General features: G+C 44.2%; 1 protein-coding gene across 1 annotated transcript; it reads left to right on the top strand.

Annotated features, from left to right (window-relative positions):
- The first annotated feature begins 71,187 nt into the window (after positions 1–71,187).
- On the top strand, positions 71,188–72,207 carry LOC146009684 (paraneoplastic antigen Ma1 homolog). Its single transcript, XM_083150143.1, has one exon. It carries the CDS (start codon positions 71,188–71,190, stop codon positions 72,205–72,207), a length of 1,020 nt encoding a protein of 339 aa, XP_083006269.1.
- Positions 72,208–144,179: the final 71,972 nt, after the last annotated feature.

The following is a 144,179-nucleotide window of genomic DNA, read 5'->3' as shown; positions in this document are numbered from 1 at the left end:
GGTCCCCATCCAGGCCTGTTAATTGCTATTCCCAGTCAGATATTTCTGGTTCTGAGGGTATATTCTAAAAGCTGGGACTCTCCCCCTTTGATGGACACTAGTTGCTTGTCTCTACTGTGCCCAGAACCAGCAGCTAGTCACTGCTCCAGCTCCACACACCTGGTATGTAGTTTTATATTCTTGTTGGCAGATTGCTCTGCCTCCTGAACTCTGATCCCCTAGTCCCCAATACCATTTGGTAGGTGGGATTCTCTAGTTTTTAATCCCATTAATATCTAAGAAATCTATTTCTGGGAACTGGAGATATTTGCATTCAAGCAAGCTGTCCTCCCACCAGAACATTATGAATAATAAGCCCACTCCACTATACACCCCTCCTCTGCATATAAAACATCCTCTACCACCCTGGAAGTTATGTATCAGGGCCCATTCATTCGGCCCAATACCCCCTTCTCCCACCCCATCTCCCACCATCTGTGCAGTAAAGGGGTAATTAGTGGAAATTACTGATCCAGGCCCTACATGCTGAGCGGTTCATATAATACCCCCTACCACCCGCGGGACATCAAAGCTTCCCCCACGCCTACCGCTGGAGGATCGGTAGGGGCCCAATACATTGCAATGCCCAGGGGTCTACACTGCTGTTGACGCCCCTGTATGTATATATGGTGTGATCCTAACTCCAAGAGAACACTTCTTTTCAAAGAGTATCTAATTTTTATATGTTTTATAATAAATGTTTTATATTTAAAAGAAATCTTGGTTGACAATATTTTATTAAAAGTGGAAAGACTGAAATCATTGTATCGGTAAATTGCACATGGGCGCTGTGTAACACTATTGGGTTATGTATGTATATATATATATATATATATATATATATACACATGTATTTATTATTATTATTATTTATATACATTTGGTCTATCTATAATGCGTTAACTGACCCAGCATATACCTAAGTGTCCACCATCTCCGTGCTTTGCTCCTCCCCTCTCTGGAAACCCCCTTCTGAAAATCCTGCGTTTGCCCCTGGTGCCGCATGTCCTCAGCACCCGCACTTCCAGTATTGATAACAACTTCCGGCAGAAGTAACAATATGTGACCCTGTGGCATTACCACAGTAGCGCTGTACATGGAAGGAGAGAATGCCATGGAAACAAAACAACAATAATACAAAGTTAAGCAGTGCAATGAGTATTAAAGTAAACATACAATCATAGGTATCCTGACATTTCGACAAATTTAAACATAGAATGGATACCCTGAAGTATAAACTGATAGATCATGTTTCTCTTTCTGCCAGGGGTGGCGATCAATCAAAACAATTGTTGCAACTGGGTTAATTCAAGGCCATCTTAACAGCATGGTAGGCCCTAGGCAAAACAATGCATTGGGGCCCTCAGGGCCGGCGCCACCACTAGGCAGCTCTAGGCATTTGCCTAGGGCGCCGGCACCTGGAGGGCGGCAGTTCGCCCCTCACCCCCAGCATGATGAACTGTGTAAAAAACCTTCGGCACCAGCGTCCCTGTCCCTGCCGCGGGGGTTCCTGCGGCGCTGTCATTGTGTATAAAGCTGTCGGCGGCCGGCGGAGTCCCTGCAGTGAATAGAAAATAACTAGAGCTTCCCGCCGCCAGCTTTATACACAATGACAGCGCCGCAGCTACCCCGGCGACACGGACACCCCTGCCCGCTCCAGCACTGCAGGGATGCCGGAGCCGAAGGTTTTTTACACAGGTACCAGCACCCCCCCCCCCCCCCCGGCACCGGGGCGCCCCCGCCCCGACTCGCCTGGGAATCTCAGTACTAGCCTCACAAGAAACTCCAGAGGCACCAACAAACACCTGTTTGAAGGCCCCTAGAATTGTGGAGCTGCCCAGTAAGCCCATGCATTAAGATGCTCTGGATTCATCACCTCAATACGCCGCTGAGGCCTCGAGGATTACATGAAGTCTCATTAATTTTATTTAAGTAGCTAATTGAGGGCTTCCTTGCTGAGTTTTCCTTGATTAAAATATATATATATATTACAATATAAAACAATATAAAACAACAAAATAAGACACAATTGTCTATTATGCCGTACCCAGGTTCGCTTTTATGCTGTGCACAGTGCAATTTTGACTTGCCAAAATCACATAACAAATAGTCACAATCATTAGCCTTACCGATCGCGATTCAATCCCAACATGTGGCCCCGCGACATCGAAAGGGAAAGTACAAACAGACTGTGCGGCACAGACTATTTATTCTATCTCGGAATGAGGGAACACCCCCCCCCCCCCAGCACCGTCGCTCCCTCCATGCCACCAGATGCCAGCGCCCGGTGATTTTGAATCAAGATCGAATCGGCTTTCGCCGTCCACAAATCCCTCCATTGGCTGCCTTCTAAGATTGGCTTTTAGTGACCTCTATTTACACTGACCTCTTCTATGATTGTATGTTTAATACACACTGCACTGCTTTACTTTGTATTTTTCTTGTTTTGTTTCAATGGCATTCTCTCCTTCTGTGCACAGCGCTACCTTGGTAACGCCCTGGGGTCCCAAATCACACTTCTGCCAGTAGTTTTTACAGTGGGGGTGCCAAAGACGTGCGGCATGGCCAGGAGATTCTTATTAATAAGCTGTTATATTTAAGTTTTTACACTGTCACTTGTGAATGAAGTGGACTTGTTACCTGAAACGTTAAAAGGAATAAATGCACCTACCGTTTTTCACCAACTTCCACGTCTCAGAGTGCCTCCTCATCTTGTGTGCTACATTGAGATTGGAATCACCCCATTCTGTGGAAGGCACCAGGGTGGGATATCCTTTTGAGGGATGGGTGGATTTTTTTATATCCTCTAAAATTGCTAAACCAGGGCTTGGTCATTTGGAAATATGCCTTCCCATTTCTTTTTGTGTGACCTACACCAAGGTGCCAGCTTTATAAACATGACCGACCAAATATCTAGTGCCCATTTTTGAATCCCCTGGAAGATGAGCTCTGTTGTGTATATTTTAATACAGAGAATGATGTACATGTGTATGTTGTTATTAATTATATTTTTAAGAGCATAGCCATAGAATAAGGGCAGTATTCAACGAGGCTGATTCGCCATGTTCTACGGCGAATGTGTGCTATTTTCATGCTCTAAGGTGAATCTTTTTACTGAAAAAGTGATTCACCCTATTCAACGTGCAATATTTGCCGACGGCGAATAGTGAATGACGGACAATTCGCCATCTGATAATCACTGCAATTCACTGTGGTTTTTCAATGGGTTTTTCAATGTGATTCGCCGTGAGTGTATTCAATGATCAGATGGCGAATTGCTTTCTAAGTGATTTTTTCACTGTGTATCACCGTGTAGCAATCGCCATCATTTCATGGTGAACTGGAATGTGAACTTTTAAAATAAAGTTTTTTTTTTTTTTTAAATTGGTGTAAAAAAATCAAGAATGTTATTATGTGAAGGGGCATGCTATTTTTATAATATATATTTAATTTACATTTTTGTGCAGCAAGCCCCTGCGGCATTGAATACGGTGACAGGGAGGGCTGGCAGTGAACGCTCCAGCCCTCCGGAACACGGCGACTGTGCAGCGAATCCTAAACAGGATATGTTGCACATGCCGAGTATTCTCATTGAATACTGCCCTAAGAAGTAGGAGAAGTCAGGGATAGTAAATAGAGAAGGAGTCAATGCCAGGAGTCAGATATTGATGCCCAAGAGGACAAGTGTGCTTCAAATACCAGAACATATTTTTAGCCCCAGTCCAGGTTTGATCCACCCCACTAATACTTGTATTGAAAGTGTCTATAGTTACAGAGCTGCATTGAAAAAAAATCAGTTGGCTGCACTTTCAAGAAGGTGTTCTTAATGGACAATGGTCTGGATGGTGACATTGTGGCAACACATTATTACAATTATTCACATTCTTTGCCTTCTGTTAAAAGCTACCATCAGGGAGATTACAGTTTTAAGTGGCAAGTGTGGTGTGCCGTCAAGGGGTGGTGGTGGGGGGGGGGGGGCATGATATACAATGTCCAAAGGGTGTGTCTAGCTCCACATATGGGTGTGTCTAGTCTTAAATTCTTGTTGTAGCTAGAAATAACATTAGTAACTATATATTTTGAGAATTTTTCAAGTGTTACTACTAACATTGCTGTCTATAATATGGGGTTACTTGTTTGCAACCCTATTTTCAGCGCAATACACATAATAAATGTGATGCCTTTGCAATAATTGCAAATGCAATAGGACCTTGTGTGAATTCATCCCTAAGTATATTTGTATGTTTTTGGTGTATTACTTGTTATTTTATTGTGAACACTGGACTGTTTGCAACTTGAAGGCACTTCCTATATTTATTGGATGTTCTGTCTTACATTCCATTATAGCATTAGCAAAATCATTATGGACACCAAATACTTTAATTAAACAAATGTGTTAAACTGAAGAAAGATTACTGGCATAAAGTCATACACTAAGTCACTCACTAGCAGCAGCAGTATGCTATGGATGAGTGCACACCAGCACAGATAAGATCATGTGCAATTGTCTCTCTTTCCTGTCTGGGGTTTCCACAAAAGGATATCATCAGAGTTATCAGCAGGGACTCTTGAGCAGCTACAGCAAATCACAGTGATTATAGCAAATCACTCTCCTTGCAAAGAAACTCCTTAGTGGCAAGGAGTGCCTAATTAAACAGTAGTCTGTTAAGGCTTCAGCCTAGGGCACCAGGACTGGGGGTGGCACCTTGCAGTTCACAGCCTAAATAAAATTAAGGCCTAAATTATTCCATGCTTGTTAGCTATCACCTAGCCCAATTTACTGTGGGGGGCATGCACAAGGGCAGTATGAATGCTGAGTCCCTGAGCACCCATACATGTGTGTTTCGCAGCATTACTAAGGGGAGCTACATATGTATTAGCCTAGGGTATCTGGAACCTTTAATCAGGCCCTGGTGGCACTACTGTCAGTATCTGAAGAATCCGGGAGATTAGAAGTACTATGCCGGACAGCAGGAGATTTTTTGAAACAGGAGCCTCCTGCAGGATGCTGAAAGGTAGACAATATGATTACTCACCATACGCTGCAGCTGTGCACATCATGGGTAATTATTGAATAGCATTATGGCTCTTTAAGTATATTTTTATTATAAAAAAAATTTATTTTTTATTTACTCATTGGGAAACTTTATTAGCTGTGATGTGCCACAGAGCATTTCAGTGATGCTCAGCTGTGAACATATTGTATATCTGGCCTATGGTATCTGTAATGTGTTTTCATTTTATTTTCTTAATTTCTTATTCCAGCATATAACTGAGTTTGTTTTATGTGAGCACAAATGGGCAGCAATGGGCCATTCAAAGATTTTCCAGTCAGCTTATTTAAAATGCTTAGAAATAAGAATAGATACTGTATACTGACAGAAGTCATTAGAGAAAGCTGATTCCATCAAACTCTCTGCATAAATGTTTATTTTCACAGTACTTTGGTTGTCTCACATGTGGTAAATCCTCTGAATTTAGATTTCTCTCTGTACTCACAATGATTTAATAGTTAGCTGGTGACTGGTTTCCTCTATGTGCTGCTATTATCTGTCTGTCCATAACTAGTAATTTATATACACCCACTGTAAGTGCTGGAAATACAGACTGCAGAGTATGGAAGTAAAATCATTCTGTGCTTTCATGTGTGTCATTCTCTCTCAATACAGTTATTATTCAGTGAGCCATGGATTACAGCAATCCAGCCTATTGTGTGCTATGTCTGGGGACACAAGGACTGACAACTGACTGGTAACATAACGAGTCCTACAATTTATCCCTTTATAACAATTTTTTCGGCATTTATCTATTTGTAGTATTTCCCTTGCATAGCTAGTAAATAATACACCCCACTTTATAAAGCAATACCAACATTTACAATTCACCGACCCTTGTGCATCACCTTTCTCTTTATCATCTTTCCTGTGTTATGTGTAATGACTTTCGTCAGAGGAAGACTGGATTGTGCAATATAAAGTCCTCTCCCCTTCTGGACAAGTACCTGATTCTGATTGGTGCCTTATTTCACATATGCAGTAGAGTAGCTTTGCAATATCTTACAAATGAGATGTAAATTCAGTAAGGTACATCTATAGGAAGTAGATGCCTGCTGGATGCATCTACGATCTGAGTATATACCAACACCAGCATTCGTCAGAAGACCAGCACGTAACTTAAAAAGGATCATCATTCCAATGACGGAATACCAACAGCTGGCATCCTGATCGGTGAATATGCAGAGCCGGTTAAGGTCAGGCATGGGATGGGGGGGGGGAGGGGGGGTGGTAGGTTTGGGAATCAAGAAGGGAGGTTAGGGTCAGGCTGCAGGGTGGGGGTTTTAGGTTTAAGTGGCAGGGTACTTGGGTTAGGTTTGGGCACAAGCAGAGAAGGGTTAGGGTCAGCCTGCAAAAAGGGAACAGGTCTTGAGATAAACAGAGGTGTTTGAGGGACACAGAGGGGAAGGCTGAGAGGCACAGAAAGGGAGGCAGAGAAACACAGACAAGGAGTGGCCTGAGAGACAGAGAAAGGGAAAGCTGGGAGGCCGAGTGACACAGTGGGGAAGGCTGGGGGGCCGAGAGACACAGAGGGGAAGGCTGGGAGGCCAAGATATACAGAGGGGAAGGGGGAAGGCTGGGAGGAAGAGAGATAGAGAGGGAATGGCTGGAAGGAGGAGAGACATAGATGGAAAGGCTGGGAGGAAGAGAGACACGGGGAGGCCAAAAGACACAGAAGAAAAGGCTGGGAGGTCGAGAGGCACAGAGGGGAAGGCTGGGAGGCAGATAGATACAGAGGGGGAGGTTGTGAGGCCGAGAGACACAGAAGAAAAGGCTGGGAGGCCAAAAGACAGAGATGAAGGCTAAGACGAAGAGAGACACAGATGGGAAGGCTGGGAGGAAGAGAGATAGAGGGGAAGGCTGGGAAGCTGAGAGACAAAGAGGGGAAGGCTGGGAGGCCAAGATACAGAGGGGAATGGAGAAGGCAGGGAGGCTGAGAGACACAAAGGGGAAGGCCAAGAGACAAAGAGGGGAAGGCTGGGAGGCCGAGAGACAAAGAGGGGATGAATGGGAGGCCAAGAGACTAAGAGGGGAAGGCTTGGAGGTTGAGAGTCAAAGAGGGGAAGGCTGATAGACACAGTGGGGAAGGCTAGGAGGCTGAGACACAGAGGGGAAGGCTGGGAGGAAGAGAGATAGAGGGGAAGGCTGGGAGGAAGAGAGATAGAGGGGAAGGCTGGGAGGCCGAGAGGCAAAGAGGGGAAGCCTGGGAGGCAAAGAGACACAGAATATAAGGCTGGGAGGCTGAGAGACACAGATGGGAAGGTTGGGAGGTCAAGAGACACAGAGGGGAAGGCTAGGAGGCCAAAAGACACAGATGAGAAGGCTGTGAGGAAGAGAGATAGAAGGGAAGGCTGGGAAGCTGAGAGACAAAGAGGGGAAGGCTGGATGCCAAGAGGAAAAGGGGAAGTTGGAAGACTGGGGGGCCGAGAGACACAGTGGGGAAGGCTGGGAGGCCAAGAGACTAAGAGGGGAAGGCTTGGAGGCCGAGAGTCAAATAGGGGAGGGCTGGGAGGCTGAGAGACACAGTGGGGAAGGCTAGGAGGCTGAGAGACACAGTGGGGAAGGCTGGGAGGAAGAGAGATAGAGGGGGAAGGCTGGGAGGAAGAGAGAGAGAGAAAGAGAGAGGGGAAGGCTTGGAAGCCAAGAGGCAAAGAGGGGAAGGCTGGGAGGCCAAGAGGCAAAGAGGGGAAGGCAGGGAGACCAAGAGACACAGATGATAAGGCTGGGAGGCTGAGAAACACAGAGGGGAAGGCTGGGAGGCCGAGAGACACATAGGGGAATGCTGTGAGGAAGAGAGACACAGAAGGGAAGGTTGGGAGGCAGAGAGACACACAGAGGGGAAGACTGTGAGGCAAGGAGACACAGTGGGGAAGGCTGGGAGGCCGAGAGACACAAAGGGGAAGGCCAAGAGACAAAGAGGGGAAGGCTGGGAGGCCGAGAGACAAAGAGGGGATGAATGGGAGGCCAAGAGACTAAGAGGGGAAGGCTTGGAGGTTGAGAGTCAAAGAGGGGAAGGCTGATAGACACAGTGGGGAAGGCTAGGAGGCTGAGACACAGAGGGGAAGGCTGGGAGGAAGAGAGATAGAGGGGAAGGCTGGGAGGAAGAGAGATAGAGGGGAAGGCTGGGAGGCCGAGAGGCAAAGAGGGGAAGCCTGGGAGGCAAAGAGACACAGAATATAAGGCTGGGAGGCTGAGAGACACAGATGGGAAGGTTGGGAGGTCAAGAGACACAGAGGGGAAGGCTAGGAGGCCAAAAGACACAGATGAGAAGGCTGTGAGGAAGAGAGATAGAAGGGAAGGCTGGGAAGCTGAGAGACAAAGAGGGGAAGGCTGGATGCCAAGAGGAAAAGGGGAAGTTGGAAGACTGGGGGGCCGAGAGACACAGTGGGGAAGGCTGGGAGGCCAAGAGACTAAGAGGGGAAGGCTTGGAGGCCGAGAGTCAAATAGGGGAGGGCTGGGAGGCTGAGAGACACAGTGGGGAAGGCTAGGAGGCTGAGAGACACAGTGGGGAAGGCTGGGAGGAAGAGAGATAGAGGGGGAAGGCTGGGAGGAAGAGAGAGAGAGAAAGAGAGAGGGGAAGGCTTGGAAGCCAAGAGGCAAAGAGGGGAAAGCTGGGAGGCCAAGAGGCAAAGAGGGGAAGGCAGGGAGACCAAGAGACACAGATGATAAGGCTGGGAGGCTGAGAAACACAGAGGGGAAGGCTGGGAGGCCGAGAGACACATAGGGGAATGCTGTGAGGAAGAGAGACACAGAAGGGAAGGTTGGGAGGCAGAGAGACACACAGAGGGGAAGACTGTGAGGCAAGGAGACACAGTGGGGAAGGCTGGGAGGCCGAGAGACACAGCAGGGATGAATGGGAGGCCGAGAGGCAAAGAGGGGAAGCCTGGGAGGCAAAGAGACACAGAATATAAGGCTGGGAGGCTGAGAGACACAGATGGGAAGGTTGGGAGGTCAAGAGACACAGAGGGGAAGGCTAGGAGGCCAAAAGACACAGATGAGAAGGCTGTGAGGAAGAGAGATAGAAGGGAAGGCTGGGAAGCTGAGAGACAAAGAGGGGAAGGCTGGATGCCAAGAGGAAAAGGGGAAGTTGGAAGACTGGGGGGCCGAGAGACACAGTGGGGAAGGCTGGGAGGCCAAGAGACTAAGAGGGGAAGGCTTGGAGGCCGAGAGTCAAATAGGGGAGGGCTGGGAGGCTGAGAGACACAGTGGGGAAGGCTAGGACGCTGAGAGACACAGTGGGTAAGGCTGGGAGGAAGAGAGATAGAGGGGGAAGGCTGGGAGGAAGAGAGAGAGAGAAAGAGAGAGGGGAAGGCTGGGAGGCCAAGAGGCAAAGAGGGGAAGGCTGGGAGGCCAAGAGGCAAAGAGGGGAAGGCAGGGAGACCAAGAGACACAGATGATAAGGCTGGGAGGCTGAGAAACACAGAGGGGAAGGCTGGGAGGCCGATAGACAAATAGGGGAATGCTGTGAGGAAGAGAGACACAGAAGGGAAGGTTGGGAGGCAGAGAGACACACAGAGGGGAAGACTGTGAGGCAAGGAGACACAGTGGGGAAGGCTGGGAGGCCGAGAGACACAGCAGGGATAGATGGGAGGCCAAGAGACACAGAGGGGAAGGGTAGGAGGCCAAGAGACACAGAAGAAAAGGCAGGAAGGCTGAGAAACACAGAAAGAAAGACTGAGAAACAGAGAGGTAAGCCAAGAGACGCAGAGAGGGAGGCTGAAACAGAGGGGGAGGCTGACAGAAGCTAGCATACACAGAGAAGGAGGCTGTAGAAAGACACAGATGGGAAGGTTGTGAAGCACAGTAAGGAAGATTGATTGACATGGGGAGGCTGAGCAACATAGTGAAGGAGGCAGAGAGACAGATGTTGCTCTTTGGGCTCCCCAGTCATAAGTGCCCCCTGGGCCCCCAAAAACAATAATAATAATAATCCATCTCTGGCTTTGCAAAAGTATAATGATCCATAAGCCATTGCAATCTGATTGGATTTGCTATAGCAGTTTATATAAATCTGTAGGTCTGAGCCAATTGACATACTGTAGTTCAATCCAACTGAATTATAATACAGTACATATTGTATACAGAAATAGTAATTCAAATATAAGAGCTAGAAGTTCTTGGCTATCACATTTAAATTTTTATTCCAGTCGTTTATTCTAATAGCAGGGGGTTAAAAGAAGTATATAGCAAACTCTGCGCTACTCTCCAGAAACCTGGGAATGTCATTAGGACAACATTACTCTAGTGATATATGCCACGTGTGTGTGTTCTGCTCCATAACTACACCATCTGCAACCTTTGTACTAGAACATATTATTCTGAGGCTGTATTGTTACATAACGGCAAATTATGCTCATGGTAACAACTACTTTAAACAAAGGCATTACATCTTTTATGCACTCCTTAAAATAGCAATTACGACAGTAAGAAAATACATAAAAATACTTTGTAGATAATATTGACAAATGTTGATTGGATTTAACCCTTTGAGTGCCAACATCTCTGTGAGAGATTATCAAAATATCTGCTAAAAATGCCAGCATCGCTCACATTTGTTACATAAATTCAAATAAAAAAAATGTTGTGTAAAAAATGTTTTATATTTCCTATATAAGGTAAACACCACAGGTCATAATGATGAATAAAAATGTTTGCTTGGCAATTTTCACACCTATTCTAACAAATTCACTTTGGCACTCATAGAGTTAATATTGAATCAAGTGAACAATTTCTGTGGCCTTGAGGACCTGCTTCTTAACCCTATGAGTACCAAGGGAATTAGTTAAAATAGGTGTGAAACTTGGCTGGCAAATCTTTTTCTTAAACCCTTTAAGTACCAATGTTGCTGTGAGGGATCCTCAAAATATCTTTTAAAAATGCAAGTGTCACTCACAGCAACTGTTCTTTTTTTGGGTGCAATATTTAAGTAAACTTCAATTAATTGACTTTGCTGTATTTGTATTTATTTATACAAAAAAAAACCCAGTCGCTGTGAACGATACTGGTATTTTTTTTGCGGATATTTTGAGGATCGTTTACAGCAACATTGGCACTCAAAGGGTTAAGCCTCGTCTTATGTATCTGAAATTAATAGATACTGCACATATCAGGAAAAGAAACCACTTGACGATACCACATAAACTTGATGTATAATTAGAGAATATCAGAACTAAAGTTTGTATAGAACGTTATGTTCTTTTCTCTAACCATGAAGAAATCCATCCAGAAGCTGGGGATGCTGCCAGGCAACAGACAAGGGCAGGTTTAGGACACAGGCAAAGTTACAGTAAGCACACGGCATAATACTCTCCTGTACATTCATGAGGTTGATCGGCTAAGCAGAGAAGGGTGTGCATAAACTATATTAGACAAATGGCGTTTAGAATTGTTTTCCTATGTAAAAGTATTTTAGATAAATAAAAACATTTTAAGTTCATGTCATTTTGATTATTATATAAGAGGAAAATTGCGTAAATATGAAACACATTCCCTTTACCATGAATTGCTACGAAACATCCAAAATGACAGGGGTGGATTGGGATGGAAAATTAGCCCAGGAAATGTATGAAAGCAGCCGTCATTAGGGAGGGGTCTGACATGGGAGAGGGCCTGAGGCTGAATTGGAGGCAGTTGTGGCTTCCTAGCGTCTTTTGCTACAGTAGCCTCTACAGCTTTAGACTAATGTTGCTACAAAGCCAGGGACGTGCAGTCAGGGGAGGCAGTGCCTCCCCTGTCATAAATGATAAACAATAATGATAAACATAATAAAAGAAAATACTTATGACACATTGTGTGTCATAAGTATATGCTTTATATTATTCTTTTCAATTTTTATGCCATAATTATTGGTTTCGGCGGCACTGGTAGCAGTGCCTCTGGCTGATAGTGTTGAGGTTCCAGAAACAGGGGCGGGCAGGGGGCGGGGCCAAGCAGCAGGCTGCAAAATCACATTTAAAAAACCTATATAGGCGGCACCTATAGCGGTGCCTCAGTGACAGGGGGGTGCTTTATAGCACCCCCCTGTCACTCAGACAGCTATGATTGGTTTTATTCTCTGCTGCTTATGCCGGTCAGTGCAGCAGCAGCACCCTCTGCACCCCCCTTTTCCCACCCGGCAGGTGCACGGACCTCCGCACCCACCCCGACTTCCCCAGCCGGCGGATGCACGGACCGGACCCGCACAACTTCTCCCTCTCCCATAACCTTGCAAACCCTTCTTCCCAGCCCGGTGGCGGCAGCGCGGACCCCCACACCTTCTCCTTCCCCTGGCGGGTGCATGGCGGAACTTCGCAAGTCGGCTGTCGGACCGGGTGCACGGATCTCCGCATCTCAGCCCTCCTCCCCGCATGTCTTTCATAGGCTGCTTCCAACCCCGTGGGCGCCTCTGCTGTGTATTCAGCACAGACCGCTGACAGCTACAAGTCAAGGGGACACCCAAGAGCCCTGCCTGGAGCCGGGTAAGTGGTATCACCAGGGCAGGGACTGGTTAGACGGGAGAAGGCCAGGAGTGGGAGGGCAGTAGCTGGGGGGGAATGCAGGTGCTGTGTGCCACCTGTCTGGAAGTTGGATCCCGGCTGCTGCTGAGTAAGAGCCGTGGGAGCAGACAGTGGGGATGTGTAAGGTACATTATATGCATAAGGGCATTAATAATTTAGGGCAAAAGTAAAAGATTATGTGGAGCATTATGTGTGAAGGAGCATTGATTAATGTGGGGCATATGTAAAGGACATTATGTGTATGGGGCATTATGTGTCATTATATGTATAACAACATTAAACATGGGGGACATACAGTATGTGTAAGGTGCATTATGTGTATAAGGGCATAAGTAATGTGTAGCAAGCAGTTTGTGTATGGGGTAATTATTTGAATCAGTGGATTAATAAGGTGTGGCATAATTTGTAAAAGGGCATTGATAAGGTGTGCCATATGTGTAAGGTGCTTTACTGTGGCAATATGTATATACGGTGTATTAATGTTGCATACTACGTATAAGGGTACGACTGTGGAGGTTGAGCGCAGTGGCATAACTATCAAAGGTGCAGGATATGCAGCTGCTACCTTAATGTTTGTAGGACCCGCCGCTCCCCTGCACCAGTGCCTCACCAACCGTTGACCTCACCGCACGTCACTGTACAAAGCTCCTCCCTTTTGTCAATCTGTGTGGCCGAGTATCCAAGGGAAGAGACTCACAAGTTCAGTATCTGCAGATGCTGCAATCAATTTATACATCTCTAAATGCCACCATTCATTGCATCATAAAATTCTCCCAGATTCGCCCCAGATTCAAACTTAGTATTGGGGACCCACCAGAAATGAGGCCACCGTGAAGCTGGTTGGTGGGCAAATATTTCTTGGCCAATTAATATACCAAGAGCCTCTATTATTGATTAATAATATGGAGTGTGCATCTGCACCATGTATTTTTCTTTGCAGAACTACAAGTCCCAGCATGATAGCACCTCATGTATATTGGGTGTGCATTCTAAGATCCCCCCCCCATAAGCTAATATTGTGTACACCTGAAGGTTGGGACTCCTTCAACTTAGAGTAGCACCCCACCCACCTGATTTGAATATTAGTTTACCAGCTTGGTCCCTGGTAGCCACAGACTGCAAATTGAGGGCACAATGAAGGTAAGACCTAAAATTTACATGAATTGCTAGTCTTGGGGATGGATTTGGGGCGCGGCTCCCCTTGGGTTGGTGTGGCTGAGTTGCTTTCAGGGTGGCACACCCTAACATTTATTTAGCACTATTTATTTTCCACTAATATATTCTACTTTTTAACCTTTAGCTCCTGCTTCTTTCTTATTAATACACTTATAGCTTAGGTTTTCACTTGTGTGCTGCCCTGGGGTGACTGGCCTATGCCAACCTTTTTGGGGTTCTGCTCCCCAGATTCAAACTTAGTATTAGGGACCCACCAGAAATGAAGCCACCGTGAAGCTGGTTGGTGGGCAAATATTTCTTGGCCAATTAATATACCAAGAGCCTCCGTTATTGATTAATAATATGGAGTGTGCATCTGCACCATGTATTTTTCTTTGCAGAAGTCCCAGCATGATAGCACCTCATGTATATTGGGTGTGCATTCTAAGATCCCCCCCCCCCCCCCCCATAATCATAAAATTCCCCCCAGCCAAATGTTTTGGTTTTGGATTATTTTTTTTGGTACTTGTGTAGTTTCACGGCGCCAGCATGGCATGGAGTTGATTTTAAATAGCGTGGCGAGCCACCAAGCCCGCAGCGTGGAGAGCAAAGCCGTGAGCGAGCGCCAGCCGTGAAACTACACAAGTACCCTTTTTTGGGGGTTTAAACATAGCTAAAATAATGTAATGTGAGCTTGTTTGTTCCTAATGTATTATTACCTTAATAACATTAATTTTAAGTACTTTCCAGTAATTTTTTTTACTAATTCTCAGCTTTCAATACTGTTCACCAATTTGGCCAAAGGTTTTCCTGCTAATTAAGCAACAGAGCAGCAGCACAAACACATGGCAGTTTAAAAAAATATAGCACATCTATGAAACATTGCAGCACTGCACTGGAAGACAGACTATACAACCTCATGGTATAAAGCGGAACCAGGGTAGGACAGGGAAATTGAGGTGAAGTACTGTATGTACTAGAAGGGTAGGCAAATCATTGAGTGATTGGTGGATTCATTCATTGATTTTGAAATGTAATTTGCCTATCTTACACTAACAAATATTAGGAGACTGACTTGCTTGCCATACAATTCCCACTCCCTTGAGAGAGAGAGAGAGAGAGAGAGAGAGATATATTTCGGGGCAACACCCCTGTCTTTAGGGACAATCAGGTTGTCCCTGAAGACAGGACTGTTGCTTTGAAATGCCATTGGTCATTAAAGGACAATGTTTTACTTGATGACAAGTCTGTGGAGTGCCACTTATTTCCCCATATACAGGGCCGGCGCTACCCACTCAGCAGCTCCTGCAAAGCAGGGAGGCGCCATGCTGAAAAGGCGCTGTCTCCCTGCCTGCTCTGCTAAAGCTGCCTCAGCCCTCACTGTCACTGACTCCTGCACGCCGCTCCCAGCGCCTATCTGACAGCGGACGGCAGTATGGAGAGGCTGAGCAGCTCCCTGCACCGCGCACACACTGTCCTCCTCCTGCCCCCCCTCTTCCTCACGGACACTTGTGCTGAGACATGTAGCGCTGTGTGTGAATGCCTGGATGACATGTCATGTCCGGATCCGCCCCCTACCTATTGCTCCCTGTGCCTGTCAGCTGTCAATCAAATGACGAACAGGCAGCAGCGCCGCCTCCCCTTCCTTCCCTCTTCTCAGTGTGCTGTGCCAGTGCCACTGCCAGTCCTCAACACTCCGCCCCCTCTATCTCCTCCCCTCTTCTTCCATCTCCTCCTTCTCCCCTCCTTTCCCCCTCAGTCACGAGTGCTGCACATACTTTTTGTACTGCTTTCGGATAGCATCGCACACACATTGTATGCATGCCGTGCGATGCGAAGTAGCCCATAACGTATGCAATTCTCGCAGCGTGTATGGGCACCTTTAGTGCCTGCAACATTTTGCGGACACAGCACTGAGATGGTGTATGCATACATGTACATGCACCCGAGATCCTCCATAGGATCGCATGTTGCATACACTCCCACAATCGGGCTGCAATGGCAATGTGAAAGGGCGCAAAATGTATGGTTTGCAGGAGGGCGCCAGACACCCTAGCACCGGCTCTGCCCATATATATATTATATATATATATATATATATATATAAATATATATGGAAATGGGTATAAAGTGCGCTAATTAGCCACCACCTTCAAAGTGTAAACCTTACACAATATATGTTCAATGTAAAAAACTTTTTATTAAAATTTTAAATACACGAATCAGACATGGCATTCCAGTTTCTTATTTCAAGGTGGAAAAAGACCAGAAGCGTTTCGTCATGAAAGACTTTATCAGAGGTGCCGTTACCACTGCATTCAGACACTGGATTCACTCTGGAGAGAGTGCTAAATTCGGTTTAATCCCATATTTGTGTAATCTGACACTAGAGATTGTATCTAGAGATCGCTAGAAAAAATATTTGATCCTGCATACTATATTTAAAAGTGATGACACTTAATACCTGTCCCAAACTGTTTAATCCCTACGGTTGACGTAGTGGTATTGGCACCCCTGATTAAGTCTTTCATGACGAAACGCGTCGGTCATTTTTCCACCTTGAAATAAGAAACTGGAATGCCATGTCTGATTCGTGTATTTAAAATGTTAATAAAAAGTTTTGAACTTTGAACATATATTGGGTAAGGTTTACACTTTGAAGGTGGTGGCTACTTAGCGCACTCTTTACCCATTTCCATCCACTCTTTCCTCTTTCCTTCACTAACAGGGAGGAATTATAGAGTGTAGCTTCCTTTCACTAGCTTAAATAAGGGTCTTTTTTACCTTTTTCTTATATATGCCCCTTTGTCACCTACACCTTGACAAAGGGGCATATCCGCCCCGAAACGTTGGATTTGGTTTTTCAATACACTTTAAAAATTCCTCTGAGTTCAGCTGTTTGTTTACTCTCTGCGACTATATATATATATATATATATATATATATATATATATCCTTTGAATAAGTAGCGTCACTCCAGATGCTTGAAAACGGAGCCCGTCTTCAGGACATATATATATGTTTGTGGTGATCGACAAACAATTTACAGTCCATAATATGGCCCCGATGCCATCCAAGATCCTTCCACACCTATTATATTGATACAGATTTTCGCTGCAGTAAAGTCTCTGCCTGTTTATTTACCTCACGTCCTCAGAGTGCCACCGTCTCCCAGTATCAATATATATATATATATATATATATATCTTTCTAATTGCATAGGTGCGGCACTCCAACAATGTGCAGATGGGAAGGGGGGTGCCCGCCGATATACACCTGTCTCGCAGGTGCGTATTTGCAGAGATTTGGACGGCGGCGGCACTCACAAGTCACGAAAAATAAACAGTCAGCAGACCAGGGTATTCCCAACGTTTCAAACCTCTGTGGGTTTTTTATCAATGCACCTTGATAAAAAACCCACAGAGGTTTGAAACGTTGGGAATACCCTGGTCTGCTGACTGTTTATTTTTCGTGACTTGTGAGTGCCGCCGCCGGCCAAATCTCTGTATATATATATATATATATATATATATATGTTAAGAAAAGGGAGCGGTGCGCTCCATAGTGTAAAACAGTTGTATTATAAAACACAATCTGTATAAAAGTACAATGTATCAATAAAGACCCATACCAAGCGGCTAACCGCTGTGGGCTGGTTACTACAAGATTTAATATTGTATAAACCCAGGCAATCTCCTACCGACTTCCAGTCACCGCGAGTCCACAGACACCAACCGGCTGTATGTAACAGGGAACGGCTTGTCGGGAAACTTCAAGCGTGGATGGATGCGGCAGGGGGGAGCCGGGCACAGGTAGAGCTGACGTCACCAACCCCGCCCTAATGCGTTTCGTATCACAACTTCGTCAGAGAGATGCTCTCGTTTTATAATAAAACTGTTTTACACTATGGAGCGCACCTCTCCCTTTTCTTAACAGATTTTTTTTAAACTCTTGGAGTCTGGAGTTTCATTTGGAGGTTGCAGCTGTCTGTAAACGGACTTGGTGTTTTAAATATATATATATATATATATATATATATATATATATATATGTGTGTGTGTGTGTACTATAATATTCCTAGTGAACAGGCGCTCTTCCGGTTTAAGGGAGAAATATAAAGTACAATCCGGGGCTAATTTCACCCAATATAAAAGAAGGTATAAGCACAAGAGTCTTCTTGATAATATTTATTTAAAAAGTACTTAATGCACACTGCACCGTGGATCCTCAATGGTTTCTCAAGATAAACCCATAAAAACACAAAAATCACAGAATTTGGTTATATTTGGTTCCTACGCTATTATTAACCTCAATAACACTAATTTCCACTCATTTCCAATCTATTCTGAATACCTCACAATATTGTTTTTAGGCCAAAAGTATGCACTGAGGTAGCTGGATGACTATTCTAAGTGACACAAGTGGGCGGCACAAAAACGTAGCCCATCTAGGAGTGGTATAGCAGTGGCAGACAGGATGTCAGTTTGAAAAACTAGGCCCCAAAGAGAACATACAGTAATGCAAAGAAAAAAAAGAGGTGCAAGATGAATTTGCACTATGTTATATAAACAGGACACGTACGGTTTCACAAACCAATCATTTCAGCACCAGTGTCTGCCACACGACTGTGGCTGAAATGCTTGGTTCGTTTGGACCTCCAAAAAACAAGCTGGCAATGCTCCAAAGAGCATGAAATGCAAAGAAAAGAGGTGCAAGATGGAATTGGGCTCTCCCTCTAATCCTTATGTTATAAATAGGACATCCACACTTTAATAAACCAATCATTTCAGCGCCAGGTTTGCCACATGACTGTGGCTGAAATGATTGGTTCAATAGGGCCCCCACAAAATAAACTGGCAATTAATCTACAAAACTGGCTCTACTGAGGCAAGATGTCCTCCTCATCCACCGACTCCTCACCCCCTTCAATGTTGTGTACATCCTCCTCATCCTCCTGGAATCCATCACCACATGTCTCTGTATACTTTGTGGATGCTGGTCTTCCTGTAAGAATTTATAATTAATTTTGATGAACATCATCTTCTCCACATTTTGTGGAAGCAACCTCCTACGCAGCGCTGGATTAACAATGGGCCTGATGGAGCTACAGTTCCAGGAGAGAACACCGGGCAAAGCTGGAATGTTTTCCCCATAGGATAACATGGGACCCGCTAATTCCGACTCCCACCCAGTTCCGATGGCTGCCAGTTCCCCCCCTAGCCTCACAGAAGCTCGAGGTTGATCTTATTCAAACTCAAATTGATGGGCCTTCAATCTGATACCAGGCTGGTCCATATGGGATTATTGGTTCCAGAGATATTGCGGTTAAACCGATTTTTTTTTTATTTCCGAAATGTAATTTCATGGCTGTTCATGTTTTTTGAGGGCAGACTTCTCTGGAACTAAATAACCCAATATGATACTGGTCTCATGTAAATGGGTCAGTTAGTTTCTGAAGATATAGCCGGTTAAAGGTGGGGGGGGAGATTTCTCTCCCCTTCACACCAGAAAATACAGGAAATAGGCTGGTGTGAAAGAGACCAGCCCGGGAATGTCCCTGCATGATCCAAGAACCATATTCCCGGGTAAGTCCCTGAATTTGTGGGTGTGAAAGGGTTGTTATTTCAAATAGCCGGGACCTGCAGTGTTCTCACTACAGCTGGGCAGCCCCCCACTCTCTGCCCGGCTGTCAATGGCTGTCACTTCTGCCCGGCGGCAGCTGTCCCCCAGTTACCGCGAGCATGTATTCCCCCTTGGGAATGAGAATGTAATCCCACATGGCAACGAGAATGGAACCCCTGGCAATGAGCATGGAATGCCTGGCAAAGAGCATGTAGGTAAGCAGCACTAATGTAGCATCATTTTAAAAGGCATTATGGTATTTGGCATAATACATATTGGACATTATGGTATGTGGCTTAACATGTAATGGGCATTATGGTGAATTTTTTTTCGGTGCGCAATGTCCCTGTTTATGAAGCATATTGTGAATTTTGTCTCATTCCATTTGGTATAGTGTGGATTTTGGCTCAATTCATGTAGCAAAATGTAAATTTTGCCTTAAGGTGTGTGGCATAACGTGAATTTTGACTCAATTCGTGTGCCATAGTGTGAATTTTGGCTCATTCCATGTGGCATAATGTGTAAGAGGCAAAAACAGTATATGGGGGTTACTATTGTGTTGCATGATTTGTATAAGGAGTATATGGTGTGGTAAACTTAGGTGACCACATAAAAGGTGCTGAAATGTTGTCTACCAAGTTTTGGCTTTCAGTATTTTTTTTATGACTGGAATGTCACCTCACCCCGCAAGTATCTTAGGACATCGGCGTCCTGCGGGTGCTCATTTGGAGGATATCCAGCAATATATCTCCCTGCATCCTGTGTGTCTGAATTTGTAATATTGGAAGGTTAGTATAATCTATTTTCCCTCTTTTCTGTGCCAGACCCTTGCATATGTATGCCAACCTCTTTGCCATTTTCCACCCTATACTAAACCCCAGCACTCACTACAGCAAACTAACTCACCTTAACAGTCAAATAATCAATTAAATAAATAATGGGGTCTTAGTTCATGAATCAATGATTAATGCTTTAAAAATTATCAATGCATTTAAGCTTGCAGCCCATCGCCAATTCAGGAACTAAAACCCCATTATTTATTTACTTAATTATTTGAATGTTAAGGTGAGTCACTTTGTTGCAGTGAGTGCTGGGCCCCCTGTATTTGTATGTATATATAGATATAGATATAGATAGATATAGATAGATATCTATATATATATATAGATATATATATGTATATATATATCTATATATATATATATATATATATATATATATGTATATATATATATATATATATATATATATATATATATATATACATACATACATACATACATACATACATACATACATACAGTACATACATAGTGTACATACTCTCCTGAAATGATCAGGAGGCTCCCAGATTCTCAGTCAGTTTAGTGATATGACTCAGTTGTGTGAAAGGGCGGGCAAATCCCCCAGCACACCAAATGATACCAGTAACCAGATTTAAAAACGACAGTATATGATAATAGAATTCCGAGATCTTGGTTACATATATTTGCTATTACATGTATAAGCACCCAAGCCAATTGTCAAGGCTACTCAGAGAAGCTTTCGGGAGATTAGGCAAATATGTACTATGCTAGATATAATTACAAAATGGAAAATGTACATTTTACAGTTCAGGTTAAAAAAAATGGCATTTGTTGGGTGCAGAAGTTTGGCACATAAATGCTAGTCAAAACACTATTAAATTAAGTGGGTTGACCCTTTGCCAGTCTGCTACCTATCCATTTCACTTCCTATTTGGTGCGGTTAAGTGAGCCGAATCTGGCAGTACAACAAGAACTGGCTACAAAGACAGTATTACTTGTCTAAATTGGACAGGGGTTTTAAAGAATTTTATTACTAAGATATCATTCCCCATCCTGTTTGACTGGTGCCTTGGTGAAAAATACATTAACAGCTAAACCACTGCAGGAAAAAGCTGCTAGTACTCTTCAGGATCAAATGATTTTAGTGACATTATAGCTCAAATGCAAGTTCATCTTTTATAAAATGAATCTTTATATGGAGAAGAATATGCATGGCTAATTTAATTCTACACTTTGAATGTACTTTAAGGAATATAATTATTCAGGCATATTTTAAACCAGGAGGTAAAACGTGCGTAATTTTCAAGTATCCAACCTCCATATAATAATTGTGTGACCATATATGCAGAAGTCTGTGGCAATCAACAAATAAGTATCCATTTCTTGGCTATAAAAGTGCCTGATACTTATTTGTAATTTGTGTACAAATATTATATAACTGGAATATTTGTGAAAGTCCTGTTTTTACAGTGAAAGCTGAATTCGAGAAAAATGTTGGCATAATGTCACGCATCTACATGTCCCACTTCTAAATGGCGTGCCCCAGCTCTGTCCGTAGATTATAAATTTCTTCAAACGTACAGCTATAAATCATGCACATTCTCCCTTATACTTTGAGAGTGTAACAACAGCTACAGACTATGTATTTCATGAGGTGGTTACTCAACAAAAACTGGTAACAAAGATGGTCAGGCACCAGCAACAATAATCCTATTAGTTCATTATGAAGTAAAAATAAATGTAAATAAAAATAGTGAAAAAGTAAATAAATCAATTTACGATACTGTATGTTCCTTCTTGTATGACTTTTTGTGTAGCTTTTGTCTTAATTAGTCTATAGCAGGTGAGTTTTGTTGATCTCGGTTTTCTTCCAAAATTACTCCTGTGAAATGTATACAATTCCATGGTACATGTGAAAAAATGTGTAAGAACAACAATGTCATAAAAATTAAGTTAAATCAATCAAATTCTAGAAGACATCTGGATTTTCTTAAAGGGAAAGGCGTACCCCACTCACAGTTTAAAATATACAAAGGTATATTTTTCCCCTTTTCAAATTTTATATAGGTGAAGCCTTTTCTTAAGATGGATTCCTGAGATGGAGTAACTAACTCACATAGGGGGTTATTCTAGTTCATTCTTTCTGACAAAATCCTTCTTAGATGGACAAAACCATGTGCACTGCGGGTGGGGCAGATGTAACTTGTGCAGAGAGAATTAGATTTGGGTGGGGTTTTTCTTCAAAGTGAGATCTATATTGCAGTGTAAAATCATGCATTCAGTATTTTCCCTGCACAGAAACGAAAAAACTCACCCAAATCTAATTCTCTCTGCACAAGTTACATCTGCCCCACCCGCAGTGCACATGGTTTTGTCCATCTAAGAAGGATTTTGTCAGAAAGAATGAACTAGAATAAACCCCATAGTGATTATTGATGTGATGGACATGAAGGTCTTTTACGCAATAAGGTCTTTTACACTCAAGATCAAGTGATATAAAGGTTTCTTTTCAGACTTCTTTGTGCGTGATGATGATATTATGTAGCTATTTCCTCCATATTGTGAATAAGGTGAGTGAAATGAAAAAGGAAAAACCAATATGTAGTCTTGTCGGAATTCCAGATGAATTCTATATTTCCAGATGCAACACAGTGACAGCAGCAATGACAGTTCCTTACTTGCAAAACAGATTATCATGCAGAACTAGAGATGTCTAGTTTGGTTCTCCAGAAACCAGCATTCAAATCAAACCAAAACCAGGTCAGGATCTCCCAAGGGGATCCGGTAAGAACAGAATCCCAGAGTGGATCTTCCCACTGTTTAATTATTATTTAATAATTTATTATTTGAAATATGAATTTCAGGTTTTGGATTTGAGATATTTTTTTCATCAATGGTTATGCATTTTATCATTAATTTTTAGCAGAACCAAAAGCCAAATCTGAACCAAAACACTTGAGAGTTATTTTGGCAAAACCATATAATGAATTAGAACCAAAATTAAAATACATCTCTTTTTAGGATGGTGGAAAAAACTTCATCCTGTATGAAGACTGTCATATTCATCTGATCTAGTATAGAGCAAAATAGTTTTTGGGTACAAAGAATTTGTTTAGATTCTTGAATAAAAATGGGGTACACACTAAACAATATTTTGAACGATTCTGCTGGATCAGAACTAAAAACTCAAAAGTGTGAATGCACTAATGCTCATGCCTGGGGGTCACTATCAACCTCATTGGATTGGTTGAACACTTTGCTAAATCTAATAATGTCATCAGCAGCACAATACATATTAACCCCTTCCCGACATTTGACGTACATTTACGTCATGGTCGGGAAGTACTTCCCGACACATGGCGTAAATGTACGTCATGGCATTTAACTGTCACCGCGTCTATAGACGCGGTGACAGTTTCAACATGTCTGCTGTCCCTGACAGCAGACATGTCCGTGCATGCCCAGGGGGGGCTGCGATGCCGCCCCCCCGTCGGCGATCGCTGTGATTGGCTGTTCAGTGTGAACAGCCAATTACAGCGTTTTCCTGTGTCACCGGCGAATAACGTTCGCCGGTGACACGGGATCAGAGGTGATTGGTGCTGTAAAGTACAGCACCAATCACCGCGGGGTGTAAGGGTGACACTGGTGTCACCCCACCGCACCCCGCCCGCCCCCAAAGGCCGTGATTGGTTCGTCGGACCGACGGACCAATCACAGCCAAGGAGGGGGATTTAAACTAACGGTGACTGCACTGCAGACGCCATTCCGGTCTGGAATAGCGTGCAGTGCGGTCACCGTACCTCCCTGCCGCCATACTGACCAGAACCTTGCTCCATAGCTTGCTCCATACTTACCTGATCGCTGCTTCATCACTGCTTCCTGGATCCTGTTACTACTTGTGCCTTCCTGTGAAATTGTGCTGCTGCAGTGTACTAGCTAGATAGAGAGAGATAGATAGAGAGAGATAGATAGAGAGATAGAGAGAGATAGAGAGAGATAGAGAGAGATAGAGAGAGATAGAGAGAGATAGAGAGAGAGATAGTGTCAGAGAGTGCTATATTTTGTGCTGCTGCAGTGTGATCTAGTTATAGATAGAGAGAGAGAGATAGAGAGAGAGAGATAGATAGAGAGGCCTAGTGACAGAGTGCTATATTTTGTGCTGCTGCAGTGTGATAGTTATAGAGAGATAGAGAGAGATAGAGAGAGAGATAGTGTCAGAGAGTGCTATATTTTGTGCTGCTGCAGTGTGATATAGTTATAGATAGAGAGAGATAGAGAGAGAGAGATAGATAGAGAGGCCTAGTGACAGAGTGCTATATTTTGTGCTGCTGCAGTGTTATAGTTATAGAGAGATAGAGAGAGATAGAGAGAGAGAGATAGAGAGAGATAGTGACAGATTGTGCTATATATTTTTGATATAACTGACTGCTGCCCCCTCCTTTTGTGCTGATCAGTATAAATTAACTGATCAGCAACTTTTTGGGGGCGCAGTTTTTTTTTTATATATAGATATACCTGTCAGTGCTGCTGCTGCAGTGTCATAGAGTGATAGATAGTGAGAGATAGAGAGATAGAGAGAGATAGTGACAGAGAGTGATAGAGAGTGCTAAATTTTTTGTCTGCTGCCCCCGCCTTTTGTGCTGATCACTATATCTGAGGTGATCAGCAACTTTTTTGGGGGTACAGAGGTTTTTTTTTTTTTTATATATACCTGTCAGTTGCACCAAAGGTTGTGCACCTGCTGCACCTCACTGGTAATCAGTGTCGCATCACTGATCACCTTTTTTTTTTGTGTGTGTGCTGTGGGGTCTTTTTTTAATTTTTTTTTTACACACACTGTGATTTTGTGGGTGTCCTGTGGCCGCTGTGCGCTGATCAGTGACGTACATCACTGATCATCTTTTTCGGCACAGGGTTGATCTATATTTTTTTTTTTTTTGATCAAATTCCTGTTGCCTTTGAGCGCTGTTCAGTGACAGACGTTACTGACCAACATCTGTGCTCAATTTTTGGCGCAGGACCTTTTTTTTTTTTTTAACCCCTTAAATTTTTTATTTTTAACCCCTTCATTTTTTTTTTTTTTATTGGTATAAAGTATTTTTTTTTTTCTGCACCACATACACACTACACACTACATACCCCCCGGATTGAAATAAAGTTTGTACCCCCCCCCTACACTATACACGTGTTGAAACATTTCACTACCAGTAACACAAAAATAAAAATGGCATCCCAAATGTCCTCCCAAATGTCCTCCCAAATGTCCTCCCAGTCATCCAGGAGAATGTATTCAGCGGAGGAGGCATATGCCCTGCTTGCTTCTGACTCTGACACAGCCAGTGATGCAAGCGGGGAATTTGAAGGATTCGCCTTAAGCTCCTCTTCCTCCTCTGGTGATGAGGGACCCCCTCAAAGACGCCCCCGTAGAGCAGCTGAGACCCCCCCCCCAATAATTGATCTCGTATGGACCCCACCACCAGACAATTTTGAGCCCCAGGTTCCTGAGTTTTTGGCCATGCCAGGAATCCAATTTGATTCCACAGGTCTCAGAGAAATTGACTTTTTCAAATTATTTTTCTCTGATGATTTTATAAATTTAATGGTGGACCAAACTAATTTATATGCCCAGCAGTTTATTGCTCAAAACCCCACGTCATCATTTGCTAGGTGGACCCCTGTAGATGCAGTAGAGATGATGACGTTTTGGGGTCTGGTGTTTCATATGGGCATAGTAAAAAAGCCAGAAATTAGGCAATATTGGAGTACAGATGTTCTGTACAGTACTCCATTTTACCGTATGGCCATGACCCGGACTCGATTTGAGACAATTCTTAAATTTATACATTACACCGATAATGCACAGTGCCCACCCAGAGATGATCCCACCTTTGACCGGCTATTCAAAGTCAGGCCGGTCATTGATCATTTCAGTGCCAAATTTGAAGAGGTGTACATCCCTGAAAAATTTATTTGTATCGACGAGTCCCTTATACATTTTAAAGGAAGGGTTAAATTCCGCCAGTACCTTCCCAGTAAGAGGGCAAGGTATGGCATAAAAATGTACAAACTGTGTGAAAGCACCTCAGGGTACACCCACAGGTTTAGGGTTTATGAAGGGAAGGATTCAAGAATTGAACCGCCAGAATGCCCCCCCTCCCTCGTAGGTGTTAGTGGGAAAATTGTCTGGGATTTAGTGCACCCCTTCCTGGATAAAGGTTATCACCTCTATGTGGATAACTTTTACACCAGCATCCCCCTGTTTAAGGCCCTTGGTTCAAGAGGTACAGCAGCTTGCGGTACTGTGCGCAAGAACCAAAGAGGCCTCCCAAAAACGCACATTGCCCAAGTAATGAGAAGGGGTTAAAGCAGGGGAATATGCACCGAAAATATGTTGTTGGTCAAATATAAGGACAAGAGGGATGTCCTTATACTGACAACAATTCACGGAGACAGTACCACCTCCGTCCCTGTACGAGGTACCAGTACCCACACCTCAAAACCTAATTGTATCCTGGATTACAATAGGTACATGGGCGGAGTGGATCTTTCAGATCAGGTACTGAAGCCGTACAGTGCCCTGCGGAAAACAAAAATCTGGTACAAGAAGGTGGCCGTGTATATCATCCAGATGGCACTGTATAACGCTTACGTGCTATTCCGTTCTACCGGCCAGAGGGGGACATTTATGCACTTTCAAGAGGAAGTCATAAAGGGCCTAATATTTGGGAACCAGCAGGCAGAGGGCCCCAGTACTTCTAGTACTGGCCCCCGTATTGTACCAGGGCAGCATTTTCCTGATGAAATCCCCTCCACTGGAAAAAAGGGCAGGACACAAAAAAGGTGCAAAGTTTGCTATAAAAAGGGAATAAGAAAGCAAACTATTTTCCAGTGTGACACTTGCCCCGACAAACCCGGCCTATGTATAAAGGAGTGTTTTAAAATATACCACACATCTATGGAATATTAGGTTCATAATTTCACCGTGCTTCGGGGGTCTTGCTAATGCCACATAGCACCCACCATTCATTCCACCAGAATCTGAGCCGCAAAATCCAAAAATCACTCCTTCCCTTCTGAGTCCTGCCATGCACCCAACTGGTATTTTTTGGTCACATGTGAGGCATTGCCGTACTCGGGAGAAATTGGGGCACAGATTTTGGGGTGCTTTGTCTCCTTCATTCCTTGTGAAAATGAAAAATTTTGAGCCAGAACTGCATTTTTGTGTAAAAAAATGTAATTTTTCATGTTCACTGCCCACTTGTATCAAAATTGGTGAAACCCCTGGGGGTTTGAAATGTACACTATACCCCTAGATGAATTCCCTGAGGGGTGTAGTTTGCAAAATGGGGTCACTTGTGGGGGGGTTCCACTGTATTGGTGCTTTGGGGGTCTTGCTAATGCGACATAGCACCCACCATCATTCCACCAGAATTTGTGCTGCAAAATCCAAATATCACTCCTTCCCTTCTGAGTCCTGCCACTTTTTGGTCACACATGAGGCATTGCCGTACTCGGGAGAAATTGGGGCACAGATTTTGGGGTGCTTTGTCTCCTTCATTCCTTCTGAAAATGAAAAATTTTGAGCCAGAACTGCATTTTTGTGTAAAAAAATGTAATTTTTCATTTTCACTGCCCACTTGTATCAAAATTGGTGAAACCCCTGGGGGTTTTAAATGTACACTATACCCCTAGATGAATTCCCTGAGGGGTGTAGTTTGCAAAATGGGGTGACTTGTGGGGGGGTTCCACTGTATTGGTGCAACATAGCACCCACCATTCATTCCACCAGAATCTGTGCTGCAAAATCCAAAAATCACTCCTTCCCTTCTGAGTCCTGCCATGCACCCAACTGGTATTTTTTGGTCACATGTGAGGCATTGCCGTACTCGGGAGAAATTGGGGCACAGATTTTGGGGTGCTTTTTCTCCTTCATACCTTCTGAAAATGAAAAATTTTGAGCCAGAACTGCATTTTTGTGTAAAAAATGTAATTTTTCATTTTCACTGCCCACTTGTATCAAAATTGGTGAAACCCCTGGGGGTTTGAAATGTACACTATACCCCTAGATGAATTCCCTGAGGGGTGTAGTTTGCAAAATGGGGTCACTTGTGGGGGGGTTCCACTGTATTGGTGCTTGGGGGGTCTTGCTAATGCGACATAGCACCCACCAAAATTCCACCAGAATCTGAGCTGCAAAATCCAAAAATCACTCCTTCCCTTTTGAGTCCTGCCATGCACCCAACTGGTATTTTTTGGTCACATGTGAGGCATTGCCGTACTCGGGAGAAATTGGGGCACAGATTTTGGGGTGCTTTTTCTCCTTCATACCTTCTGAAAATGAAAAATTTTGAGCCAGAACTGCATTTTTGTGTAAAAAATGTAATTTTTCATGTTCACTGCCCACTTGTATCAAAATTGGTGAAACCCCTGGGGGTTTGAAATGTACACTATACCCCTAGATGAATTCCCTGAGGGGTGTAGTTTGCAAAATGGGGTCACTTGTGGGGGGGTTCCACTGTATTGGTGCTTGGGGGGTCTTGCTAATGCAACATAGCACCCACCAAAATTCCACCAGAATCTGAGCTGCAAAATCCAAAAATCACTCCTTCCCTTCTGAGTCCTGCCATGCACCCAACTGGTATTTTTTGGTCACATGTGAGGCATTGCCGTACTCGGGAGAAATTGGGGCACATATTTTGGGGTGCTTTGTCTCCTTCATACCTTCTGAAAATGAAAAATTTTGAGCCAGAACTGCATTTTTGTGTAAAAAAATGTAATTTTTCATTTTCACTGCCCACTTGTATCAAAATTGGTGAAACCCCTGGGGGTTTGAAATGTACACTATACCCCTAGATGAATTCCCTGAGGGGTGTAGTTTTCAAAATGGGGTGACTTGTGGGGGGGTTCCACTGTATTGGTGCTTGGGGGGTCTTGCTAATGCGACATAGCACCCACCAAAATTCCACCAGAATCTGAGCTGCAAAATCCAAAAATCACTCCTTCCGTTCTGAGTCCTGCCATGCACCCAACTGGTATTTTTTGGTCACATGTGAGGCATTGCCGTACTCGGGAGAAATTGGGGCACAGATTTTGGGGTGCTTTTTCTCCTTCATACCTTCTGAAAATGAAAAATTTCGAGCCAGAACTGCATTTTTGTGTAAAAAATGTAATTTTTCAATTTCACTGCCCACTTGTATCAAAATTGGTGAAACCCCTGGGGGTTTGAAATGTACACTATACCCCTAGATGAATTCCCTGAGGGGTGTAGTTTTCAAAATGGGGTGACTTGTGGGGGGGTTCCACTGTATTGGTGCTTGGGGGGTCTTGCTAATGCGACATAGCACCCACCAAAATTCCACCAGAATCTGAGCCGCAAAATCCAAAAATCACTCCTTCCGTTCTGAGTCCTGCCATGCACCCAACTGGTATTTTTTGGTCACATGTGAGGCATTTCCGTACTCGGGAGAAATTGGGGCACATATTTTGGGGTGCTTTGTCTCCTTCATACCTTCTGAAAATGAAAAATTTTGAGCCAGAACTGCATTTTTGTGTAAAAAAATGTAATTTTTCATTTTCACTGCCCACTTGTATCAAAATTGGTGAAACCCCTGGGGGTTTGAAATGTACACTATACCCCTAGATGAATTCCCTGAGGGGTGTAGTTTTCAAAATGGGGTGACTTGTGGGGGGGTTCCACTGTATTGGTGCTTGGGGGGTCTTGCTAATGCGACATAGCACCCACCAAAATTCCACCAGAATCTGAGCTGCAAAATCCAAAAATCACTCCTTCCGTTCTGAGTCCTGCCATGCACCCAACTGGTATTTTTTGGTCACATGTGAGGCATTGCCGTACTCGGGAGAAATTGGGGCACAGATTTTGGGGTGCTTTGTCTCCTTCATACCTTCTGAAAATGACAAATTTGGAGCCAGAACTGCATTTTTGTGTAAAAAAAATAATTTTTCATTTTCACTGCCCAGTTGTACCACAATTGGTGAAACCCCTGGGGGTTTGAAATGTACACTATACCCCTAGATGAATTCCCTGAGGGGTGTAGTTTGCAAAATGGGGTCACTTGTGGGGGGGTTCCTAACTTTTAGCATCTTATGGTGCCTTGAAACCTACATGGTGCCTAAAAAATAATCTCATAAAAAGGAGGCTCCAAAATCAAGTAGGTGCTCCTTCTATTATGAAGCCTGTGGTTTGGTCACCGTGCACACTAGGGCCACATATAGGATATTTATGAAAACAAAAGAATTGGGGGAATCAATTTTTAGTCACATTTCTCTAGTAAAATGTACTGTGTTCCTTATAAAAATGTATTAAAATTGCAAATCTGCAAAAAAAAAGAAATTTTGAAATTTCACCTACACTTTGTTTTAATTCCTGTGAAACACCTAAAGGGTTAACAAACTTCCAAAATGCTGTTTTGAATACTGTGAGGGGTGCAGTTTTTGAAATGGCATCATTTATGGGGGTGTCTCACATACAAGTCCCTCAAAGTTACATCAGAACTGAACTGGTCCCTAAAAAAATCAGTGTTTGAAATTTTCTTGAAAATTTGAGAATTTGCTATTCATATTGTAAGCCTCCTAGTGTCCCAAAAAATTAAAAGGAAGTTGAAATAATGATGTCAACATAAAGTAGACATATGGTCTATGTTAGTTATTCACTATTTTGAGTGGTAAGATTATTTGTCTCACAAGCAGAAAATTTAACATTTTGCAAATCGCTAAATTTTCCATTTTTTCACGATATTTTGGTATTTTTCACAAAAAAACACAGACTGTATCGACCCAAATTTACCACTAATTTGAAGTACAATGTGTCACGAAAAAACAATCTCAAAATCACTGGGATAAGTAAAAGCAAAAAAAAGTTATCCCCACTTAAGTGAGACATGTCAGATTTGAAAAAAAGGGCTCTGTCAGGAACGCAAAAACTGGCTCTGTCAGGAAGGGGTTAATGAAGGATGGAACAACATATCATTCCATTGTTCATTAATTAGCCTAATGTGTACACGCTATCATACGATGTTCAGGGAGAAAACAAATCATCCCAACTGGCTGGTTATCTAATGTGTACCCCACTAAGGCTTTCAGCAATGGGAAATAAGGATAAAACACCTTTATACACAAACAGGTCAAAGGTCATGCTGCACAGCCCCACCCCAACTTGTCTGCTTAAGCAGAGGACTGATGCTGCGCTGTACTGCCAAGCAGCCGCATGGTGTGTCACGGGCCCATGGTGACCAGAATGGAGTCCTGCTTATGCCTGTCAGTGCCATCACCACCCAGCCCCACACCCACTATGAGAGTGACAGTGCCTGCCTGGGCTCTGATGCTCTGCCACACAGAGCCTAGCCTTATTGTACCACTATATTCATATTATATAAAGAAATTGGTGAGGAGCAAAACCCCTGTCTATATACAAAGGGAAGGACTTGCACAGAATTCGGCCGTGTGTCCCTGCATTGTTTGCCTTTGCTGTAATGTGTATATTTGCAAACCCTGAATCAGGGTTGAAATAAAATACCTTGGAGACACAACACAGTTCCTATTTAAAGTAAGAGAGAAGATTGCAATTTTCTTCTTTATCAAAGACACAAAAGAAGAAAAGAAGATCACTGAGTATTGTGAAATGCATAATGCACAACCAATGGGCTCTCACAGGGAAACTAGCTACACAAAGGAAATGATTACCAAGATATTTCCCTACCCTACCAGATAATCATTCATTTAGAAAAGCAGAATTGCCACTCTCGCCAGTCCTGACATTGCAGCAGTGAGAATCTTATGTAGAAGAGTCCCGAAGCCAAGCTATTGGAAAATGGTTACACACTAATAAAAATTAAACCATGATTTTTTAGCAAAGACTTTCATCAACTGACAAATACTGTACTGTACAATCTAAAGTGAATGTGGATTGGACTGCAGGAGCAATGACCTGTAAGCATACCAGAGGCGTAACTCTGGGATGCAATGGAATCATCTGCAGCTATCGCTTTTATGGCTGACTCCCCCTCTCTCCGTCACACTCTTTACACTAAACATAATTTTTGCAAGTGTCACTCCTGTATTAGAACAAATGAACTGTTCCACTAGAACAGTGGTCAGGGAACACCGGTAAATTACCCCAAATGGGGTAAAACTGAAATTCCCGGGGGAAATGGATGGTCGTGCTGCCAGGACACAGCCAGGCTTGTATATGAATCTATATGCATGCCCGGCTGTGTCAAGGCAGCGAGACCGTCCATTACCACCAGGAATTTAATTTCATTGCATATAGAATCCATATATAGATTCTATATGCATGCCTGACTGTATGTGTTACTGTACTCTAGTGTAAAAGGACCTGACTCAGTGTGGTGTGTCTGGCCCGTGTGTATAACACGCTTCCCTGCGTGATGCCCTGGGCCCCACCTCCAAGTCCGCCCACTTCTTCCGTAGAGTTGACTAGTTGCTGCACCTTCTCAGCAGCTGCAGTATTTTGTACCACACACAGCCATACATGGTAATCATCCTCATCATCATCAATGGCTGCCAGACTGTGTACCTTACTAGCAGGATCTACAGTATCATCAATTTCTGGGGGTACAGTGTGTATCATAATTATAGGATTTCCTTCCTTTCAAATCAAGGGAATAACGTCGGCATATCTAAATATATTTTGGGGTAAAAGTTAAAAAAGTTCCCTGACCCCTGCACTAGAAACAGATAATTTACTTATTGAGCTATCTGCAAAGCATGCAAATTCTAGCTATATGAAGTTACTACACCACATAGCTCTGCCTAATACTGTACTAATGGATTTCAACTAACAATTATACATAGTCAGAACCTGTGAACTTATAGTGCGAGCGCAAATAGCTCTATCAGTAAGGTGTCTGCCTCTAGCGAAACAAGTTACAGGTTCTAATCTAATAAATATATATATATATATCGAGAACAGACCCTTTTTTCGCGCCACACGGATTTGGATTACTATGCGAAGGCTGCCTTGCTTATAAGATCCCCTGTCGGATGTGATCTTTCCAACCGGAGAACCAGACCAAGGGAACGTTCCTGTTGAATTTTACGGTCTTAATTGAAATACAGAATTATTAAATTCGATACAGAGTCTGACATTTGTTCAGGAGGCGTTCTCACCTTCCAGACAAGTGTTCAGGTCAACAGCTCATTCATTTAACGATTTTGTATTTAACGATTCTGTATTTCAATTAAGACAGCAAAATTCAACAGGAACGTTCCCTGGGTCTGGTTCTCTGGTTGGAAAGATCAAGATTGAGAGGTCTCATTTACTAATTTACCATCCAAATGAAAGATAACAAGCGATACTGCCCATAAGGAGATTATTTTCACATCAAGCTGGTCTATTCAACCAATCTACAGGACAGGCATGACCAAAGTCCGGCTCGGGGGCCAATTGTGGTCCGTGCTGTCATTTCAAGTGGCCCGCAGCCTCCAGCCAGAAGCACATGGAGCATCAGATGCGGGACACACAGCACTAAAGGTGGGGCCCAGGCAAGCGTGCCTTTACCTTGCTGTCTGCAGCAGTGAGGAGGTGCCGGCCTCCACAGTGAGATGTGTTTGGAGTCTTTCGGGTGAGTATGCATTCAACCCCTGAAGCTGCAATTGTATATCACCCTCCTCCGCAATCACAGTGACAGCAGTGTGTGGGGAGGGGATGCAGCAAGGGGGAAGCTTGCTCCCATCACATGCAGAGTGGAGGAGGGCGGCAGCAGGAGCCCAAGCATCTCCTGTCCTTGCAGTTCCTGCTTGGCCTCTTCATCCTCTGGCTCACACAAGGGGCTGGAAAAAATACAGATAAGGGAGGGGGCAGGCAGGGGAACATACAGTCAATGGGGGCAGAGTGGGGGACATACAGTGAAGGAGGATCAGGCTGTGGGACACAGTGAATGTGAGTCATACAGTGAATGGGGGCAGATTGGGGGACATACAGTGAATTGGAGGGTCAGGCTTTGGGACAGGCAGTGATAAACATTCAGAGAAGTGGGGACAGGCTGGGGGACAGAGTGAATGGGTGCAGAGTGGGGAACAAACAGTGAATGGTGGACATACAGTGAAGGAGGAGCAGGCTGGGGGACATACAGAGAAAGATGGTAAGGCAGGGGAATATACAGTGAAGGGGGCAGAGTGGGGGACATACAATGAATGGGGGCAGGCTGGAGGAAATACAGAGAAGGGGGTCAGTCTAGGGAATATAAAGTGAAGGGGCAGGCTGGGGGATATAAAGTGAATGGGTGCAGAGTGGGGACCATTCTGATGTGATTAATGATTCAAAGAATGTCAGGCTGAATGGTTGGCCCCACATTTTCACCTCACCAAAACTGGCCCTTGTCACAAAAAGTTTGGACACCCCTGCTATAGGAGAAGAAGAATAGAGATATTCAAATGGCATGGGAGAGAGCAGTAGTATGAGATAAGGGATAGAGGTTGGGGCTAGCAGGCCACTGCTAATACCATGTTACAGAAGGATGGTATGGGGATTATGTGGCACCCTCCGCGGCTTGTCAGTCTGGGCTACGGCCCTGGCCAACTGCCCTTAAATAAACACACAAAAAATAATAAAACAACAAGCCCCCCCACCACAGACATGTACTGTATGCAACACTGATGTATAAAGACACACATACATATAATAAAGAAAATACCAGCAATCTGCCCCCCCCCCCCCACACACACACACACACATATGCAACAGTTAAACATATACTTTTACACTCACATGCACACATACAGTAGTCCACACACACTCACTAAACAAGTTAACAGCTCCTCCCTCCCCTCTCCCCTCCCCCCTCCCCACATGTATATGTATGAAGCAATGAAATGTATTTTTACATACAAACACATTTAATGAACAAGAAAACAACAGCTCCCAGTAACATATCCCTACCCATGTCTCTTTCCAAATAGCACTCAATCACCCAGGGTGGCAGCTCCTGTACAGGGTGGAGAAAGGAGGGAGCAGGATACATGCTGCCCGGGAGGAGAGAAGAGTAGGAGGTTGTGACACAGGAGGGGAGGGGCCAGCCTGCATAGGAGCTCAGTTCATTGGTGGCTGGTCCCAGGAGAGGGGCTGGCCCCAGTATTCCAGTAATGAAGTCTTGCAGTTGTGTAGGCTCCATCCTGGCTGCGCTGTGAGTGTCCATGACTTGACTGCACCTGCCCTGCCTGAACGGCAGTCAGTGATATCAGTGTAGCGAGGAGCAGATGCTGCAATGCCTCCTGGGAACAGGTATATGCAAATACAGCACAGACCTGCGGCCCTAAACAGTTACAGTGTACTGGCCTGGGGGGCAACTGGCCCCCTGCCCCCCTGCCCAGCCCGCCACTGGCAATACCTATAGTTTAGCAATATGCATAAGGGGTTTAGCAACATATTACCAACGTTCATATAAGTTATACTGTATTTTGAAACCCTTTTTCTGCAATATATAAAAGGCTTAAAGTGGCTCCATGCTGTGCCCTTAAATTGCAAATATAAATCATATTCAGCAACACAAGGACAGAAACATTTTCAGAGATACTAAATGAAAACTAAACTGTATTTAACTTACAATTCCACTTACAGAAATGCTTCTACAACTATCGCCTTTGGCCGGATGTAATGGCGCCCAAGTTAGCCAGAAGTGAGGGTTCGCGGTCAAACATGGATGTTTTTTTAAAGCGCCAATCATTTACAAGGCATGGTTCTCATTGTCTGGGAGACTCCTTGCTATAGAAGCAATCTCCTTTACTCCCTGAAGAGTGCAGCACTCTCCCTCATTGCACACAGGTGCCGGACGGGTCCCGACTGTCGGGATCCTGACAGTCATTTACCTGACATTGGGATCCCGACTGTTAAAACACCGACTGATGGGTTCCCGACGGCCACTGGCTATTCTCCCTCGACCACCCATAGAGGGAGAATAGAATAGGTGGCGAGCGTAGAGAGCCACCGTGCCCGCAGCGTGGCGAGCTACGGGCAAGCTGTACTAATCTAAGAGGAATAGGGAGGATGGACTGGTCCCCAATAACATACCCTACATCTCCACCTTTAACAGTCAATTTAATGAGATTAAACGAATAGTACAAAAAAAACGATAATATTCTATGACAGGACCCGGTATTGTCGGATATCCTGCCCTCTCGACCCTCTTTCATTGTTAGGAAAAACAAGTCCCTAAAATTCCTACTGGCCCCCAGTGCCCTGAGGGAAGTAACATCTAACTGTAATCAGATTGCTCCCACAACTTGGCACAACCCGAAAACCCAAGGGTGCTTTCATTGTGGACGGAGTAACTCTATTACCTGTAGATGTATTTAGAACAGGACATTAGAAATTAAAATGGATGATTCAGCAAAACCCATTATGGGATTTATTAATTGTGACACTAATTATGTTGTGTATTTACTTACCTGTGGCTGTGGCCTCAGATACGTGGGGAGGACCACTAGACCACTTCGGGTTCGGTTTCTGGAAAACCGAAGGAATATCATCAAGAAAAATTATTTTCATAGTGTTTCTAGACACCATATGGAATGTCACAATAGCGATCCAAGAGATCTGAGAGTGGTGGGACTTGAACACATCAAGATCACCAAACGAGGTGGTGACAAGTTTAAGGCATTATGTTGACAAGAAATTTTTAAATTAGATTGTCTTTTCCCTAAAGGCCTGAATGAATCTCTAGAGCTGAATGCAGTGCTCTGAAGAGGATCCATTTCCCTTCTCTCTTCCCCTCCCCTTTCCCTATAATTTTTTTTGTTCATTCTTTAGTAACATAGAATTGTTGGTCCAACATCCAACAGATGTGTCATATTTAGTCTTCAGGTACTATATCCACACTGGTTATATCATTTTATTGTGTGTGTTTATTTTATCATTATTTATTATTTTTTATTTATATTTTTATAATTTTTATATTATATTCCTCTCTCTTTTTGCAAGATATATCTTTAGGTACTATAACTGTATTGATGTATAGCGGATAAAAAAAAAATCTCGCTAACTTTCAGTGTATAACTATAAAGAGTCTGGAACCAATCTAATCGGCTCTATATTTCTCTATGTAACTATATAGGTGGGACACTTCCGCATTAAGCGGCTCATGTGGCGGAAGTGAGGTCACCATAGCAGTCCCAAATGACATGCATCCAGCCGACGCGACACTACCGCAGTATGCGGTCCATTGGGCGGAAGTGACGCCACTGACAATTACCCTATTAACACACACGTTATCATGCACATAGTGTCCTGTCCAATGATCGTGTGAGATGTACTACCCCTGCACTTGCGGGCCAGCGGACGGGGGAGACACCGACCTGGGGATTCAGCTCAGGGCAATTTCTGCTTACATTTTGATTAAATAAAACCATTTCCGCAATGCGGTTCATTGGACAGATGTGACGTCAATCTAAACAGTACTGTTGTACTTATGTGTTCCAGCTAGAAACTAGTAAGAACATAACTTAGACTTATCGCAGTACCCTCATATATATCTTAGTAGTGTCTGATTGCAATCCTGGTTTACACAATATCTTTCTCTGTCTTGTGATCTATTCTAGTACAATTTTTCTGTTTAAAATATACAGCCTATCAACTACTTTTTTTTATACGTGACAATGTCCTGTTTATCTATGCAAATTATGTAACCTGGAAGTGATTACCTAGATCCCGGTTCAGGGGTGAATATACTGCTGTGTAATATATTCATTTATTGCTTCTATGTGGATTATTTTTTGACCTACGGTTTATTATATGTATTATAATTATACTGGTCTGTCTCCGAGTCCTGCTATTTATTATTTTTGTGTATTATAAGCTAATTTTATTCTCCATTAGGTCATTCAGTGTCAATCAATGAGGCTATTTAAACCCAGCCCTGGGCCTCTAACAGTCACCTTAAAAAAGCTGTCCCCTAAGAGACAGCGAAACGCGTGGGTTTTTGATCTTGGACCTGATTTAACTTGCTGTATCTCACCTGCCCATTCATCTGGACCCTGCTATTGCCTCCCCCCCCCCCCCATTGGAGCACATTGCCACTTTTAAGCACATACGCACTTTAGAGAAGATCCCCCTCCATTCACAAGTCCAAAATTGGATTGGGACACCTCTAGTGGTCAATTTGACTTATTTCCAAGCTTGAACGCATTTTATAGAGGATCCCCCTGGCTAATACAAAGTCCGCCATTGGATTGGGACACCTCCAGTGATCTCTTTGGCATATCATCACACTCCAGTGGTTCATGTGGATTACAATTGGAGTTCATTTTGGGATTTTGACTGTCCAGAGCAGGTCATCATACCATTATTCACTCAGGTCCCAGTATCATTGTTTTTATATTATTGTTTTTTCTTAATTTATATGTTATACATATATGAATTATGTTTGTATTTTAATTAAATATAGATGATTTTTTTAATTGCTATAATTGTCTAAATCATTAAATTGAGCGCTGCATCTCCCCTTTTTTTTTTGCTATCCATAATAAGGGATCTGACTAGTCCCTATTGCAGCTGCTCCCATTGAGACACCAGCCTTGATAAGCGCTCTATACAGTACATTCTGTATTTTTCTGGTGAATGCAGGGGGCTTTGTTGCACTCGCCATGCTGTCTGAGTCCGGCCAGTGGGGATCCCAATGTCGGGCTAATGACTGTCATGATCCCGACTTTCGGAACCCTATACCACACCCATTGCACCTTAGCCCTATTATGTAGCTATGGTATCCGGTCAATGAATCTACAGTATGATGTCTAGATCGACCAGGTAATGTTTCACCGCGCTTAGTTGAACCCATCTAGTAAGATGCCTAAAGATAGTCGACCGCGTCTAGATCGTCAGTAACGTGTTATTTCGAGTGTGGATGCCGGTCACATGGTCAACATGAGTTTTTCACATTTTTTTGGTGTGGATCGACTTGGTTCATACTTTACTATCCAAGTGGACATAGAGTTATATTATATTAGTGTGCCCGAAGCATGGTGAGCACAGTGAGCCATGTGAGCGGGCAAAAAACATGGAAGACTCATGTTGACCATGTTGACAATATGAATATAGATGAATATATATATATATATATATATATATATATATATATATATATATACAATTGTATGTTTAAACAGAGCTAAAACACTCAATGAACATTACTCAGTGCTTTTCACTTGCTGTTTCTGCTGCACAAAGTTCCCTTCATCAACCACAATGCTGAGGAGTGCCTTGTGCTGAGTAATGGAGATTACAGCATGCAGAAAGAAGAAGGAAACAGGAAAAACATGCCCAAAGAGTTGTGGGCCCGCTCTGAGCAAGCCCCGCCCCTTGTAATGGCGCTGGTGCTCTCACTAATCTTTATACTGGTGTTTTTTGCTGTAACAGCGTTTCCACAGTGTAACCTGCCCTGGTGGTCATGGGGCACCACCATCACCGCTGCCATCTTGCCACACAATGAACCGGGGCCTTGTAAGGGGTCCCTGGGTAACACTCACCATAGACCTCTTTGGACTAATGCCAGGGATGTGCAGCATGCTGGGGGTGTGCTCACTGCAGCACAATGCCCATGGTGACAAGCACCCACTCAGGACAGTGGTCCTGCAGCAGGGATCAGCTCTGCACCTGAAGAGGCCAGTGACTGACCCTACCCCTGGATCCACGAAGCAGCAATGCTGTTTAGTCCCAAACAGCAAAGCCAAAATAATAAAATAAAGGAAACTGAAGAAAAACTCTCTGGAGCTCCAGGAGTGTGCATCCTCTTCCTCTTCTGTGAGGGCACATTTTTCTAAACTGGCTTGTGGGACTGGATGTAGAGGGGAGGAGCCAGTACACCCATTCTGAAGAAAGTTATACTGTATGCGCCTGTCTCCTGGGGAGAACCTCTATTCCCTGTCGTATTGAGACCTCAGTATCCCATATGGATTATAGAGAAATTATAGGAGCTGATTGTACTTTATCACTCTCCATTTTATAATTTTTCAAGCTTAGTACATCTGGCCCTGAAACCTATCTTTACAATGCTCTGCAAAACTAGATGCACCTGCCCCGAACTCAGCAAAGAATGCCTTTTAAAATGTCCACATGTGTGAATAATTGCCATAATATACAGATGCAGTGGATCTTAACTGATGCCTACATTATTTGCACTCACTGACTTAAATTGCAGAAATAAAATCTCACTAATGAGGAAAAGGTTTAAGATCATTTTCATAAAAGAGAGTAATCATTTCATAACTAGCTCTAGAGCTCAGTGCTTACATTTACATAGCAACCTATGGCAAATACTGCTGAAGAGTATGATACAGTATGTATATCATCAACAACCCAGACACATGCACTGGGTCTATAAATAGGGATGCAACCAATCATGGGAAGTGAAACTGTCAATCATAATTTGCCTTTAGGATGGGTAAAGACTTCCTGAGATTCAACACAGTATTCTACAATGTACATCCATTATAGTTATAGAGTACCTGTATGATGACTGAAAGTCATCAGCAAGAGATGTCCCTCAGTAGCAACGCTGAATAGTCATTAGACTGAAAAAGAGACATTGCAGTCACCACACAGCACATCGGGAAATCTGAGCTTGTCAGTTTTGTGGCATAAAATGGCATTTTGTGGGAAGAATAAAAATTGCACGTAGATGTGAATGTTATCTACACACATAAGGGATTAAGGGGGTAATTTTGGTTGATTCGCAAAGATGCGAAATTCGCAGCTTTGCAAGCTGACTAAACGCTGGCCGCTGCCCACACGAACGCCCCCCCCCCCCCCCTCGCATGGTGAATATCCCCTCACGCATGCGAATGGATGTTTTGCATAAACATCCATTAGCAGCTTTGCGTGCTGGGCCGGAATCACCGAATGGTCGCTGACCATCAAATTATTTCTTAAGCGCATTCGCAAATCTAAGTCACTCTTTGGTCATCTATGTGAACAGGGCGGACAGCTGACATCTGGTGACTTCAGCTACCCCCCCCCCCCCCCCGGCATCCACGTCACAGGCCCATTAGCATGGGAACACCCTTGAAACACTGGGCGTTCCCATGGGCTCCACCCGTGCCCGATGCCCCATGCCCCCACTGCTCAGTGCGAACAAGCCGGCGAATATATAAGTCGCCATGTCAGTTTGCAAACAGAGCCTGCATGCGCAAGTAGCAAAACATCGCTCCCCCCACGCGAACAAACCAGAATGACCTCCTAAGTTTCAAAATTAAATTTCTGAATTTGTAGGAAAAAATGTAAAACATCCCTATCTGTGCAGTGGGCTTTCCCGAGTGCAAATTACCTTGGCCAGTTCTCTCTCGGAGGGGGTTTTAATGAATACTTTGATTTGGGTGCTATGTGTACCCTATATGATAGTCTGTGTCTGCTGTCATTGGCATATTAATATTCTGATGCTCTATTTCTGCAGAACGGTCTGAAAATAAAAGGATAAAAATGGGAGTATTAAATACTACTAACTGCAAGAGCCAGGTGGAAAGGCCAAGTATGACAAATAATAAACAGGCACTTAGCGCTCACGATGCTGATCCATGATAATTAAAGTGGCATTAAATTCAGCACTCATCTCCTCTGAGCAATGGCAATGTAAAATACTAAACTAGAAATCATTAAGTGACAGCTAGGATATATAAATATCTAGATATCCTAAAATATGAATAATTCTTATAGCTTATTATTAATATAAAGCAATGTACAGTATGAAGGTGTCATTGCACACAATAAAAGCTGACATCAGTACAGTACAGTACAGTACAGTATGTGCAGTTACCAGCATTGGATCGTCTCAGCAGTGCAGAAGGTCTTTGACATTGTAGTAGATTAGCTGCTCCCAACATTTCGAGGTCCCCTGACCATTTCCTCAGGGGATACACTTCTGCATAACAATAAGACGGGGATTCCCAATCCATTTAGTACCAGTGAGATTACCTTTTTTTTAACGTTGTTTTAATAAATATTACAAGTATGTAGACTTTTCATTTATATTATGTGTAATATTTGTTGTAGTATGCAACAAGCTTTGGTGTTATCACAGAGAATAATATTGATAACTAGAGACAGGATTATATGCATTTGCATATTTTGCCCATTCTCACTGGTTATTGCATATTTTACCTAAAATCTAGTGATGGTGCATATTTTAGGCCCTGCCCCCTTTCCACCCGTGAGTCACAGCACTGCTTTGCCCTGCTTCTGCTGGCCAGGTAGTGGTAGAGTGTGCAGGCTGGGGCAATATGTGCACAGTGTGTGGAACCTTGGATGTACTGTCTGACACTTCTCTAGGCTGCAAATCCATGTTGATAAAAGTCAGGCGGGCGGATGCCATTACGAAGCTCCTGAACCTTTGCCTGCCCCTGGCCTTTACACCAAGAGACAGACTTCTGCAGCAGAGAAGGCGGGCAAAAGGGTTGTGACATCACGCGGCGTGGAGGAATTGCCGTGTCACAGTGAGTATGCGGCGCAGGGAGGAAGCCTTCCACTGTGCCGCCCTCACACGCTATGCTGACATTTGATCCATCGGCGCTGGAGATGAGGGTCCGTGTAGTTGATGCCAGAAGAGCTTTGGACCCTGCAGTCTGCTGTAGCAGCCAGGAAGAAAAAAAATCCTGTGTACAGCACTAAACATCTGCAGGTGCTGTGGGCCTATTTTTGAAGTTTATTTGCAACTAATTGTATGCTGATTTTTAAATAAATAAGTTAAAAATTACTTTTTTTATTATTTATTGTAGCATATTTTAACACTTTTCATGCATATTTTAAGTATTTTTCATGCATATTTGCATGCATATTTCAAGCTTTTTATGTTGCATATAATCCTGTCTCTATTGATAACTATTCATTCTTGTTTCGTCAGAACTATACGATAATCATTTTTCATTACTTGTTAAATTTGGGATACTAAAGTATTTATGCCACCTACTTTTATCCTGAGTATTGTTCCTAGGGGTCTCCAACAATTAATACACCATTTAGACTGCAAAAATAACCCAGATGATTGCCAGGTCGACCTACAGATGGAGCCTTCTTTAACTAGCCTTCTCTGGTAAGCCATGTTCTCAGATGCAATACAATACATAGAACAATATATCAGGGGATTATCAGGGGATTAAATTGGCTCACTTAATCCTATTAAAAGGATAGACGAGGATGGCTCTATCTGTAGGTCACTGCTCAGTCTGAAAAGGGCCATAAAATTACCTAGATTAAATGACCCGGCAAACCAACCCAGATAGCAACCAGGGTTAGACATGGGGCACACCTGGGCCATGGTGTACGGTCCCACCCAGGTCAAGATGACCCAGGTTGAGTTGCATACCACCGGATTGGGTGCTGGCAGTAGCACTTAGAGATGATATCATCTTCAAGCGTCCACTGTAAAGCCGGATAGACCCAGGTCAAACAAGATCTGAGTCCAGTGTGAACAGCTGGACCTGGGAAAAACTCGGGTCTAGCAGCCTGTGTGAAATGGTTCTGAGAGGGTCACATCCAGGTTTGACCTGTACTGAATTGAAAGCCCATTGACATAATATACACCTGCTGCATTATCATGGGTCACCAGTGGTGCTGCTCCACTTGTTAAAATCTGCTGCAGTGCTACTGAGCCATCCTGTGTTTGCAGTAATTGGTTGTGTACACATTCTGCTATATAAACATGCTCCACAGTCTCAGAGTAAGGTTGTATGGGTACAGAGTTTAGCATCCTGGGAAGCAGGATTCCAGCAGCCACAGTATTAATGCCAGCATCCCAACTATCGCCAAGAGGCGGGACCAGAATCAGTCAACATCAGTGAGGATACCGATGATGGAATTTCTTCTGCCAGCTTCCCGACCATAAGTATTTAGAGAGCGGTAGCTTGAAGCCAGGGAAATACGTTAGGTTTTGGCTCCTAAAGGAGAACATAGGTTTAGGTTCCAGGGGGTGGAAAGGTTAGGGTAAGGGTGTGGGGATTCTTAGGCACCTAAAGGGAGAGGTTGGGTTGTAAGAGGGGGGGTAGGTTAGGCAGCATGGTACAATGTTAGGCTTAGGCACTTGTGGGGAGGGTTAGGATAAGGCTGCTGAGGGGAGAGGGCTAGGGTTAGGCTACGGGTAGGAATGCATAGGGGGGCAGGGGAAGGTATGTATACTTACCTGATATCTGTCTGGAGTCTTTCAATCGGTATGCTAGCATTAGTATTCTCACCGCCAGCATTCCCACTGCCGGTAAACCATATGTATCTTACACAGACCACCCAGACCCATGCATCTGGCCGTTCATATCAGTGCCTGTAGCAGTGGAGATTACATTCTACAGTGATGGTATTTATTTGAAATATTGCAAGATTACATTATGTATATACCAAAAATATAAATTTTTCCCCTCCACCATGATCATTAACTTCATTTTAAAGAAACCAAGGGCGAAATGTAATAGGGGCCGATTTTTGTACATGTCAAAAAATCACCCAAAATCGCATTTTTTTGCCGCAAATTCGCATATGTAATGAGATGCGAATTCGCAGTAAAAAAGTGCGATATGGTGCGATTTTGGGCGATTTTTAGTCATGAAAATGTGAGCATTTTAAAACGTGCAATTTTGTGTAAAAAAAAAACAAAAAACGGCGTGAGGTCCCCCCTCCTGAGCATAACCAGCCCCGGGCTCAAAGAGCCGGTCCTGGTTTCATAAAATCACAGGAACAAACAAGTTGGGGTTCCCTGGATTTTATAAACCCAGCACCAGGCTCAAGAACCAGCACCGGGCCCAACCAGCCAGCAGGGTAATGCCACAGCCGGGGGGAGACTTTTTATACAAGTCCCCCCAGCCAAAGCATTCACCCCTGACCGGTCAGCATGGGCAGGGGTCCAACTTACCTGCCCATGCTGAAGCCCGGGGCTGTCCTCAATGCCCCTGGGCGGTGGGCATCGAGCTGATAATTGTGTAAAAAGAAAGAAAAACTATTGTATACTGCTGTGGAGTCCCAGCAAGCCTGCACCACGTGCAGAGGACTTGTAGTCCCACAGTAGCACAAACAGTTAAATAAATACACACACACACACACTGACAGTAAAACTTTATTACATTCGGAGCCCATTCATCCAATACTCACCTACTGTATCTTGATAGAAGTTCGGTCCCCTTGTCCTGTAGAATCCACTGGGGTACCTGTGGAGAGAAAACATACTCACCGGACGTCTTCAGCGCTTCTCCATGAGCCCTGCAGCATTCTTCCCACGGTCCAGTCTTCTGTTAACAACTGGGGCTCTGCCCCCAGACTGGGACTTAGGCCCTCCCACCAGCCAATCATTGCCCATCATTGGCTGGTGGGCGGGCCTAAGTCCCGGTCTGGAGGGGGAGCCCCAGATGTAAACAAAAGACCAGACCAGGGGAAGAATGCTGCAGGGCTCCCGGAGTAGAACTTTAGAAAGTAAATTATAATGTTAGAAACAAATGCTTTATTTAAGTAGATAAATACTGTTTAACCTATCTTGGGAAGGCGATATGGAAAAGAAGACTGCAGTTGGACTTTTATCTTACTGGTACTTATTGCATGGAGAAGCTGGAGGTTATGTAACATAAACCTTTCATAGCAAAAAAGCGCTATGTCCAATCAATTTCCGACAATGTGCTTTTCTTGCTTTAATGTGGCTTTCTTCTGCTTTTAAAAATAGATCAATATTCTTTATACTGACAACTGCTAACAATTTATTGAACCATAAATGAACAATTTTTTGGTTGTTGTTTATGGATATAGGATTCTTCAGTGAGAACATGTTTATATTGGACTATCCAACTCTTAACAAAGCACTCTGTAGCAATATTAAGGTTCTGCAATGGATACATCACAAATAGGTATAACAACTCAGCTGTGGGCCTAATTCATACTTACTGACTTTTAAAGTTGCCTGGAGAGGAGACCCAATGCTGCATGTTGGGTAACAGGGATGGGGCTGAAATCCCCAAGCCCTGCCTTCATCCCACACAACCTCCGCGATTCTCACAGCAGACCCGCAAATTTCTGAATTTGTTTCAGAGACTTTAGGGGCTGCGGGGGCTTTGGGGAGCATGCGGGAGACCATGCCCACCTTCCCTGGAGGCCAGGAGGGGAACTCGATTTTTTGGAAGCCTCCCAGCCATTTCGGGAGGGTAGGAAAGTATTGCCTATTTAAAGGTGCCATACACAGGTCCGATTTCATCTGCATTCACCGGATTCTGACTGATTCGGTCGATGGATCGGGTTAAAATTAAAAATGGGCAAACCGAACCTGTGTTGACATCAGATCTGATGTGCGGTACCGTGCAGATCGTAGCCGAATATCATACGTGCTACATGTATGATCTCTGGCTTGCCCCCCCCCCCCCTCCCTACAGCGGAAAACTGGTATGTCCCACATGTGATCCTGATTCCCGAGAAGGTCCCGGTTTCTCAAGGGGATCGGATGCCAATACACTGCTCCAAGAAGTCCAAGCAGTATATGGCCACCTTAACCTTTTGCAGTACACCATTGGATCTGCTACTAGCGCTAGGGCTGTTGAGCTTGACTAGATTTTGGACTTGAAAGGGTTAAGAGTTGATGGCAGGAGCTAAATCTTTCTCAAAGGGACAAAACCATGCTGCACTGCAGGTGGGGCAAAAGTAACACGTGCAGAGAGAATTAGGCTTATGTGGAGTGTGTTTAACCTGAAATCTAAATTGCAGTGTAAAAATAAAGCAGCCATTATTTACTCTGCACAGAATCAAAATAGCTCACCCAAATCTAACTCTATGCACATGTTACATTTTTCTAACCTGCATTGTATATGGGGGGTTATACAGACCTAATTGCATGGCACATGCCCAAAGCCATCCTGCGATATAATCCTGCTACTTTTTTTATCCGTGGCCGTACGCATATTGATTGACAGAAAGCCAAAATTTGTGGGTGTCATCTGGCTGTTTTCTGGGAAATTGCTGGCGTCTGAGGGGAAGTTGTCTGATGTCAGCTATGGCCCTGATCCGACTACTTTTATCGCAGCGATCATGACACACAGTCTGCACACACTGGAAAATATAATTAGATGGTGAATAAGTTTTAAATGGATTTGCAGCTTATCGCAGATCCATCTAATATTCACAAGCTGCGCTAAGCAAATCAAAGACTTGTGCGGGTAGGGACCGCACAGAAGCTATGTAATCGCAGGGTGATGCTAAATCGTATTACAGTGATCAGGTCTGAATTTGCCCATTTGAGAAAGATTTTGCTCTTGCAATGAACTCTGATTTAGGCCCTGTGCTCACTCAACGAGGCAAGCCTGTAGCCTAAAGCCTCATACACACAGGGCAATTTCTGCCAGCCTCCATGCTGAGCGATGCAGGCTAGGGAAACCGCCCTTGTGCTTCCCAGTGGCTAGATCACCCATTCACACCTAGCAATGTGTATATGGGAGATCTGTGATAACCAGTGTTCTCTGGTTAGAACACTGACAATCTGTTAAACTTATTAACCACTTGTATACCAGTCTGCTTGTGCATCTGCTGTATAATACCTCCCTTCTGGTGTATTTACAGCCTTATATAAGTAGTAAACATATTCTCTGCTGGTGCTTCTACTGTACTGAGTCTGACATATAAATAAATATTAATACCAGTGTACTGGTGCATCTACTGCCGTATAAATAATATCTCTCTGCTGGTGCATATATACTGCCGTATAAAAATAATGAGTGCCAGATTAAGGTCTAAATGGGCCTGGAGCTGAAAATTATCATGGGCCTATTATGCTCAATAATAGGGGTTGTGGCCAGCACCTGATAATGTGGGAGGCGTGACCAGTGTTCTGGTTGGATGGTCTGCTCATGGGTGTGACTCTATTTGTGTAAATACTTTCAACTAATTATATATTTTTTGAAAAAGCCCCCCTGTTTGGGGCGAAACGCGTTAGTAGATACACCCAGACTGTTACACCTTGGAGCCTTTGTGGAGTATTCACCTCTCTCTTCCGATCCAACAGAGAAAAGAGGTGATCACACCTGTGACTGACCATCCATACGCCTCCTCGTCTGTCACATCTGGCGGTACTTAAAAACTCCAAAGTAGGAGCAAGCAAGCCCAGCGTCAGTGAGAGGGACGCTGCCGCACACGACCAACAGCGGCGTGGGCTAGGAGGGTAAGAGCATGGACCAGCTAAAAACATCTTTTGGAGAATCCGACAGCGCGATGATGACGTTTGGCCTCGTTATTGGTCCGGAATTCAGGCGGGAACTCCCGAGCCGGCTCGGATCTCTCCCGGATCACCGATATTCGGATCTGTCGGATCTCGGGGATCCGGACCCGCTCATCTCTAATTCAAACATATCAATAATACATCCTATCTGTGCCTCTGTGAATTTCTGCTTCTTAATGAGGAAGTGTCTGACAGCTGCAAGTCCAAAGGAATGGGGAATAGAAGTATATAGGCTCACGACATCAATGCCAATGAGCCAACTGTCCTTTGGAATATTGGACACGAGAGCCAGTTTTGATAGGAAATGTCCTGCGTCCAGTAGGAAACTAGGTTCCTGTTGAATAAATGGTTGCAGGATAGAGTCCAGGAATGTGGCTACAGGCTGGAATAAAGAATTTCTTGCAGCCACTATGGGGCGCCCAGGCAGTTTATTGCAGTCTTTGTGGATCTTGGGGATCAGGTAAAATAATGGGACCACAGGATGTTCTGGTACCAAGGCCTTCATCCACTCCTCATCAATAAGATCCACCATAATAGCTTTTGTAACACCTGAACAAGTTTCTTTTTGCAAGTGGCTGTTGGATTTTGTGTAAGAGGTTGATATACCTCTGAGTCATTCAATTGTGACTCCGCTTCTGCCTTGTAGTCCTGTATGTCCTGGAGGACTATCCCACCTCCCTGGGGAGGTGGGATAGTCCTCCAGGACATACAGGACTACAAGGCAGAAGCGGAGCCAGTCAGAGTTAAATTTTTTAGATGTCAAAATCTTCCTTACTGAGGGTGAGTTTACCACCTCTGTATACAGCAAGCCTACAGATCGCAACCAATTGTTGCTAGCGAGTAGCTGTCACCCCAGATCTCTGATTCGCGGGTTACCTTTCTCGCAAATGGTTCGTATTTGCCGCATAAATAGCGACAAAGCCACAGCTATCCTGCAAATTGACGTACTCATTGATAAACTTCGTAATCGAGGATATTCTCATAAGTCACTTATGGGGGCCAAAGAAAAGGCTTTGAATTTGCAAAGGAATGACTTGCTAAGTCCCAAGCCCAATCTTCAGGGCACTAAAGAAGCCATTCTGCCATGGGTCTGTAAATACAACACTGAGGCCAGTCAAATTAAAAAAATAGCAAAAAAAACACTGGCCAACTATAGCCACAGATTCCAGCTTAGGTCTAGGCAACACCAGACTCATGCCATGCTTCTCTAGAGGTAAAAATTTACGCTCTTGGCTTGTAAAAACTGATATAGCCAAATTAAAAAGTCCCAGAGTGAATAAATCCTTTTTACCAACTGACTGATGTGGCAATTTCAGATGTGGATGTGTACAATGCCAATTTCTTTTGGCTGGTGATTCATTCAATCATCCCCATTCGGGACACAAATTTAAAATACGACATCGGTTCAATTGCACCTCCACCTTTGTCGTGTACCAAATCCTTTGTCCCTGTGGACTTGTGTACATCGGCAAGACCGAGTGCAGGTTCAAGGATCGAATGACGGCACAAAGCAGATTTTGGATTCACTTGAGTGAACTTCTGGTCACCCAGCCATATTTACCTACCGATCCTTGATGTTAACACCTGTATAAAAGGTGTGTGAAACAGGATATTTGGTGATACACGCCTGGGCTATTGCTTTTATGCTCTGATGTCTGGCGACATATTTACACCCGTGCAGCCCTAGCTTGAATACACAGTTATTTGCTTGGTCAATTAGAGACGCTCCGAGAAGATATATATCTGTACGATTCTTGCTTGAATACACTATCTTTGGTTTGGTCAATTGGAGACACTCCAAGAAGTGCTATCGCACCAATTTCAATCAACATTCCAAAACGCCCCTGATGAAGTCACGTGGGTGACGAAACGCTTTGGGCCTGTCTCTTACTATGGACTGTAAAATTACTCTGTGAAATGGCTGTGTAACCTTGTATGATTTGTTTTAAGCCTAACCAGAGGCTTTTTTATTAAATATTTATGTTTTAATAAGAAAGTTGTACAATTTACCTTAGCGCACCCTGATCTTTTCTGTATGTGTATATATATATATATATATATATATATATATATATATATATATATATACAAGCACTTACCTCCCTTTTGTGGAGGGATGTAAAAGAAACCAGCACTCACATGTAGTTGAAGAAAAAACGAAGTGTATTAAAGCATGTCAAAAAGAAAGCATACACCAGCTGTTCCCAACAGCCGTTTCAACTGGCGTCCTGCCAGTTTTCGTCAGGGGTATATATATATTCCTTGGGGTTGTCCCTGGCACTCTCCATAACATTGGCAGCTGCCCCAGTGCCTTCGCATGTAGTAAACAATGATAGAAATAAATGGCGTCACTCGGAGGTCTTTCCAAAAAGTGTATTGACAAAAATGGTGAGCTAACGTTTCGGAGCTTGCTCTCCTTTGTCAAAGCGTATAGGTGAGACAACATTATAAAAAAGAATCTTACCTTAAATAAGGTGCCCTCCATTCTGCATCGTGTCCCGGTCCCCGCCTTCCGGAGGCGCTGTGGCACGGAAGTCGGAAATCGTCCGCAGCCGGATGTGAAACGGCGGGAACAATCTGTGTGGCTTGCTTGAGGAGCAAGCTTACGGTCACCATGGTGATCTCTCCTCGGATACTAGAAAGCGTGCGTCTCAGCCGGTCGGGGACCTGTAACAGAGGCAGGATGTATTGAGCACTGTGCATCTTGCAAAATAAATACATAGTAATAACACAATATCATATTCGTGAACTATTTGTGCATCAGGGCATTCTCCATGATATTACAGTGAAACTCAAAACGTGCTGGAAATAAAAAATATTGTGGCATCAAAAAATGTGAACAGAAAAGGAGAATGGTTGCTGTGTTCTGCACTGCAGATGTGCTATTGGTTATCATATAATGAAATATTTAAAAAGCTTTAATAAGCAGGGTGAAAGGGTGATGGTTACATCCTGTGTGATAATTTTCCGTGAGTTTGTCTGTATGTCTCACGTTCTAAGGGAATTTAATTAGCCGGCTGATTATACTCTGTATCAGCTCACTTGTAATCGTATGTTCTGATGTGTACTATATACAGGGGCTAGGCTAACACCAGCACCTCTATTTAGCTGCCCCACTGTGCCCGAGCTGATTGATGCACAGCTGGGATCCCGGTGACAGCCTGCTGGGGTCTGAGCGGGCGCCAAGCCCTGGGGCTGCCTTGCGCCGGAGACTGGTGCTACTGTATGCCCTGAGTGTGGTCACCACAGCGCAGCCATGGATTCTGGCGTGCAGGTGATTAGGATATGGGGCTGTGCGTGTTATGCTGAAGTGGCGGCGGCAGCATTTATTCCCGCGGACAGCATGTTCCCGGGTCCCGCACATAGCAGTGGGGAAGAGCCGGGGTATTCTGGAGGTAGCAGCCAGCATTAGTGTCTCTGCCCCATTGTGTAGGGATGGATGTGGCTGTCATTTGGTCCCTGTCACTGTTTTAGGGGGTGTGTCAGTCGTTACCGGTCTCCTCTTCTCCTTGACCCTCCTGCTCCTCTTCGGCTCCTCCCCACCTCTGCCCCTCTTTCTCCTCACTCCTCTTCTGCCCCTATTTCCCTCCTACTCCTTTCCCTATTCTCCTCCTCTCCCCCTTTTTCACACCTCCTCTCCCCTCACCCTCTTCCTACGCCTCCTCTCCACCCACTCTCTTCCCACACCTCCTCTCCAATCACCCTATTCCCCCTCCTCCACTCATCAGCACTACAGGTGGAATTATATGTGCAATGGCCATGCCCCTTTGGTGTGGCCACGTCCCCTTTTTCTGGTGCGCGCAGAACAACATTGCAAGCTTTCCATACCCCCCACTTCAAAATTTCCACTTCGACCACTGTATATATATATTTAGAGAACAGACTCTAGTTTCGCGCCACAGAACTTTGGATATTTTAGTTGGGCTGCCTGGCTTACAAATTCCCCTGTTGGATGGGGGATGGATAGGATGTGGGAAACAATTGTAAGATGGCGCCCTTTAAGGTGACCTTACGGATTAGGTCAAACAAGCCTTCAAGTAATCCTTAAACTTTCTAAAAGTAAATAAAGTCCATAAATTTTCAAACTTTTATTAAAAGTCTCTTTTTCCACTCGGTATTGGTGGTTGGTTCAGACCATTGATATTTCAAGATAGCAAACAAATATACCCAACGCGTTTCCTCACCACACGGGACTTCATCATGGCTTCGCAGTTTGTGTAAAAAATTACTTTCTACAGCTTTCACAGAAGTTACTTTCAACAGATTTCGTAGATGGAGTAAATCCGCAATAGGAAGGTTCATAGGATACATAGTGACTCAGGCTAATTGCATAGATATGTTGAGTCCGTGTGTGAGCCTCTCAATATTCATACATGGTCTTGCCTTAAAAGGTTAAAGGTCTGTAGACATAACCATTTCTTGGTTTAAATCAGACAAATGATTTATCTTAAAGCCAGATAATAGATGAAGGGCTCTGACAGAGCCCTTCATGAGTACACATCTCCAGTAAGTGAGCATTGTACCCAGAGTCACTAAGATTCTGTGCAGAATACACCTGTATCTTAATCAAGCATAGAGACAATATATCCTACTAGAAATATTATCTGGCTTTAAGATACATCATTTGTCTGATTTAAACCAAGAAATTAAGGTGAATGTAGAATACAACTATCCAAGGTCCTTTAGTGATTTTCAAAGAACAGTTGTCACATTACGTCAACGTTTTAAGGTCTATTAGCCTTTTCATCAGGATGGACAATAGTAAAGTGCAGTAGTGATTGTGCAGAGTCTGTTAACGTTAAGACACACACCTGCCGAAGGCTGTAACGGCAGCAAAAACTCCTCAACCTGCCCTGCCATCAGCTTAAACAAGCGGTGGTGATGCGCTGGAACTCCACCCTCTATATGCTGCAGAGGATGGAGGAGCAACAAAAGGACATTCAAGCCTACATGGCCACCTACAACATAGGCAGTGGGCTGCATCTGACTCAAGCACAGTGGAGGCTGATTTCCGTGTTGTGCAAGGTTCTCCAGCCATTTGAACTTGGCACATGTGAAGTCAGTTCCGACACTGCCAGCTTGAGTCAGGAGATTCCCCTGAGCAGGCTGTTGCAGAACCAGCTGGAGAAAGTGAAGGAGGAGCTAAAGCATTGCGATTCCGCAATGTAGCTCTTGTGGATGAAGCCCTCCATATGCTTTGCCAGGACACAAGGGTGGTCAGTCTGTTAAAGTCAGAGGAATATATTCTGGCCACCGTGCTCGATCCTCGGTTTAAAGCGTATGTTGTGTCTGTTTCCGGCGGACACAAGTCTACAAAGGTGCAAAGACCTGCTGGTCAGGAGATTGTCATCTGAAGGGGACCGTGACACAGCCACAGCTCCTCCTTCATTTTCTTCCACACCTGTGGCTGCGAGGAAACAGCTGAGATTTCCCACACGACCCTCTGGCGGGGATGCAGGGCAGGCAGGGAGTTTGGACATCTGGTCCGGACTGAAATACCTGCCAATGATTGCTGACATGTCTACTGTCCCTGCATTGGATGCTGTCTCCATTGAAAAAATGGTGGAGGATTACTTTGGTAACAGCATCCAAGTAGACATTTTACAATGGTGGATGGGAGGGCCCAAGGACAATTCCATCTTGCATCACCATTCATTAATCCCACTGCTGAGAGTCATTCATATGTGAGATAAGTGGACTCATCTTTAATCGCATACAACTGTTTGCACTCAAGTGGTAATAATCACAGAGCTGACCGATCTCACTGCTGATAGTCAATGATTGCTGCACGAATTGCCCACTGCTCCTTGGCTGGTGGTAAACACGATCAAGCATCACCATTCATTAATCCCACTGCTGAGAGTCATTAATATGTGGGAGAAGTGGACTCGTCTTTAAACTCATACAACTGTTTGCGCTCAAGTGGTAATAATCACAGAGCTGACCAATCCCACTGCTGAGAGTCATTGATTGCTGCACGAATCACCCACTGCTCCTCGGCTGGTAGTAAACATGATCAAGTCATCACCATTCATTAATCCCACTGTTGAGTCATTCATATGTGGGATAAGTGTACTCATCTTTAAACGCATACAACTGTTTGCAATTAAGTGGTAATAATCACAGAGCTGACCAATCCCACTGCTGAGAGTCATTGATTGCTGCACGAATCGCCCACTGCTCCTTGGCTGGTGGTAAACACGATCAAGCCAGATAGTGGTCTTATTGGATATTAAACTGACAAAAACAGATAGACACTCGCAGAACAACTCAGTGCTGCACCAATGGCCCACTGCTCCTCGGCTCTTCGTCGCCTGTGGTCAGAAGGTTCCATCCCTTTGCAGCTATTGCATTGCTGCACCAATTGCACTTGAGCAGTGTGCACTATTACCCAATTTTTCATCTATGATGACCCCTTCAAGCCCTTCTCTACAGCTGGACTGGACAGTTATGGGACACTGCTTCCCATAACTGTCCAGTGATAATTGGGACTTTTGGGAGCCACTGTCCTTCCCGTCAGATTATCGACATAATTCTTTTGTCATGTAGAGATGTTAATTTTGGATCAGAGCTTACAATGGGCCAATATTTCTTAGTAGCTTTTTTGGCCATCGGACTCAGAGTATTGTACCTATTGGGCCAGATGATGGTATTCTTAAGAGATTTCCTCAGGACACTAACTCTAGTCCTACGCATGACTTTTTCTTTAATTTTAATGAGCTCCAATCGATCATATCCCCTTTGGACAAATTTCTCAATCATGATATCTAATTGTATGGCAGCATCCCCATCATCGTTGCATATTCTCCAGTCCTTACCCTAAGAAATTGGGATAATGGGAGTCCCTTTTTTACCGATATTGGATGAAAACTGGATGGAGGTAAAAGAACATTTCTATCGGTTGGTTTCACAAATAGTGATGTTTTTAATGCTGTACCAACCAATTGTATTCTCACATCCAGAAAATCAATTAATTTATCCGAGATGTTACAAGTTAATTTGACGGGACTATTACTGCAAGTCAAATTAACTTGTAACATCTCGGATAAATGTATTGATTTTCTGGATGTGAGAATACAATTGGTTGGTACAGCATTAAAAACATCACTATTCGTGAAACCAACCGATAGAAATGTTCTTTTACCTCCATCCAGTTTTCATCCAATATTGAAATGTATATATATATATATATATATATATATATATATAGACATTGTAGGGGCTCTGCACACACTAAATTAACTGAAAATAAATAGTGGAGATTTGGTTCATTAATTCATCACTGCATTTAAGCCTGCAGCCCCCTTCACGGGACCCCACTTCTCTGCAGGTCCTAACACTATTGCTCAAAATGGCTTAGTGTATATATTATATATATATATATATATATATATATATATATAAATATATATATATATATATATATAATATATATAAAAACCAGGAGTACTTCAGCATGAAAGTACTAAGGCGGCACCACAGAGTTTGAAGCAAATAGAAAAGTTTATTAACGTTTCGGGGAACGTCATTCCCCGTCGTCAGAACATCAGATAATACAAACATTAAAAAGCTCACCTTATATCCCCACCATACGTGACACACAGACGGAGCCGGGCTGCTGGGCGGCACGCTGCACTGGGACGTAGCTGTCGCTCCCAGATGATGTCATAACTGTTTGAATATTCATGAAAAGTAGGTAGCGTCTCCGCTGTCATAGCAACGCGGCTCCGGCTGTCAAACAAACATAATAAAAACGGCAATAAGTGAAAGATACAACTGTTACAGTCAGTACATCGCAAGAAAGGACCAGATACAATGGAAAAAACATTAGTGCATAATACTGTTCCATGAAATACGTTCATTGAGCCCTTTAGGAGATACTGTTTGAAGTGTGTGAATCCAGAATGATTCACGTTTAAGCAGGAGATTGGCTCTATCTCCACCTCTTGGAAGAGGGGGGATATAATCAATAATTTTATATCTAAGTGTAGATAGCTGATGTCCTGCTTCACGGAAATGAGATGCAACGGGTTGCTCCATCGGTTTACCTGTCAAAGCCGCTTTGATGGCTGACCGATGAAGGCCCATTCTCTCCTTAAACGTGCAGGTTGTCATCCCCACATAATGTTTGCCACAAGGACAAATAATCATGTACACAATGAAAGCAGTGTTACATGATAATACATGATTAATTTTATATTTTTTACCTGAATGGGGGTGGCAAAAGGAATTACCTACAAGTAAGTAATTACAGGTAATGCAAGAGGGGCAGCGATAGCAACCAGGTTTTTTAAAGGATTGAAGAGGGTTTTGGTATTTGGTTATGTCTGCATGTACCAAATAATCGCGCAGATTTTTATTGCGGCGATAAGCTGTCATCGGTCTTTTATTCTGGAGTCCGGGTAATTTAACATCAGATGATATGATGGGCCAAATTGCCCGAGTGGCTTTGGGGATCACTGAGCTCGAGGTGTCAAATGTAGTCACCCAAGTGAATTTGTCCTCATTGGATGTTTTAATTTTGGGTTTTAATAGACTTTGTCTATTCAAGTTTAACACCTTTTGTTGGCTTTTTATTAGATCAGAGTTATTATAACCCCGGACAAGGAATTTATTTCTAATTATTTCCAATTCATTAAACAATAAATCATGGTCGCTAGTGATACGGGCTGCTCTTAGCATTTGCGAGTAAGGTAATCCGCGTTTTAAGGAGGGAGGATGTTGGCTGCCAAAATGTAACAGTGTGTTTCTGTCGGTGGGCTTGTAAAAAATTGACGTTTTTAAAGAGTTGCCATTTAAAGATACACATACGTCAAGGAAATCAATTTGACTTTTGCTGCTCCTATACGTGAATTTCACGGGAGACTGAGCATTGTTAATGCACAACATCATATCATCAAACAATTTCACATCACCCTGCCACAGTAAAAAAACATTGTCGATATATCGGGAAAACATCGAAATATGGCATGCAAAATTATCATTTTGAAAAAACAACAATTGTTCCTGATGGAACATGAAAATATTTGCATACGATGGGGCCACAGGGGACCCCATCGCACACCCAGACACCTGTAAATAATGGCAACCATCAAAACGGAAAAAATTCCTACTCAGGACTAATTCAAGCAAGGTCAAGAATACCTGTTTGTCAAAATCAAATGCATCTCCCAGTTCATCAATGAATAAACTCATAGCCTGTAATCCCAGATGATGGGGGATACAGGTGTATAGACTGTTCACGTCTAATACACACAGAACAGTGTCAGAGTCAAGTGTGTCTTTGGCTTTAGTGTCCAGTAAATTCAAAAAGGTAGTTGTGTCTTTTTAAGAAGGAAGGTTTTGTCGCGAGAAAAGGTTGTATAATAAGATCCAGGAACTCAGAAACTGGGTGGAATAGGGATCCTCGTGCAGATATAATGGGGCGAGGTGGAGGTTCAGTAGAATTTTTATGAAGTTTTGGTAACGAATATAGGATAGGCATAATTGGGAATTTTTGAGACAGCGCATCAGCAAGTCTTTGATCGATTTTCTGCTGTTTCACAAAGTCTGCCAAAATAGATGTTAGTTCCATCTGGTACTCACCAGTCGGGTCTTTATACAATTTCTGATATGTAGAGGTGTCGGCTACATGTTCAAGTAACACCCGTCTGTAGGATTCAGTATCCTGTAGCACGATACCGCCGCCTTTGTCCGCAGGGCGGATTGTTATCGATTGATCTTTGCTCAAAGTGAGTAAGGCTTGTCTCTCAGATCTTGACAGATTGTAGTTGGTTTTGGTGTTAACTTGGGTATATTTACTCATTGTTTGGTCTAGCATGCGGGTGTAGGTTTTGATCGAGGCATTCATCGAGGGGGGTTCAAATTTTGATTTTATTCTCTTATTGCAGAAAAGATCTTTAGGTGAAGGTTCTTGTTTATCTGTTGAGTTTTGGAAAAACTCCTTTAAGCGTAATCCCCTGTTCATGCGATGCATGTCGATTTGCCATTCAAAGTCCTTGTGTGCTGATGTCGGAACGAAGGACAAACCCTTATTAAGCACCACCAATTCCGACTGTGTTAGTACCCTAGACGATAGATTGAAGATTAATTGCTCTTTTTGTTCGTTACTTTTCTGGAACCTTTGGGTTTGACCACCTCTTCTGGTTCTGGTTCTATTGGATCTTTTTCCCGTGCTTTGCGGGTGCGTACCCCTAAAGGGGGACGTGACTGTACAGATGTGGATGGCTCATCAGAATCCATGACATTAAAATCGCTGTCTGAATGTGATGATTGTCCATGTTCAGGTCTGGACTTTCTGTTGCGCCAGGACTGTCTGTTAGTTTGGCGCTGACCACGGAATTGCTCACAATTGCCACTTAACCATCTGTAGACCATGTTAGTTTCATAGTCCTGTTTCACCGTAATTAATTTGGATTTTTTAAAACGCAGTAGTTCTTTACGGTATTGGTCGCATTGTGTGGATAATTTCGACCACCATTTGTCATAATTCGTGTCATTTAATTTATCTTGATTCGATGAAATAATATCTTCAATCTTAGATCTGACAATTTTTAGCTCTTTACCCGATTCTTCTATCACTAGTAACATCAAATCAAAACTGCAGCGGTTCAATACAGCCACCCATCTCCTGCAAAATTCAGGACTCATCCTGCCAATTGTGGGGGTGTTTCTCACCCGGAAGCCTCGGGGTATAAGGTTTTCCCGGTAATAGTCTGATAGGGAAGAGCCGTGCAGTAAATAGTCAGTCTCTCTTTTACGAAGTCTTAATAAATTGTGATAAATGTCCTCTGCGTTAGAAATATCCGATTCTCCTGGAATATCTTCTGTAAAGAGGATATTAGCCACTTGAGCCGCTGAAAAGATAAGGGTTTCACCCCTAGGCATCACTGTAATAATCGGCACTGGATTTCCTTGCTGTGTCGGCACTGTCGACAGGTCTTCCATTGTGCCGTAGATAAAAGCAACACCTTAGTAAAAAAGGAAAGATGAAGTTCCAAGGGAAGCTGTAATAATATTTAGTAGTTGCCTTGATCCTGGAGATCCTTTGCAGGGAACTCACGATATGTAGAAGACTTGTCGGTCCGGCACTCTACTTTCAGCCAACGAGATACCGTGTGCTCAGCCCATTCAATTAGTATAAAAAACCAGGATTACTTCATCATGAAAGTACTAAGGCGGCACCACGGAGTTTGAAGCAAATAGAAAAGTTTATTAACGTTTCGGGGAACGTCAGTCCCCGTCGTCAGAACATCAGATAATACAAACATTAAAAAGCTCACCTTATATCCCCACCATACGTGACACACAGACGGAGCCGGGCTGCTGGGCGGCACGCTGCACTGGGACGTTGCTGTCGCTCCCAGATGATGTCATAACTGTTTGAATATTCATGAAAAGTAGGTAGCGTCTCCGCTGTCATAGCAACACGGCTCCGGCTGTCAAACAAACATAATAAAAACGTCAATAAGTGAAAGATACAACTGTTACAGTCAGTACATCGCAAGAAAGGACCAGATACAATGGAAAAAACATTAGTGCATAATAGTGTTCCATGATATACGTTCATTGAGCCCTTTAGGAGATACTGTTTGAAGTGTGTGAATCCAGAATGATTCACGTTTAAGCAGGAGATTGGCTCTATCTCCACCTCTTGGAAGAGGGGGGATATGATCAATAATTTTATATCTAAGTGTAGATAGCTGATGTCCTGCTTCACGGAAATGAGATGCAACGGGTTGCTCCATCGGTTTACCTGTCAAATAGTGGTCTTATTGGATATTAAACTGACAAAAACAGATAGACACTCGCAGAACAACTCAGTGCTGCACCAATCGCCCACTGCTCCTCGGCTCTTCGTCGCCTGTGTTCAGAAGGTTCCATCCCTTTGCAGCTATTGCATTGCTGCACCAATTGCACTTGAGCAGTGTGCACTATTACCCAATTTTTCATCTATGATGACCCCTTCAAGCCATTCTCTACAGCTGGACTGGACAGTTATGGGACACTGCTTCCCATAACTGTCCAGTGATAATTGGGACTTTTGGGAGCCACTGTCCTTCCCGTCAGATTATCGACATAATTCTTTTGTCATGTAGAGATGTTAATTTTGGATCAGAGCTTACAATGGGCCAATATTTCTTAGTAGCTTTTTTGGCCATCGGACTCAGAGTATTGTACCTATTGGGCCAGATGATGGTATTCTTAAGAGATTTTCTCGGGACACTAACTCTAGTCCTACGCATGACTTTTTCTTTAATTTTAATGAGCTCCAATCGATCATATCCCCTTTGGACAAATTTCTCAATCATGATATCTAATTGTATGGCAGCATCCCCATCATCGTTGCATATTCTCCAGTCCTTACCCTAAGAAATTGGGATAATGGGAGTCCCTTTTTTACCGATATTGGATGAAAACTGGATGGAGGTAAAAGAACATTTCTATCGGTTGGTTTCACAAATAGTGATGTTTTTAATGCTGTACCAACCAATTGAATTCTCACATCCAGAAAATCAATTAATTTATCCGAGATGTTACAAGTTAATTTGACGGGACTATTACTGCAAGTCAAATTAACTTGTAACATCTCGGATAAATGTATTGATTTTCTGGATGTGAGAATACAATTGGTTGGTACAGCATTAAAAACATCACTATTCGTGAAACCAACCGATAGAAATGTTCTTTTACCTCCATCCAGTTTTCATCCAATATTGAAATGTATATATATATAGACATTGTAGGGGCTCTGCACACACTAAATTAACTGAAAATAAATAGTGGAGATTTGGTTCATGAATTCATCACTGCATTTAAGCCTGCAGCCCCCTTCATGGGACCCCACTTCTCTGCAGGTCCTAACACTATTGCTCAAAATGGCTTAGTGTATATATTTTATATATATATATATATATATATATATATATATATATATATATATATATATATATATATATATATATATATATACACACACACACATTTAACTGAGCTGCACACATAATGAAGCAGACAAAATATTTCAGAGTGCAGGGCTTGTAATGGTTTCACATTCCAAAAGAAATAAAAAATGAAAACCAGCAATATCCATTATAAATGCAGAAAAAGGTTTTTATAAGACAAGATATATATGTACAAAAGCCGATATTTAGCAATACAGGTCGAGTATCCCGTATCCGAATATCCGTTATCCGAATTATTCCGAAATACGGACATTCCAGAAAGTGAAAAAAAAATTTTTTTTTGCTAAAAACTCACTGGGGACATATGTAACAGCATCACTGGGGACATGATATGTAACTGGCACTATATATGTGCAAGACAATGATTGCTTGGCATTCAAATTCAGTGCTGAGATAGTACACACATTTTGTTTCACGTTTTGAAACCTTGTTTTTTGAACAATTAAAATATGTTTGTGTGTATTTTATGTGGTAATAAAATATATTTGTGTGTATATTATGTGTTTATACAGCATAAATGCAAGATACTTCAAAATACATCATTGAAATATTAAAATATTCCGAAATACGGAATAATCCGTTATCCAAAATTCTCCTGGTCCCGAGCATTTTGGATACGGGATACTCAACCTGTAATAATAATAATAATAATAATAATAATAATAATAATAAAATGTAGCATAATCAGGGGTAGACAATGATAAAAGTACAGATGTATTTTATGGTAGAAGAAATGCAGTACTCATCCAAAGTGGACATGAAAACCAGCAGTGCGCACACCCGAAGTAGTCACCAACAGCTGTTTCGGTGCTAGGACAGAATTCATCATGGGCAAAAAACAAGTGCCACCAAACCCCCTTAAATACTGTACCTGAGAGACCGAATGTAAGCAGGAACACCCGTGGATGCATGCCAGTCAGCCAGCAGCGTTTACTCTGCATATCAGAAACCGGAAGGGCCCACACAATTTCATGTTGTATATCATTTACCGCAGTGTGTGTGTCTAGCTGTAAGGAGGCTATGTTACCCCCACCTTCACAGCTATCATTGAGGCACAAACTCCCCAATACAGCCTTCTGTCTTCTACCCCCAGAAAAAGACAGAGATGAGAAAGAAGGATATACTGAGAGAGAGGGATGAAGATGAGAAAGAGATGGCGGTGTGGAGTACTGAAATGAGAGATGAGTAACCATACGGATGAAAGGGAAAGAGATGAGGGAGTGAGTCAGGGAAGATAGACAAAGTGGTGGAGGTAAGGGTGACAGAGGAGAAAGTGAGGTTAATGAAAGGGATAAGATGGGGAATTGTGAGTGAGGGGGACAGAGATGATATACAAAGAGAAAATGGGGTGTGATATAACAGAGAAGAGAGATAGTTAGATGTTAGAGTAAGGGAAATAAAAATGTGAGATGAGGGAATTGAGGAGGACACAGACAAGACACAGAAGGCAGGATGTATTAATATAGGTACTTGTGTATTATCATGGCGCCCCCGATATTAAGTCGCATGATTTTTTATCGCATCGCATGCCATCGCATGCCATACACCCGATGCACTGCGATGCGATGTAAGCCCCCTATACGATTTTAAATTGTATAAGCACCCTAATGGATGCTTTTAAGCACCCTAAAGGGTGCTTACAATGTTAAATGCACCCCCATGCCACCCCCCAGTATGAATTTGAACCCGAAGCGTGGCGAGCGCAGTGAGCCCGTGAGGGGCGGCAGTACGCGTCCTCCGACCTTTTCATACCCCCACTATCCACATCGGCGTGGAGTTGACTTCTATATAGTGTGGCGAGCGCAGCGAGCCACCGTGCCCGAAGCATGGCGAGCGCAGCGCGCCCCGCGAGGGGACGCGTATACCTGTGAAGTCATGCGCGTCCCCTCGCGGGGCTCGCTGCGCTCGCCATGCTTCGGGCTCGGTGGCTTGCTGCGCTCACCACACTATATAGAATCAACTCCACGCCGACGTGGATAGTGGGGGTATGAAAAGATCGGAGGACGCGTACCGCCGCCCCTCGCGGGCTCGCTGCTCTTGCCATGCTTCGGGTTCATGTTAATACTGGGGGTGGCGTGGGGGTGCATTTAACATTATAAACACCCATTAGGGTGCTTATACAATTTATAATCGCATCGCATTGTATGGCATTGTATGCCATATACAATGCCATACAATTTTAACAGTGTATGACATCGGGGAACATCGCGGTATATCGCATCGCATACCATCGCATGCCTTATGGTCTATATGGTGATAATACACAAGTACCTTAATATACATCGCCGCCCGGCCACTGTGATGCCAGCGCAAATGTACTAACATAAGAGGCTGGCATTGTGGTGCGGGGACGGAGGCCCCCCGCGATACCTGTAATGTGGTTTGCGGTATTCCTCCTCCCCCCTGCAGCCGGAAGGATATCCCCGGCTGGCTGTGACATGCTGCTGGGGGAGGAGGAGGAGCACGGAAGCTGGGGCGGGAGGGAAGGGAGGATGCAGCGGACGGCGGGTGGCGATAGAAGCCCATAGGCTTCTATAGGGTATCGCCACCCAAAGGTGGCGGTACCCTGCCCTGCAGTGACGCATTTTCGGCTTAGTACTTCCCGCCCAGAGAGACTGAAGAGTGAGAGGGACAGAAAAGAGAAATAGGGAAATGAGAGGGAACAGAGATGAGAGATAGAAAAAAAACTTGTAGAGATAGATAGATAGACAGACAGACAGACAGACAGACAGACAGACAGACAGACAGACAGACAGACAGACAGACAGACAGATAGATAGATAGATAGATAGATAGATAGATAGATATTCCCGACCCCCAATTGACACCCAATAAGAAATTTTCACAGAAACCTAGTAACGCTGTTTAATCGCCTGTGCATCCTGACTGGGTTTTAACCACTCCATGCATATGAAATGCCATATGGAATACTTACTTCCCAATATAACATTTTCTTCTAACTAGCTTAAACATTCTGCTGCTGCATTTGCTCTTCTACACTTTTGTTTGCAAATTGTAAGTGGAAATATAATTCATTTCCTGTGAAGGCAATAGCTTTTTGGTGACAATGGATACGTGCCGCGACTCTGACAGTACAGCTGCTGCTCAGCTTTGAGTATGATTACTTACATTTGAATTGATTTTTTGGTATGGAAGTTTCCCATACTTTTCCCTGCTTCTGTGTAATTATTTAATATTATATAAATGATTAAATAAGCAAACAAAATGATATATATCAGAAGAGAGTGCTATAAAAATGACTATAATTATCACAAGTATTACATGTTAAACAATGAATTATGAAATATTGATCAGACAAAGAAGAACAGTGTAGGTGTGCTAGCTGCACTGGCCAATGGGAAAAAAGATGGATAACTAGGTACAAAAGTATCACACACAACATGACTAGGTGTTCTACATAGTACCTTATTCAGGTCCGTTCGGACCTCTTTGTTCGCAAGGGGTCTGATTTTTTTTTGTCTGCACATGTGCAAGGTCATTTCTGCACATGTGCAGATGCTAAGTGCCTGCACCCACGGCAAACAAACTGTTCGCTGGCCTCCAGAACTGAACACAGTACCCTAGTTGAGGTCGTACCAATGACCTATACAGTGGCATTATTACTTCTTTCATTCTACTGCTGATACCTCTCCCTGTGCAACCAAGCATCTGACTTGAAGTTGGAGATTTTCTGGCTCACTTAGGGGTTAATTAGAATAACGGAATTACTACCCCAGGCATGCAGTGGGTTAAACATCCAAGGCTGTGTGCACCTAGGAAAGCATGTGACTCAGGTCCAATAAGAATGCATGGGATGGCAGAGTAAAGCTGGCCATACATCAGAAAGATCGATCTTAAGATCGATTGCGCTCATGATTGTGTACAATTTCCCTTAAAATCCCCGGCAGTCCTTGGTGGTTTTTGGACACACAATCTACTCACAATCCATCATACAATCAGTCATACAATCCATCTGCTGCATGATTGTGTACACAAGGTGTGCACACAATCTGCATACAATCATCCATCATACAATCAGTCATACAATCCATCTGCTGATTGATTGTATGATTATGTACATAAGATGTGCACACAATCTGCATACAATCCATCTAACAATCAGTTGAGATTGTATGATTGGGTACAATATCTTTCTGATGTATGGCCACCTTTACAATCCATCTGCTGATTAATTGTAAGATTGTGTACACAAGATGTGCACACAATCTGCATAAGATCAATCTTACAATCAATTGAGATTGTATGATTGGGTACAATATCTTTCTGATGTATGGCCACCTTTAGCTGGGATATTAGAAACAGGAAAAGGAGGAGTCTGCCCTCCTGCCCCTTTTTTCTTAATGGCGTGTGGGTGTTTAATTGCGTTGGCTGATTGGCGGGAAAGATCAGCAGGCTAATTGATTTAGGTCTTCATTAAGTGACGATTCAGTGTACAAGGTTTGTTTTCGGTGAGCTCCCCTTCATTGACTATAGGCCTTCGCTGGATCACCCACTTGGGGACAGGACCCCACCCGGATGGGTGTTCAGTCAGTGTAGAAGGTGGAGCAGATACCACTTGTCAGGGAATGTTTGATTAAGTACGTCAGTTGTGGGGTGGAACTTAGATGATTAGCCGTTCTTTATTGGCCACCATTAATTAATTAATTATAATACAATTAATTAGTGCTTTAAATAAATACAGCTAACATTTTCTGCCAAACCAAGTCTCCTAGTCTTTATTTCAGGTTTAGATAAGTGCGTTTATTGAATGATAAACTGTATACATGCAAGGGTCACGCCTCAGATGCTAGGATGTTTAAACAATATGTAATGATAGGTCACTTATTATTACGGGGACAAGAATCTCCAATATGTACAATTTAACGATGGAAGCTCCTCTGAGCAGCTAACAGATACTGGGTGAGATGTACTAAGCCTTGAAAAGTGATAAAATGGAGAGTGATAAAACACCAATCAGAGCGGATTGGCTGGTTGTTTATCACTCTCCATTTGAGCACTTTTCAAGCTTAGTACATCTGGCCTAGTGACAGGTAAGTAACCATATAACTTATTCTGAGCTGCACATTACATGGCTGTGGTTGCAGGCAGCAGTGGCATCCTGATTTGCTACCATATGCTAAAGTGACTATCCATGCAATTATCTATTAATTAATGTGGGGGAAACCCTTACTGCCCCCTGCTTTTACACTAACCACCAAAACTGTATTCATGAGTATCTGAACTTTCACCAGCTCAATGTGAGGTGCAGCACATATGTCTGAGTCATGCTTCATGTTCCTCTAAGCCTGACTCACACAGGGCCTTATTCTGGTCCACTCTCAGAGGCAAATTCCTTCTCGAATGGCCAAAACCATGTGCACTGCACGGGGGCAGATGTAACATGTGCAGAGAGAATTAGATTTGGGTGGGGTTTTGTCAAAGTGAGATCTATATTGCAGTGTAGAAATAAAGCAGTCAGTATTTTCCCTGCACAGAAACGAAATAACTCCCCCAAATCTAATTCTCTTTGCACATGTTACATCTACCCCACCTGCAGTGCACATGGTTTTGTCCATTTGAGAAGGAATTTGCCACTGAGAGTGAACCAGAATAAGAACTTTTCAAACATGCCCATCACACCACTATGAAACTTCCATGACACCCCCACCAATCAGGGTGGTCACATGAGATGTCCCAGTTCCAGTTCCATAATGCCCTATTTCACGGAAAGTCAAAACCAGGCAAAATTATATAAAGATGCGTAAATTCACATCTGCGCATGCACTAACTCACCATTCGTATCTGCTTCGGAATGTGCAATGGAGTTTACTCCACACAGAAGGTCCTTTACCAGGCTTGCAGGTTTATTGTTAGCAGAGGAAACACAGAGGGTTAACAGTGGTAACACACAGTGATGCAGGGTATTGCATAGTAACAATGGTGTGGCAGCAGTAACGCAGGGTAAAGAGTCTCAACCGGAGGTGCTAAGTACTACACGTACTACAGTAAGTGGCTTGTGCCACTGTATGTCACACATGCGCAGTGATGTCATCTTACCAGGGTCACTGTTACAGAGAGAGAGGGATAGATCAAACAAGCGCACTCCAAATATCTAACAAGAATGGGGCAGGGAGACCACCAAGAACAATAATTGCTGCAGTATTTGAGCTGCTATGGGAAGTTTTGCTAATAGGATTTTATATATATTGGGTGCCGGCGAACTATTTTAATTAGCAGACAACCTCTTTTATTATTGCAAAAAAATTAAATATGAGAAGTGTAAATATCCTTTTTGGTACTTGTGTATTTTGGCGGCGCCCATCGCATCGCATACCATAACACATACGATGGTATGCGATGCGACGCGATATCGTACGATAGTGCACGATGGCATACAATTTTGAAATTGTATGCCATTGTACATGGCATACGATGCCATACGATGCGATGCGATGCGATTAAACATTGTATAAGCACCCTAATGGGTGCTTATACAATGTTAAGCACCCAAATGGGTGCTTACAATGTTAAATGCACCCCCACGCCACCCCCCGCTATAAACGTGAACCCGAAGCGTGGCGAGCGCAGCGAGCCCGCGAGGGGCGGCGGTACGCGTCCTACGACCTTTTCATACCCCCACTATCCACGTCGGCGTGGAGTTGAGAATAGAATAGTGTGGCGAGCGCAGCGAGCCACCGAGCCCGAAGCGTGGCGAGCGCAGCGAGCCCCGCGAGGGGACGCGGATACCTTCACAGGTAAACGCGTCCCCTCGCGGGCTTCACAGGTGTCCGCGTCGCCACGGACACCTGTGAAGCCCGCGAGGGGACGCGTATAACTGTGAAGGTATCCGCGTCCCCTCGCGGGGCTCGCTGCGCTCGCCACGCTTCGGGCTCGGTGGCTCGCTGCGCTCGCCACACTATTCTATTCTCAACTCCACGCCGACGTGGATAGTGGGGGTATGAAAAGGTCGTAGGACGCGTACCGCCGCCCCTCGCGGGCTCGCTGCGCTCGCCACGCTTCGGGTTCACGTTTATAGCGGGGGGTGGCGTGGGGGTGCATTTAACATTGTAAGCACCCATTTGGGTGCTCAAAAGCACCCTTTAGGGTGCTTATACGATTTTTGGTCGTATAGGGGGTCAAAATCGCGTCGCATCGCATCGCATGCCATCGGGTGCATGGCATGCGATGCGATGCGATCTGTTCGTCGTACGACGGACATCGGGGGCGCCGCCAAAATACACAAGTACCTCCTTTTTATATGAATTCCATGAGAGAACATTTTTCTGTGCAGACAATCTCAATATAATGTTCAATACTCTGCAACACAGCATTGCAAGCATAGAATGAATCGTATTTTTAGTTATCAGCTATGGACAGATGCAAAATTCAAACAATTCCCTTTGTTGTCTGTAAAGTTGTAATCCTAGAAAACATCCAGTTTGTTGCTTTGGGGGGGGGGGGGGGGGGGGGGTAACACAGCTGATGTTCCCTGCAGCCAGCGTTCTCTTCTCAGTCCTCTATTTCTCTTCCTGTAATTTCACAGAGAACTGAATCTGCAATTTTCCTTTTTGTGAATAAATTACAGTTCTCTTGTCCCCCTGAGCATCCAATGACAACTGCTTGGTTTTACCACTGCTGGTTTCTGTTCCATGAGATAAGATCCTGTGAAGTGGCAAGCCGCTGCCATTGCATGTCTCAAGAGATCAGGAATTGATTTTACAGAATTTGTGCACATTTACCTGGTGTATATTTTGTCTCATTCTCTGAGGTTAGTGACATTTTATAAAGACAGACTCAAACCAGACTGCAATTTATAGTAAAGGATAATTTTCTAGATGGAGCATACGTGCCTACTCTACTGGAAGTTGCGGGAGACTCGTGTATTTTTCAGGTAGCCCTGGGCACTCCTGAGAGAGTAGGCAGATGTTCCGCATCCCACCTACTTCCTAGTGAAGTGGACGGGATGGGGAGAAAATATCAGTGTGTGCAGATGACAGGGCTAAATGGCGTAAATCGTTATGTTTAAGTTCCACTTCTCCACAAAGACCCACAAATTACAGTTTTTTTACCCAAATGAGAGGGGCATAATGATGTCAGATGCTGCCCCCCAATGAGCATGGCAATGAGCATGAATTCCCACATGGCAATAAGCATGTAAGTCCCCATTTCACTGAGCTTTTAAACCCCCTTCCCCCCCCCCCCCCCCCCTCCCGCCCCCCGGCAATGAGCAAGATGCTACACAAAAGAAAAAGAAAGAATCGGGTGCAAATTTAGTTATATTAGAATGTAACCTTATGTTCATTGTTATATAAATATATGTTGTATAATTGTTAGCTTGTAACATGTAATGCAATGTGAGCGCGTTTAGGGTGATGGTAAGCGTTAGAGTTGCTAGTTGCCTGGTGCATAACGCACGAGTCAGTCAGGGATGATTCTGGTACTGACTCGTGAAGGAGAAGATGCCTGCCGTTGAGGACACACGAGGAGATACTGGACTGGGACAGCGGGTATAAAAGAGGGAGACACAGCGGAGCAGGACGCTTTTTGTTCATCGGATCACACCTCACCTGTACCAGAGCAGTGACTGCGGCAGCATGGTAGCGGAGACAGCAGAGCAACGAGTGGCAGCGCAGCGGCGGCACAGAGAGAGTGAACAGAGGCAGAAGTAGTGGGCAGCAGCGGTGACAGCGGCCGGGTCTCTAGCGGAACTTCCCTGTAGGCGAGGGACTGGGAGCCGCTTAGACCTGAGGCTGGTAAGCTTACCCTCCCATCGTGGGGGAAGCGGAGTCCAGTGAAAGCGAGAGGCCGGAGCTCAGCTGCATCACCTACGCGCCCCAGCCGGAGAAAGGACCGAACAGAGCGGCGCTACTGTAAGCGGACATCGGCGAGAGGCTGGAGTGTGCTGTTCACGTGCCCAAGCCGCCGGAGGAGGACAGCTCAGCGGCGCTACTCTGTGACTGTCAGAATCGCTCAGTGCCACGAGTAGCTCAGAGCCAGAAGACAACAAAGCCGACGGAGCTGATAGGGGTGCGCCCAATCACTGAGCAGCGCTGAGAAACACCGCTGCAGGAACAGCTGACAGTTAACCCCTGGCAGCCTGGCCGCAAACCCCAGATCGAGAGACTGGACACTTAACCGGTGAGAGTCTATGTTATACATATATTACATTTCTCCCAACTACTTTATACGCCCACACGGATAAACTGCTAACCTATATACTACCTACTATAGTGGCGATTGCTCTGGAACTATCCACCCTATCTACTTTGACTATTTAACAAAAGTCAGAATAGTTGCTAGCAATAAATACTGGACACGGGCCCCAACGCGCGCCAACATAAGAGCTCATGCTTAGAACTGTGTAACTGAGTATTATATATCTGGCCAGATATAATATATAGAGAATAGGATATTCGCTTACAAGTATAAGGCTATGTTATGGGGGATTGGGTATTATTGGTATAATAACTAGGAAGGAAAGAGGGCTTTAGGCGCCCCGAGTAGGGAGGTGAATAGTTAGAGTATAATTAGATAATTAGAGTGTGAGTAGGTGATTGTATTGAAACTTATGTTATCTGAATCCTTGTAATGCTTCTAATGTGTATGTATAATATATGATATATGATATGTGTATATGAAGTTGGATGTTATTAAACCTTTGTTAGCATACTTACTTTGACACTGCATCCGTAGGATCTAGATCCTTTAAAGCTGTAAAACAAAGAGAAAGGTAGGGTCAGTCCGAGTACCATGACAAGTCAATAGTGATTTCCTAAGCTACACTATAAACAAGTTTAGGTGGAGGCACTTCGCTAACAGGATATAGTTACCCATTACTGAGGGTTACAAGTGGAGGCACTGCTGAGATGGAGCATAGGGGCATTTTGTCGGAAAAGGACATATATGAGTGGTGCATTAGGAAGGGAAGGAGTGTGAAGAGGTGTTTAGCTATAGGAGGAAATTTCGCAGAATTTCTAGATCGAGATGTCATTGCGTGCCTTGACAAGTTGTATGGAATAGTACGACCTAAGATCATTGATAGGTGGAGAGGAGACATGGGGAAGGTGGTCGCTTTTCTTATTGAGAATGAAAAAGACCTTGATAGCTGTTTACTCCCGTCCATGGTGGTGGCTGATGAGGAAACAGGAAGAAGGTGGCAGGTCATATGGCCGATAAATGTTGACCTAGACGGGGAGACTGCAAGCTTTCCCATATTTACCGAAGACAGTAATGATAGGGGAGATAGAGATGGTGATAGAGATGGTGATGCCGCTGAAGACGCTGAAGCTAGTACCAGGGGAACCCAGTTCGAGACTATAATAGATAGAGTGGTTTCCCAGTTAGAGAGATGGCATTATGAGGGGAGTTATAGGAGACTGAGATTATTCTCTGGTATAAGTCCCGTTCCTGCTGGGGAAGAAACGTACGAGGCTTGGAAGGAGGCCGCGGTACAGCAAGCGGAGGAATGGCAGTGCCCTGATAAAATTAAACGACAGAGAATAGTAGAAAGTCTAAGGGGACCAGCGATGGGGGTGGTACAAGCCGCTAGGAGAAGCAACCCACAAGCCACCCTTGAAACATATTTAGAGGCATTAGACTATGCGTATGGAACACTGGAAGATGTGGGGGAACTATTGTCTAGGTTTCATCATACTTTTCAAGAAGCTGGGGAAAAACTCAGTTCTTACGTAATAAGACTAGATAAGTTGCTGTATAAGATAGTTGAAAAGAGTGGGATAGAAAGAGGAGATGTAGACAAGAGCAGAATAAGGCAATTGCTACGAGGGGCTCAGACAACTGACTTTGTAGCACAGAAATTAAGGTGTTCGGTATTGAGAGACACCCCGCCCACGTTCAACGAGCTGCTCAAAGAGATTAAACAGTAGGAGGTATTGATAGAAATGAGAGACAGGACGGTAAAAAAGGTAAAAGTGGTAAAGCCTACTATAATAGAGAAGGATGCTTTTGAGGACAAAATATTGAAGTTGATAGAAGATCAAAACAAAAAGATAGAACAAGTGTTGACTGTACAAAATAACAATGTGAGGCGGGAATTAACTGTCAGAGGCATGGGGAGAGGTTATAGGGGTGTGAATAGGAGATGTTTTGAATGTGGCAGACTAGGGCATCGGGCGTTTGAGTGTATCAATGGTCAGTTTAGCAGAAATAGAATCCCAACCACCACTAGTGATAATAGTGGCCAGGCTAACCCTGAATCGGATCAGGGAAACGAATAAGGGAGGACTGTGAGCCCCTCTCAGTTCCCCCCAGGAATGAAGTAGAAGTAATGGGGAAAATTTGGTGGAATGGAAGTAGTTTGATCCCAGAAGGACTCTTAGGACCCATACCATCGGTAACCGCAGAAATAAATGGAGTGGGATGTATGGTACTGTTGGATAGTGGATCACAGGTATCCATTATATTTGAACCATGGTATCAGAGGTATATACCCGAGGTTCCTATAAGACCTTTAAATGGATTAGTTATATGGGGGTTAAGTGTAAAAAAATACCCTTACTTAGGATATGTGGAGGTGGAGATAAAGTTGGGAGGGGACGGAGAGAATGATATAACAGTCCCTTTCATCGCCCTTATATGTCCAGAGATGGGAAGAGATGCCAATGAACTGCCTATTATTATAGGTACCAATACTAGACTGTATAGGGAGTTGTCTAAGTGGTGTTTGGCGGAGGAGGACAGTAAGGCACAGACGCAGACATATAGGGATGACAGCCATGAATCTAGTAGGTCACTCAATGTGGCTGTGAGGGAAATAGACCAAAGCCAATTTGAGTCGTGTTTCACCGGAAGTGATATTACCGGAGAAGAAAAGAAAGTACTCATAAAAGCATTAAAAGGAAAGGAGTCGGGTTTTTCCAAAGGAGAGTGGGACCTGGGGGTAGCCATAGGGGTGGAGCATCAGATCAATCTCACTGACAGTAGTCCTTTCAGGGAGCGTTCTCGAAGGATAGCCCCCGCTGATTTTGAAGACGTTAGATTACACCTTAAAGGACTATTGGAAAATCAAATGATTGTTGAGTCCAGAAGTCCGTACGCTTCCCCCATAGTGGTAGCTAGAAAAAAGACGGGGAAGATAAGGATGTGCGTAGATTATAGAACCTTGAATTCTCGCACCGTACCTGACCAATACACCGTGCCCCGGATTGATGAAGCCCTAGACTGCTTGCAGGGGAGTGGTTGGTTTTCTGTTTTAGATTTAAGGAATGGGTTTTATCAGATCCCTATGAGGAAGGAGGATCAAGAGAAAACGGCGTTTATATGTCCTTTGGGTTTTTTCGAATTTTTGAAAATGCCTCAGGGGATTAAAGGAGCACCAGCTACTTTCCAAAGGACGATGGAGAAAGCTATAGGCGATATGAACTATCGGGAGGTACTGGTGTATCTCGACGACATAATTGTTTTTGGGAAGACCTTGTCAGAGCACAATGACCGCCTTTTGAAAGTGATTGACCGGCTTATTGAGGGAGGCCTGAAATTATCAATAGACAAGTGTATTCTGTGTCAAGCATCGGTAAAGTACCTAGGTCATGTGGTGAGTCGAGAAGGGATAGCCACAGATCCTGAAAAGGTGGAAGCTGTTAGAGCCTAGCCAAGACCCACTAAGCTCAGAGAACTGAGGTCTTTTCTGGGGTTTTGCGGATACTACCGACGATTCGTCCCAAGTTACTCGCAATTAGCAAAGCCCCTTACTGAATTAACTAAGGGATATCCACCCCCCAATCAGAAAAAGAACCCTAATCGGAACAGTAAAAATAAAGAACAGAGGTTGTATAGGCCCGAGGAGTTGTTTGGGGAAAGGTGGACCCAGCAGTGCGAGGCGTCTTTTGTTCAGCTGAAAGAAAAACTCACCCACACCCCCGTGCTCGCGTATGCGAACCCTAATGACCCATATATACTCCACGTTGATGCTTCCCAAGAAGGGATAGGGGGAGTATTATACCAGAATTGCCCAACCAGTAAAAAGAATAGGCCGGTTTCTTTCGCCAGTAGGGGGTTAACAGGCAGTGAGAAGAATTACCCTACCCACAAATTGGAATTCCTAGCCTTAAAATGGTGTGTGGTAGAGAAGTTCCATGAGTACTTATATGGGGTGCAATTTGAGATTCACACTGATAATAACCCCCTAACATATATCCTCACTACTGCAAAGTTAGACGCGACCGGACATAGATGGCTAGCAGCCTTAGCACTGTATAACTTTTCTATTAAATACAGACCGGGAGTGAGTAATATTGATGCCGATGCGCTGTCCAGAATACCAGGGCGTCCAGAGCCGACAAGTGAAGATGAAAACTGGGTGGAGATCCCAATGGGGGACATAAAAGGGATGTGTCGACAAATACGAAATCAAAAAGACATACTCGCGAGTGAGTACCTAAGGGGTACTGGTGCTATAAGTTCCTTAGGTGCTACCCCAAAGGCTTTACCCCTATCCTATTGCTGGCTGGGGCGATTAGAGATGGAGGGGTTGCCCATGATCCGGCCAGTGCAAATGAAGAGAGCGCAACTGGCCGACCCTAATATTAGAGACGCATATTATCTGATACTAGAAAAAAAACACTCACCTGGAAGAACAACATCGCTACCATTCTCGGAAAAGGCCAAACTCCTAAAAAGACAAGAGAAGTGGTTAGAGATAAGGAATGGGGTACTTTATAGAAAGATAGAGAGAACCAAAGGAGAAATTAGCTACCAATTAGTCCTGCCTGAAAGATTTAGACCCATGACATTACAGACCTTACATGACGACCATGGACATCTGGGTGTTGAAAAGACTATAGGGCTGGTGTCTCAAAGATTTTACTGGCCAGGGATGAGAAGGGATGTAGAAGATTACTGCCGCAACTGTGGAAATTGTGTAGTAAGGAAAACCGTGGCTACCCAACATGCCCCCATGGTGTCTTTCAAAAGTAGTGGACCTATGGATATTGTGTGTATGGACTTCCTGACACTAGATGTAGGGGATGGAAAAAAATGTCACATATTAGTGGTAACTGACCATTTCACTCGTTACGCTCAGGCGTATGTGACTCCTAATCAGAAAGCGATGACTGTAGCCAATACTTTATGGAGTAAGTTTTTTGTCCATTACGGTCTACCCAATAGGCTGCATTCAGACCGAGGTAGGGAATTTGAAAGTCGGCTGATTAGAGAAATCTGTTTATTGTGTGGGATTGTGAAATCCAGGACTACCCCATATCACCCCCAAGGGGACCCACAGCCAGAACGGTTTAATAGGACTTTGTTGAACATGCTGGGGACACTCAACCCACTAGATAAGAGACATTGGAAAAAACATGTAGAACGATTGGTGCATGCTTACAATTGTACTATGAATGAATCGACCAGGTATTCCCCTTACTTTCTCATGTTTGGGAGGGAAGCTAAGCTCCCTATAGATGTTAGCCTGAATGTAAAACCAGAAAGTAGGAATGGCTCAGAAGTGCCACACAGCAAGTATATAGAGAGGTTAAGGGAAGAATTACAGGAGGCGTACCAATTAGCCTCAGAAACTGCAAGGAAGTTGGGACAAAAAAATAAGAGGATGTATGATAGTAAAGTAAGGGAACAGGAGCTCAGTCCTGGGGACAGGGTGTTGCTGAGGAAGTTTGGGACCCCCAGAGGTGTAAAAATCTCCAATAGATGGAGGGAAGACCCGTTTATAATAGTCGAAAAGTTATATGATCTGCCAGTATATAAAATAAAACCTGAGGAGGGGGGAGGAAAGATATTAACTTACCATAGACAGCACCTGTTACCTATTGGTAAAGAAGTTAGGATGGAAGGACTTCACCTGGGAAAGGATACCCAGGAAAAGCAAGATAGACATCTAACTGACTAAAATAGCTCAACTCATGCTGTTGATGGGGAAAGAGAGGAGGAGATGATTGATGAATGTCCTGGGCATTATTATAAAGACGAAGTTGGTTCTGGTATTGACAATACCGTCAATAAATCCTGGGAGGATACCTCGGAGTATAAAGATTTAGAAGTGAGTGGTAGCGATGTAGTCGGAGAACAACGATTTAGAGATGGTATGGGTCAGGAACAAGGTAGTCCTGATAACGCCACCATAAATATGAGACCACAGAGGGTGCGCAAGCCACCATCAATCCTCACATATGATAAATTAGGGGAACCTAGTGTGATACCTGCCGTAGTCTATCCCTTGGCCACTTATGCATGGCCTTATTTCCTATCTGCATAGAATAAATAAATGAAGATGGTGATCTGGAAGCAAGCTCACCTAATCACCAGGGGAAGAGAATGTAACCTTATGTTCATTGTTATATAAATATATGTTGTATAATTGTTAGCTTGTAACATGTAATGCAATGTGAGCGCGTTTAGGGTGATGGTAAGCGTTAGAGTTGCTAGTTGCCTGGTGCATAACGCACGAGTCAGTCAGGGATGATTCTGGTACTGACTCGTGAAGGAGAAGATGCCTGCCGTTGAGGACACACGAGGAGATACTGGACTGGGACAGCGGGTATAAAAGAGGGAGACACAGCGGAGCAGGACGCTTTTTGTTCATCGGATCACACCTCACCTGTACCAGAGCAGTGACTGCGGCAGCACGGTAGCGGAGACAGCAGAGCAACGAGTGGCAGCGCAGCGGCGGCACAGAGAGAGTGAACAGAGGCAGAAGTAGTGGGCAGCAGCGGTGACAGCGGCCGGGTCTCTAGCGGAACTTCCCTGTAGGCGAGGGACTGGGAGCCGCTTAGACCTGAGGCTGGTAAGCTTACCCTCCCATCGTGGGGGAAGCGGAGTCCAGTGAAAGCGAGAGGCCGGAGCTCAGCTGCATCACCCACGCGCCCCAGCCGGAGAAAGGACCGAACAGAGCGGCGCTACTGTAAGCGGACAGCGGCGAGAGGCTGGAGTGTGCTGTTCACGTGCCCAAGCCGCCGGAGGAGGACAGCTCAGCGGCGCTACTCTGTGACTGTCAGAATCGCTCAGTGCCACGAGTAGCTCAGAGCCAGAAGACAACAAAGCCGACGGAGCTGATAGGGGTGCGCCCAATCACTGAGCAGCGCTGAGAAACACCGCTGCAGGAACAGCTGACAGTTAACCCCTGGCAGCCTGGCCGCAAACCCCAGATCGAGAGACTGGACACTTAACCGGTGAGAGACTATGTTATACATATATTACATTTCTCCCAACTACTTTATACGCCAACACGGATAAACTGCTAACCTATATACTACCTACTATAGTGGCGATTGCTCTGGAACTATCCACCCTATCTACTTTGACTATTTAACAAAAGTCAGAATAGTTGCTAGCAATAAATACTGGACACGGGCCCCAACGCGCGCCAACATAAGAGCTCATGCTTAGAACTGTGTAACTGAGTATTATATATCTGGCCAGATATAATATATAGAGAATAGGATATTCGCTTACAAGTATAAGGCTATGTTATGGGGGATTGGGTATTATTGGTATAATAACTAGGAAAGAAAGAGGGCTTTAGGCGCCCCGAGTAGGGAGGTGAATAGTTAGAGTATAATTAGATAATTAGAGTGTGAGTAGGTTATTGTATTGAAACTTATGTTATCTGAATCCTTGTAATGCTTCTAATGTGTATGTATAATATATGATATGTGATATGTGTATATGAAGTTGGATGTTATTAAACCTTTGTTAGCATACTTACTTTGACACTGCATCCGTAGGATCTAGATCCTTTAAAGCTGTAAAACAAAGAGAAAGGTAGGGTCAGTCCGAGTACCATGACAAGTCAATAGTGATTTCCTAAGCTACACTATAAACAAGTTTAGGTGGAGGCACTTCGCTAACAGGATATAGTTACCCATTACTGAGGGTTACAGAAATAATCTATAATACTCTCAATTATGGCTAAATGCATGATTATAAAGTTGGCTGCTCCCAATAGCAATCTGGAATATTGCTGATTTAGACCAAGGTATAGACAATGAATATCTATGTGTATATATCACTCGATTGGATACAATAAAAGGTTTTTTATTCCTTAGTAATTATAAGTTTCAATTACACATTTATTACGCAGTCAATAAAAATAAAAATAAAACATTGTACATAATTAAAACATATATATATATACACTTTCACTCTCCATGTGTTAATTGTGAACCATAACCCGTTATCTGGATATTATAAAGTGTCCAGTGCTTGGTTAGATTGTGACTATAAGAAGCCACAAATTTATATGCAATGTCCCACAATGGTTCAAATGAGCAAGCAACCCCTGGAAAGGATCATGTATCCCCAGTAAAAGAGATCTAACCCCTGGCAACAAGCATGTAATCCCTGGCATTTAGCAAGAAACTCCTGGCAACAAGCATGTAACTCCTGGCAACAAGCATTTAGGTAAACGGCAGTTATGTTGCAAAACATGTAATAGGCATTAAGGTGTGTGGCATAATGTATAATAGGCATTACTGTATGTTGTATAATATGTCATAGGCATTACGGCGTTTGATGTAATATGTCATGGGCATTACGGTGGGAGGTGTAATATTATGGTGTATGGCGTAATATGTAATGGGCATTGCCATGTGTGACAATGTGTAATGGGCATTACGGTGTGCATAATCCTAGTGCAGTATTATATATTTTGTGTAACGATAGGTAAGGAAGTGGGGCCCTGCCTATTTTTCTTGTGTATTACGAACAATACGCATGCGCAATCATAGGCGAATCTAGGGGGTGGTCCGGGGGTGCACTGGACCACCCATTAGCTCATTTTGTAGCTGAGGGATGGAGCTTTCCAACGAGCCCAGCCCTGTGTCTCTAGCCCCCTGGGAACCGGAGATACTGCCAGGCAAAGCTGGAACATTTTCCCTATAGGATAACATGGGACCTGCTAATTCCGACCCCCACCCAGTTCAACGGCTGCCAGTTCCCCCTTCGGCATCACTGAAGCTTGAGGTTGATCTCAGTCAACCCAAATCGCTGGGCCTTCAATCTGATACCAGGCTGGATCCATATGGGTTAATTGGTTCCAGGGATATTGAGGTTAAGCAGTTTTTTTTTTTTTTTCATTTCTTAAATGTAATTTCATGACTGTTTGGGTGACATTCTATGCTTTGAGATAAATGCGCATGTTTTTTTAGCGCACCACATCGCTGCAAATCGCACTTTTTCAAATCGCACTTTTCAGTCAAAATTCGCATATTTAATGTGATGCGTTTTGGAGGCTGAAAAGTGCGAAGTGGTGCGATTTGCGGCGAATTAGTGCGCTGTCTTTAGTCCTGAAAATGTGCGATTTTCATGTCTGAAAATCGCACGTTTGCGGGAAAGCGCAAAATAAAAAAAAAAAACGCGCGCGGGGTCCCCCGCCCGAGCATAACCAGCCCCGGGCTCATTGAGCCGGTGCTGGTGACATAAAATCAGGGTCCCCGACAAATAGGGGTCCCCTTGATTTCATGAAACCAGCACCAGGCTCAAGGTTCGGCGCTGGTTCCCAAAATACGGGGGACAAAATGACTAGGGGTCCCCCGTATTTTAAGAACCAGCACCGGACCAGACCAGCCAGCAGGGTAATGCCACAGCCGGGGGACACTTATTATATAAGGTCCCGCGGCCAAAGCATCAACCCCCTGGCTGGTCAGCATGGGCAGGGGTAATGGGGAAGTGGGGACCCCCCAATGAAGGGGTCCCCCCCTCCAGGACTTACCAGCCCATGCTGATAGTCCGGGGCTGTCCCCGATGCCCCTGGGCGGTGGGCATCGGGCTGATGAATTGTGTAAAAAAAAGAAGTAAAACTATTGTTTTCTACTGGCGAACTATGAGTCCCAGCAAGCCTACCCCGCATGCTGGGACTTGGAGAACCACAAGTCCCAGCATGCGGGGCATTAAAGGGCCCGCTGGCACTTGTAGTTCTACAGTACAAAAAATAGTTAAAGAAAACACACTGACACCCTGAAAAATAAAAGTTTAATACACACAGAACACACACACTGATACTTACCTACCTTGAGCCAGTAGGTCGGTCCCTGGATCCTGGGTCCGGGCTCCGGGGCTCCAGGGCAGAAGAGTCCGGTTCCGGGGCCTTGGTCCTGGTTCCGGGGCTGGTCCGGGGTTCCTGGGCTCCTGGCCTGAAGAATCCGGGGTCCGGGATCCGAGGTAGTCCCCAGGGGTACCTAAGGAAGGAAATCCTACTCACCTGGTCCCCGGCGACGACCTCGGCATCCTCTCCGGCTGAAGCGCTGCTCCCATCTGGTACCCGGCTTACAGGACTTTCACCGGCGCAGAGATGTTTCTTCCTCGGCGTCTCTAGACAGAATGATTTCTGGCCAATCAGGAGCCGAGAAAGTCGGCTCCTGATTGGCCAGAAATCATTCTGAATACAGACTCCGAGGAAGAAACATCTCTGCGCATCTAGAGCAGAGATGTTTCTTCCTCGGCGTCTCTAGTCAGAATGATTTCTGGCCAATCAGGAGCCGACTTTCTCGGCTCCTGATTGGCCAGAAATCATTCTGTCTAGAGACGCCGAGGAAGAAACATCTCTGCGCCGGTGAAAGTCCTGTAAGCCGGGTACCAGATGGGAGCAGCGCTTCAGCCGAAGAGGATGCCGAGGTCGTCGCCGGGGACCAGGTGAGTAGGATTTCCTTCCTTAGGTACCCCTGGGGACTACCTCGGATCCCGGACCCCGGATTCTTCAGGCCAGGAGCCCCGGAACCCCGGACCAGCCCCGGAACCAGGACCAAGGCCCCGGAACCGGACTCTTTTGCCCTGGAGCCCCGGAGCCCGGACCCAGGATCCAGGGACCGACCTACTGGCTCAAGGTAGGTAAGTATCAGTGTGTGTGTGTTCTGTGTGTATTAAACTTTTATTTTTCAGGGTGTCAGTGTGTTTTCTTTAACTATTTTTTGTACTGTAGAACTACAAGTGCCAGCGGGCCCTTTAATGCCCCGCATGCTGGGACTTGTGGTTCTCCAAGTCCCAGCATGCGGGGTAGGCTTGCTGGGACTCATAGTTCGCCAGTAGAAAACAATAGTTTTACTTCTTTTTTTTACATAATTCATCAGCCCGATGCCCACCGCCCAGGGGCATCGGGGACAGCCCCGGACTATCAGCATGGGCTGGTAAGTCCTGGAGGGGGGGAACCCCTTCATTGGGGGGGTCCCCACTTCCCCAGGACCCCTGCCCATGCTGACCAGCCAGAGGGTTAATGCTTTGGCCGCGGGACCTTATATAATAAGTGTCCCCCGGCTGTGGCATTACCCTGCTGGCTGGTTGGGTCCGGTGCTGGTTCTTAAAATACGGGGGACCCCTAGTCATTTTTTCCCTCGTATTTTGGGAACCAGCGCCGGACCTTGAGCCTGGTGCTGGTTTCATGAAATCAAGGGGACCCCTATTTGTCGGGGACCCTGATTTTATGTCACCAGCACCGGCTCAATGAGCCCGGGGCTGGTTATGCTCGGGCGGGGGACCCCGCTCTCGTTTTTTTTTTTTTCATTTTAACCGTTTTTTTTTTTAACACCAGAACCCTGCACAGAACATTGCGATCTGTGCAGGGTTCTGGCTATTTCGCCAAACAGAACCTGGTCTGAAATAAGTGCGCTAATTAGACACCTAAAAAGTGCGATTTGCAAATGCGAAATTGCATTAAATAAGCGAGTTGTATACTGTTCTGTACGAAAACATCTGGATGCGATAAAAATGCGAATTAATCTCGCACTTTTGGTCAGCATGCATTAACGCACATAATATGCGATTTCTGTCCCTTAGCGCATCCTATTAAATATGCGTTTTGAAGGACAAATGCGATATCGCCATTTTTTGGACTAATTAACGCAAAAAAAAGCAAATCGCAGCACATAGAATGTCACCCTTTATGTTGTTTGAGGGCAGATTTCTCTGGAACCAAGCAGCCCAGTTTCACGGGACCAAAATCATTTGAAGCCAACTCAAAAGTTCTTCAATATGATACTGGTCTCATGTAAATGGGTCAGTTGGTTCCGAAGATATAGCTGGTTGGTTAAAGGGGGGTAGGGAGAGGGGAGTGGTTGTCTCTCCCCCTCACACCAGAAAATGCAGGGACTAGGCTGGTGTATAAGGGGTCAGCCTGGGAATGTCCCTGCATGATCCTGGGACCACAATACCGGGTAAATCCCTGCATTTTCTGTTGTGAAAGGGGTATTATTTCAAACAGCCGTGACCTGCAGTGCTCTGGATACAGCCAGGCAGCCCACTGCTCTCTGCCCAGCTGTCAATGACTGTCACCCCTGCAGCTTCCGCTCCAATTCTTCTCCCCGCTTTCACCTCAGCCCGCCCCCCCTTTAATCATGTGGTGCCGGCGCCCGGCATGCTCCCCCGACACCAGGAGGGGAGTGGGAGCGTGCTCTGCACTGCGCTCTGCTCCTCTCCCTATAGAAGCAGCTGCACCGCTCTCCATCTCTCCTTGCAGCAGCAGCGAAGGCTCATATAAAAATTTACAGTAAGTGGCACTTTTGCTTAAGGGACGCTACAAGTGGCGGTATGTGGGGGCATTACACATAATGGGCCTTATTCTAGTTTACTCTTAGAGGCAAATTCCTTCTCAGATGGACAAAACCATGTGCACTGCAGGGGGGCAGATGTAACAGGTGCAGAGAGAATTAGATTTGGGTGAATTATTTTGTTTCTGTGCAGGGAAAATACTGGCTGCTTTATTTTTACACTGCAATATAGATCTCGATTTGAAGAAAAACCCCACCCAAATCTAACTCTCTCTGCACATCTGCCCCACCTGCAGTGCACATGGTTTTGTCCATTTGAGAAGGAATTTGCCTCTAAGAGTAAACTAGAATAAGGCCCAATGTGTGGCTTAATGTGTAAGGGGCATTACGGTGTGCAGCATCATGTGTAAGTGGCATTATGTGTGCAGCATCATGTGTAAGGGGCATTATGTGTGCAGCATCATGTGTAAGGGCATTATGTGTGCAGCATCATGTGTAATGGGTACTATGGTGCACGGCATCATGTGCAATGGGTTCTATGGTGTGCAGCATCACGTGTAATGGGTACTATGGTGTGCGGCATCATGTGTAATGGGTACTATGGTGTGTGGCATCATGTGTAATGGGTACTATGGTGTGCGGCATCATGTGTAATGGGTACTATGGTGCCATCAAGCAAGAACCCCCTAGCAATAAGCACGTAGGTAAGCAGCACTTAAGTGGCAAATATGTAATGGGCATTACGGTTTGTTTTATAGTATGTAATGGGCATCATGATGTGTGGCACAATGTGTAATGGGCATTATAGTGTGTGGCCTTATGTGTAATTGGCATTACGGCGTGTGGCTTTATGTGTAATGGGTATTATGGAGTTTGCTAAAATGTGTAATGGGCATTACTGTGTATGGTCTAAAGTGTAATACCACACCCCTTTTTGTGATGCCACGCCTCCTTCCCATGAGGCCATGCCCCCTTTTTGCAGCGCGGCTACGCCAGGCAAAGGTCCCCTACTGTTATGTCTAGATCTGGGGCCACCCATTACCATAATTCTAGATTCGCCTATGTGCGCAATCTATAGAAAAATGCTCTACTGCAAATTTGTAGCCGTGAGATCATTTCTCTATAACCCCTTAAAGCCACATACAAGTCATCTGGAATCTGCACCCCCATGCAAACTTTGAAATAAATACAGAGATGGCCGCACACCCGTATGCTATATCTCTGGTACTGAAAGTAACCATCAGAGTAAATGTATGAAATCAGATGTCGCAATGTGCAAACTGCAATTACAGTACTGTAGCTGGCCAGTTACTGTACACCCACTCAGCTGCAATGCAGCTCGCTAAAATGCATGCTACTCCGAATTGCCCATAGTTGCATATTCCTAGCTTCAGGCATGCACAGTGTGAAAAAGTGAAAAACCATCTGCTATATAATCCCCTTTTACATTGCAAACCCGGCTCAGACCCAGGTTTTGAACCCAGGTCCATCCAGGCTCAAATCCTTATTAAGTACATTTTAGACCCAGGCACTGGAGGGCGGTACTGAGCCGCCGAGGAGAGCAAAAATAAAAAGCTGCAGCACGACAGGGTACCCAGGATGGAATCCAGCAGGGAGCAGGTGAGTTATATGCCCCCCCCCCCCTCCCCCACCAGGATCAGCATTAAACCCTGCAGTCAGCTGCAATCTCCGCGGACAGCAGACAATCCACGCAGCCACCCGCTGATCCCCACTCTGTGATGTCGCAGAGAGGTAACCTGCGGGGAGCGTCCGCACCCCTCTCTGCCGGCATCAGTGTTAAACCCGCTGTCCCCCGCGCTCGCACCCACACCCCCTGGAGCCCCGTGCTGGACAGTCAGAGCGGCAATCTCTGCTGCAGGCGCCCGCTGCCCCAATCCCCCATGTGCTGGACAGACAATCCACGGCAACCTGCGGGGAGCGCCCGCACCCTCCCCCCTCCGAGTGGGTTAGCGGAGGGGAGAGGGAGGCGCACGAGCTGGGGGGTGCCTGGGGCGCTGACAGGGCTGACACCGGCCCTGGACCCAGGTTATTCCCGGGTTGGTGCATTTTAGTTCTTTTCACAATGGGAGCTTTTAAGTGCACAATGGCCTGGCTCTGACCAGGGAATAACCCTGCTCTAAACCCCGGTTGAAATACTGGTTATTCTACATGAGATATTGACTATGATACTTTCCCACCGCATGTAGACCCAGCAATCTGGATTATTTGTGCGATGTGAAAGAGGCATAGTTGCTTACCCTCCATAGAGGCATAGAGACTCACTGAAATAGCAGCTATCTCCCTCTCTCCCTCATTAGTCTAGAAATCTCCCTCATTTCACCTAGCCCACATTGCACTGTTACATTTTGCGGGGAAAATGGGGAGAAATAAATACATTTACATTGTATCATCAGCACCATTTGCCAGCACTTTGGCAAGTACAGTATCTCTTACTAACGGCTTTGGGGCTCATCTACATTAGGATATAAAAATTTTAAAAGGTTCCTCTCAGATGTAGCAGTACACACCCACGCTTCTACTGTAGGTGCCACGTTCACAATCTCTTTTCACAATCTCTCCATATATGGAACTAGCCCCGCCCTTTGGGTGGAGCATGACACCCCCCTCAATACTGCACTGTGCAAAATTCTACTACCAAATATAATCTCCCTGAAACTAGTTTTCAAAAGTAGGCAAGTATGGAAAGGGGTATAATTATGTCATCACAATGAGGTCATAAATCTTTAATGCACAACAAATCAAAACTACAGTGTATGTTTAGTATAATTTTCACAAAAGCATTAGCTTTTCCTCTGAGGTTTGTATATCCACCCTGCCAATCTTCAGCACCAGGATACAACCTCTTGTTCTGTTGTACTGTAATATATATCCAAGAGTGCAGGCTTGCAATTGTTTTCTGACATGCTCCGATACAGCAATTCAAAAAATATTGATGTGAAAACATGTAATTTTGCTACATTTCCGCTCCATTCCAATCTATAACAAAACCTAGCAGGCACATTTCCCAATGAAACATTTTAAGTTGGCGTCGATTAAACGAACCAGACTATTCATACCCCTCCAACAGTCCCGAAAATGATACATATTCACAGCGTGCATATGAGAAACTATTTTTGGCACAAACATTAAACAGAATGAAATGTCAAAATTGTAGGGAGGATATTAAAGGATTAGAATATAGCTGCATCTTCCTGTTTAATATCACTATGGGACAGCACATGTTGACTATTTGTAATAGAGAGCGGTGGCCGCAGCACGCTAGGATGTCGGCTTGTTTCATGGACAAAAGGGGAGGGAGACGTTTCCCAGAGAAAAGGGATTTGGGAAATATTTCCTGGGGGTGGATGGGAGTATGAGAGAGAGTGTAACATTCCCAAGGACCAATAAAGGTGTCACAAATGATGTGACATATCATTAGAAGAGTATGACAGTCCAGATATGGGGTAAGAGGAAGTGTTACCATTAGATACAGTTATGCAAGCCATAGGGAATTACCAGCAAACTATGCAAGTTACAACAGCTGCTCCCTATTACTTGTGCTCTATGGAAAATATAATATTAATATAGATTTAAAAATAAGTTTGAAATGTCCAAAACCCCGGAAAGCACTGAACAGTGGATTGTCAGTGCAGCTATAGGACCATATTCAGATCCATTCAGATCCATTTGGACCGATGTTGAGCCGCTGCGCAGGTGCATTTCTGCGCATGTGCAGACGCAGGGTGCGTGCACCCACCCTACACAGTGGGCGGATAAGGGCAGGGGGCGTGGGCCTGCCCCATTAGCATATGGGGATACCCAGTGTTTCATGGGCATTCCCATGAGGACATTGGGCATTCTCAGGCTAATGAGGCAGTGACGGACTTGCGGGAGGTGGGCAGTTGACACGAGCGGATGTCAGCTGCCAGCCCTGTCCTCGCACAGACAATGGTAACCAATCACATACAGCCTCCTCTTCCTTACAGATGTAGCCCCATTTCTATGCTATTTCTCTCTCTATTTCTGATCTACTCTCACCCTAATGGTGTGTCCTTATGGGCCGATGTGACAGATGCCGTTATCGATTTGCTATCGGCAAAAGGTGGGGTGCTTCGGCTGCCAGGGAGGGAGGGACTGCGCAGTAGGGTAGTGGGTATCATGCTTTTTGATAGATATGTGCGGGTTTGGATCCTAGAGATCCTAGAGATCCGAAAACCCCCCCAACTTACCTGATCCGAGGCTGGATCCAAGGAGTTTGCCGGTTCCTGCCATCTTTCCGAGTTCAAATCGAGGCTAAAATGTCATCATCCCATGTCGGATTCTCGCGAGACCTGGGGATATATAGCTCCCAGCGTTGGCGCCATTTTCAAACAGGCTGGTGATTTCAGACAGCACTAATGTGTCCCTGCTATCTGCTTAGCGGGTGAGGGACGGTGGGTGGTGATTAATGCATAGAGGGGGCTGCTAGTGCTACAGAGGTGGCTGCATTATTTTAATAAAAATTCAAAGCGAAAAAAAAGTGCCCAGTATAAGTCCAAGGATGCTGCATCAGTCCAAGGGTGCCTGCATGTGTACTGTATCCATCCAGGGGTGCCCACATGTGTGCTGTATTTGTCCAGGAGTGCCCACATGTGTGCTGTATTTGTCCAGGGGTGCCTGCATGTGTGCTGTATTTGTCCAGGGGTGCCCACATGTGTGCTGCATCAGTCCAGGGGTGCCCACATGTGTGCTGTATTTGTCCAGGGGTGCCCGCATGTGTGCTGTATTTGTCCAGGGGTGCCCACATGTGTGCTGCATCAGTCCAGGGGTGCCTGCATGTGTACTGTATCCATCCAGGGGTGCCCACATGTGTGCTGTATTTGTCCAGGGGTGCCCACATGTGTGCTGTATTTGTCCAGGGGTGCCCTCATGTGTGCTGTATTTGTCCAGGGGTGCCCACATGTGTGCTGTATCAGTCCAGGGGTGCCCGCATGTGTACTGTATCCATCCAGGAGTGCCCGCATGTGTGCTGTATAATTCTATGGGTGCCCCCATGTGCCCCGTATCAGTCCTGGGGTGCCCGCATGTGTACTGTATCCATCCAGGGGTGCCCACATGTGTGCTGTATTTGTCCAGGGGTGCCCACATGTGTGCTGTATTTGTCCAGGGGTGCCCGCATGTGTCCCGTATCAGTCCTGGGGTGCCCGCATGTGTACTGTATCCATCCAGGGGTGCCCGCATGTGTGCTGTATAATTGTATGGGTGCCCCATGTGTCCTGTATCAGTCCTGGGGTGCCCGCATGTGTACTGTATCCATCCAGGGGTGCCCACATGTGTGCTGTATTTGTCCAGGGGTGCCCACATGTGTGCTGTATCAGTCCAGGGGTGCCCGCATGTGTACTGTATCCATCCAGGGTTGCCCGCATGTGTGCTGTATAATTCTATGGGTGCACCCATGTGTCCCGTATCAGTCCTGGGGTGCCCGCATGTGTGCCATATAATTCCAGGTGGTGCCCCCATGTGTCCCATATCAGACATGGGGAACTGCCCTTTTTTTTTTACTGCAAGGGCTGTTAAATGTGCTGCAGTTCAGGGGTGAGCCAAGAGTGCTGTATAATTCATGGGGTGTTGCTAAGTCTGCCGTATAACTCCAGGTGTGCTGCTCTTTTTTATAATTAAAAGAATACAAATTTTTATTTTTACTGCAGGAATTGGTCTGCCGTATAATTACATGCCTGCCGGCATGTGTGCCGTATCAGTCCCGGGGGGGCCACCATGTGTGCTGTATCAGGTCAGGGATGCCCGCATGTGTGACGCATAATTCCTGGGGTGAGCCAAGTGTGTCATATAATTCATGGGTTGCTGCAAAGTCTGCTGTATACTGTAATTCATGGAGTGCTGCTAAGTGCGCCGTCACAGTCCAGGGGTGATGCTAAGTGTGCCATATCAGACCAGGGGTGAGCCAAGTGTGCTGTATAATTTATGGGGTGCTGCTAAATCTGCTGTATTAATCCAGGGGTGCTGCCATTTTTTTATTAAAAGAATAACTTGTTTTACTGCAGGAGTGGCACTATGTGTGCCGTATAATTCCATGTGTGCTGTGTCAGTCCAGGGGTTCCGCCATCTGTGCCGTATAATACCATGTGTGCTGTCATGTGTGGTGTATCAGATCAGGGGTGCCACCATCTGTGCCATATAATTCCTGGGGTAAGCCAAGTCTGCCGTATAATTCATGGGGTGAGCCAAGTGTGCTGTATTAGTCCAGAGGTGATGCTAAGTGTGCCATATCAGTCCAGGGGTGAGCCAAGTCTGCCAAATAATTCCTGGGGTGAGCCAAGTCTGACGTATAATTCATGGGGTGCTGCCAAGTGTGCTGTATTAGTCCAGGGGTGATGCTAAGTGTGCCATATCAGTCCAGGGGTGATGCTAAGTGTGCCCTATCAGTCCATGGGTGCTATTAAGTGTGCCGTATCAGTCAAGTGTTTGTGCCGCCCACTTGGGTCGCTTATCATAGTTATCCAACTACTTCTGTGCAACCTTTCGGCCTAACAACAATATTGTGAGGTGTGAGGTGTTCAGAATAGACTGGAAATGAGTGGAGATGAATGCTATTGAGGTTAAAAATAGCGTAGGAGGAAAAAAAAACTAAATTCTGTGATTTTGTGTTTTTTATGCTTTAAAAAAAAAAAATCAGAACTCAAAACCCAAAAAAACAAAACGTTGAGGGGGTGTTTTGGCAAAACCCAGTAGAACCCAAAACCTGAAGGTACAGTAATCAGAACCCAAAACACGAAAAGTGTTCGGTGCACATCCCTACTTTTTGATCAGCATGGCCCTCATTTCTAAATTTAATTCTGATGCCATGGGGCCGCGCATCAGGATCAAATTGGGATCGGGCGCTGCATATCATGATGAAATTTGCAATATGCGCTATGTGATTTTAACTATATAGTTAAAATCGATACTACAAATCGGACCATGTGGATACACCATGGGCCAGATGCACTAAGCTTCAAAAGTGATAAAATGGAGAGTGATAAACAGCCAGCCAATCAGCTCCTATCTGTCATGTTACAGATTGTGTTTGAAAAATGTCAGGCAGGAGCTTATTGGTTTGTTGGTTGTTTATCATTCTCCATTTTATAATTTTTGAAGCTTAGTGCATCTGGCTCCATAACTGCCACTATCACTGTCTCCAAATTCACAGCTTCTACCATTCTGTTACAAATCATAGGAGCCCACAGTGACTAGCAAAGGCTTAAATGCTATGTTGGCTACTTCCCCCACTAGAGGATTACTCCCTACCATTTGTCACCTCGTACTATTATACTATACTCTGAAACTGAATTGGGAAAATGATAAGGGAGGCCCTTGAGAAACATGGAAAAAAATATGGAAAAAAAACATGGAAAAAAATTGTTTCTTCTGAGTCTTCTTTCCATATTGAAGAGAAGACTGACAATGTATTTGCACTGGTTTCTCATGCCGCAGCACTTCCTTCTGTACCGCTCAGTATGGTGAAGAGGCTAGTGACCGGAGGGCGCTGTTCCATAGTTTATGCTCCTGATGAATGTAAGTTGCATTAGGTAACTCATCCTGCAGACCATTAAATGATTTCACCAGCCTTTGCTGTCAAAAGTGAGTCCATACTTACTTTTTAAATGCCCGCAGATCGCCAAAAAGGGGGAGGGTGCTGGGACATGCGCTCGGGATTTCATCCTTGGGATCGAGGAAGGTTTAAACATGGGTCAGACCCACACATATCACTTTGGGGGAGCCTGGCAGGGCTGCGGTTGTAGTTAACGGAGCAGGACAGGAGGTACTATTGCTCGCAGTGCCCATCTCCTCCTCCTACCCCTCTTGGGTGTGCAAGGTGCCAGATATGGGTGTTTATGTAGGTGTGCCCAGTAATGGTCAGGTATGGGGCAGGTGTGTGATCGGTGCACGCATTAATGTACGGGTGCGGGACAGGTGTCACATGCTCTCTCCCCGGATAGAGAGTCCCATGTAGGCGAGGCTCCAAGAAAGCTGTGCCGGGTTGCAGGACCATTTCTTTTGGGGCAGCAGGAGGGACGTTTATATTGAGTTTCAGGCAGTGTGAGTTGCAGGCCTCTAGGCAGTCAGGGCCCCATAGTAGCTGCATTCCCTGCACTCACAATAGTTACACCACTGGTGAAAGGGTATGACCTGCCATATGAAAGCGGTAAACTGTAAGTCAGCACCTCCTCTGCTACCGCATCTTATAATGTAATGCTCCAGAATACTTATAATGTCAATGCAGACCCAGAGCTGAGATACATTCACTCTGGGACAGCGAGTGAACATGACAGCAAACTACGTAATGTGACAAGATGATGCTAACTCTTCTAAGAACATCGGTCTTGGCAGAGAGAGGAAAGAGATAATGAGAAATGCCGCCCGCACGACCTCGTGTTATTTTCTAGCTGAATGCTAATTGTAATGTCCTGTCCTCTTATCAGTCTATTTAACAAACACACCAGCACAAGTGTCTGGAAATTCTGGCACAAAGCTGATATGTACCAAATGTTACATACCAAGTAGGAATGCAGGACAGCACATCTCAAGGACATCCAGACTTTGACAGATAATAAAACCCTCATACTGTCCCCTATGAAAGTGGTGTAAAAAAGGTAAAAATTAAGCAGTTAATCCTATTTTGTATTTTATGTGTGATTAATCTGCCACCTTTCATTTTGTGATTGAATAGTACACAGATTGTTCTCACACTGGTCATATGTTCCAGAAGTGAGGACTTGGCAATTATTCTAGGTGTCTGCCATCTCCGTTGCCACTGGCGTTGTGTGTAAATGAGAATGGAGAGGCTGATTCAGTAGAAACAGTCCAGTGGTTTGAAACGTAATATTGCCTCCAGCTTCTGTACCTAAGAAGTTGCTCAGTTTTAACAGAAAATATATAAGTCATACAGCAGAGCCCGTATAAATGCTTTTGTGGCTCTTTGTGCCGCACAAATAAATGTAGATATCTGGATTGTATTTGAATAATCACAGACAGTCGTCTATATAGGGGCAAATTTACCTAGGAAGATTCCCAGTTGACCAACGTACCAGTGAGGCCTGTTTGTTTGCTGACATGTGAGCACACCCTGTACATAACAGACAGCACTGCATTGCCCCCATTCATTGTGTTATACTATCCCTGCAGTACACCAGCTCTGCCATCCAGTGATACTTCCATGGCTTCACGCCATGTTATCCCCGTGGTGCTGGCCATTTCTACAAAATTGTCCAGGGCCACTTTTAGTTCCCAGTCCACCCCTGCATCCATACATCATATTAGTTATATGTATTATACTGTAGGCCAGTATAACCATTACATTGCATGTACTGTATTAGACCAGTATAACTGTCACATTGCCACAAATTAGACCAGTATAACCATTACATTGCCATGTATTAGACCAGTATAACCATTACATTGCCATGTATTAGACCAGTATAACCATTACATTGCCATGTATTAGACCAGTATAACCATTACAATTAAATTGAAAAGGGTGGATGGTGGGTTCCATGCGCACTCATTTCTGGGAAGTTCGTAAACAATAATATCCTATTTACAATGGATACAGTAGTAGCAAGGACACTAGAAAAAGTGCTGAGATTGTTCAGCAGATTGAATACTCCTCTATTGACGCAGATGCCTTTATTGACGCAGACTACAAGTCCCCAACACGTAGCACCTAGTGATCACTCTGCATCAACCAGCTCTGAATAAAGAATTTTTATAAACTAAAAATGTTAGCTATTTATCTTCACAGGTTCAGGGTTTACAAGCTCCTGGCTGACTTAAGGTTATATCGATATTTCAGCATTGAGATTTAAAATCTGGAAGCCCTTTTATTTTCGATAAGGTGTGACTAAATGATGGAGTGAGCGGTGACTCACTCCCTTGGCTGTGACTTCCTCCAAAGGCGTAAATTCATCCCAGTTGCCTGGAGGGAAGATAAATATTGGTGACCCTCAAATAGTTCAGTAAGGTGTCTGTCACCAGTATGACAGGTCATGGGTTCGAACACAGGATGTGACACTTGCAAAAATGATGTTAGGAGGGGGAGTCAGCCACAGAAGCGATATCGACGGCTTTCAATTAACTGATTCAAACTCGAAGTTGAGGAGAGATGCCCCCTTGGGAGCAGGAGCCAGGCGGCAGATGACTCCATTGCCTCCCACAGCTACGCCTCTGACTTCCTCCCCTTATCGTACTCTGTCATACTTCTGTGAGATGAGACTGGATTGCAATTTGAGGCATAGTTTCAACAAGTAAAATGATAAAAACAGCATTATACAAAGGAAACACATTACACTTAAGAGCTGAATAAAGCAGATATTAAGATCTCAAGTGCAACTACATGCCCGTGTGGACTGCAGACATGACCACTCCCTGACATACCCACCGCTGGGGACTACAAGCACATACCATCCCCAGTTTCAGCCCTTTGATCGTATTTCAGACTGTAGAAAAAAAAACCTAAAAATTTCCAAATTTGAGAAAAAAAATCTTTGAAAATAGCATTTTAGATTGACTCTGACTGAGGCCATGTAGGTGGGGATTGCATATACTACTCATTATTATATGATATAAACTAGATTCTCAATAAATACCATTTTACCTCAACAATTATGTGTTAAGAGTGACCCACTTTGAAACAAATCTAATTGTGTATTGAAATTGATGTACTTTATTTCACTTTCTTACTGCCACAATGACAAAGTAGGATGAATAAATTGATTAAATTTGAATATAAATGAAAATGGCTGATCTGACCAAGTTGAATTGATGAGAAAGTCAGTAATTTATCTACTATGAGACTGTTACCGATTAAACCACTGAAAGTCGCAAACCAAGTGCTTACAAAGTAATAGGATGAAATCAAGTGGACATTCAATTTTAGTTTATCATTTAAAAGCTTTACTGTAGAATATGGTATTATCATGCAAACAGTAGTTCGGTACTTTCTATTTTTAACTGAAAGCATCTAATGATCTCTTTTGTGTGGGTGAGCATGTCGTGCTCTTTACTAGAGATAAAGGTCATTTTCATGTTCAGCACAATTTTACATTGTTCTGTATTTGAATATAAAATCTAATTTCTGTTTCCCAAAAAGAAAACAACTTAGTAACCAAGGTGCGTGGGACTTTAATCAGTGACTCAGTGGTGTAACTACCTAATCCCCCCCGCCGCAAATTTTTCGGCGCCCCCTCCCTCCCCTCACCCCCCCCATTCCTACACCTAGGAGCCTGCCAAGTGAAACATGTCAGTTACTTGCACCCCTGCTACAGTTGACCTATTTGGAATTAATTTCCTAATAGCAAAGGAAGCCTGAACCAGGAGCCACAGACATACACTATTGGACGTCCATTTGTTTGAACCCACGGACAAACTGTTCCAAATGTCATAATTCCAGTACCAAGGAACAACAATCCTGTCCTCAAAGCGATACATCTCCAGCATCAGCAGGATCCCTAACAATCGTGAGTGGGCATTATTATCTATTAGGAACTATCACCTCAACAAACTAATTGTGCCTCAATCTGCAAGGTCTGTTATAGGAACAGGACTCCCATTACACCTGCATTTATCGCAGCCACTGAGTAAGTCTCTGGCTACTCTGAAGGAGGAAGAAAGACTCTTGGCATTGAGAAAGAAGGGGTTAATTTGAGCTCACCCAGGGCCGGCGCCACCACTAGGCAAACCTAGGCATTTGCCTAGGGCGCCGGCCACTGGAGGGCGGAAAATGCCGCCCGGGTACCTGTCCTACCGGCGCTGTCTATTTCAATCTGGCGGCGGAGGCAGCGGGGGTCCCTGCAGTCTATTAAAAATCACGAGCGCTATCCGCCGGGCTATGCGGAAGCGCTTCTAGTGTGAAAACTCTGGCAGCACGGCGCACGCTGATCTCAGCCAATCAGCGTGCTGCCAGAGTTTTCACACAAGAAGCGCTTCCGCATAGCCCGGCGGATAGCGCTCGTGATTTTTAATAGACTGCAGGGACCCCCGCTGCCTCCGCCGCCGGATTTAAATAGACTGCGCCGACCGACAGGTAACCCCCCCCACACCTCACTGCTGGTCCATCGGCAATTGCGCCACGTTTCTGCCCCCCCCCCCCCCCCCCCCCCGGCACCGGGGCGCCCCCAGCCCGACTTGCCTGGGGCGCTCCGGTGCCTTGCACCGGCCCTGAGCTCACCTATTGTAGATATGTGTGAGAGCACTCTCCTGTCAGCTGCAGTCCAGAGTACAGCTCTTGCTGGATGACAATAAGGGGGGGAATTTACTAAAGGAAATTTGTAAAAAAAAATAGGTGTATTTGTATCCAGAAATACACTTATTTTTGACATTTACAATCCTGAAAATACGGCAATTCGTATTCGTATTGATAGCACATCAATACGACTACGAATTGCCATATTTTCGGGATAGTAAATGTCAAAAATAAGTGTATTTCTGGATACAAATACACCTATTTTTTTAACAAATTTCCTTTAGTAAATTCCCCCCTAAGATACAGTAAATAGGAAAAAAAGAATGGGCTGCACCAGCAGGGAAAGATCGAACACTGTGTAATAAACACAGAATATTTTGCATAAAAATAGTTTATTAATTTAGAAATAAGTATAATGTATACACTAATAGAACATTTAATAAAACACTACATTAGACATAAATATAAATATACAACACACTGAGGGGAAAAAAAGAAGTTGAGTATCACAGGTTGAGTATCCCGTATCCAAATAGCCGTTATCCAAATTATTCTGAAAACCATGCATTCCAGAAAGTGAGAAATATTTTTTTGTTGCTAAAAACCTACTGGGGACATCTGTAACAGCACTACTGAGGACATGATATGTAACTGGCACAACTGGGGACATCTGTAACTGGCACTACTGGGGACATGATATGTAACTGGCACAACTGGGGACATCTGTAACTGGCACTACTGGGGACATCTGTAACTGGCTCTACTGGGGACATGATATGTAACTGGCACAACTGGGGACATCTGTAACTGGCACTACTGGGGACATGATATGTAACTGGCACTACTGGGGACATGATATGTAACTGGCACTACTGGGGACATGATATGTAACTGGCACTACTGGGGACATGATATGTAACTGGCACTACTGGGGACATCTGTAACTGGCACTACTGGGGACATGATATGTAACTGGCACAACTGGGGACATCTGTAACTGGCACTACTGGGGACATGATATGTAACTGGCACTACTGGGGACATGATATGTAACTGGCACTACTGGGGACATGATATGTAACTGGCACTACTGGGGACATGATATGTAACTGGCACTACTGGGGACATGATATGTAACTGGCACTACTGAGGACATGATATGTAACTGTCACTACTGGGGACACAATGTGTAACTGGCACTACTGGGGACATCTGTAACAGCACTACTGAGGACATGATATGTAACTGGCACTACTGGGGACACAATGTGTAACTGGCACTACTGGGGACATCTGTAACAGCACTACTGAGGACATGATATGTAACTGGCACTAAATATGTGCAAGACCATGATTGGTTGGCAATTAAATTAAGTACCTGAGATAGTACACAAACTTGTTTCATGTTTTGAAACCTTGTTTTATGCACAAATAAAATATATTTGTGTGTATTTCATGTGTTTGATGTGTTTGTACAACATAAATGCAAGATACATCATTGAAACATAAAAACATTCTGACATACGGAATAATCCATTATCCAAAATTCTTCTGGTCCCCAGCATTTTGGATGAGGGATACTCAACCTGTATTTATATATGCAGACACAAACACTGATTGATGGCTACTATGAGCCTGTGATGACTGGTGACCATTGTAAAAATCCATTTATGATGGTGAGCCTCTTACAAAGGGTTTTGGACATATTTGCTCAACTGTGACGTCTTCACGAGACGTACAAATCCATTAGCATTGCACATGAACTCGCAAGGCAGGATTTCACTATATCTGGGCAGCATCTAGCGGATTGGGGCCGCTGCACAATTGCGGACCTGCAATCAGTTCTGAACTATCCCCATGAGCCAGATTCAGAGATGGAGGCAATGTTGATGTTGGACGCAGTGAAGTAATTTGCCAGTGCACATGCTTGTAACTTACACTGTGCATATGCCATGATGGTCTTGCGACGGCAGACACAATTTGGATTTATTCCCAATGGGAGTGACAGGCAGGAGTGGTGACTCAGAGGTCAGCATGTCATGACCATTTTTCTGGGGGTGTCACAAGTTACAATGTCTCCGGCATCTACAATGTTGTATGACTATTAGGGGTGTGCACCGGGCACTTTTTGTGTTTCATGTTTTGGGTCCACATATAAGAATCTGTTAATAAATCAATAAATAAATAGCATATGGTGAGTGGCCGGCAAGGGGTTTACACGGCAAGGATGGCTTGTTTTCTGCGATCCTCGCCAAAAACAAGCCATCCACGCCACACAAACCCCCTCTCCGGCGGCATTCAATACCACCTTATGTCTTAAGCCTTGAAGAGAGAAATAAAAGGAACGGAGATAAAATGCCAACCAACTAATTATATCCTTACTGTCCATCAAACCCAGTAGCATGGCTGTTAGGGTCTGATTGATTAGTCCACTTTATCTCTCTTCAAGGCTTAAGGTCCATACAACCTGGGCAACTATGCCTAACGTGTATGGACAGCGATGACCGCTGTCATCACTGGGGGGAAAACCGCTCAGTGCATACGCACTGAACGGCTTTCCCCCTGCCCGGCGCCGATGGAGGGGGGAGGATGGCTTTGCATAGCACAGCGCTATGCAAAGCCGTCCTCAAAGTCGCTCATCTGCTAGTATTTCCCGGCAATGATGCAGGAGTGCGCAGCAGCGCTCATCGCCGGGCCATACACACTGGGCGGCTTTGAGCTAAAAGCCGCTGAAACATGCTGTTTTGAGTGGCTTTCAGCTCAAAGTCGTCCAGTGTGTGTGGGCCTTTAGTACATAAGTGGTATTTTAAGATATTTAAAAATATTTGTAAATCTAGGTAAAGAAGTGGGAGTCTGTGTGAAGCCATTTAACCATGCCAACTTAATGCAAAATAGGCTCCTGTCTTTCTGCATACTTTTTAATTTGGTCTGCAATAATGGCTACAGACTTTGTACTTGGATTAATGCTGTATTTGTGAAGATTACAAGCTTTTGGATATTGGATATTGTTAATGTGCCAGTAGAGAGCAGGTTCCAGACTACAGCATAATAAATTGAGAGCAGATATTTGCTGCTTTTTATTGGCACATAAACCACTGCATATACAACAGTCATGGGACACCAGCCTAGTCACAGATTAATTTTATAAAAATATTATTTTTGGTTGAAAAGCATCTCCAGAATATTGTAACAGACTCAATATCTCAGCTGTAACTCATAAGTGAGTCACTTTACTGACACTAGAATGGACAAGGTTTAAAGTCACTGCAAATTGCTGAAAAACCAATCAAGTATGGCACAAAATCAATTTTGTAGTACAGTACATCTGATGACTTTGAGGCCAAAGTCAATGGAATCTCAATGCAATTTCCAGTGATTTCCAACTATTACATTTGGCACCCTTTTGTTTTCTCTTCTACAGGACAACGTAACCCCGGTCTTACAAGCGCTGTCTTTTGGGAAGCGACATATGGCGAGGTGGGCAGGTGAGGCAAAGCCTTTCCTGTCATACACGAGTATGAGCCAAAACTTTGGCTGTATAATAATTCATGTATGAAAAATACAAAGAATATATGGTACTTGTGTTATAGCACGGCGCCCGGCTACACTACGTTTTCAGCATACGCTAAGCTACACTGTCAGCGTAGCCCAACGGCTGCCTAGCGTACTTAGCGTAACGGCTGCCTGGGCTGGCCGACGCCGGCGGAGAGGGGATCATGTGGGCACCGGCGGAGAGGTGCTCCATCTGTCTGAGATGCAGTATTATTGTGGCAGGGTACGGCAACCCTGGCCGTGTCCGCTTCAGGGTGAGAGCCTCCTTTTCAAGCCCCCACTATCCACACCAGCCCGAAGCGTGGCGAGCAGACAAGTTACGCGTCCCCCTGACCTGTTCATACCCCCCTATCCACGTCGACGTGGAGTTGATTTTATAAAGTGTGGCGAGCGCAGTGAGGGGACACGGATTGCTTTACATGTATTCCGCGTCTGCTCGCCACGCTTCGGGCTCGGTGGCTCGCTGCGCTCGCCACACTTAAAATCAACTCCACACGTAAAGCTTCCCCTCGGGGGGCTCGCCACGCTTCGGGCTGGCGTGGATAGTGGGGGTGTTTCAGGAGCACATATCTGACAGGGACGCTGACTACGCTGTACGCGGGAACACTACGCTACTTCTGACAGGGACGCTGACTATGCTTACTATGCTAGCGGGAACACTACGCTAACTATGCTGGACGCGCAAACACTACGCTGATTAAGACAGGATCGCTAAGCTAACTATGTAACAGGTGCCATGCTATTACACAAGTACCGAAAATATTATAAACAGTGGGATAACGAGGGTGGTGCGGGCTGTACCTGGTTGATACCCGCCGAGAGGTGACACCAAAGTGCTCAGTGGCAGCAGCTTTGTGACATTATGTGCAGCATTCATCTCTTGTCACTGTGTAGGAGCTGGCACAACACTCACAGCACTCCCCGGGGGGCAACCCGCACCTTCTGGACCCCGGAGTGATGAAAAATGGGGGGTTCAAGCCACAAGGCTACGCCAATCCGTGAGTTTGCACCCCCTTTTGCAGTGTGCCCTGAGTGCCATAGTGAGTGTCATGGGGCAAGTGATACCCCTGATTATTAATATATTTGTTGTACAGTATTATTCTCTATCATTTTTAACCTCAAAACTGGTGGAAAAAGTCTGTGTCATGAGTCTGCCATGTATTGTTCCTGGTTGCAGTACCTCTGTTCTACCAGAAGGTGCTGCTTTCATGGAGTAGAGGTTCTGTTATTCCCCTTTCACATAGCACCTTAAACTCGGATTATTGCCAGGTTGTTGTGCAGTTGACCCGGGTCAAGGTGTAGTGTGAAAGCACCAAACCTTATATACCAGGTCGACCAACCAACCCGGGATTTAAGAAAGGTTGAGCCAAGGTTTCCCTGTGTATAATAGATGACCTGGGTTTAATAAGAGGAGTGCCGGCATTGCTTCCCAGCTGCAGAATATTATATGTTTAGGAGCCTGTCTTGTGAGCTGCAAAAATTGGTCTTTGCCTGTTCAATAAGGCAGTCAGTCCTTAGCATTATAGCCAGTTATCAGTGGTTCATCCCTTGCCTGTACTAGTTGGAATCCTGCCAGCCTTGCCTGAAATCCTGCTATTTGGTGATTTCTACAGATCTGCGCATGTGCACTCGCAGCAGTGTGCACGCACCAGCCCTGAAATTGCGGTCATAGGAGATTGCAATTTCAGTGCTGGCCAGGGGTTGCGACGAGGGGGGCGCTGGGATGCTGGATTTTGCAGGCTGTTTGATATCATACTCAGCCACTGCGACCCGGAACATGGCCGCTCTGTTCCAGTCACAGTGAAAAGAACGAAGCGATCACACTTGCAGGCACACCGCACGAGGGACCCAGTGAGCCGTTCTCTGTGCTGGGCGGTCCCACGCAGCCTTGCATTGTCAGCTGTACTTTTGTGAAGTCTCCTAAAAGTACAACTGACCCTGAATCTGGCCCCTTGTCTGAACCTCAGAATCCTGCAAATCTTGCCAGTACTCAGCTGAAGTTTGGAATTCCCTGCCAGTTACTGTAAATGACAGTTCTGCATTTTATCCTGCTTCTGCCTGAGACTAATGCTCTGTACACACGGTACAATTTCACATTCAATTTTGACTAAATAGTCAAAATTGATTCAGGATTGCATAGACATCGGATGGAAGTACAACACGTTTTTATGCTTTCTATCTCGATTCAATGCCGATGCGCCCTCCCGTTCTGCTGAAATCAATAAGCCAAATAGACAGTGCAGCAATGACTATATAGTGCCGATTGAATGTAGATCGTATGAACTGTATGTAAATAGCACATGAGTTAGCAAAGATTGCATAGCAATCGAATATCAAAGGAACTCACCGTGTGTACACACCATACACCATAAGACCTATACTAAAAAATCATATTACCAGGTGATGTTAACCTACCTGCCTTCATGGACAGACTATTTTTATTTTTATGTTGTTTATACTTTATCATTCTTGTCTTGTGGTTCCTTCTAATCCAGCATATACTTCTGCAATTTATCCGCAGGTCACTATTGGCAGGTGAATCGGTAACACTAAGTCTTTAACATGCAGGGCTGCCACTAGAAATTGTGGGGCCCGGGATGGATTTCAAGTCCGCGCTCCCCTCACTTACTGCTGCCACCTGCACTCCCCCCCTCCCCCACACACACACACACACACATTATCTCTCTCTCACACACACATCATACACACATACATACAAACACATACACGCAGAACATACATAGATGCACACACTACATACATACATACATACATACATACATACATACACCGCATACACAAAACACACACAGCATACATTCATATATACACAGACACACACACACGGCATACATCCAAACACATACACACAGAACATATATATATATACACACTTACTGTGTGCAATGTGTCACATCTGGAATAGCACCAGCCGGAGAATATCGTAAGCTGGGTGCCTTGACGTATGGAGGTTGCATCCACGACAGAATAGAGTAAACAATAAGAGTAAAATATAATGGGTTTAATAAGGATATTGCAAACAGTGATAATGATGGTATAAACGGTATATGGCAGAGATGCAAATATAAAGTCAATTGTCCAGTAAGTTATTGTAATAGATGATGAAGTTTGGTCCTTGAAGAATATGCAAATCACCAGAAGATGTCACCATGCTTCAAAATGATCTTGCAATTCTAGATGAGTGGGCAAAAAAATGGAAGATGAGGTTCAATGTAGATAAATGTAAGGTTATGCACCTTGGGAGACACAACCAATGTGCAAGTTACAACCTTAGCGGAGAGGAACTGGGTAATTCCATACTTGAAAAGGATCTAGGAGTCCAAATAGACAGCAATCTAGGATGTAGTGCCCATTGTAATGTAGCTACAAAAAAGGCCAACAAAATTCTGGCATGTATTAAGAGGGGAATGGAAACTAGGGACTCAAGGGTAATTATGCCACTATATAAAGCATTGGTGAGACCTCACCTAGAGTACGGAGTACAGTTCTGGGCCCCACACTATAAAAAGGACATCATAGAATTAGAAAAAGTCCAAAGGCGAGCAACAAAGCTTATTAGGGGAATGGAGAATTTAAGCTACGGGGAGAGATTAAGCAATTTGGGACTATTTACATTAGAAAAGAGACGTTTAAGGGGGGACATGCTCAACATGTACAAGTATATCAAGGGCCAATATAAGGAACTGTCACACACCCTATTTTCTACTAGAAAGGAATCTAGGACGCGAGGGCATGAGTATAGATTAGAAGAAAAAAGATTTAATTCAGCTAGTAGAAAGAATTTCTTTACGGTCAGAACAGTCAAACTCTGGAACTCTCTTCCCAGAGAGGTGGTAACGGCTGGCTCATTAAATGCGTTCAAGGCAAAGTTGGACAAACATTTACTGGAGAAAAACATCCATGGGTACAAATAAGAAATATAATTTGTCTGTAAAATACCAGAACCAACCAAATCAGCAATGGATATCTATACCAGGTTGAACTAGATGGACGCAAGTCTTTTTTCAGCCTTACCTACTATGTAACTATGTAATATTGCAATATAATTGAGGAGTGGAATCTGAATATAAACTGAAGTTAAATACTTAAAGGTTGTAGAAGGAATTGAAGATTGGATGGGTTGAAGAACGAATGAAGATTGTATTGCAGATGGGAAGTTTGGATGAATGATTGAAGATTGGGTGATTAAATGAAGATTGGAAGATTGGGTGATTGGTTGAAGATTGGGAGATTGGATGATTGGTTGAAGATTGGATGATTGGTTGAAGATTGAGAGATTGGATGATTGGTTGAAGATTGAAAGATTGGATGATTGGTTGAAGATTGAGAGATTGGATGAAGATTGAGAGATTGGATGATTGGTTGAAGATGGAGAGATTGGATGATTGGTTGAAGATTGAGAGATTGGATGATTGGTTGAAGATTGGAGGATTGCTTGAAGACTGAAGGATTGGATGATTGGAGGATTGAATGGTTACTTGAAGAATGGAGGATTGGATGATTGTAGGATTGGATGATTGTTTGAAGAATAATGATAAATGAAGAATAATGAAGAAGAGTTGTCCTTTGCTGTGTGAGACTGTGGCTGCTGCCAGAAGTAACCGTGGAAGTAACCGTCGGGAGTGTAGCAAGGTGAGACCCCTTAGAGAGCCTGACCTTGCATGGTCCACATTGGCGGTAAGCAGAGTCCGATGGTACGTGAAGCAGTGAACGGCCAGCAGGATCTCTTCAGGGAGAAGCTCGGATCGTAGTGGAGACTACAGAGCCAGGAGGGAGCGAGTAAGCTCAGGAGCGTAGCGAGTACTACAGAGCCAGATGAGAGCAATGATGCTGCGGGGTGGACATCATTGTACTGACTGCCGGACTAGCCTGAGCAGTCAGTACTTACCAGGTGAGCTGTGCCGGGATTGGTCAGGCAATCAGGGAGTGAGGCGGAGCCGTGCAGGAGTGACTGGGGAAACCAATAAGATGGCACCCGTCAGAGAGGGCGACAGATACTAGCCGGCCCTGATGATACGCAGCTGCACAAGCACCGGCCTTTACACAGACGCTGACCAGGCACAAACACACATGGCGGCATGCTACCCATATCCTGCATGACACTGGAGCACAACACGCCGGGGTCACCACGCGGTGACAGCGCGACCAAATGTACCCCTGTGAAGCCAGAGACATGAGCAGAGGTGAGCGCCATGGTCTTAGTGTATCCAGAGGGTCCAGGGCTGAGCACTACACAGGGGTTTTGGGCAAACGCCATGGTGGATGTGACACAATGTGGCTGCAGGGAGATGGCTGCCCGGGTATCACCAGAGCCGCTGCTGGTGGCCTGCACGGAGCGCCAATTTCAGCTGCTTCTGCAGGAGGTTGGCGCCTCCAGGTGCCGGGTGGTGGCTCCGGCGGCTCCCGGCCAGAGGGACATACACAGGCTGCGGAAGAGGGTGGGTAAGGGTGTGAGATGCTGCTGGACTGGAGCCGCCGATGTGTGTGTAAGTGTGCCGCGTGAGGCTTCTGGCACGGATTGCAGCGGGAGGGGGGAGGCAGGGGGGGGTGCGGTGGGCAGAATTGGTTGCCCGGGCCCCTAACTCTCTATCAGAGAGGCCGGGCCCAGGACAGCTGTGCCCGCAGCACACCCCTGTCGGCGGGCCTGTTAACATGTGAGGCCTAGCCTACCTACATTTTCCTTACCTCTCTTATCAAATCAAAGTGCCTCCTTAAACATTTACCTCAGTAAATCTGAAGTATATTGTCATATTCTGACCTGAAGAAAGCGGCAAACCTCATGGTTTCGCTCATGTTACTTAAATTAAATCCTTGTACTCCAGTAATCACGTCCAGCACACACCAGAATTCTTCCGTATACTGACAGGCTGGTCTATTTCATAGTATCTGGGACTATAAATGGCATGGCTGGATAAAAATTGCCTGTAGTTTGTTCCAGCAAAGCTAATACTGTCTTTACTGTACTGTGTAAAATACATTATCTTGTCACGCTGCAGTGGTGGAGCGTCCTGGAATCACACTGCAACCTTGCAAATGTTTAACTCCTTCGTTGCCAAGCTCATTGCGGGAAGCGCTGCTAAATTTGAAAACACTGGCCGGACACTGATTGGCTGAATCTTCCTGGACTTCCAACAGCCAGAGAAAGCTTTATGCAAGTGGCTGAGGGCTGCAATGGTGGAGATGTTGATGCAATACTGCATCTTTTGCAGATTCAGGCAGGAAACATCTCTGCGATCGCAGACACTGCCAGGAAGCATCTTTTTCCTACAGATGCCTTCTTCTACCTTATTTCAGATGTACAGTATTGTACAGCCGTTTCCATGAAGTACAGGTTGAGTATCCCGTATCCAAAATGCTCGGGACCAGGAGAATTTTGGATAACGGATTATTCCGTATTTCGGAATATTTTAATATTTCAATGATGTATTTTGAAGTATCTTGCATTTATGCTGTATAAACACATAATATACACACAAATATATTTTATTACCACATAAAATACACACAAACATATTTTAATTGTTCAAAAAACAAGGTTTCAAAACGTGAAACAAAATGTGTGTACTATCTCAGCACTGAATTTGAATGCCAAGCAATCATTGTCTTGCACATATATAGTGCCAGTTACATATCATGTCCCCAGTGATGCTGTTACATATGTCCCCAGTGAGTTTTTAGCAACTTTCTGGAATGTCCGTATTTCGGAATAATTCGGATAACGGATATTCGGATACGGGATACTCGACCTGTACCATACTAATCAATTCCATAGATTGTAAGCTCCATTTGGACAAGAAGTGATCGGAATGGACATATATTCTTTGTTAAACACTGCAAAGTATACAGTATAAAATATGCAATCAATGGTGAAACATAGCTGTAGAGTGCAAAGTGCCTGGGCTGCAGCTCCCACCACATTGTACAGGGGGAACTGGTTAGCATATATGGACATATGGGGCAGGGTGTATAAAATACATTGCGACCCCTCACCACGTACTAACATATGCAATTTGCATTGCAATGCAGTGACGGCGGCCCCCATGATACCTGTGATGTGGTGTGTGGGGTGACTCCGTTACCTCCCTGGGCTCTCCTCAATCCCCCCATGGCCGGAAGTCTAAGCAGGGTGTTCCCGGCCACTCCTCCCCCCCCCCCCCTCCTGGAGCCAGAAGGACCTCCTGCTGCGTTTCTAGGGGGAGGAGGAGTTTACCTTCTGGGTCCAGGCTTCTTGCAGGAAGCTAACCCAGGGGGAGGGGATCATCATCTGCGGCGGGGTTGATGGGTTGCGGCGGGCAGCGATAAGAAGCCCATAGGCCGGCGTAAACGTGGAGGCCAGGTCGTAATACATATATATTTTTTACCTTAGTACATCCCACCCATGGACAGAGACATATGTAATATATGTGCCGGCTGCAGGTCCCCAGGAATTGGCAGCACTGTAATTATCACAGGTGCAGATTTTGTAGTTATGCCACTGACACTCAGGTGCAACTGCTCACATGCATTGGCCTGCTGTACGCTGCTGCTGGGGCGCTGAGCAAGTAGTCATCAGAACATAGGAACTAGGCAGCCACAGGAGACTATGGAGAAGTAGAACAGATACATTTGTGTGTTCTGCATTATTATGTCCTGAAGAGAGTGCTGGGGACTGTAAAGGTTCCGGTGGGAGTGCTTTGAAGTTGCCATTGAGAGGGCTGGGGATGCTGTGGGGTGATTGTTAAAGTAACCGTATATCTTGTCAAAATTCATCATGTGACATGAGAATGTCCACATGTTTGTAAAGTTGACAAGCATGAAATAGATGGTATGGGCTGTAGAGAGCACGGGTACTGGGAATGGATGGGGTTGTGGCCAAATAATAAGTAAAAATTAAAAGTATGTGTGGCACTTGCTCTATGCACGATGTGCCTCTGCCATTTAGCCTGGGCTGGACCCCCGCTGGGTCCCTCCAACACCCCCATGCCTGGGTAAAGCGTCCCTCTCCCACTTCATGGTGCCCCCGTTAATGCTAGATGCAGACATATCAATCTACTCTCACAAGCAGTGCGTTCCCAAGACACTTTCTTAACATATAATTTGACATCACCGTGATAAACCTGCAATTAGTATAGAATTTCTGTAACATATTTATGTAAATACAAATCCCTCTTTCCATGCAGCCCAAATGATTGCTTGATGTGGAGTATTTATAACCCATGTCTCTAGATTTAATATACTTCATGCGGCCACATCTGGGATGTAGAAAACAGGCATCATTTTACACAACACGTAATTTAGACAATTAATATTTGATGGAGGCAGTATAAATATTTATGGCAGCAGACTAAAGTTCCCTGAGTCAGAGAGCTGGGACACATACAGAAAAGTCTCTTACATAAGAAGTACAACCTTCAAGTGATCCAGCAGTGTATTCATTTCAGCTTTGGACTGTGTAAAATACTTAAAATGTCATTAAAATATAATTAAAATAATGAATACCCTAAGTAGACAATAAACAATTATGCTGCAATATAATTGCTATACCTGTCCATAAAGATCCCGTTCTTCATTTACGTGGGATGTGCCAAGTCTTACAAATACACAGTCACAGTGATGCATCAAAGGTTTTTTCTCCTTTTCTACTGTCTTACTGTACTACATGTGTGTAATGGTTGGGGGGAGAAAGGGGGCGGCTTAATCCCATCAAAATATTTGAGAGGCACTAGGCTGGGTCGAGGGGTGCAGTTCAGCCACCAAGAAGGCTTCCTACGGGCAGTGTCAAGATGGAAATAATACCCTTTCTCGCTATCCCACCTCCTCCCTGCCCACGGTCCTTCTATGTATGCCTACAGGGCCCTCCTGGCCCTACGCCCAGCTACAGCCCCTAACTGTGTGGCTACTAACTGTAGGCTGACCTATGCTTTGGAACCAGCCCTTCTCCCCTTCCACTTCATATGTTCATCCCGTCTTCCCCCTCAGCCCCCTATCTGTCCTGTAGGTTGCGTGGTGGGTAAGTCCTGCTGCTCCTGAGGGGACAACATTAAGCAATTTAGGGGTGCCAAAATGAAATTATATTTTGCCCCCCCCCCCCCCCCCAACCTAAATATGGTGTGATGTGCCTGCTGTCCTACTACTTTCATTGGTCACTAATTAATCATACTTGCCAAGGAAAATAGCCACAGGATATATGGGCAAACAGAGTGGTAGATAGGGGCCGATAAATGCAAAAGTCATAGCTAGCATGTAGGAAGGCCAATCCCAGGATCTAGATCAGCGGGATCCTGGGATTTTGGCCTAAACTTGCCTGAATTTGAATCCCAGGATTTGAGCTTCCAATTCCAGATTTCAGGATAAACCAGCGCATGCCCTGTTTCTATGAAGGGGGAACACCCTGAAAAATATCTAGACACATAACATTTATGGATGTCTTAGTTTCAACATTCCGTTGTGAGTGTCAAATTAAGGGGACATTCCCTGCTCTAAGTTCATCAGTATTTATAGATTGATGTTTTTGAAACAGCATTACATTAGAATCTGTATGTGGTTTTTTTCACCCTCATTTATGTTCTGGATATTTCTGAAACTGAGGAGAGGAAGGATCAACACCCACATATATCGGGGAAGTAACATCATTTGATTCAATGACTATGGGGTTATTCTAGTTCACTCGCAAAGGCACAATCACTCTCTAATGGACAAATCCATATGCACTGCAGGTGGGGCTGATGTAACATGTGCAGAGAGATTTAGATTTGGGTGTTTTATTGTTTCTGTGCAGGGTAAATACTGGCTGCTTTATTTTTACACTGCAACATAGATATCAGTTTGAAATAAAAACCCTACCAAAATGTAACTTTCTCTGCATGTTACATCAGCCCCACCTGCAGTGCATATGGTTTTGTCCATTAGAGAGTGATTGGGCCTTTGCGAGTGAACTAGAATAACCCCCTTAGTGCCTAAGGTCCATTTTCAGTCCTTTTTAAATATCTCTTGAATTTAGAAGTGGGGTGTTACACTTCAATTCTGTATATCGACCAAGGGCCGGCCCCACTGCGCAGATAACATCACACAAACCATTCTCTATTTAGACCCCTCAATTTCTCTAATGCTCCCAGTTTTTCAGGATTTTCTAAATATTGCAACCAAATTTTAGGTTGCATTTTAGCCATTTTTTCTGAATTTAGATTGAAATAATTTTTTTAAAGAAACATTGGGTACTTGTTTCCTAGCACGGCGCCCATCTTATGCCATCGCATATCACTAATTAAGGTATACGATGGTATGCGATGGGACCAGATTTTCGGGTCCTAAGAGCCGCACTTTACAATTTTAATATCGCATCGCATGCCATTACAATGCCATGCGATGTGATTTGTAATTGTACAGGCACCCTGATGGGTGATTACTATGTGAAATGCACCCCCATTGTTAACGCCACCCCCACTATCAAAGCCAACCCGAAGCGTGGTGAGCGCCGCGAGCCCGCGAGGGGCGGCGGTACGCGTCCTCTGACCTTTTCATACCCCCACTATCCACGTCGGCGTGGAGTTGATTTTTTATATTGTGCCGAGCCCGAAGCATGGTGAGCGGACGCGGAATACATGTAAAGTAATGTGCATCCCCTCGCGGGGCTCTCTGCGCTCGCCACGCTTCGGGCTCACTGCGTTTGCCACACTATATAAGATCAACTCCACACCGACATGGATAGTGGGGGTATGAAAAGGTCGGAGGACGTGTACAGCACCCCTCGCGGGCTCGCTGCGCTCGCCACGCTTCGGGTTGGCATTCATAGTGGGGGTGCCGTTAACAATGGGGATGCATATAACATAGTAATCACCCATCAGGGTGCCTGTACACAAAAAAATATTTTGATCGCATTGATCGCATCGCATGCGATCTGGTCGCTTGCGATGCGATCGATGCGATCAAAACGATGGCATAAGATTAAAATCATGGGCGCCATGCTAGGAAACAAGTACCAAACATTGTACTCACATTCTTTGATTGTGGTCCAAATTCCTTTTATGCTAAACTATAGAAAATTGTATGGAAACTAAAAATATCACGCTGTATTGCTCTGTCACATGAACACAAAGACGCATCTGAAATGTTTCTCATTCTCCCTAGTGATCAAATAATTGCTGCTCTAAATAAGATCTATTACATTAAATTCACCAAGCACAGAGCCTCCGTCAGACAAACCTGTGAATTAGTCTATCCATCCTAAAAAAAATACATAAATCAAAATTGGCCTGAATAGATATTAAGGCATGTGGCAAGGCTTGGGCGGCATGTACCAGAAATAAATGATCTTGTTCTGTTCATTCTTTATCCATCCCTAAAGAAACATGGACTCATTATATCCATGAATTTAATTGTTACCGAACCATTTTGGTAAATGTTCAGTTTTTATATTTTTCAAAAGTTCAGAGCTTTACAATAGGAGACAGTTATACAACAAACTGGGTATTTACAGTCAGAAACAAGGAAACCTGCTGTCATTTTGGAGGTGCCCACCAAGATAAGCCATCCAAAAAACTAAAGGATGAGAAAGCTATAGGTGTTAGGATTATCTGGGGTGTACTCCGGGTTAACCCTTGCTGTGACTGGCAGGACTACAAGATCTTGATTACAGCCTGATTTGTACACCTGTGGCTGAGGTGGTGAAGCCACAGGAGTACCTGCACCTGAACCCGCCTCTCTTACTATACCCTGAGTCGGCTGGCACTTGCGCTGGTCTTAGGCTTTGCCACTAAGATCCACCTTTCCAGGGCAGACTAGCTCCACCCTGTACTCTGATGCCACCTGGTCTTTCGCGGTGACACAAAGTCCCAACTGAGTCAGGGTACTAGTAAGAGGAATTACTAGACAGGACAAAGATAAATTAGGCTGTACTCATAAACATTAGGGATGTGCACCGGCCACTTTTCGGGTTTTGGGTTCTGATTACCTTGAGGTTTTGGGTTCTAATGGGTTTTGGCAAAACACCTCCTAAGGGGGGTATTCAGAGATATTCGATAACTGTATAAAATGCGATGTGTTTTATTTTTCGGTTAATTCGCAACGCGAAGTGATTTCACTTACGCGAAGTTTTCGTGTATTCAGACTTGTAAAGTGAAAAGATATTCACCCGCGAAATGTGACCAATGAGGTGAAAAGAGGGAGTTGCACTTTCCGCATTTCCGCCCTACGAAGTCTATATAAGTATTCGCTCCTCGTGATTAGACGCCATTTGCCGAAGAGGGAGGAGTACTTCGTACACGGACTGCGGACTCCAATCCTTTCGATAGATATCAGCGTGTGGTCCCGTTCCTGTGTGGGAGTGGTAAGAACAAGTTTAGATTTCTCTATGTTGTTTGTTTGTTTGTTTGTTGTTTTAATTTGTGGCTTTTGAAGCAGATCTTGTAATATGGTATTTTGCATATGTTTGTAATTGTTCACATGCTGTTACGACATGTACAAGTAGCGTGGTTTTTCATTGCTTTTGCTGTACTTTTCAATAAGTGCATGGTGGGTAAGCATAAGTTTATGGTATTGGGCTTGAATTTCATGTATTTTTCTGGCTGGCTGCATTGCCAACCTGTTTTTAATAAGAGAGGCGCAGCACTGCCCTGCTGTGTGTTGGGTTTTTTATATACTTGCTAAAATCAGGCACATGTATTTCAAGGGCGTGCCCGATGTTTGTAATGCTGTTAGCAAGAGGTGCCCATCGATTACATGTGCTTGCTCTGCTGCATGTCGAGGTGCTATTAGTGGTCCTTTCTTGGTGCTTGTCACATTCATGTTTTAAGTAGCACATGAACAATGACAAGGGTGTGTCCGATGTTTGCCTTGCAGTAAGCAAATGGTGTCCCACTGTTGCTCTGGATTCAGCAACATCGGTCTCCCTCCCATCAGTGATTTTGAATCACCAATGATGGCTGGCCTGCCCATGCGTGGCTGGCTGCATTGCCACCCTTTTTTTAATAAGAGAGGTGTCAACAATGATGTGAATAAGAGGTGACCATCAATTGCTTTGGATTCAACAAATTGTACATGTAAATCTTCTATATATATAGTCCACTGGTGCTGCCTGCACTGAATCTGCCAGTATTATTTAGTTACTCAGTCCACTGTTGCCACTGGCAGTGCTACTGCCTACCTAGTGTACCTACCTAGTACATACTAGGCTGCTATATCTAATTTAATTAAAAAATAATACTTGTGCTGTGTGGGACTGTAAAAAATAATTCCATGCTGCTGGTGCACTGACGTGTGCCACTGAGTGCCACTGCCAAGCAGTACCTAATAATAAAATGAATTATTATAAATTCTGATGGTGCACTGCATAAAGCTACTGGTGGTGTGTAATAACTACCTTTTGTGGTGACCACTGGCAGTGCTACTGCCTGCCTGCCTACCTACCTAGTAGTTTATTTTCTCTACCTACTAAGCTGCTATATTATTAATACTTAATTAATTGAATTATATATAGTCCACTGGTGCTGCCTGCACTGAATACTGTGAATAGAGGTTGCCAGTATTATTTACTCAGTCCACTGTTGCCACTGGCAGTGTTACTGCCTAAGTGTACCTACCTAGTAGTACAACTACATACTAGGCTGCTATATATAATTTAATTAAAAAATAATACTTGTGCTGCGTGGGACTGTAAAAAATAATTCCATGCTGCTGGTGCACTGACGTGTGCCACTGAGTGCCACTGCCAAGCAGTACCTAATAATAAAATTAATTATTATAAATTCTGCTGGTGCACATACTAGTATTGCTGACGTATCTACCTGTTTTGTGCCTAGTACTGCCTTATTTACCTGCCTGGTGCCTAGTACTGCCTTATCTACCTGTCTGGTGCCTAGTACTGCCATAGCTACCGCTGCAGTGCCACTCGTACATGAGCCACGTGTTTGTGCCGCACACTTTGGCAACCTTTTGCCCTAAAAACAATATTGTGAGGTGTGAGGTGTTCAGAATAGACTGGAAATGAGTGGAAATGAATGTTATTGGGGTCAATATAGTGTAGGAGCAAAAAAAAGCCCAAATTCTGCGATTTTAGCAGTTTTTGTGCTTTTTTAACCAAAAAAATCAGAACCCAAAACCCCCAAAATCCAAACACAAAACATTTAGGAGGTGTTTTGGCAAAACCCATTAGAACCCAAAACCTCAAGGTACTCAGAACCCAAAACCCGAAAAGTGGCTGGTGCACATCCCTAGTGTATAACAGGACTAAACAGATCATAACAGAACTATGACAGGACGGAGACAGGACTGTAACAGGACTCTAACAAGACCACAACCAGCAGGTTCTCAATGCTGGGAGCATACCTAAATACCCAGTGACTTAGGAGGCAGCCACACCCAAAGGCTAAGATATGCATGGAAACAAGGCAATATGGATCAGCAAAAACATGGATCCAGTGAGAACATAGAAACTCAATAAAGATAATAGTGGCTGCTGCATAAACACCGACCCGCCCAAGGCGGCTCGTAACAATAGGTTTAGTGCTCATTATTATAGTCTGCTGTAATTCCACCTGTTGAGGTGTATGGTATGGTCAGTTCAGTAAATGGTATCAATTTAGTATGACCACAGGTACCTGTTTTTGTCTTTTTCCAGACCTTTAGGTGAACATCAGCTCTCCATGTCTCACAGCACTAATGCATTTCCCCGTCTTCTTGCGATTTGAGCGGTTTCCTCAGAGAGAAGTATTGTATTAAGTGAGCGCCTCGCCCTCTCTATAAAATACCCTACTTAAAGTATTAGGTGTTCCCTACTACTCTTACTATAAAAGCTCATTCGGACCGGGTCATCATGTCATTGAAGAGCCAATTAATCATTGGTGGCGGTGGGGCCCTGAAAACTATGCCTTATAGCCACATATTGCAGCAATAAGGAATCTACATTTTATTGGCAGCACAATGGTTTAGATAAGAGCCTTTGCATGTGAAGAGTACATAGCCATTGATAGCTGATGTTCAAGCTTAGGCTACTGGAGAGGTTTTTAAAAAAAATCCCTCCCCTAGCTTTTGCTTCTTTCTAATTTATCCACTATTCTTTGGGCCTGATTCAGGTCTGCTCGCTAAGCAGCAATCATTTGCTGCTTAATAAAAGGATTAACATTGCCCACCAGGCAAATGCCCACCCCCCACTGCCCCATAAATCCCCTCCATTTACATGCACGCATACAGGGAAAAATCATTTGATGGTTGACGACCATTGAATGATTTTTCCCGGTCTACAAATAAAATTTAATCTAGACTGACTTTTATATGGCTAGGAAATGTCCAAGAACAGTGCAGGCTCCACCACGCCTGCGTTTGCATGGGGATGCCCAGGAAATGCTGTGCTTAGCAATGCGCCAACCCACTGCCTGCCCCCCTCTGTGCAAATGTCTAGGTGACTGTGATAGTTGCCAAACTTGTTCGCATAGAGGGTTTGTCCATGCGTATATTCACCGATACGCATACATAGACCCAAACATTGTTCCCCGGACCAAATACGCTATATAGCGTACCAAGCAGAATCAGGCCCTTAATCTTCTGACTAGTGTGCAGCCATAAGATAACTGGCTTTTTCAGGGTTCTGTATAACGTTTTAAAACCTAATATTTGTACCTACCATATACAAGGTCACCTAGACACTGGTTAGTGGGTTAGTATTTCTTGTCCATTAAGTATACCAAGAACTCAATATTGCTTTATGTTAGATAGCATAGTTCATTATAATTATTGTAGATTGTCATCAACACTAAGTTGTTCTTAATTTGTAGAACTACAAGTCATAGCGTTATAGAACCTCTTGATGTGTGTGTAATGAGTTGTGCAGTCCAAGATCCCCTTCCTCCATATAGTTTATAGGCAGAAATGGCTAAAGTAATCTCAAAATGTTGTAGCTATTGAGGGATTATTGGAGAAGACCGCAGACCCTACTTTTAAAATGGAGAATGCAGTATCAATGTAATAGAGGAGGATGCCTGTGTACAGTCTCCATGCAGGCCCCCCTCTCTCGCTGATGCACCCTCATAGTAGACTCTGCCATTGTGCCACAGAGTCTTCTGGCCATGTGCAGCTCTCTGTTTTTTGTACTGTGCCACTTGGTGGAGATGTAAGCATACTAGACTATGGGTGCAGGGTGTGTGGTGTTGAAACACCCCTCCTCTCCCCCATCACTTAGATTTTTGTGTCTTACTTACCTACCTCCTGGAATGGCCAGGAGGGTTCCCCTCCTGGTGCCCTGGAAGGATAGGCAAGACTCCCGAATTTACCGGCCCACCCCAGCATGAGCCCAAATCGTGTAATTTAGTACCACACCCTCCCCTAAGAGCAGTGAATAGCATAATTTTCCCAAATGGGGGTGGGGATTAATGGGAGTGGGCTTAGTGATGGCAAGCCCCGCCCCTGGAAACCTTCCCCTGGACAGGAGACAAGAAAGGTCGGCATGTATGGTTTGTGTGCTCCACACACGTTGCACCCTTTCTGTATAGACCCATATGCAGAATCCTGCATTAATATGATATCTCCTGTATGCAGCCTTTACTAAATTAGATACTAAATGTATGTGGAAACTGATAACTCCGCAGGATTTAAGGGCTGTAAAGTTGATAAATAATCCCATCTCAATCTACTACAGCACTATGTAATATAATGTTACTTCATAAAGAAAGTATAATATGAAGAACTTATTAATATTCTGAGTTTGAATAAATATGAAGTATGTTACAGTAGCTAGTGAAATCATTTGCAAAGTTCAGGAAAATTTGAACAGTAGCATATTTAAACTTCCAGTGTCAGGCTGCACTTTACACAATATAGATATGTTATGCAGTCAGTACACGGCAACAGATCCCAAAGCAATTTATCTTGATATTAGTTTTTGTCTAGAACGAGGTCCTGTGGGAGGCTTTGTTGCAAATTTAGTACTTACTATGTCAAAATCTATAAAGAAAAACTGTGGATGGAAAGTGTATTAATCAATGTCTACCTTCCACTGTAGAAAGAACAGTATTTCATACTAAAATCATCCAACATTGTTTATTCAATAGCATGAAACTATTTAATACAATTATCGTGCTGGTGGATGCAAAGTTTTCACAATTCCGAGTTTTGCATAGCTCAGCGATTGCTATAGTACTGTGCATATATGTGGCGTACTGTGCACATGCCACAATAGCACAGTGGAAGTGTAGTGGCTTTTCATTGACCCATGAGTGAATGACGGTGCACATAATGTATATAATCGGCAACAAGTACTGTCTGTGGAACAGGAAAAGTTGGGAGGTATGGGAGGTTTGGGGCAATAGCAGAACCCCTGCCCAGCACCAGTCTTAGCTGTAAGCTGCATTATCCTATTTGTACACAATATTATTTATAACACAATAAAGTGTCATAAACACAAGGGAGAATCATATCTTGCCAGTTATTAATAAATGTGATTATTCATATATGTGAAAATTTCCTTTCCAAAATAAATTGTATTTAAATTCTAAGTAAATTAAATCATATTAAATTAAATGAACATTAAATTAAGTTAGATTGAATAACATAAGTAGGTTTCCTGTTTAAAAATCGAATTAGTGAAAACATTTTCTATGCTGTAGTAGTCTACACCTAATAATAAATAATTAATGCAAAGAGATAGCCGCTACACTAATCATTTAAGTATTATCATTGGTGGAATCAAGAAGTAATCAGCTAATCAGATGCCTCTAGCTAGTGTATTGTTAATCATCATAATGACATCATATACAAGCACACCACCACTTGCAAGAGCCCCTCCTCCTAATAAGAAATATCTTGAAAAGTATTCTAATCTAATTGTGACGTAATTACATTACAGGGCTGGGGAAACCTGATAAGCTTGTTAAGCATGATGGGGGCAGGTGCTTGGTTCTGACCAATAGGCATTATGGTGCAATAGGCATTATGGTGTGTATCAGAAGGTATAATGGGCATTACGGTGTGTGGTATAATGTGTAATAGGCATTTTTATGTGTGGTATAATATGTAATAGGAATTTCAGTGTGTGGCATAGTATGTTATGGCCATTACAAAGTGCTGAATATTTGTGTAATGGACATTACGGTGTGTGGCATAGTGTGTAATGGGCATTACGGTGCGTGACAATGTGTAATGGACATTACTGCGTCTAAGGAGCACTACCTGGTGCAGCATGTCTTAAGGCTACCACACACGAGGGCACAGAAGTCACCTGCAAGTCCCCCTTCAGTAGCAAATTCTCTCTCTAATGGACAAAACCATGTACACTGCAGATGTGGCAGATGTAACATGTGCAGAGAGAGTTAGATTTGGGTGAGTTGTTTTGTTTCTGTGCAGGGAAAACACTGGCTTCTCCAAAACATATGATTGTTGGGTAGTGATCTGGAGGGTCTTTCATAATAATCTTTGAAAAATACAGTAAGCATCCACAGCTTATTACACCATAGGCATCAATTCCATACACACATAAAACCAGAAATCAAACCTACTAAAACTCATAGGTTTCTATAACTTAAATCATAGGCCCTTTGGCTGCAAAAAAAAGAAAAAAGATCTAAGTGATAAACCTCTGTCTATTATGTAACCGGAGGCTATAAAGGAAGATCAACTAGTTCCCTCCGATGAAAGCAGTTCTTGTCTCTACTCTGTGCAGTTAGCTTTTATGACGCTACAGAAAAATGTTGCATCCCCAGAGCATGCTGGGAGCTCGCACAACAAGGGGTAAAAAGATTCTGATTGCTGGATAAGAGGTTATTTAATCGCATGTGTCTCTCAGGGCCAACACCAGAGAACACTGGTTTGATCATTTTGATGCTTGTGCATACACTATGTACATTACAGTATCTCCATACGTTAAACATCAATTATTTACAACAAAAACAACAACAAAAATTCATTGGCATTATGTTTTTTCACTATTCCTCATTTCCTTCAAGTAAATAATCCCAGACTAGTTTCATACAAAAAAAAAAATGTTTCCCTTCTCAACAACTAATATACAGTAAGCCATACTTGCCTACTCCTTCAGAAGAACCAGGAGGCTCCTGAAAATCACATGGTGCTCCCGGACTCCTGGCAGAGTAGGCAAGTCTCCCTGCCAGGCACACCAAGTCTGCAGAAACTACAGTGTACACTACATGGTCTGATGGGGATAGCCATCATCAAGGCCATGCCTCTAGTAATTTCTCCCGTTTGGCATCACTGAACTATGCCATGCCCCCTAATGTAACAGTGGCTCCTGACACACCCCCTTCGATCACCAACATGGCTGGAACCACTGCCAATTTAGTAAACATAAAATGCTCTTTTTCCCAGAAATGGGATTATTGAATTTATAGGTATATACTTTAATGTGATTTATATTAAAGATCTGCCTTCTTATCATAAGAAGAAATGTATATCAAATATATGTTTTTATGTATAATGGACTAAACAGAATGGATTTTTTGAACACAGGTGATAACAATGCACTCATTAGGTATATACAGTATATACTCTTAGGTTAGTGCACCCAGCTTTTCCCACAAAGAACGACACTAACCTCTGCTTGGACCATACTGGAACCATTATGCACGCAGTTTCCGTCTAAGGACATCTTTGGGATTCCTACAGTATTTAAACCTTGGGACTCTGTTCAAACTAACCGTGGAACTGGTGAAGACTATTATTTACAATATAAATAACGCTAAACGTATCCTCCTGCAGTAATATATTGAAACAACTCATGTTTGGTCAGATATCATCCATTGTCCCACAAAATTGGTCCGGCAAGAACCATAGGAACAAGCAGAGATATTTCTAAATATATGTACAATATATGTCCTGAAACTTGTGGGTAACTTTAGTTCTACTTATATTGTTTTAATACTTGTGTTAATAAATATATTTAGATCTTATATACAGGAAATCCATATTATATACACAAATGGTAGGGTCACATAAAAAAAAAAAACTAAAATTATGTGACAAAATATATCATTTAAAAAAAATTATTCTTAAAAAGCAGTCTTTGAAGGTTTAAGAGGTACCTTATCTTTCTGTGAGGGAGGAGGTAGGGCACTTCCAAAGGTAGTTCATAAAAAAAAAAAAACAGTGCTTTTCTTTAAAAAATAAGGACATTTCTAAGCGATTTGCGGCCTGGCACTCTCCCAACAAGGTACAGCTACCTCCGGTGCCTTCTGGACACAGTGAATATAAGGAATAACTCACAACAGCGGCACTCGTAAGGAATTTTTCAGCGTGTATTGTAAACCAAAATCCAATGTTTCGGGGCTAGTGGCACACCTTGACAAAGGGGCGCCACTAGCCCCGAAACGTTGGATTTTGGTTTACAATACACGCTGAAAAATTCCTTACGAGTGCCGCTGTTGTGAGTTATTCCTTTTATATATATATATATATATATATATATAGAAATTTGCATGTTTCGGCACTCCAAATAAGCAATGAAGCATATAGCTTAGTCCGGTGCCCTCCGTAGACCCCTGTAGGAGACAGGGTACTATATACACTTGGCGGATGGCGGCACTCAGTGAACGCAAAGAAGTGGGACACTACCTGGTCTCCTGACTCTTCTTTGCATTCACTGAGTGCCGCCATCCGCCAAGTGTATATATATATATATATATATTTGGGGGTTTATGGGTGACACTCACTAAAAAAGTCCATTAAAGCTGGGGTGTACACTCAATTATCCTCTGAGAAGGAAAATGTATATACGTGGGTACAGAATGAGGCCACTCTCCAGACTGAAGAAATTTTCAAATTCCACTTTTTATTTAGTTACGCTGCCACACCATTTGGTCAACGTTTCGGCTCCAAGTTTGAGCCTTTGTCAAGACATGTGAACAGCCATCAGTGCATACATCTCATGATTAGACACCTTGAGATGACAGCAGCAAGGTGTACGCCATTCTGATAGGATTGTTTGTCCTGTTGTGTGAGGTGGAGTATCAGAGTTCTTAAGGGGAAATTTACTAATATGCAAGTTCTATTCCACATTGGATGTTGCTATGGACAACCAATCAGAATCTACTTCCTGTTTAATTAGCACCTTCTAGAAGATAAAAGATAGCATCTGATTGTTTGCCCATAGCAGCAACTCATCTGACATTTAACTCCCATCTTAGTACATTTCCCCTTTATTATTTTACTTACATTTTGAATCTTATGTTACTTTATTACAATATTTCATACATTTCAATAAGAAAGAAATAAAGATTTTATTGCAGTCACATAAGATATTTTTTTCAGCTTTCAGATAGTCTGTCTCCAATAAAGTTTAATTATTCCATCATAGACAAGAGGCACCAGCTTCTAAATCAAAATATACAGATCTGACACATGGTTTACTTTGCAAATGAATTGATAAATTATTATACAGTATATCATAGTACTGCTCTTCTGTCATTGTAACTCTCAAGTGACACACAGTAACAATACTTACTTATCAGTGATATGGTGTGAGGTCAATATCTCGAGAGGCACTGGTTACCCAAAAAAGGCATGGGTCTCCTTATATCTACTGTAACAATAAACAGCACCAAGCTGAATAGCAGAAGGGGGGGGGGGGCACCATTCTATTCTAAGAATCCCCACTTTCTGAGCAATTCCAGCCCTGGGATGACCAGTTTGGTAGTGGCAATGTGATGGCTGGGGGACCCTACACGGAGTACCCCCGAGCCATCACATTGCCACTACCAAAAAGGTCATCCCAGGGCTGGAATTGCTCAGAAAGTGGGGACCCTTAGAATAGAATGTTGCCCCCCTCCCCTCTCTGCTATTCCCCTCATCCCTGGTGGCAATGGGTGCGGGGTTCATGGTATGAAAACAATGTTATTTACATTCAGGGCCCAAGATGCCTGCTCCAATATGCTAGCACTTGGAGAACCACAAGTGCCAGCATGCATGGACATTAAGGTCCCGCTGGCATCTCTACTCCATTTCAAAAATAAAACATGATAAATGTTTTAACAGTTTATTATACAACATCTTCACCTGGGGCTGCCTTTGGGCTATTTTGCATGGCTACTGCTTATTAGGACTTCTGGGCATCTGCTATCTTCAGCAGTTATTGCGTGCTCCTTTGCTGCTTGCAGACTGCCGGCCGTTTTCACGCAGAGGCTCATATAAGCCAACAAGGGAGGGCTTGGCTATAAAGTGGCCAGCCATGATTTGCAGGCTGTGGCTATCTTGAATTTAAAAAATGATGCTGAGTTGCCAATTTTGAAATGTAAACTATTGGCAGACTCTACAGAATGGCTGTCAGGGACTGGATTTTCCTGGATCTAGGCCGGCTGCAATACCCACTACCAGGTCCTCCTACATAAATGTCTGTTACCTCCACTGAGTGCCATCACCACATATACCCGCTACCCAATCACATCTTCCTAATTGTGAGGGGCATGCTTTAATGTGGTCTGAAGGCATGTCTCTGTCAATGATGGGGCAGATGTACAGATGCCACTTTTCAAGACTTTTACAATAGGCTTTTACTACCCATGGCTTGGCCCTGCCTCCCAGCCATTTTGCCATTGTCAGCTGGCAGTGTCAGACCAGGGAATGCAGTGATTGGGGGCCATTTGTAGGGGTGTGGCTAGTCTTAATAGGTGGTGTGGCCAGCTTTCACAGAAGTTTGGCTAACCATTAGAGAGTAAGTATGTTAAATTATAGTGAACACTGCTAGTGCATGCACAATAAAGTACCAGAATAATATAAGCTAACATATATATAATGTGTAATTCAGGTGCATAGTCTGATCACTAGAGGAAAAGATAGTCCGCAAGACAGTGGGGCACACCGTGGATTTCCCCTATTCTCCTGTGGGCTAGTCCAACACTGTCAGCAGGAGCCAGAGCTCTCCACTCTATCTTCCAACTGACGTGTCTGTATTTTCAGGGCAAAAGTTATTACAATAAAGATACAGATATCAGATATTTTTGAGACAGAATCTTGACAAAAGGTTCACGTGCACTAGGTCAACATTGACAATATGTTGACATAAGCAAAAGGTCCATAATGCAATGGTCGACACATAAAAATGTGTCCATTATTTGTTCACAATTTTTTTTCTTTCATTAGCCTTTATCATTCTTTACGACCCACGTAGACTACAATTGTAAAGTTAAGTGTACTGAGCGAAGCGAGACATCATGCAAGGGTACGTGCTACACTAATTGGGGATCTCTATCAACAGGTGTCAGCATTGACACCAATAAACATGAACGTGTCAACTTTTTCATGTATCTACCTTTTTTGTTTATGTCAACCTTTTTGCCAATGTCAGCCTTGTGCCTGTCGAGCTTTTGTGGTCAACCGATTGTCTGTCAACCTAGACAGTATTGATCCTTTGATCCATACTCCTGCCTCCACTGACTGCATACCCCTGCTACCTATATCATGCCTCCCAACATTTAAGAGGTATGAGGAGGGGTGAAGAGCGGGTGCTGAATTCAAGTGACGTCGTTAGCTACCCACTGCGAGCATGAAACAGCATGCCTGCATCCCCAGGGGGAATGCCCAGCGTTTTTATGGAGATACCCACAAAAAATGCTGGGTGTTCCCCTCCAGCCGCCCCCTGTCCGCCTCCCTCCCCACCCTACCCATGCGAATGCCTCGGCAAGTGTGGTACTCGTCGAAGGCATTCGCATAGTGGGTCAGCACATGCACAAATACGCACATGCCCAGACACCCCACCATCTGAACGGGTCCCGAATTTGGACCAATCCGAACACTGCTGAATAACCCCCATTGTGCCGTTTTACCACTGCATTGTGCAATGTGTACACACGGCATGAGAAATGTTGGAACATCCAGGAGAATGGATTAAGAGGCTATTCTTACTCTGATTCACTGCCAGTGTTAAGCAGTTGAATAGCTCCTTGTTAATAAAAAAAAAGAGAGATTCAAATGTTAATATGGAAATTAAATCAACAATTCCCTTTTCCAGTGTGTACCAAACTGTATTTGCTTTTCTTTCTTTAAGATTAATTTTAGAATTTTTGTGAAACATCCATCATTTTTCTACTTTTACGTATTCAGGAAGTCATTCGGGCTAAGAGTGTCCATAAACAACAACCTTGTAATGATAAATTCTTATTTATTTATTCAAATGTACTGTACATTGCCAGTGATCTACCAATGCATGCTGACTTTGTGAAGCTCTGCTTCCTACTCTAAGAAGGAATGGAATTAATAGATGAGAAGACCAGATTTATGAAACCCCACTCCAGCAGTCATAGGTTCCCTAAATTGTAGAACTGTATACAATCACATATGTCACATAACAATGTCTTACTGTGTGTACACACGGCCAATCCGGCGGCTGCCGAAATCAGTTGAGCTGCATGGCCCTTATTCTGTGATAGTAGAAATAGATTGTGCTACACAATCTATTTCTACTTTTGATTCCAATGCCACAGGGTCACACATTGAGATCAAATCCGGATCAGGTGCGGCATATCGTAGTGCAGTTTGCACCGATCTTGCTATGGGTTTTGACTATATAGCCCAAATCGATAGCCCAAATCGCACCGTTTGTACACAGCTTTAGAAAGGAAAAAAACTGTATGAATACAGAGTTTCGGGGGACCCATAAAATCAGTTACTGTACAGACTGGGAGCAGAAACACTATGTTAATGCTGTCTTTACTCCAGGCATAGGTAGCCCGGTACTTGTGGAGTATCACGGCTCCCACGACCTTCATCGTATGCTGATTGTATGCTAAAAATCGCATCACATCGCATACGATCAAATCGCATGCGATGCGATCGCACCCGATTTTGCACTGAAATGCATCAGAATGCATTGAAATGTGTATTAAACTTGTGAAATGCCCCCAAATGCCATTTTTCATAGTGCACCACCCCCACTATCAACGTCAACCCGAAGCGTGGCGAGCACAGCGAGCCCGCGAGGGGCGGCGGTACGCGTCCTACGACCTTTTCATACCTCCACTATCCACGTCGGCGTGGAGTTGAGAATAGAAAGTGTGGCGAGCGCAGCTAACCACCGAGCCCGAAGCGTGGCAAGCGGACGCGGATACCTTCACAGCTATACGCGTCCCCTCGCGGGCTTCACAGGTATCCGCGTCCCCTCGCGGGGCTCGCTGCGCTCGCCACGCTTCGGGCTCGGTGGCTCGCTGCGCTCGCCACACTTTCTATTCTCAACTCCACGCCGACGTAGATAGTGGGGGTATGAAAAGGTCATAGGACGCGTACCGCCGCCCCTCGCGGGCTCGCTGCGCTCGCCACGCTTCAGGTTGACGTTGATAGTGGGGGTGGTGCACTATGAAAAATGGCATTTGGGGGCATTTCACAAGTTTAATACACATTTCAATGCATTTTGATGCATTTCAGCGCAAAATCGGGTGCCATCGCATCGCATCGTATGCCATCGTATGGCATCCGATGCGATCGCATACGTTTTTTTAGCAAAAATGCTCAAAAATCGGTAAAAATCGTAATCGGGTGCCATCGCATCGCATCGGATGCCATCGTATGGCATCCGATGCGATCGCATACGATTTTTGAGCAAAGATGCTCAAAAATCTGTAAAAATCGTATCGCATCGTATGCCATCGTATGCCACTACATATGGCATACGATGCCATACGATGGGAGCCGTGATACTCCACAAGTACCGGTAGCCCAATAACAGTTCAAGATTCTAAAGCATTTCTTCATCTGCAAATTATAAACCTTACCTTACCGTACCAAGTTAGCTTCAAAAAAGGAAGGGGACCCATTAACATTCTTAGTAGCCAACTATGACTCTTCTAAGTGTTTGATTATATTGGCAGTACTCCATAGTTTATTTCAGCATGTACTGCTGAATACCTGGCACCAGTGGCGTAACTACTGTGGATGCAGGGGGTGTAGCTGCGATGGGGCCCAAGCCGACATAAGACTGCATAAATGCTCCCTACTGACCAACTGCCTGGAATATTTAGCAGGTAATTAACATGTAATCAAACTTGGACATCAGAGTTTTTTTTTTCCATGGCCTGCGTGCCTCCATAATTATTGCAGAATTGTGAGGAAGCATATCTTCAAGCTCATGAACCATGGATTTGTCTGCCTTTACAAGGGATGCTAAATAAATAGGCAGGCACGCATTTCAGGCATTTACCAGTAATAGATCTACCAGATAGAATCATGTCATTGCACAAAGAGGGAAGTGTTATAAACCTGCATGGGAGTGGAAGGGTTAACATAATTCAAACTTTAAAGAGAAAAACGTACCAATTTGTTCGATTTAGATTACTGGTACCCCTGCTAAACATCCCCAGGTGCCTGCTCAATAGAGAATCCTTTATATATACATTGCACAGGACCTGAGACAGCTATGTTACTGATTACAGTAAATCAAAGCTTTGTATGTATAGGATGGGTGTGCATATAAATATGCAATATATATAATGTGACTATTTACTAAGTTAGATTTGGAGCAAAGCCATAGAGCACAGCCACCCTGGCAGTTTTGTAGCTTCTTGTATAAATATGGTCTTCTAAAATTCAGCTTTTCAGCAATTTTATATGTCGCAAAAATAAAAATGGTCAATTATTATTTCCATAAGACAATCCTTGTACAGTATGTTTGCTTTCCCTTCACTGACATTTATATATTCCGTTATGAAGCAATTTGAGTCATGTGACGAATATGGGACATTTAATACATGTGTGTGTGGCCTAAAACTAAATAGAATTCCTTTGATAGTCTGGCATTAATTATTTGACAATATTGCAGTCTCTTTAGAATATCCCTTTGCTCTGCACACTGGAGCATACCTCCCAATATGTGGGAGCTCTGAATTGGGTCAGATGCATGTTGCATTGGCACCCTGGGCACATGGTCGTGCTATGCCCACAATCTGCATTTTTACAAAAAAATTGTAATTTACTTGGGAATATCTCCCAACAACTCTTCCGTCACGGGCAGCATCCATTTTAATGGATGAAACAATTGTTGCAATATATTTAAAGTACCTCATCCTCAGGGGTGTCAAACTCAAATTCATCGGGGGCCGCATCAGCAGTTTGGTCACCCTCAAAGGGCCGGTTGTATCTGTAGGACTATGTGTCCACTCTTTATTATCATAATAGTGTCCTTCATACAAGTATGTCCCAAATAATACCACTGTAACTCAGCAGTAGCATTTCCCTCCTGCTATTGCTGTGAACTGCAGTGCATTAGGGCACACGCTGCCTGCACAGGGGGGCAGCACTCAGTCTTAGGGCATATGTCCTGCTTATTATCATGGGCAGTGGCGTAACTAGAAAATTTGCTCCCCCCTGCAAAAAAGTTACTGGCGCCCCCCTCACCGTTTTATATACAGTATACAGGCACTTCTGACAAATAAGACTGCTGCCCCGGCGCATCGCTATTGCCCCTACACATGGAGCAATGTAGGGGCATTTTCTAAATGATCTAGTGAGATCGCTTAGAAATAGCCCCTAGATCACTACATGTGTATGCCCCTTAAGCCAGGCAGGTGAAGCTGATAAGCAGGGGTAGATGAGTGCCACACAGGGAAGGAGTCTAGGAGAAGGAAGACTGGATCACTAGTCAGCCGGACCAAGGACAGGAGGCTCTGGGAGATATCACAGGAGTTGGGTGATCTGATGTCTCCTTCCCACACATTACAAGATGGCAGAGTGACCCAAAATCCTGCCAAGTTATAGAGGGTTGAGGGCACCCAGGAGGTGAATAGGAGAATCACCTGGCTGATGTCCGCAGGGTAAACTAGGTCTACAGTTAGAAAATAAGTTGCCAGGGTGATGTTGACCAGCACACACTGTGCCAGTACACCTTCACGCCCTGTCATTTCAGCCACATTGATCAGTATCTCAATACATGCACACGTGACCTACTTCTGCTGGAGACCACTGTGCAACTCGATTGGCTGGTTTAAATGACTGGCACAATGGTGACACACATGTCGGATGCAGAGGGAGCACTATCACACATACCTGTTCCATGAGTCCACTCCAAGGCCAGGGCAGGATGGTGCCTCCCTCGCGTCAGCCGGGTGCCGGCAGGTGTTCCTGTGCCCGGACAAAAGGAAACTGCTTTGAGAGCAGCCTAACTCTGTGGTACAGCTGCGGCTGCTAGTATTACAGCATTGCCACTGTGAGTACTCTCAGTAAGGGGGAAGAAACACTGCTTGGCTGCCACCTCTTATAGCAGTGCGTGCTGTGGAACCAACACTGGGAACAGATACAAGGAAAATGAGAGCACAGATAGCGCTGATGTGCTGCTGCCCACCTGTGAATAGAGGCTCCGGCGGGCAGTCCGCTACTTACAGAGGAGAGGGGAACAACAGCATGTCCTCTTACCTCTGCAACTTCTGGAGCGCAGGCAAACGCTCCACCTTCTGCACTCCCTCCCGCTAAAGGCTCAGCTGTGAGCAGTCAGCAGCTCCCGCAGTGCTGGACCCGCACCTGCCTGCAGCATCATGGACCTGCCGCTCCCTGCAGACTCCTACAGGCGCTGGCTCCCCCAAGCAGCCGCAGGGGCTGCGGGCCCATTGTTACGCCACTGATCATGGGACACAGCAATTAATGATGGGCTGCAATGTGCCAGTGCACACACACACACATAGGCAGAGAGTTTGACACTTACCCGCTCTGATGCCGTCCACTCCAGTCTGAGCTGCTCCACCACCAAGGACACAGCTGTGCTCTCACACAGGTGCATTTCCCCCTCCCTCCTATGAGTAGCGCTCCTCGCACTATCTATCCAGGAGTGGGAGGCAGTGTGCTCCCGGTCACTGTGCAGTGCACACTCAGCAGTAAGTGACCTGGAGTGCACAGCAGCAGCAGCACCATTCACCACGACGGACCTGCTCTTTCCTCTCTCTGGCTCCTATACAGCAGGTGGGAGCGGAGGAGGGGTTGACGACCGGCGGCACTGCGCTAGATGGCAGACATTCTCTGGCTTGTAGGCTGCCGCGCATGCGCTGAAGAGGCGGCTTTCTTGTTTAAAAAAAAAAATCGAGAATAAAAGGTGAAGGCTGGCGGCGGCTGCGCGGGCCACATGAAGAGGTCTGGCAGGACGGATTTGGCCCGCGGGCCTTGTGTTTGACACCCCTGCTCTAGACTATGGGTCTTCAACCTGTGGCCCTCCAGATGTTGGGAAACTACATGTTCCAACATGCATTGCCACATTTTTTCCTATGAGAGCATGCCAAAACTGTCAGGGCATGCTGGGACATGTAGTTTTACAACATCTGGAGGGCCACAGGTTGAAGACATGTGCTCTAGACCAGGCATTCCCAACCACGGTCCTCAAGGGACATCAACAGTGCAGGTTTTAGTGATATCCAGGCTTCAGCACAGATGGTTTCATCAGAATCCCTCAGGTACTAATTAAGTCACCTGTGCTCAAGCCTGGATATCACTAAAACCTGCACTGTTGGTGTGCCTCAGTCCTCAGTACCTAACACAGTGCATGTTTTCCATGTCTCCACGTAGAATCACAAGTGACGTAATTAGCTCCACTTGTAGATCTTTTAAAATGTGTCAGTGAGTAATGAGTGCACCTGTGCACCTGATGGGTGACCTAGAAAACGTTAACTGTTGGGGGTACTTGATGACCGAGGTAGAGAACCAGTGCCCTAGACAATGAGAATTCAATACTACAAGAACTTTACTTAGAACTTTTATAGGCCTTCTTTTGTTTCTCAGCTTAACAGTGCAATGGGAAGGAGACAACAGTCCAATATTTTAGGTCATAACTTATACTGTGAAAGTTTCTTTCAGCTGGCCTGACATGAGAGAACTTTAGCAACACACGTTAAATGCACAGCAGGCAATATTGACTTAAGTGCAGTATGGATGGTTCATATGTACATGCATTCCAGAAGGTTTATTTGGCAAACTATACATTTTATTTTGTAGGAATGTACTGGTGATTACACTGTGATTGTTATTATGTTGCCAGATGGGACAATGTGCATGTTAGGATGCCCGTGCATCTTAGTACATATGCTCCAGATGGAGGATGTGTATTTTCCCAAATTCAGGACAAGGGTACTGTGTTTCCCCCTCTGTTGTTGTACAGCAGACAACATAGAAAGCCATGATGGGAAAGGAACTACCAGATAACCAATGCCTGCTCAAATAGTATAGAGGTGGTAAAGACCCAATATAAGTTGTTATCTAGATGGTATTGATGGCCATCTAGTTCTACTCAGGCATTTTCCCTCTCTGCTGGACATGTGGTAAGGATCAGGGATCACTAATTCATATATGGTGGGATTGCCCTTTGAGATTACCCAATACTGGGATAATATTAGAAAGCTGACTGCAGAGATATTAGCCCCCCTGCTCCTGAGGGGCCTGAAATGTGGTTGTTATTCCATTCTAATATCCCTATCTCTAAATAAATAACATTTACGGCTCAGACACATAGATGACATGGAGAGAGCAGTCCTCCCGATGAGATGTGGTCACATTCTTCACCAACTATATGCTATTAGTGCCAACGTTAGGACATTTATATTTCACGACACTTTACAATTCTACTCCTGAGAAACATGGGCTCTTTCAAGTTATATGGTTCAGATAGATAGATTTCACAATGTCTCCTACCAGAGCCAGATTAAGGTCTAAATGGGCCTGGAGCTGAAAATGATCAAGGGCCTATTATGCGCAATAATAGGGGTTTTGGCCAGCACCTAATAATGTGGGTGGCGTGACCAGTGTTCTGGTTGGGTGGTCTGCTCATGGGTGTGTCTCTATTTGTGTAAATACTTTCAACTAATTATATATGCCTGGAAAAGGCAGGGGGCTGGCATAGGAAAAATGCAGGGAGATATTTTGGCGGATGCCCTCCAAAGCTGCACCCAGAGGATGCCGATGTCCTAAGATACTTATGGGGTCATCCATAAAAAAATACTGAAAGCCGAAACTTGGACAACATTTCAGCACCTTTTATGTGGTCACCTAAGTTTACCACACGATATACCCCTTATACAAATCATGCAACACAATAGTAACCCCCTTTTACTGTACTTGTCTCTTACACATAATGCCACACCGACTGAGCCAAAATTCACACAATGGCACACAGATTGAGTCAAAATTCAGGTATTTACCTGGGAATATGGTCCCAGGATCATGCAGGGACATTCCCGGGCTGGCCCATTTTACACCAGCCTAGTCCCTGCATTTTCTGGTGTGATGGGGAGAGAACCCCCCTCCTTAAACAATCATCTATATCAGGGGTGTCAAACTCAAATTCATCGGGGGCCGCATCAGCAGTTTGGTCACCCTCAAAGGGCCGGTTGTATCTGTAGGACTATGTGTCCACTCTTTATTATCATAATAGTGTCCTTCATACAAGTATGTCCCAAATAATACCACTGTAACTCAGCAGTAGCATTTCCCTCCTGCTATTGCTGTGAACTGCAGTGCATTAGGGCACACGCTGCCTGCACAGGGGGGCAGCACTCAGTCTTAGGGCATATGTCCTGCTTATTATCATGGGCAGTGGCGTAACTAGAAAATTTGCTCCCCCCTGCAAAAAAGTTACTGGCGCCCCCCTCACCGTTTTATATACAGTATACAGGCACTTCTGACAAATAAGACTGCTGCCCCGGCGCATCGCTATTGCCCCTACACATGGAGCAATGTAGGGGCATTTTCTAAATGATCTAGTGAGATCGCTTAGAAATAGCCCCTAGATCACTACATGTGTATGCCCCTTAAGCCAGGCAGGTGAAGCTGATAAGCAGGGGTAGATGAGTGCCACACAGGGAAGGAGTCTAGGAGAAGGAAGACTGGATCACTAGTCAGCCGGACCAAGGACAGGAGGCTCTGGGAGATATCACAGGAGTTGGGTGATCTGATGTCTCCTTCCCACACATTACAAGATGGCAGAGTGACCCAAAATCCTGCCAAGTTATAGAGGGTTGAGGGCACCCAGGAGGTGAATAGGAGAATCACCTGGCTGATGTCCGCAGGGTAAACTAGGTCTACAGTTAGAAAATAAGTTGCCAGGGTGATGTTGACCAGCACACACTGTGCCAGTACACCTTCACGCCCTGTCATTTCAGCCACATTGATCAGTATCTCAATACATGCACACGTGACCTACTTCTGCTGGAGACCACTGTGCAACTCGATTGGCTGGTTTAAATGACTGGCACAATGGTGACACACATGTCGGATGCAGAGGGAGCACTATCACACATACCTGTTCCATGAGTCCACTCCAAGGCCAGGGCAGGATGGTGCCTCCCTCGCGTCAGCCGGGTGCCGGCAGGTGTTCCTGTGCCCGGACAAAAGGAAACTGCTTTGAGAGCAGCCTAACTCTGTGGTACAGCTGCGGCTGCTAGTATTACAGCATTGCCACTGTGAGTACTCTCAGTAAGGGGGAAGAAACACTGCTTGGCTGCCACCTCTTATAGCAGTGCGTGCTGTGGAACCAACACTGGGAACAGATACAAGGAAAATGAGAGCACAGATAGCGCTGATGTGCTGCTGCCCACCTGTGAATAGAGGCTCCGGCGGGCAGTCCGCTACTTACAGAGGAGAGGGGAACAACAGCATGTCCTCTTACCTCTGCAACTTCTGGAGCGCAGGCAAACGCTCCACCTTCTGCACTCCCTCCCGCTAAAGGCTCAGCTGTGAGCAGTCAGCAGCTCCCGCAGTGCTGGACCCGCACCTGCCTGCAGCATCATGGACCTGCCGCTCCCTGCAGACTCCTACAGGCGCTGGCTCCCCCAAGCAGCCGCAGGGGCTGCGGGCCCATTGTTACGCCACTGATCATGGGACACAGCAATTAATGATGGGCTGCAATGTGCCAGTGCACACACACACACATAGGCAGAGAGTTTGACACTTACCCGCTCTGATGCCGTCCACTCCAGTCTGAGCTGCTCCACCACCAAGGACACAGCTGTGCTCTCACACAGGTGCATTTCCCCCTCCCTCCTATGAGTAGCGCTCCTCGCACTATCTATCCAGGAGTGGGAGGCAGTGTGCTCCCGGTCACTGTGCAGTGCACACTCAGCAGTAAGTGACCTGGAGCGCACAGCAGCAGCAGCACCATTCACCACGACGGACCTGCTCTTTCCTCTCTCTGGCTCCTATACAGCAGGTGGGAGCGGAGGAGGGGTTGACGACCGGCGGCACTGCGCTAGATGGCAGACATTCTCTGGCTTGTAGGCTGCCGCGCATGCGCTGAAGAGGCGGCTTTCTTGTTTAAAAAAAAAAATCGAGAATAAAAGGTGAAGGCTGGCGGCGGCTGCGCGGGCCACATGAAGAGGTCTGGCGGGCCGGATTTGGCCCGCGGGCCTTGTGTTTGACACCCCTGATCTATATCCTCAGAACCAACTGAGCCTTTTACATGTGGGCTTCGAATGTTTTTGGTCGCGTGAAACTGGGCCGTTTGGTTCCAAAAAAAATCTGTCCTCAAACAACATGAACAGCCATGAAATGACATTTCAGAAATTTAAAAATTAAATGAAAAAATCAGTTTACCCGTAATATCTCTAGAACCAATGAACCCATATGGATCAGCCTGGTATCAGATTGAAGACCCAGCGATTTGGGATTAAGATCAACCTCGAGCTTCTGTGATGCCAGAGGGGGAACTGGCAGCCGTTGGAACCTGGTGGGGGTCAGAATTAGCGGGTCCCATGTTATCCTAAGACGGGAAAACGTTCCAGGTTTACCTGGTGGTATCTCCGGTTCCCGGAGGGCTAGCAATGCGAGGCCAGGCTCATTGGAAAGCTCTGGACCTCAGCTACAAAATGGGCCTATTTAGAGAGTGGGCCTGGAGCTATAGCTCCATCAGCCCCATTGTTAATCCGGCCCTGTCTCCTACATATGAGGTTTTAGAACCTGCAGACCAGATCTCATCTAGATAACGATTCCACAGATTTTGGCTTCCTTTTGACCTGACAACATTTTTGAATTTGTTAGTCATTTTATTGGATTTATATATAGTTTTTTAATTATACCCTCTGCCAGGTAGCTTCCTTACGTCTCTTTTTTCTTTTCTTTTCTCTTAGTATTGTCCTTTTGCTCTTTTCTTTACTGATATCTTTCCCTTCTTCCTGCTTTACCAATCTCTCTTAAGAATATGTTCTGTTGCCAAAATGTCTTTGCACATTGACTGAAGATTCTATATTTGTAATATTTGTGATGCTTACACATTAATGTTAAAAGTTTCCATATTGTCATGTTTGATATGCTTTTGATGGTGGTGAGCGAAAATAAAGAATTTATAAAAAATATTTAAAAAAAAAGCCATGATGGGCAATGCACATAATGTTGAATAATGTGTGTACAGTGCTGGCCTCCTGTAATTTTCTAAAAGTCCTGAAGAAGGATTGTTTACAAACTTCATATTTTTATGGTGTTATACTGTAAGCATTTGTTTGTGGAGACTGCATTGGAGAGAGGGATATTTTAGATCCCTTCCCTTTGTTTGTGCAGCTTTCCTTTCATGCCACCCCCTCTCTCTTGAGTTACAGAAGATAATTTAGAGAACATCCACTGTACCCTTTCCATTAGAGTAAGGTATTTATAAAATCCTGTTTCATTTTCAATGATGCAGTAATATCATTAGTTCCTCTTCTGTTGTCTACTGCTCTCCTCTCTAATTGGATTTCCTCCCTGTATCCATCTTCTTGATATAGTCTTCCATAACAAAATGTATCTTGATGCACTTTAAGAGAGGAGGAGGCCCATGTGTAGCTTCTTAAATATGGCCCCCTCTTCTATGCTCGCAGCAGGGTGGCGCAGAGCTATAGATTCTGAGCACTAGAGGGTACAGGGTACTGTCATCTCCTACTCTTACTCTCTCCTTCCTCTCTCTCTAAAACAGTTTTTGTTTTCAATTCCAAGAACCTAGTGTACATCTATGTCTAGTACTAAAGGAAAGCCACATTTCTGAGATGCTTAGCTTTTTAAATTAACACTACAAAGGCTAATACTTGATACACTTACCACAAGTCAGTCCTTCCAATGCTAATAAGAAGAAAAAGAGAAGCGATTCTGTAAAGAAGAAAACTGGTTTGTCAAGCTAAGAAGCGACTAAACAACAAGGTTTTACCCTGTGGCCTCATCTGGTGCCCACAGAAGACAACTTGCTTGGTAAGGTCCCAGTAGGACAGCTATGTTTTTGAAAAGCCCATATCACAAAAACGTCCATTAGGCCTCAGGCTCTGATGACTAAAATGCTTTGGGACATAGGCCTTATTGGGATTTAGGCCTAGGCCTCATTACAACCTACACCTTAGGCATAGGACCTGGCTACATTCCATGGAGGTAGGCACTGTATGCCTCTCCAGCAAAACTGTAGCTCAGTGGGTTTATACCTAAACCATCAAGTCTTACATCTGAAATAGTTTTAAAAGGTTGGAGACCTGGTTCCACGACCCTGCCAGCTAGCTGTGTTTTTCTGTGGTCCTGGGTAGATGGCCTGGCCGAAGTCTGAAATGTATTACCCGGGTCTGATGACATTGGCAACATCTAAAATAAATTGATTGGCTAGGGACACCGAATGCCAGAAGGCCTGGTTCACTGGAAGACCCGTGTCTAGCATGAAGGATGATGACTCAGAATAAGCTGGATCAAAACCCATGTATCTCATGTGTGAAAGGGATATCCATGCATTCAACACATTCTCTTTGTCTCAGGACCGAGCTGGGTTAAAGCTGGATAATTATTTCTGAAAGGTGCTTGAAAGCGGTATTAAAGGAGCCAAGAAAAATTTGACCCAGAAGGCAGTCCACATTGACACTTGGCTCATATGAACTGTGGCCTTCATTATTAGTTGCAGAAGATACTGTACTATGGCCCTTATTCTGATTCACTTCGCAAAAGCAAATTCCTTCTCAAATGGACAAAACCATGTGCATTGCAGGGGGGGCAGATGTAACATGCGATAGTTGACTACATTGCAGGTATGTATCCATTATCGCACAAAGGGACATAGTTTGGGAGAAAGCTCTGTCCCTGTGAATTCACTCTGCAGCTTTATCACAGTATTTTTATACCGAATATGAGCTGTACATGTGACGTGACCCCCCTTCCTCTGTACGTTCCTGGCAATCGGAGTTTGAGTGCTTTCCTTCACCTATTTTTATGTCACTGCCGGCTCCTGCGCTGTCAGTGTGGAGAAAAGAACTGGTTATCGAAGGCACCCTGTGTTTAACACTATCTCAGGATGGCATTATTATCACAGGGCTGTCTTTTCTTTTTTTTTCTTTAAGATAATTCAGCCAGATCACGTTTTCCATTACAAGCATGGGAAATGTGATCTGTTTACTAAGAAAAAAGTGTGAATTTAGAGGGTTTGGAGCAGTTTTTCTTAAAAACTGCCCCAACATCTCTTTAATACAGTACATGCGAAGTCCTTTTAGTGCAAGTGAAACAAAAATAATGTGAAAAGGGTTTGTAAAAATAAAAACTCTGGAGATAAGTAGCCCTGCAAGGAGTTGCAGGATGCGTATGTCTGTATCTGCAATTAAGATATCATTTAGATGGTAATCATTAAGGCATAAATAAAAAATAAGTATATTTTTCTAAAGAAGAAAAAAAAAGTCTCTCAACAGATTTTAAAGTACAGCTATTTATCACAATATATTTGAACAGGTGCATATTGTATTGAACTGAAACCAGTAATGAAAAGACTGCATTTGTTTATCCATTAATTGGATGCTTTACTTTCAGTAATAGGCACATTTAATATTAAACAAGTAGCAGTATTCATGTTGTCATTTTTCCAACCAAAGATCAAAAGATGAAGATTTATTTACGGCAGCTGCATTTTGAGTGACATTTGTGCATTATAAATAGATTCCATGATCAGTGTTTGTGAATTTTTTTGTCATATCCTTTAGTTTGGTGCACACATCTCATTTTAATTATGTCTCATCTCTCCACTTAGGCCAATCAGAGAGTAGGCATTCATCCAGTGAGGTTTATTATGCAAATAAGACTACTGTCTGTTTTCTGTCTAAACCGAGAATTAAAAGATCTGTCAATCAAACCAGTCTTTCCAGGAGATGTGTGACTATTGAAGGTAATCGAGCCAATGAAGTACATTATTTTCAAAGTCTACATGATCAATAAGTCTGCAAGAGTGGGGAGTTCACTTCAAACTGCTTAGTTGAAGAATATAGAACTACCATTTGCTCTCAAAAACAAATTCCCGAGGAAACTTGCTTGGTGTAGTCAGTACATTTTATGTTAAATATGTCACCTTCCTGATGCTAGTATTCTGGGAGAGAACCTTCCACAGCAATGTTTTGGTTTAACACTTCTGGCGCTTAGATCACAGCATATTATTGCTATTAAGAAAAACAGATGTGCATGGCTCAAACTTTTTTTTTTTTTTTTGGTGGGGGGGGGGGGGGTAGACACACACACATATAGTCACACACACATTTAGTCACACACACATACACAAACATATATTACTGCACTTTGCTTAGTATGTCATAAGCGCTGTGTGGTGATACAATACATATGTCCCAATTGACCACATTTCTGTGGACATTTTTTTTTGTTTAAAAAAAAACAAATCCAAATTGTCTTGCGAAAGGGTGTTTTGTACCAAAAACCAGGGTTTTAATGAGTTGAAAAGCCTGGGTTTGATTTGAATAATTTTGGGGTCGTATGTCTGAAAGTTGTAAAAGTGGTATGAGGTCCCTGCTCCCAATGCTGGGTCCGTGCTCAGCACATCTTGTGGCACTAGCGGTGAACCCTGTGATGCTATGTCCTGAGCTATCGTGCTTAGCGGGGTTTTGAATATTGTTTATAACTGGCTCTCCATGTGGGTGGTATTGACGTGCGGGACAGCGTAGTGCCATTGATGCAGGGCATGGAGCGATTAGTGCTCCATTTCTTAGCAATCTAGTCAGATCGCTTAGAAATGGGGCTGAAATAACCCCATGTTTATGCTCTTTTACAATCTAAAGGAAATGACAAATGCTGTACCAACCACTACAAAAATATAAACAGTGTAAAAATCCTCTAGAAGTTCTCCAATAAAGCTGTGCCCACAAATCAAATGTTAGTATGCATGCATTATATATAATAATGGGCAGTACGGATGGGGTAATGGTTAGCATTACTATAGTACCTCACTGAACTGAGGTCATGGATTTGATTCCCACCATGGCCTTACCAGCATGGAGTTTGTATATTCTCCCCGTACTTGCGTGGGTTTCCTCCGGGTACTCCGGTTTCCTCCCACAAACCAAAAATATACTTGTAGGCTAATTGGCTCCCAACAAATGTAGCCCTAGAATGTCTGTGTGTGCGGAATATGTGTGCGCTATATAAATAACTGGTACGGTAATAAATAAATAATCTATACCCCTTTTTCAACCTAATACCCATTTTCCACTGCCACATAACATGTGTTATTTCTGGGTCTACCATTGATGTGGCTCAAAATGCCCGGTTACACCCAATATTTTGTATACGGATGTGACTGAGCTTAGATCCCTGTAAGACTGGCTGCAGAACCTGGTTTATTATGGGGTTGACAATGTAACTGCTCAGCCATTTACATTAAGTCTTAATGGTGTCCTTTCTTGGGGAAAACTCTATTGGCTAGTAGGGTATAAAAACATAGTAGTATATAAAAACAAAAACAGAAGACTTTTCCCACAGCAACCAACAAATATTTTGATTTATTTTCTAAATTCATTATTTTCTATTTGAGATACATTTTCCTTCTTGTAATAAATGCTCCCTATTGTGAATATATCACACCATGATTGGTATGACGATAATAATAAGGTGTAGAGTTCCTCAATCGTGATTCCCATAATCAGGCCATTACAGAGATCATAAATCACTCTGTCAGGACATCAATAAACATTAGCTATAGTGTCAAGAGCTCTGTACTGGCAGGGCAAGAGTGCAGGGATAAACACAGGATACAAGGAAGAGCAAGTGTCTTTATTAGATAACGGCTTAAAACATTGGACTAGTTCAATGTACACATGTACCACCATCAAAGATGAACATGTGAGATCAGTGGTGTATCAATCTAGAAATGATTTAGAACCCTTACAGCGCTGTGCATATTATATGATTCATATATTCAATATTCTTAGAAAACTTCTATCCATTTGTCTTATGCACTTCTGTAGGTAGTGCCCTACAACATGTACAGTTGTCCATGGTGCAAGGCTAAGGGGGGCACTATCACCTGCAATTTACCCAAGTACTGTATACAGCATGAGCACCTACTTACATAGAAATAGTTGTGAAAGGTAGACATTGCTTTATTAATATGGAGTTGAGCCACCATTTTCTGTTATACAGCTTTTACCCTTTTTAAATATATAGCTTCTGATTAGTCTCTAGATTTACGAACGCCTCTTACACACTAGACAAGCTTTTAAAAGAGCCCTTCTGAGCGATATCTTTGAGTTCTTATACTATCAAGCTGGGTACACACAACGATTTATCTGTCCAAACTATCTGGTAGGAACAAAAATCCGGTGATACAGTATATGGGAGCATACAACAATCAACCATTTGCTTCCAAAAGACTGTAACAGAAAAAAAGGTTGTTTAGATAAGTTTGTTAAATCAAATGGATTCAAACAATAAGTTTAAAAGACCGCTGTCTGTTTTCCAGTGTTTGAGAGCAAATGTTCGATTCTCATATGCCCCCATACAGTGTTTTATCAGATTTTTGTTTCCACCAGACAGATTGGACAGATAAATCTTTAGTGGTAGCCACAAACAATGAGATCTGTGCAAGGTGCGATTTGAGCAAATACAATGTGTGCTATGTGATTTGAACTATACCAGATTTTGATCACACTACAATAGCATGGTGTATAGTACAAAATACCTGCATGCACATTTGCCTTGCGATATTGACTACACCAGAGCGTGCATCACATCACAAAGGCAAATAAACATGATGCGATTTGAACTAGATGCAATGCCATTTGAACTAAAAGGCTCAATTTGCATGCGATAATCGCAACGTGTGTGGGCACCATAAATTCTGCTCAAATGATCAGCCAATAATCACCTACTGGATGCATCCGATGCATTTTCCTCTCCAAATTTGCTGAAGTATCCCCCCACTCCCACTTGTGCTGCATCAATGGGAGGCAGAGAAATCTAATAAGACTGTGTAAACAGCAATCCTTATACATTGTGACTTTTCCGTATTGGGCAAATGGTACTGAAGTGGAAAAAAGTGTACTTTGGTTAGCGATTAACATTTGTCCAAATAGGCTTGCAATACTTGCAAACAGTGATCTAATTAAGATTATGAGCACTTACAATAAAAGCACAGAAAAGATAATGAAAGTGCCAAGTTAAAAGAGGTTTTATTTGCAAAACAGATATAACTGTTGAGACATTTAACCAACTTGTGTTTCTCTTAAGCACGTTATTGCTGAATTTGCTAGCTTCTGCAAATAAAGATGAGCATATAACCTCCTAAATAAGTGAAAATTGGTATTTAGTATCCATATGTGAAAATATCTCCAATAAGCACATTTTTTTTGTTTATTGGTTTGTAAAAAAAAAAATCACATGGTGGAATAACATGCAGCAGATCTTCTCAAACACAATCCACAAGGCACCCTAACGGTCCAGCAATAAGTCAACTTGGCAATAGTCGACATGAAAAGGTCAACATGAGATTTATTTTGTGAAGTTTTTTTATACTTCACCATCTGTGATGACTCTGGGAATGGTAAAGTGTGCCGAATGCAGCCATAGCAGAGGGGACGTGGTAAACCACTACGGAGACCATGGGGAATATTCAATTTTGGCCGATATTTTCACCAGGTGGAAAAATTGCAAAGATTCCCCTTTCAGTATTCGATCACAGGCATTTTCACCTGTTTTTGAGTACATTTTCACTTTTTGGGGGGCGAATAGGAATGGGCATAAAAAAAAGCTGCAAATTCGGCAAAACCACATGAATCTGCTTCTATTTCGCCTATACACGCTTTTTTTGCCTAAAAAATCAGCATTGGGCTTGAATTGGGGCGAATTGAATTTGCCCCAAAAAACGGGAGGAAACTGACGATTTTTGCCTGGCAAAAATTTGGCCCAGGATTGAATACAGGCCCATGAATTGAAATCTGTAAATTGACACAAAAGACACAAAAAACCCATGTTAACCTCTTCATGAGTCAGCCAGTCCCACATAAACCTTTTGCCTGTGTCAAGCCTTTGTCTATGTTGACCTTGTGTCTATGAATAATTATTGTCCCATATAATTATTGTCCAATATATCGATAATTGTTCAAACCAGTACATATGGTTGTCTTGTTTACATTATTGTCCTACACAGGCTTTGAGATCAGGCATTTATCATAGAGTACATAATTACATGCCATAAGAAAGGGTTGAGGGAAATGCTCGGAAGCTGCATTGATAGCACTTTATGGAAATGCAGCAGATGGCATCTATTTCAAGTAAGCATCTCCTGGTAGAGTAGTGATCCAACTTGCATCCTAACATCATCAAATCTAAGTACTGCCTTCCAAACAGCCCAAATTTCACCGACTTATTGTTTCAGGGCTAAGATGGGGCTGACGTGGTCTAGTCAGAGTTACAGGCAATCTATTGAGGTAAGGTTTCTCCTCTCCATTTGTGACTGAAGACTAGACAGAGGTGGTTCTATGAGCCACCAAAGTGACTCTGTTAGGACTTTGATGGACCATGCAGGAGCTAAAAGGTCAGCAGGGCTGCGTGTATGAGCATTCCAGCAGCAGCTACAGAAGGGCTTTTATGTTGTAAGCCTTCTAGACCTGTAAGTGCTTTGAGGTGGTGCTAGACAAGGTGTTGGTGTCACATATAAAGAGAAAATAAAGATCTGTCCAATGCTACCACCAATCAAGGAGGAGTTTATATAATTACAGTTATAGGTTATATGAAGATCATGCAACTATTTGAGGAGGCCATTTGAAAGGCCTCAGATGATGCTGGCCATACACCCTTTTTCTCCTTTGTTCCCCAAGAAGTAATCTGCTTCCACTTACACCCCATATTAAAAAGAGAGCACCAACAGTACCCCCCCCCCCACCACCACCACCACCAACACACACACGCACACACACACACACACATTTAAGTCGCAGGTATGCTTCAGAGAGGAAGTGGATACCACTGTACTTCCTCCTTTAGCTGATAGTGTAACTAGCATTATTTTACAACATTACTGGTAGCTTCAGTTGTGGTAGCCTCATACTCATACACTTATGAAATGTTCAAGATACTAATACAGTTTCAGCTGTGGTAAGTATCTTGAATAAACATCTACCAGACTATTTTCTTTTGTCATTTGTACCTCATAATGCCTGATTTCAGTAGCTCTGTGCTTACATATCATACAGTATGTGCAACTACATAAGCTGCCTATGTATGTGCAGCTGCATTATGCATACTGAATATGTGTTCTATTTTAATGATTGCTGCTTAAGGTAAAAATCATCACATCTTTTATTGAACCAAAAATAGCAAACATTGGTCATAAAAAGGCAAAAAGACACAAACAAGTACAGTAGGTGCTACTTCTTCCAGCATGGGAAAACTCCCCATAGATACAGTAACTGTGTATGCGCTTCACAAGTGACGAGGAGTGACTGGCGCAGTCAGCAAATGTTTGCAGTGCCTTGGCAATGTCTCGCGACTGGAAACAAACAACAGAAACATGTATTATAGAGAATACATTCTAACAGTTCCCATAGCAATGTGTTGCTCATAATGCTCTATACTAACTTCACCTGGCATATGTTGCACACCCGTCTTCAGAGCACCTGGAGCGTACAGACACAAACTCGGGGAGAATGTATACATTCTATACAGAGGTATTCCACCAAAAGAGCAGTACTTAGCTCTGCCTCTTTTGATACAAGAGTCCACTGGAATTGCTCTGTTCTGCATTGGATCAGTGTGATTATATGAGTCACGTACAAGACACAGGGAGGGTCTGGCCCACTGGAGAAAATGCCCTGTGGGCCCACCCATACTACTGCATTTCTCCTTTGGGCCCTTTGATGTCCCAGTCTGAAACGGTAAAACACCTGATAAATGGATTCCCCAATTGGTTGACTATGCAAAGTCTTCTCTTGATAACCAATGATCAGTTAATTAAAGCACTAGCTTGAACCAGTTTCATGTACAGGGTGCATTATAATTGTATTATTGTATATATAATATCCCTTTAATATGGGGTACCTATGGTTTACACAGGTTCTGTGGCTGATTTACAAATGCAGGTTTGAATTTATCCAGCCACGGGACCTGTGTAATTAATATGTACCCAGATTAAAAGTATACTATGGCAAGCCAATATATAACCAACCGTAGGGTATATATTCAGATGGATTAGCTCTCAGAGTGCCATATCTATATATATAGCTGGTGAGCACTGGCTCACAGGGAATGGGAGGGGACGCGCATGCCCCATTGCAGAGAATGGTCGCATGAGTGTCTCATGTACGTGCATGCCCATTCTGCCGGATGGGCGGGGCGGTGCTTGGCACATGGTGAGCCGGGAGCCACTCTAATGAGAACGGCTCCATCTGTAACTAACCAACCATTGGGAATTAGAGACTTGCAATGACCCCCCATGTTTTATTTTTGGATCTGTATTCATTTTCATGTTTAGGTTTTGGTTCTGAATTTGCAAAACCACCCTCACGTGTTTTGGGTTTGGATATGTATTTAAAAAACCCAAAAAGTAAAACCAGCTAAAATCATGTAATTTGGGCCTGCTTTTCTTCCTTGCCGTATTATTGACATTAAAAGCATTAATTTCCAGGTAGATTAGACAATTGGACAAGGAAGATAACAGGATTCCTGGTCTCTGAGGACACACTGAGGAGCACATGCCGATAGGCAGTATCTGGAGAGGAAATAATGCATAAGGATGCACAGAGGATACAACTAGGGAAAATATGTGCGTGATAATAGAATAGATCAGATAGACAGAAATTGCAGTAGATGCAATACACTCACCGAAAGCTGTCAGAGCAATGGTCATGCTAATTTGTAGCAATTGCACCCTGCAGAGTACAAAGCTTCTTGCAGCCAGGACTGAAAACAGCTGCAAAGGATAAAGGTTATAGCAGAGGAAAAGCAGTTGCACAGGCAAAACTTGTGAGTGGTGAGACAAGGTTCAAAAATATGCATCGGGGTCCCCATTCTCTGTCCCACAGGGAGAAGCAGTGTGTGATGGGGAAAGGCAGTAGATAGCAGGGGAAGCAGTGGGTGACTGTGGGAGTCAGTGTGACTGCAGGAGAAGCAGTGATTTGCAGGGAGAGCAAGTGCTTTACTGTGAATGAAGAGTGACAGAAAGAGGCAGTTAGTCCCAGGAAAACGCAGTGGGTGACAGGAAGAGACAGAAGTTGATGGGGAGAGGCAGAGGGTGACAATGGGGGATTGCAGGAGGTAGTGGATGATAAGACAGACTTAGGGTGTCAGTCTGTGACAGCAGGGGAAAGCAGTGGGTGATAGTGGGAGGCAGTGGGTGAGGGCGTCAGGAAGGAAAAGAGCACTGGCGTAATTAGCATGCAGCAACCCCCGCGGTGGCTTGGAGGAGCCAGCACCGATGGGGTCTGCGGGTGTTCTCCCTGACTTGCCTTCTCTACTGCTGTGCAGGATAAGAGAGGGTGCTGGGGTCACGGATCTGCGCTAATTTATTTCTTCTGTCTCCAGTCCCTTCCTCTCAGGTCTGCTAGAGCTCACACACACTGGATTAACCCCTTCCCGACATTTGACGTACATTGACGTCATGGCCGGGATGTACTTCCCGACGCATGGCATAAATGTACGTCATGCCATTTAACTGTCACCGCGTCTATAGACGCGGTGACAGTTTGGAGATGTCTGCTGTCCCTGACAGCAGACATGTCCCAGCATGTCCAGGGGGGGCGGCGATGCCTCCCCCCCGTCGGCGATCGCTGTGATTGGCTGTTCAGATGTGAACAGCCAATTACAGCGTTTTCTGTGTACCGGCGAATAACGTTCGCCGGTGACACAGGGATCGGTGGTGATTGGTGCTGTAAAGTACAGCACCAATCACCACGGGGTGTAAGGGTGACACTGGTGTCACCCCACCTCACCCCACCCGCCCCCAAAGGCCGTGATTGGTTCGTCGGACCGACGGACCAATCACAGCCATGGAGGGTGATTTAAACTAACGGTGACTGCACTGCAGACGCCATTCCGGTCTGGAATTGCGTGCAGTGCGGTCACCGTGCCTATCTGCCGTGATATACTGACCTGATCCTTGCAAATACTTACCTGATCACTGCTTGTAGCGTGCTGGATGCTTCCTGGATCTTGTGACTTCTTGTGACTTCCTGTGTTGTGCTGCTGCAGTGTGATAGAGTTATAGATAGAGAGATAGAGAGAGAGAGATAGAGAGAGATAGAGAGAGATAGAGAGAGATAGTGACAGAGAGTGCTATATTTTGTGTCTGCTGCCCCCCCCCCCCCTGTTGTGCTGATCAGTATATCTGTGCTGATCAGCAACTTTTTGGGGGTGCTGGGTTATATATATACAGCTGTGCTGCGTGTGCAACTGACTGCTGCCCCCCCTTTTGTGCTGATCAGTATAAATTAACTGATCAGCAACTTTTTGGGGGTGCAGAGTTTTTTTTATATATATACCTGTCAGTGCTGCTGCTG

The sequence above is a fragment of the Crinia signifera genome, chromosome 6 (genome assembly GCF_055691185.1).
Source record: "Crinia signifera chromosome 6, ASM5569118v1, whole genome shotgun sequence".
NCBI classification, from domain to species: domain Eukaryota; kingdom Metazoa; phylum Chordata; class Amphibia; order Anura; family Myobatrachidae; genus Crinia; species Crinia signifera.
This window is presented reverse-complemented; position numbering and strand designations above follow the sequence as displayed.

Coding starts and splice junctions, on each gene's coding strand:
- LOC146009684 (XM_083150143.1), top strand. CDS start 71,188: ATGGAGCATAGGGGCATTTTGTCGGAAAAGGACATATATGAGTGGTGC.